The sequence below is a fragment of the Denticeps clupeoides genome, chromosome 15 (genome assembly GCF_900700375.1).
Source record: "Denticeps clupeoides chromosome 15, fDenClu1.1, whole genome shotgun sequence".
Classification (NCBI taxonomy): domain Eukaryota; kingdom Metazoa; phylum Chordata; class Actinopteri; order Clupeiformes; family Denticipitidae; genus Denticeps; species Denticeps clupeoides.
Genome location: NC_041721.1, coordinates 19094852 through 19239030, shown reverse-complemented (window position 1 = coordinate 19239030; position 144179 = coordinate 19094852). Strand labels below are relative to the sequence as shown.

General features: G+C 41.7%; 1 protein-coding gene and 1 pseudogene across 2 annotated transcripts; one reads left to right on the top strand and one right to left on the bottom strand.

Annotated features, from left to right (window-relative positions):
- The first annotated feature begins 33488 nt into the window (after positions 1–33488).
- Positions 33489–139984, top strand: kcnd2 (potassium voltage-gated channel, Shal-related subfamily, member 2). Of its 2 annotated transcripts, XM_028954911.1 has the most exons (7): positions 33489–34012; positions 34108–35265; positions 128913–129075; positions 130731–130829; positions 132761–132856; positions 133921–134162; positions 137829–139984. In XM_028954911.1, the coding sequence occupies exons 1-7, from the start codon at positions 34005–34007 to the stop codon at positions 138004–138006; spliced, it is 1944 nt and encodes a 647-aa protein (XP_028810744.1). In that variant the 5' UTR covers positions 33489–34004; the 3' UTR covers positions 138007–139984. The 2 variants fall into 2 exon arrangements, with proteins under 2 accessions (XP_028810744.1, XP_028810745.1); XM_028954912.1 differs by lacking the exon at positions 130731–130829.
- On the bottom strand, positions 108281–108432 carry LOC114765416 (uncharacterized; annotated as a pseudogene).
- Positions 139985–144179: the final 4195 nt, after the last annotated feature.

The following is a 144179-nucleotide window of genomic DNA, read 5'->3' as shown; positions in this document are numbered from 1 at the left end:
AATACAATAGTAAGCCAAAGTCAACTTTGTCATCTCACCATATACAAGTACAGAGATGAGATTGTGAAGCTTGTGCAAATGGAATAACACACAACACAAAACATGACATTGACACAACACGACACAAAAAAGGACAGTGTGCACCAACCCATAATATAGTGCAGGTCAAGACAAAATAAACAAACCAAATATGACAACATATCAGTGATTGGATATATTTATTTTACATTGTATATCGTATACTATATACTATGATAATAATGGTGGTAGTAGTGATATGATTTGATGATAATCACACAGCTGCACAGTTTAAGATAGTGAGAGGTAGAAAGAGGTTAAAGTGCATAGTGCAATAGTTCAATTAAAAGTGCAGAATGCAGTATTGATGTTCATTTTGTAATGTGCAGTTTGGGAGAGAATAAAAATCATCTGCAGTTGATGTTTCTGAGGCGATGTGGATGGAGGCAACATTTTGAGGAGTCAGACAGCCTGCGGGTATAAGCTGTTCCTCAGTTTGCAGTATCCTCTTCTGGAGGGCAAGAGTGCGAAAAGTCCATGTGAGGGGTGTGAAGGGTCCTGCACAATGCTGCAGGCCTTGCAGACACTGCGTTTGTGGCCATATTGTATACTATCAACCTGTGCTGACTCAATTCTATGTTATTTAACAGAATATTAATGTCTCATGTAAAGTTTCTGTAGATGTCTTTATGAATGTGTGTGAGTTCATGTGTGCTTATCTGTGTGTGTGCTGGTACTGTAAGCACATGTGCACTCTGCTCATCTCTCTCATACTGTAGGGATTATGTCTGATCTGATCTGTGGTAAACACCAGCTGGATGGACACGCCTGCTCTAGCACCACAATCACTGCAGAGTTTAGGAGCTCAGGCTGGGGTCAGAGCTTTGTGTACTGTTTTCATTAGTTCAGTATTTATTTTAATGTACACACAAAGGCACACACACACATGCAATGACATGGACACTGTGATTGGGTTTCTAAATGCAACATTTCAGAGTGCTGCCCTTGAATTAGATTGAGTGATGCAACAAGCTTGCAGAGCTATGGGGGTCTCCTTTATACCCCAACAGAATGGAAGAAAACTTTTTCTTTTAATTTATTCAGCAGGTCCTGCTGATTTTCATCACAATGACATTTTCTTCAATTAAACATTAACTAACAAATCAAACAGCATCATGAAACTTTTTGTTTGGCTTTACTGTCGTCCACAGCAGTCAATCATTTCTGTAATGACAGTATTAATAGTAACAGTTTCATCTTATGTCCCCATAGGATCTTATTTGAGCTTCCACAGTGGAAGCCTACTATTATCTTGCTATTATTGGCTTACTATTTTCATTTACCTTGGGTTGCTCCCATTTGGGGTCACCACAGCAGATCAATCGGTCTGGTTATCCACATTTCCGCTTTACATTCTGGGTAGAGACTCTTGCTTTCTATTTTGTGGATTGGCACATGCACTTCTACAGATATTACTGTCCAGTTGTTTGTAAAATGGACATGTCTTTAATGTCCACCGACTCATGTACAGGACATACAGAGAATTGAAATTGCGGTACTCTCAGACCCATGGTGCATACATTAAAATACAAACAGTAACATTAAATACAACAATAACATTAAATACAAAGGTATAAAAATAAGCATAATATATAAAAACACAATATACAAGTAAGGGCACATGGTGGAGAGTGCAAACCACGTAAACGATGTAGTGCAACAGAGCTTGTAAAGTGTAAAAGTGTCAGAGCAGTCTTGTAACTGACTATGAGTAGTGTGAGGTAGTTGGCAGACCAATGTTGTACAGAGTGACTGGTGCAGGTCAGTTTGCGTGTGTGTGTGTGTGTGTGTGTGTGTGTTAGAATTCAAAAACTTTGTGGAGCAGAAGAGGGGAGTGAGGGGAGTGGGGGCAGAGCTGGGAGAGAGTTAAGCTTCCTGACAGCCTGATGGGTGAAGCTGTCCTTCAGTCTGCTGGTCCTGGCGTGGAGTCTCCGAAGTCTCCTCCCTGATGGCAGCAGGCTGAAGAAGGTTTGCATTGGGTGGGTGGGATCGGCTGCTATGCAGAGGGCTTTTTTGGTGAGACGTGTGCTGTAGATGTCTTGGAGGGAGGGGAGAGGGACACCGATGATTCTCTCAGCTGCTCTGACTATGCGTTGGAGAGTTTTATGGCAGGATGCATTGCAGGCTCCAAACAACACAGTGATGCAGCTAGACAGGATGCTCTCGATGGTTCCTCGGTAGAATGTGTACATGATGGGGGCTGGTGCTCTTGCTCTTCTTAGTTTGCGGAGGAAGTAGAGACGCTGCTGTGCTTTCTTGGCCAGTGCAGTGGTGTTATTTGTCCAGGAGAGATCCTCAGTGATGTGCACACCCAGGAACTTGGTGCTGCTCACTCGCTCCACAGATGAACCGTTGATGGTCAGAGGAGCATGCTGAGTATTCACTCTCCTGAAGTGAACAACAATCTCTTCTCTTCTCCACATTCAGAGAGAGATTGTTGTCTCCGCACCACGTGGCCAGATGGCTCACCTCGCTTCTGTAGTTTGATTCATCCCTGTTTCTAATGAGACCCACCACAGTCGTGTTATCCGCAAACTTGATGAAGAGGTTGGAGCAGTGTGACGGAGTGCAGTCATGGGTCAGCAAAGGGAAGAGAAGGGGGCTCAGCACAAACCCCTGAGGAGCCCCCGTGTTTAGAATGATGGTGCTGGATGTGTTACTGCCAACCCGTAGTGCTTGTGGTCTTCCTGTGAGGAAATCCAACAGCCAGTTACACAGTGAGGTGTTGAGCCCCAGCTGGATCAGTTTTTGTGTGAGCTGTTGTGGGATTATAGTGTTAAATGCTGAACTGAAGTCTATGAACAGCATTCGGACATATGAGTCTTTTTTGTCCAGATGCGTGAGTGCTGAGTGGAGTGCAGTGGAGAGCTGTAACATAACAAAGCTGTAATATGAAAAAATGATGCGCTGTGAATACTTTCCAGATGTACTGCATACATATTCAGTCCTCCTTAAAAAAAAATTATTCTTTGTTATATTGTAGCCATTTGAAAAATAATTTAAGTTCCTTTTTACCTCATTAATGTACACACAGCACCCCATATTGACAGAGAAACACAGAGTTGTTTTTTAATAGTAGCATATTTATTTATTAACATATTTATTATCAAAGAAAAACTGAAAACCATCACATGGTCCAAAGAATTCAGACAATTGCTGTGACACTAATATATTTAGCTCAGGTCCTGTCCATTTTCTTAAGATCATCCTTGAGATGGTTCTACACATTCATAGGAACTGCCTGGGGAGCTCATAGTTAGTATCGAGGCAAGGCACAGATCTGGCCATGGCAACAAAAACATTTCTGCTGCACTTAAGGTTCCTTGAGATGCAGTTTGAAGTTGTAAAAACTCAACCATCACTGCAGCCCTTCACCAGTCTGGGCTTTATGGCCCTTTTGTGGCCCAACGGAAGCCTCTCCTCGGTGCAAGACAAGATGGTGAGAAATAAGATTCTCTGGTCTGATGAGACTAAATCTAAAGGGGTATGTGTGGAGAAAACAGTCCCAACAGTGAAGCATGGTGGTGGCCATATCATGCTGTGGGTGTGTTTTGCAGCTGCAGGGACAGGACTCAGTACTTGACCGCATTCGTCCAGTGTTGCAATCAAGGGAAAGATGAATGCGGACAAGTACAGAGATATCCTGGACAAAAACCCCCAGGGTGCTCAGGACCAAAGGTTTACCTTCCAAGAAGACAATGGCCCTAAGCACACAGCTAAAAAATGAAGCAGTGGCATCACAACAGCTTTTGAATGGCCCAGCCTGTGCCCTGACTTAAACCCAATTGAGCATCTCTGGAGAGATCTAAAATGGCTGTCCACCAACTTTTACTATCCAACCTGCCAGAACTGGAGAGGATCTGCAAGGAGGCATGGCAGAGGATCCCCAAATCCAGGTGTGAAAAACTTGTTGGATCTTTCCCAAAAAGACTCATGGTTGTATTAGATCAAAATACCATGTGATATTTCAGTTTTTCTTTAATAATAGATCTGCAAAAATGTCAACAATTCTATGTTGTTTTTTCTGTAAATATAGGGTGCAGTGTGTACATTAATGAAGAATAAAAGGAACTTAAATCATTTTAGCAAATGTCTGCTAAATTTGAAGGGGTCTGAATACTTTCTGTACCCTCTTTATATCTCACATTTATAAAGCATAAGGAGTATTTCAGTACAGAGTCTCTCCTGCAGGGATAGTGTTTTTCAAGGCTTTCTTCTCATAGTCTTTGGAGCCCTGGGAATAGTGTTAACAGTCTTGCATTCATTAAGCAGTTCTCACTGGTTGCATAAGAGATTTGAGCCCCCAGTGTGTAAACATAAGAAAAAAGAATGGCAGTTTTTTTATATTGTATTCATTTTATTGTGTGTATGGGTGTCTGTGTGAGTTCAACTGTGAGTGTGTTTGGATGTGTTTTCAAAGATGTGGGAGGTACTTTTTCTTTTTGGTGTATGAGGTTTCAGTGTCAGTTCCCTGAAATTGATGATGTCATCAGTGGTGACTCTGGTTTGTAAGGGGTCAGGGATGAGGCACATTTGCCTGCCATTTCCCCTACTTTAGCTATATCACTCTTCATCAGGGCTAATTACTGTCCCCTCCCTGTCACCGTCTCTCCCAGTGCCTTTTTCTTTTTTGTATCTTTTTGAAGTCTTCTGTTTGTGCTGCTATTATGTTTCTTTATGTTCTTCTATTCTTCTCCCCCTGTTTTGGATTCCCTCATTTCTGCATGAGGCGGTTTTCTGATATAAAGGATAATGAAAGTTCTAAAGAACTGTTGTCTTTGATGTTATTCCCTCAAAGAGTAGAATCTGGGTATATCCATACATTGAACATGCCAGCCAATGAATGTCATTAACAAGTAAACAAATCCTGTAATTATAACATTACCTGTGGGTCACTTCAGCATGAAGCAATGAGTCTCCTGTGGGCAGAGACGTTTCAGTCTGCTTCGTTATTTGTCAGCCTGTGTTTGGGGGTCAGTATTTGTGAGTGTGTCTATGTGTGTTTACATATGCATCTTTTATTTTCCTGTATTTTTAATGTTATGTTTCTGTTAGCTTTCATACTAAATATATGCTTCATCTGCTTCTCCAGTCAACCTGTGGCATCTACTTTCTATCTGAAAGCATCTTTAAAAAAATTCCCATGAAAATGTCTTCACAAGGTCACACCTTTGTAACAGACACAAAAGGTTGCAGCAATTGGACGAAATTACAAGACCTCACACTTGGCGTATATACTCTTTGTAAGTGTATTGAATACATTTCTATACATTTGTGTATGTCTTTCATTGGTGGTATGTGTGTGTGCACGGTAACTATACCTTTTCAGTAGTTTGCTGTGTATCTGGAGAAAGATTGTAGAGAGAACACACCCAATGGAGCACAGAGGAACTGTGGCCTGCAAGGGGCTGAAGGAGCTGAAAGGGGCTGAAAGATAGAGGTTCTCCTACCAAAAAAAAACCCTACCATTTATTTTTTAGAATTTTTTTGGAGGGTCGTTTGTCCTTCATGAATTTGCAAATGTATGGAAATTCACACTAATCTGTACAAAATCAATGTCCCTAACATAACATGGAAGCAGAGACCTTGGATGGAGGTCAGTAAATTGAACATCAGCACTTGGCTTTAGATGGTAAACAGCAGTAGTACAGATTGGTAGAGCAAAACTGATTAGCTGTGCATCATACATTATCCCAATGATTTTGGTGAAAAGCGTGGCTCAGAATTTCAAATAAGCTATTATAGGCGCTGAGCCACTGGGGTGCCAAACATCATTTGGAGGTTAAGCACTGAAAAAATAATAAATGATTTGTAATAAATTGTCAATATAGAATGTGTGCATTCACTTAAAGCAAGAATTGTTCACAAGCATGTTCCCTTGTTTAAAAAAAACATATCTATCAAGTCGATTAAATGGAAGAGCTAAATGCAAGGTGTGCAAATCAAAATAACTTATTTACAAAATAAAACCATACACCCCCCTCTTCGATCAATCAATCAATCAATCAAATTTATTTATGAAGCACATTTAAACCAATTTCCACTGACCAAAGTGCTGTACAAGTATAAGACAATAAATCAGTTGGTGCTATAAAGAATAAATACTTAATATACACTGCACATTATTACAATAAACCACAACACATAAAATAAATTTGAAAAATAATAAAAATAGAAATAAATAAGATAAGATAAAGCCAGCTTCAGAAATCAAGAGGAATCAAATGCGCATGAAGACAGATGTGTTTTGAGCAGGGTTTTAAAATGATTAAGACTCTCAACTGTTCCACAGGCTGGGGGCTACTAGTACCAAAAAGGCACTTCTGCCTCTGGTTTTGAGCTTTGTACTGGGAATATCTAGTAATTGACGATCAGAGGATCACAAGGCTCTGAAAGGAAAGCAAGGAACATGAAGCTCAGACAGGTAAACAAATTGTTTTAGGCTTTTTTTCTGGGTCCGTTGGTCTCAATCCATATTTACACCATATTTAAAGGGCCGGTTCTCTAACGCCAAGGTGCCCCTGGCCCACCAGATGGTGCCATAATCTTGTCTCGTCTTTATGATTACACTTTATTTGCTCTTTTATTTAAACTCCATTGTTTCACCATGCCTTCGTTGCTCGTCTGTTCTAATATGCACTCTTTCCTTTTATTTCAGACCTCAACTGAGTGCACTTTTCTATTGTATTTTAGCCATCTTGCAGTTGTGTCTTGTGCTTTTACTCTGGTGGGACAATTTATTTACTTAAATGTTTGCTCTGTTTGATGTAGATCACTTTTGCCAGTGTGATGAGTACTGATGAGTTCAGTTTTATTCCCGCATAACTGTATACAAATTGCCATCTGTGTGTATTGTTTATTCTTTTTTTTACAGATAAATTACATTCAGATGACTCCTCCTTCTCCCAAAAAGGTGGGAAAGAGCAACAGATCGATCGTATTGAGAGTCTTATAGTCCTTGAACATCAATAAGCATTAAGAAGCCTCTCAGTCTTTGTTGTATTTCCTGGTGACTCACCACAAAGCGATATGAGCAGCAAGGGGCACATGCAAAATTCAGGAGCGATAGAGCAGTTCTGAGACTAAGAGAAGTCCCCTGATGATAACACAGATAATATATACACTGCAGGAGTCATGCGCACACACACACACACACACACACACACACACACACACAAAGTAAGCAGTGATCAGAACCCACATAAAACAAACCAGTGTTGATTCAACAACTCAAGTAGAACAAAAGTTTAGGTGCTAATATACACATCTATTCAGATCCCAAAGTTAAATCTGTGTGTTTGTGAAGTGTCTACTTGAGTTTATACAGGGAATGCAGAATTATTAGGCAAATGGGTATTTTGTCCACATCATCCTCTTCATGCATGTTGTCTTACTCCAAGCTGTATAGGCTCGAAAGCCTTCTACCAATTAAGCATATTAGGTGATGTGCATCTCTGTAATGAGAAGGGGTGTGGTCTAATGACATCAACACCCTATATCAGGTGTGCATAATTATTAGGCAACTTCCTTTCCTTTGGCAAAATGGGTCAAAAGAAGGACTTGACAGGCTCAGAAAAGTCAAAAATAGTGAGATATCTTGTAGAGGGATGCAGCACTCTTAAAATTGCAAAGCTTCTGAAGCGTGATCATCGAACAATCAAGCGTTTCATTCAAAATAGTCAACAGGGTCGCAAGAAGCGTGTGGAAAAACCAAGGCACAAAATAACTGCCCATGAACTGAGAAAAGTCAAGCGTGCAGCTGCCAAGATGCCACTTGCCACCAGTTTGGCCATATTTCAGAGCTGCAACATCACTGGAGTGCCCAAAAGCACAAGGTGTGCAATACTCAGAGACATGGCCAAGGTAAGAAAGGCTGAAAGACGACCACCACTGAACAAGACACACAAGCTGAACCCTCAAGACTGGGCCAAGAAATATCTCAAATATCTTTTTCTAAGGTTTTATGGACTGATGAAATGAGAGTGAGTCTTGATGGGCCAGATGGATGGGCCCGTGTCTGGATTGGTAAAGGGCAGTCCGACTCAGACGCCAGCAAGGTGGAGGTGGAGTACTGGTTTGGGCTGGTATCATCAAAGATGAGATTGTGGGGCCTTTTCGGGTTGAGGATGGAGTCAAGCTCAACTCCCAGTCCTACTGCCAGTTTCTGGAAGACACCTTCTTCAAGCAGTGGTACAGGAAGAAGTCTGCATCCTTCAAGAAAAACATGATTTTCATGCAGGGCAATGCTCCATCACACACGTCCAAGTACTCCACAGCGTGGCTGTCAAGAAAGGGTATAAAAGAAGAAAAACTAATGACATGGCCTCCTTGTTCACCTGATCTGAACCCCATTGAGAACCTATGGTCCATCATCAAATGTGAGATTTACAAAGAGGGACAACAGTACACCTCTCTGAACAGTGTCTGGGAGGCTGTGGTTGCTGCTGCATGCAATGTTGATGGTGTACAGATCAAAACACTGACAGAATCCATGGATGGCAGGCTTTTGAGTGTCCTTGCAAATAAAGGTGGCTATATTGGTCGCTGATTTGTTTCTGTTTTGTTTTTGAATGTCAGAAATGTATATTTGTGAATGTGGAGATGTTATATTGGTTTCACTGGTAAAAATAAATAATTGAAATGGGTATATATTTGTTTTTTGTTAAGTTGCCTAATAATTACACACAGTAATAGTCACCTGCACACACAGATGTCCCCCTAAAATAGCAAAAAATAAAAACAAACTAAAAACTACTTCCAAAAACATTCAGCTTTGATATTAATTAGTTTTTTGGGTTCATTGAGAACATGGTTGTTGTTCAATAATAAAATTATTCCTCAAAAATACAACTTGCCTAATAATTCTGCACTCCCTGTATATAGGCTGGGGATGAGGCGATCCATGTGAGGCTAATGGAGTCAAGGCATCACTAAGGAATTACTAGACCTTTTCCTAGAGCGCACCATCTTAGATCATTTTCACCACATGTTTCACCACATCTGATTCAGCTCAAAAGGTGGGTGGGAACAACTAAAGAGGTGGAATATGGTGTTATTATTATTAATGTTACCCCAACATCTCTGAAACATACATTTTGGTTGTGCCCTCCAGGATAAGGGTAGCATGGCCTAGCTGGCAATCAGAAAAGTGGTGATGTTGAACAAGGTAACCCTGGGCAGGGAGGTGGCCAGCACATTTTTACTTTAAAATGTGCTGTATTGCTTGAATCTCAAAATGTCCAACCAGATTTTCTGGACCAGCTGGTGATAGTATCATGCTTTTGGGTAGCTGTTCTTCAGAATTTTCAAGTTTGAGGGAATTATGAAAAGTTCCACATAACACTTTTCGGAATTTCACATTTCAACACGACCCAAAGCATCTATCCAAATCAACAAAAGAAGGTAACTGGAAGGTTGCTGGTTCAACTCCAGAACCGCCAAGGTGCCAGTGAATAGGTGCCAGTGAATAGGTGCCACTGAGTAAAGCTGGATGATGCCTACCCACTGCTTACCAAGGTGATGGTTAAAACCAGAGGACACATTTAATTTTGTGCACCGTGTGCTGTGCTGCAGTGTTTCACAATGACAATAACTTCACTTTCCCTTTTTTCTTCTCTACAGTATTTGCAGTTGGTGCATTTAGACTTAGAACTGTGGCTGGAACACTTTACCACACTACCACACTACTGTCCCACCCTGAATTTGCAGAATCTGAGATTATGACCATGGTAGTAAAATGCTGCAATCTCCATCACACATCAAAAAGGATTTAAGATTTATTTTTTATCTCAAAGTTTGCATTTGATCTCAAATACCCAACAATTGACAGCTGCTGCAGAGACCTTATCAAGTGTTCTAACAACTCTTTAGGGTAGTAGTAGCCTAGTGAACCAGATTGTCACAGGTTCAAACCCCAATTACTACCATTGTATCCCTGAGCAAGACACTTAACCCTGAGCAGAAGTCAGTGTTGTGTTCACTGAACACATTCATAGCTTTGTGTACGCTTATCTGAATGAATCTTTTAACAAATGACAAGCAAATGTCCTAATAATAACGGATTACTTACTTTATCTCTCAAGATTGAATACCACCACACCATATGGCTTATCCATAGACAGGCCGATTTCAGTACATGATCCATACCGTTAGCATGATCTGCTATGCACATGCTTGCATAATGAAAAATAATTGCAATGGATAAGTCACTGAGGCAGAAGGAGAAGGGATTTTTCACATGCACCAATTTGAGCACATGTTGAAGATTAGAATTGTTTTATTGTTATTATTATTAGTATATTTGTCATTTTTGCAGAGTGCCAACACTTTCATAAAAAATGTTATGAGGTCATTTGGTCCTCAATAATAGACAATAAAACACTCATGACCTATAGGGAATGGTAAATCTGTCTATTCTTAAATCCAGTTTAAACCTCTTTGTTTCTCATTAATGAAACATTCTTTTTCTCAAGAAGCCCTGCGTAATAACACACTCATAAGAGTGTTAGTTTTATGTAATGTTCCTTTCTGTCTGGCTGACTATAATCCCAGACGATTGCAGATCCAGACAGAAAGGTCACAGATGTGTGTGTTTGTGCTTCACAGTTGTGGCTGGCTCATACAGTACTGTGTAAAAGTGTTACTGATACTGGTGTTTAAAAAAGTGAAATAATTTAATTTGGTTTCAGAAACAAACTGGAGGTTGGTCAACAATTGAATGATCTACTTTTTCCGTGCTCTATTGTTGCTCAGAGTGTGACACCCTGCACATTCCATGCAGCTGCACGCCCTGCACTCTAATCATTCCATTATCACTGGCCACACCCACTTAACACAGAGCATCTCTGCACTACCCAACCACCCATTCACCGGCAAATCCACCACCATGGAGCGCATAAAGTACAGTAGAGACACTCTTGTTTCTATTAGTATACAATGCACTTACAATTAGAAGATTTTATGTTCGAAGAAATTATGTGAAAATGCTTTTCATTGACTATAGTTCAGCATTTCAAAGACAAAAACAAACTAAACACAAGCACCTGGGATTCATCTCTCTGTCAGTGGATCTCCAACTTCCTAGCTGGTAGACCACAGGCAGTAAGGATGGGCGGACATGTCTCAGCCACCAATACTCTCAGCACTGGAGCCCTTTAGGGCTGTACTCTCTGTACAGCCACGACTGTGCAGCCACTACAAACTCCACCACCATCATTGCATTTGCTGATGACACTGTTGTGGAGGGGGCCTGATCTCCGACAATGACGAGACGGCCTGCCTGGAGGAAATTGGAACTCTGGAGAATTGGTGCCAGAGGAACAATCTCCACCTGAACGCCAGCAAGACAAAGGAGTTAACAGTCGACTTCAGTACCAAGCAGGAGAGGAACTACCGGACCCCTGTCGTCAACAGGAGCCCAGTGGAGAGAGTGGACAGCTTCCAATACCTCGGTGTTCACATCACGCAATACTGTGGTCCGTAGCAGTCGCTAAAGTATTTCACTGCATATCATACCGTGTGTGAATATATATGTGACAAATAAAATTTGAATTTGAATTACAGTGTGCTGACATATTGCATCTCTGTGTGGTACTCAAGCTGCACTATGGAAGGCAAGAAGTCACTACAGAAGGTCATCAGTACCACAGAGAAAAATTATTGGTCACACTCTTCCATCCCCACTCTTCCATCCCCAAACACCTGCTGTGTTAAGAAGGCACGAAGCATCGCTAGACACTGCACACACCCTAAATCTTTAAACCTACATCCGGCGATCATTTGTTAGAAGGAAACTATAGGGTTCATGGGCCGTGTTCCACATAAACCTGACTTCTGCACCTGGGTCCTTTACTTACATTTACAGCATTTATCAGACGCCCTTGTCCAGAGCGACTTACAATCAGTAGTTACAGGGACAGTTCCCCTGGTTAAGTGTCTTGCTCAGGGACACAATGGGACACAATGGTAATAAGTGGGATTTGAACCTGGGTCTTCTGGTTCATAGGCTACTACCACCCCTACTTCCATCTTCCCCCTGGCATCACACAGAGAACTTTATTGCAACAGAGCTATGGAGACTTTATACAAAATGTTATTAAACAATGAATATAAATCAGTGCTTGATCAATGTTTGTTACGTTTTTGTTGAAATTACAATTTCTTTCATTTTAACTAAACACAGGTTTTCAGAGGCTGCTACAAATGCATCTCAGTTCATTATGGATTGATCTACTGTCTGCAAAATTGGTTCTTTTTACGGAACATAACTTCAAGGTGATCAAATCCACATTCCACAAGATCCATCCATCTGATATATGGAGCCTCCACCTCACAACCTGCAGGATGTAAAGGATCTGTAGTGGTGTCCTAGCGAGTAAAGAAGCAGACTCATGACCCAAGATTTGTGAGTTAAAATCCGACCCGCCGAGGTGCCACTATGGTCCTCTTAATCAAGGTACTGTCACCACACACTGCTTCCCGGGCACCTTTCATGGCTGCTCACTGCTCACTGTCCCAGCCGCTCTGGCTGTCCACTCATTTGAATTGGCAAACGCTTTACATCAGATGCCTTTCCTGAAACAACCCTACCCCCCTGGCCTTGGGACCAACACCAAGAACCACACTGTGGCTGGGTTCCATGAGGCCCCCCAAACAATGGAATCCAACATAAAGGATGCAGGAAGATATGAAGTAGGTGGTGAAACCCATCACACCAATAAACAAGGTCTGTCAGGTCCCTCGTTCCAGCTGGTACCTATATCCTTCTAGGAAATCTTATATACCCATGAACACATAAACTTTTTCATTGCACTCATAATACTGAAATGTGAAGACAGATTTTATTACGTTGAGTTTTTTGATATTATAAACAGTGTCAGGGAAAATGTTAACATTTGATGAAAAAAGCAGTTGTGTCTTTTTGTTTTGTTTTGCTTTTATCGGCAGCCACACTTTCATTCAAAATATATTGGATGAGAAAAAGAAAAAAAACTTGTGGTTTTGTTAACAGCTTTCAGTGTAGATAAAGAAAAGAAATATGTGCAACATATGCAGTCTCAATAATTACACCATAGTTTGCACAGAGTGAGCTTTCATCATCTCAACTGTTTTCTCTGCTTGAAAAGCACACATTTAATGCATAATTAATTATATATTTTACTTACAGACAACTTTCTTAACAACCTATCTCTCATTTTTTCATGTCTTTCTGTGAAGTCTCATGGTGATGGACAGCAGAGCAGTCTGAATAGAAGGGCATGGATGAAGTTTTGTGTGTGCCTGTGTGTGTGCTAGAAAGGACAGTCAGTAAGATGAGATTCCAGGTTCAATCCAATTCCGGGCATGTCCATAGTGGTGTAATCAATGCAAGCAGTTGGAGAGTTTGTGTGTTCCTGCATAACTGCCAACATTAATAAATATGAAATGTTTGTATTTGTCTGTTTTTTTACTTTTCTTGTGGGACCCAAGCACCAGCCATGTGAACCCTATAATCAGTTGCATATAGTGAGTTAATATGGCTGCTTTGCCACTCTCTTCTTTAAATGCTATATATAAGCAAGCAGCGCTCTACCAGGACTCTGCACACACTGCGGTCAAAGTTAGGAGAGGTCAATTCTAACAGCATCTGTGTCCAGAGCTAATTCATTTTAACCGTATCATTGAGAGGGTGGTGCGTTAACCATGCCTACTTTTTGCTGTGAGCCCTGTGGCAACAGTGCCGCTTTCACTGCAATTACTGAGGAAAGGAAGCATCAACCCTGCTGCACATGGCGTGCATGTCGTGTTTGGTCTGTAACCAGCTTTAGGCCCTGACAGCAGAGAATGATCAGATCGCTACTGTAACTGATGTAAAGCCTTTGTTCCTCCATGATATGGAAAGTTGAAAGAATTGTGTGAATGTGTGCATATTGTCCATCTGTCTATGAAATATCTGTATGTCAGAAGCAGTGTTTACGTATAACAAGTTACATGTAACGGGGTTACGTAATTTATATACAAAATCCAAAGTTGTATAAAAGATAAGCATTTTCTTACTCTGCATCCTCAGTACTGCTACTGTCCTCATCACTTCTGGAGTCCTCCTCATCCTCTACTACAATACATTCATACAGTTGTATGGATGTGCTGGGAAATGAACACATAAATACACATTGATGTGTCCAAATCAACCATAATACATAATATGGAGAGTAAAGAATAATACCTGTAGTGTGCAGATTCCAGAGCAACACTTGGATGTTGCTGGGCAGAATAAACTCAATAAAGGTTTTGGAAAAAAATAGAATGAATTTTCAAATTATTGCTGGGACTGTTCAAGGGAGGTCTTACAACAGGTAAGGAAATCTTTTGCTGGACAATTTTACAGTGTGATTAATGTCTCCTTGAAATGTTTTACAGTGAATGGTGTTTCAGTTACTGGTATGTTAACTACCTTTGTACCGTCAGGGTAGAGTAGAAAATAATGCTACTTTCAGTTGTGTTTGTTTTTTCAGCAGGAGACAGGAATTTCAATCCACAAAAAAGACAATACATTGTACTCAAACAAATAAAGTATTATTAGACAAATGCCCAGATTGGTGGACATTTCCATATGTCTATTCACTAGGCTGAAGGCTCTAGATCTAGCTCTTTTTACAACCACACAGTGGTGACCTTGAGGGTTAGGAAGCGGCCCGTAATCAGAAGGTTGCCGGTTCAAATCCCGTTCAGCCAAGGTGCCACTGAGCAAAGCGCCGTCCCCACACACGTCTTCCCTGTCATGGCTACCCACTGCTCACTCAGGGTGATGGGTTAAAACCAGAGGACACATTTCACTGTGTTACTATGTGCTGTGCTGCAGTGTTTCACAATCGCTTCACTTTCCAGGGGGCAGTGGTGGCCTAGCAGTTAAGGAAGCGGTCCCGTAATCAGAAGGTTGCCGGTTCGAATGGGTTAAATGCAGAGGACATTGGTTGCTGAGAACAAATTTCACTGTGTGCACCGTGTGCTGTGCAGCTGTGTATCACATGTGACAATCACTTCACTTTTTTTTTTTTAGTCACCAATCCTGTTCCTGGACGGCAACAGTCCTGCACAGCTTAGATCTTTCCTTCTTCGAGCTCACCTCATTCCATTTGAGAACTGAGTGATAACCAGTACAGAGGTTGTATTAAATAATAATATGTATGGTTTATCAATGTGCTTTAACCCTCTTGGGTTGGGAGTTAGATCTAATATTTTTAGATATTTCACCAATGCAGTCACTGTTCTATATGAAAATTTTCAGTGCAACTTCAGATACACTAAATTACTGTACGTAAAATACCTTCTGAACATTAATGGTAGACATTTGAGTCTAACTCATCTTTCTTCCTCGCTGCTTTTATCTGACATGAAGCTGTAGACTCTTTATTGTCTTGAGCGAGGCTCTCCTAGAAGCAGTGTCTGCAGGAGAACTGATCCTGCACTGCATCGTGCATCATACTGTAAACATAGACATACTCTTGTTCATCACACTCAAAGTGGGCCATTCTCAATGTTCACCTCAACAAGCAGCATGCAATGAACAGCGCAATTTGTTCATGGGCGGCTGCTTAGCAGATATAGCACATTGCTAACCTTCGCCTGAACTCCATGAACAAAACACTGTTGCAACTCACCGTGCTTGGTCTGTATCTGAATGCTATCGAGTCATCTGCCTCAGTTCCTTGCCCTTTCTTTTTGATAGTACCCTTGCTTTTCGTTAAATTTAACTCCATTCCATATAGCCTTGTGTACTGTATTCCTCCATCTACCATTTCATCCATCTGAAGCCTCTTTTATAAGTCTGACACTATGCTAAATTGATATTCATACCTGAATTAGGATTATGATTAAATTATGTAACTACATTCAATATTTCTCAATGCCCCTGTGCTCAGTAGCGGACGTTCCAACGGAGACCTGTTGCACTCACATGCTATAAATAGCCCCATTCGTACCCAGACCTCATCAATTTTCTCTCTCCCCTCCCACAGGTCTGGTTGATGGCAGGGCTGGGAATCTGGAGAGTAACAATGAATCACAGTAGCCCAGATGTTCTGTTGCTAGACCACACCTGAACTAATGCTGCTACAGCCACACACACCTGATGAATGGCCAAATCAACATCTGTGTGCTCTCTGCTTATGTCTGTGTGTGTGTGTGTGTGTGTGTGTGTGTGTGTGTGTGTGTGTGTGTGTGTGTGTGTGTGTGTGTGTGTGTGTGTTTGTGTGTGTGAGAGAAAGAGCAGAATCCCAACTGGCCCGTTGATCTACAGTAGTGTAAAAGTCGAATAAACTGAAAATGAAAGTGAAGTGATTGTCATTGCGATACACAGCACAGTACACGGTGAACACAACAAAATGTGTCCTCTGCTATTAACCCATCACCCTTGGTGAGCAGTGGGCAGACATGACAGGCGCCCCAGGAGCAGTGTGTGGGGACGGTACTTTTGCTCGGTGGCACAAACAACCTTCTGATTACAGGGACTGTTCCTTAACTGCTAGGCCACCACTGCCCCATAGTTTACTGCATGAAAAAACAACATGTCATAGATTCACAGGAAAAATTCAGACTGCATCATTTCACAGTTATTTCATTATTAATTCCTTTTTTATTGTCACTACTGGGGATGTAGCTCAGTAGTAGAGTGCACAGTTCCAGGTTCAATCCAATTTCGGGCATGTCCTTAGTGGTGACCTAGCGATTATGGAAGTGGGCCTGTAATCTGTAGGTTGCTGGTTCGAATCCCTAGTCGCCAAGTTGCCACTGAGTAGAGCACCGTTTCCAACAAACTGCTCATGGCTTTGTGGCTGCCCACTGATCACTAAGGTGATGGGTTAAATGCAGAGGACGTTTTGAGGATGGCCTGGTGTCAAGAAGAACTTCAAGGACAGACTGACATTCTGCAAAAAGTACAGGGATTGTACTGCTGAGGACTGGGGGAAAGTCATTTCCTCTGACCGATTGTTTGGGGCATCAGTCATGTCTAGTGCTAACAGTAAAGCGTCCTGAGACCATTCATGTGTGGGGCTGCTTCTCATCCAAGGGAGTGGGTTCACCCACAATTTTGCCTAAGAACACAGCCATGAATAAAGAATGGTACCAAAGCATTTTTCAACAGCAACTTCTCCCAACCATCCAAGTGTTGTAATTGTAAATAATAGCTTTTGAAACTCAAAAAAAAAATGCTTATAATTATGCTTCAATACAGTATAGAAACAACTGAGAAAAATATCTAAAAACACTGAAGCAGAAAAACAGTTTTTGTGTCATTCTCAAATCGTTTGGCAACAACTGTATTATATTTTAATCATACATTTTATTGAAGAGGTTTCATGATGCCTTTTGAAACATAGCTGCATATGTTTCAGTCATTTACTTCAGTAATTCACATTTAAATAAGGACCAAGATATATTATATTCTCAGATCAAAATATTATGACCACTGACAGGTAAAGTGAAATCTATTGTGGATGGTTGGGTGCATGTGTTTCATTACCTGACAGAAGGCAAAAGGATGCACTATGGGAAGATGGCATTTAAGGTCCTGCTAAAACAATATTGGTGCCTGCATTGATGTGGGGGTTATTTTGACATGCACCACCTACCTAAGCAGGTGCAGATGTATATAGAACATAGTCCTTCTGATTCGTGTGTCAGACTGTGTACTTGTGTGTGAATCTGAGTCTATGAACCCTGTTTTTCTTTATAGATTTGATAAATCTGTTCTATGCTCTACACTTGTGCCTGAGTCCTCCATCCTTATCGTGACAAAATGAAAAATGCTTTGACCTTGATCTCTGTGTGAGCCCTAATCTGCCTATCGTTATTTTGTCTGATACCACATGATGACGGGATCAACAAAAATAAAAGCACAAGGATTAATATCAGAGAGAAGGTTTTGGGTTCTGGAGGTCAGTGGTCAGTGTCTTCCATTTAAAGTTATGTGTTTTTTCAGTAAATGATGACTGTTATAAAATCAGTACATTGCCATCCTGTCACAGTGCTTTGGAGCTTGTGCCCCGGTCCTGTGTCTTACTCAATATTTTTAGATGCACCTCTTTAAAAACACAAATTGTTTTGTGAATGTGTGCATTTGAAATGTATTATTTAAATGTCCAGTAAACATGCTTATTATTTTTGTATTTTAACACATTTTTTGACAGAGATTTGTCTGGCCCACCAAGCTGAGGAGACTGAGTAAATGTAAAAATGTCATGGTTTACATTTCACCTTCCCACCCACAGGGCGCATGCAGATGTCCATGAGGCAGACCGCCTAGAAGCAGATGAGGAAGACATCGACTTCCTCTGTACCCTTATTGGGCTTATCAACCAAATTAAAAACTGAGGATTGTATTACAAAATGTGCTCTCACTGCCATCGCATGATCCCCTAGGTCAACACCGGTAACAATGTCCTTTCACCCCAGTCCGCTCATGCCAGCCCAAGCACGCCACCCTACCCCTGAGGGTCACCATAGTGATTAGTTGTCACATGTGACACCACAGCACATCACTTTACAGGTGGGCAGTTCTGACAGGTACCCTGGGAGCAGTGTGTGGATGGTACTTTTGTTCTATGGCACCTCAGTGGCACCTTGGCAGTTCGGGATTTGAACCATCAACCTTCCGATTATGGGTCTGTTTCCTTACCCTCTAGGCTACCACTACCTGTGTAGTAGTGTTGAAGTATAATTGTAGATTGTGGTTCGTTGTGGTGTAATAGGATGACAACTGATGGTAAAAATGGGCAGAAAAGAAAAAGTTTACTAAACACATCAAGTCAAAGGCATTACTGAATTCAACATTACACCAGAAGAGGAATGGGAAGAAGAGTGTGTGTAATTCAACAATTCAAAGCAAACAGATGGCACAAGCCTATACATTTACATTTATAGCATTTATCAGACGCCCTTATCCAGAGCGACTTACAATCAGTAGTTACAGGGACAGTCCCCCCCTGGAGCAACTTAAGGTTAAATGTCAGGGACACAATGGTAGTAAGTGGGGTTTGAACCTGGGTCTTCTGGTTCATAGGCGAGTGTGTTACCCACTAGGCTTCTACCACCTATAGGATGCCATGTAAATGAAACTCTGAAAGAGCAACAATACTATTAGAATAAACTCAGCTCAGGCATGCACAGTATTATGTACTATATGTGTAATTCCAAGAAATGAGTGTAATCAATTTTATTGTGTATAGAGACTTTTTGAAGTTGACTCAATGGAGAGGCCTCATGAATATATCTTCACAGATGAAGTTGGATTGAATCTGGCAAAAAAAAAGAACACAACGTAATTGGCCAATGTGCCATTATTAAAGTGTCTGGTCAGCCTGGTGGTCTTGCAAGGAACATCTCATCCAAGCAATGGGTGCAGCGTGTGATGCCAGAGTTGTCTTGTAAGGGTGAACATTGAGTTTGATGTAGATGTAGTCCTGTGGCCTGATACGATGCAGAGGCATGATGATGTGACTGTATATCTGGTTTTTATGTTTGGATGTAAAGTAGAGGAATGTACTTAATAAATATCCTAAATTAAAGATCGTTTTGCTTTTGTTTTCTTTTTATTTTTGAATTTGAAGTTTTGAGTTTTTGTATTATATATTTTATGTATTATGTTGCCATTGTACTAGTGTTTTTACATTGTTTTTTGTGTGTGTTTTCTGACAATTGTTCTTGATTTGGTTTTGCAAGTCAAAGGTTTGGTGTGCACAGCTTGAATTTTATGATTTGTGCAGAGTGTTTTCAGAAAATGAGGGGAAACTTTAGGAAATGTGTTTTAGCACTTAAGAAAACTGTAACAAAGCTAAAGGCATGATCTTTTTTTTTGCAGAGAGACCCAAATGACAGAAAACAAGAAAGAGATGGACAGTGAAAGTGAGAGAAGGAGCAAGGAGCAAGGATCCAGAGAGAGAGCCTGGACCTCAGGGAAATAACTGAATAACAGAAAATACTGTTTTACAGGCCTGACCTAAGTGTGCCTCTTGCATGTTTGATGTCCTATGGGGAACATAGGAATTACAAGGACAATAACCTGGACAGAATAGAATGATGGATGGATGTAATTATCCAATTCGTTCATGAGGGTTTTCATTAAGAAGGAAGTCACCTTAGAATCTCTATCTGTGTCTAAGGTGTGAAAATGTGTGTAGAGTTTTGTTTTTTGGGTGTAGAGTTTTTATAGCTGTGTGATCATTTTTATTAGTGTGTAAACAATCATTAAAAACTGTAATATACATTTATGTGTCTGAGTTCACAAGCCCTCAGCTGCAACAAAATGGTGTTTGAAGAAAAAAAGAAATCACTTGGAAAATGGCCTGTTACAATGTGTGAGAGCAGAGACTAAATGATAAATCCTGTTCTCATATGCTAACAATATTACACAATATTACACTCTGTGACTTGTGAGCATGTAAACATTGCTTGTTGAGGTCACTGAGTACATTGTTTATCGTCACAGCAATTTTTTTTTTTTTAACGTTTCTGTATGACAAACAACATTTATGTTTGGCAAACAATGTATTGGTCCTGCCTTTAATAATATATGAGGTGGAAAACCAGGATTCCTCTCCACCAGAACTTTCATGGAACTACTGACCATATGCTGTAGGGTTAATGGGCTTTATAGAGGTAAAATAAGCTCTGCCCTTTCTCTCTCTGTCTCTTTACATTTACATTTACATTTTAGGGCATTTATCAGACGCTCTTATCCAGAGCGACTTACAATCAGTAGTTACAGGGACAGTCCCCCTGGAGCAACTTAGGGTTAAGTGTCTTGCTCAGGGACACAATGGTAGTAAGTGGGATTTGAACCTGTGACTCTGTAGTCTTCTGGTTCATAGGCAAGTGTGTTACCCACTAGGCTACTACCATCCTGTCTCTGTCTCTCTCTCTCTTGTTCTCTCTCTCACACACACAAGCACACACACACCCTCACACACACAAACCCGCACACAGCCATGTGACCATATTGTGCTGAGGATATCATTATTGCATCAATAAATCATCATTGCCACCATCTCATATACACACTTAAGCAGACATGGATGTGTAGCCCCAGAGGAGAAATCGGCATCTAATTCAGTGCAGTAGATCAGAGGCTTGCAAATGGGAAGTGTCATTCAATATGGCACTCACCACGGTACTGATCAATTCCTTTCAATGTCCTTGATCCCAGGAGGCAAGGAGGCACTAGAGAGAACATGAACTTCACGGAGGGAAAATTCACAAATCTTTTCCACATAATTACTGTTGTCCTTCTAATCAAGCGTTAGGAAATTGATATTAGTTTGTAACTATGCTCATGTGATGACTAACACAGGCTCAATTTGGAGCAATTTGCATCGTGTTTTAAAGCATCGTGTTATCACTGAGGACTTATTTACACTTTACAATAATTTACACATATCAAATCTTTACACATATCAACACATAATGCTCAGAGAAAAGAGACTTGCTGTTTTTAATTATAACTGCATTTTTGTAAATGTGGCTCAAATTTTCCACAGTTGACCATCTGAGAACCAAACCATTTTGCTGCATTTTGTTTTTCTTATAATCTAAGTGATTCACTGTCATCAAATTGAATGAGATTCATTTTCAGATGCATGAGTGTTTACAACAAAAATACAGAGGCAGATGAAAAACACCTAATTTCAAATACATATTTATTTGGCTTGTAACGTTCTAAACTAATCATTTTTTAGTTCAACCAAAGATTTGTTGCCTTTGAAACTCCATACCCAACAGCTGAACTTGATATCGATCTGTCAAGAGGTTTAGCACCAAGAAACTTCCTTTAGAGAAGTCCATGACATTAATCAGTTAGTAACTTTCTTCGTTTTTTGGCTGATAAAGTGAGTTGTAGTGGGTAACACTCACCTAATCAGAAGACCCAGGTTCAAATCCCACTTACTACCATTATGTCCCTGAGCAAGACACTTAACCCTGATTTGTTCCTGAGTTCCTGTCCCTGTAACTACTGATTTTAAGTCGCTCTGGATAGTCATCTGATAAGTGGCAACAATGGAAATGTCTGATAAAACACATTTTTATCACAGATCTACAAAAACAGTTTCACTTTGTGCAAATCTTTCCTGCCCCTTACCTTACAATCCTGTAGGATTGTAAAAGATTTGGCCTTGGCAAAGGTCTGTTCCTTAATTAACCCTTTTGGTTCGGTTTTTGCTGCTTTCTTCTCTAAACCACCTTCGATTTAATGTGACTGTATGCTGGCTTGACTTTGTTGTTTTTTATTATCAGGAGAGCATCATGATCACTATCAGTAAACTCAAAGAGCAATTTGTTGGGCCTAATAGGCTGTTCACAAAACATGGGTTAATTAAAAAAAAAAAAACAACAGTCACCTTCCTCACGATTTTCAGACACCTTTTATATATGTTCATCACATCTAGTCACAGAGCAGTGTGACAGTTCTGTTGTGTGTGCTTGCATGTTACGGAAGTCACACTATGGTGGTCACAGCAGTCATAGCAGCCATGGTCTGTAACGAGTTCTATAAGTAGCACAACACAGAAAAGAGGAAAGGACAAACAGAAAAGACAAACCAACACATCAGACTCAGCTCTGGGACAGGGGATGTCGAGATGGGAATAGGGAAGATTGACAATCACACAGGGACCACATCACACACACAAACCACCTGAGTCACAAAACACCACCTGACCTAACACCTAAAACACTCAAGTCATGCAGACTTATGCAGACCATGACCAGCACACTTTAAAAGAAATAGTCACATCTCCCTTCACACGTTTCATGGTCATACACTGGGACCAGTAACACTGTTGCAGGCAAACCTAAATACAGAGGACTGACTTGAGAAAAACGGTCTTCCAGAACGATGGTGCTACATAAAACAACCCAAAAACCACACACATAACTACACAAGACTACATATCCTATACAATTTCTACACAAGACTCCAATTGCTACAAGGCACACTAATGCAAATAATTGTCCTGATGTATGTGCCAAAAAGCAGGTGCAAATAACCTGTAATCATTAAAAAATGTAATGTGCAAAACGAGCAAACACATGAAGTATATTATTCTAATTTGCAGAAAAATTGTGGTGATTGAAGAAAATTGCACAGAAATTATGGGAGAATCATTGGTTGTGATTGTGACGATTGTCCCTGGAGGGACTTGACACTTGTACTGTATTTATATTACTCTTCACAGTCTCTCACAATAAATTAAAGGTCGTCTTTAGTTTCATTAGCAGCATTGATCCTGTGGTAACTATGGTAACAGCATACATACCTCATACATACATAGTGTTTTTGTGTACGTGGTTGTGTATTTCGGTGTGTTTGGGTGTGTACATTGATAAACAGATGGCTGCAGGATGGACATGTCAGCAGGTGGGTGAAGCTCCCTCCCTCAGTCTGGCTGCTCCTGCCATGCCGTAACCTCGGAAAATCGCCTCCTCATGCCAGGCCAAGACTGGTGATGTCACAGAGTCATGATCTCCACCTCCAGCGTGTCCGCCTCCCTCTTCTCAATCTCCTTCTCACGCTCTGTGACGCATGGTCCATCTGTCCGGGCCCTGTCACCCTTGTCATCGTTCCTTCATGCTCAGCGCTCACTGCAGAAAATGACGTCCCTGGAGAGATGCGCTAATGACATTCGGTACACGGCTGCATTTCAGCACTGCAGCAGCCTGTCTTCGTGCTCCTGCTGACCACCTGTAGATCTGATTTCGGAGCATATCAGAGAAATATTTCGTGTGTATGTCTGTTTGTGTCTGTATGTGTGATATACTGAGCGAGAGAGAGTGCAGCTTGAATAAAGGCGTATTCAGAGAGAAAAGATAACCAACACTCATCCAGATTTTATTAGACTGTGATAGTAGTAAAACACTGGGGTTAATTAAGTACGGGGTGGAGAAAAGATTAAAAAAACACATGGTCACCAAAAAAGCTTAATCCTCCTGCGGTGTCTGTTTTTCATGTGTTTGTTTGAGTGTGTGTGTGCATGTGTGTTACAAAAACATAACTGTGTATCTGTTAGTGATTGAATTTGTGTGAATGTCTACTAGCATCTGTGGTATGTACGGTGGGTGTGTGTGCATTTCATATATGTATTTGTGCGTATATCTCTGAGTGCTGCATGGATGAGTGTATGTGAATTGAATATGTCAGTGTGTGAGTGTACAATTGGAGTGTTGAGTGTGTGTTTGTGTGTGACTGGCATGACTGTGGTTATTTTGGGCATGAGCAGGCTGCAGCTGTTGTTATGAGGACAGGCTCAACAGATGGTCTGCAGTGGGTGTGGCCCATCTACACACACACACACACACACACACACACACACTTCAACAGCTCATCATTTCTTACAAACGAGAAAGTCAGCCCCATTTCTTGCTCTCTTTTAGTCTTATCAGTACATACATACTGGTAAGGATGGAGGGAAGTGAGAGCATATTACACTGAATATGGGTCTACAGGAAGCAGTATGAGATGCTGACCGCTGCCTGTCTGCTCGTCTGATTACTGGTGTAAATTGGTGGATAGGGTGTGGCAGATGGTGTTTCGGGGTTTAAGCATTGCAAGGGGAGCATATCTCCTCAGCACTGACTGTAATTGTGAGTTCGACCCTGCATCTGCTCAACTGGGCACACGGATCAATGCGAGGCGGCCGAGTCATGGCCAGGAATACTAACACCTATGCATTCAGTAATTCAATTTTTCATTCATTTTCACAGTTTCACTAATAAATAAAGATAAGGTTTGGTGATGCAATTTTGTCACTTTTTCAAAGAAAATACGACTATTTTTTCTTCTGTAATTTGCTCATTCCCTTTCCTTCATTCTTTCCATCTCATTTGATTTTTTGCCAGTTCTTCCTCACAACATGTTCCCTCCCCTGTTCAGTCTGTCATTTTTTTCTGATGACTTCAACATCTTTCCTCTCTTTATTCTTCTCTGACCTATCTCTCTTTCTCTCTCTTTCACTCAAACACACACACACATTGGGCCCTAATTTGACTGTGCTAATGCAAGCACAAGAGCAATGTGTTTTGTCATCTACGGCAGGAACATGTACCTGCACAAAATGTATTTTGTGCATATAGTGCATTGTGCAAAAATGCAGTACTGAGCGTAATTCTCTATGTGCACTTTTTTTCACTAATAGGATAACAAATGCAACAGAATTGATCTTCTTCATGCAGACTATTAGTAAAAAGGAACAAAAATATTTTTTAAAAATAAAAAAAAAAAATAATAATAATAATAATAATTCAAAAATGAACTTAGATAAATGTAATTATTTTACCATAAGTTTTACATTACTTTACATAACCACCATCCCTCAAAAAGTTTGATATGATTTTTTTGTGATTTTTGTGTCAAAAAAAACTTCATAAGTGGCTTTACAAACATTGCAGTTGATATGTTTAGAAATGTGAAATTTGAATGTATTATTAATGTCAGGTATTTTCTGCGGTATTTTAGTGATTTACTGCCCGTATGACAAGTTCTTCACGGATTTGACTGATAAAAAATTATGTATTTCTCTTTGCTTCATCCTCCATCATTACTGAATTACTGTAATATTATCAATGTTTAGGATTTTGAACACAAAACCACTTACTCCACTAATCGCTGTAATGGAATTGGCATGCAATCGGTGGCACCCCCAACCCCAGGGAATCCACTGATATCCATTCACTGCCACTGTCCTGTTTTGTCACAGAAAGAAAAAACAATCAACTATGCACATTTTTGTACAATGCATAATGTCAGGATATATAATTAATTTTACAAAGTCCATTGCTTATTTTGTGGGTTATCCAGCGAATTCCAGACTATCTCTATGTGGTCTCCCTAATCTTTAATTAAAGCCTCTTGGACATATTTTTCTCTTTTTTTTTTTTACTGAATTGCGAACTGAGAACTGAGATCATATCAATATTGCAGCTTTTTCATCTTTTTCATGGAAGTATATAAAGGTATAAATTTTTTCAGTATACGGGGAAACAATAATACATGTATGATACATGTTTTTGTAGAAAAGAAACAACCAGAAACAATTATGAGTAGACATCTGTGAAAGACCTTTTTGGCATGAACATGGATGGAAAAATTGGATTGATCTACTACACAGCAATGATGTGTTCTGTTAAACTGGAATAAAAACAACATTTTGACTTCTTCAGTCAATTGTTAAAAGAGAATATTTTCATTGAAACAAGAATATATAAAAGAGAATATTTCATTGAGTGTCAGGGACCAAGCAATCAGATATCATAAAAGGCCTTTACGGAGCTACCAAATATAAACAAAGGTAAAAATACTACGTAACTAATCAAAAATAAAAAAAATCCCATAAAAAGGGGACCTAACTCAAGGAAAAAAAAGAAAAAAAAAGTTTTTCCTACAAACCTTAGTCATACCGTAATGAAACTTCAGAGAAAAACAAAAGCATACAACATAAACCCCCAGCTTCAGATTTGGTACAATTCATGGTCCTACAAAAGCTTGTTCCCAACAAACAGAGGCAGTCTCTGCAGCACCCTTCTCTCCTCACAAGCTTAGCAACTTAAAATAAAAAATATATTAGCAAAAGCAAGTATGTATGGAAATAAACCAAAACTGCACCAAGAATGGACAATTCTTACAGACATTAACTCAGAGCTGGGTGTCCAAGGTGCTGTCCATTACATGATCACCCTCTTGTGATCAACAACAACACATCATCATAATCTTAGCATGTGTATGCATTTCAGAAATATTAATTATATTTCCAATTAACACCTCAAACTGAGCACGTGAAAATTGATTCAAAATTACACACTAATGATATTTTACCTTATACCTCTTAATTATGGTGCATGCTGTATAGTGTGACAGACAGACAATGACAAGGACAAAACAAAATGAACAGATTTATAAATATGCTTATTTCTATATGGAGTGTTTGAATGTGATTTTGTTTCGATTTGTACGAGGTTATGTACCACTGTCATGCATCAATAAAGAATTATGGGCAATAGAGTCCTATTCCTACCATTGTTTTGCAGATGATACTAAGCTCATCCTTTCATTTTCCTCCTGATGATCAAGTCTCTACTCGCATCTCAAACAGCCTGGCCGATGTTTCCACTTGGATCCCTTCCCACTACCTCAAGCTAAGAATCCCAGAAAAACTGAGCTTCTGTACATCAAAGGGAATCCATCGCACAGGCAGGACCATACCATTTCCTTTGGGAACTCTGTTATTGTTCCTTCAAAGAACGCAAGAAATATTAACTTCACTTCTGCTCCTCTCAGATCATTAAGCACTTATCTCTTTAAGATTTAAGGGTGGTAGTAGCCTAGTGGGTAACACACTCGCCTATGAACCAGAGACTGTCCCTGTAACTACTGATTGTAAGTCGCTCTGGATAAGAGCGTCTGATAAATGCTGTAAATGTTAAGAAGTTTATTTTCACAGTATAAACATATACATGTTGCAATCATATAATGAAATTCTTACTTTGCTTGTTCACCTTCATATTCAAAGACAACATTTTTCTAAAAATATAGGAATCACTGTATAAAGTACATTACTTGTAACTTACAAATATCAGTATGGTTGTGAGGTCAGATTAACTTTTTGTTTTCCTGCGAGTGTAGTGTGAACAGGGTGGGGTGAGGGTGCATTTTGTCTTTAAATATGTTGATGACCCTGCTGTTATAGATATCCTTTTCCAGAAATGCCATGCCATACCAATACCATTTCTACCTTGTAAAAACTTGTTTTGGTTGGCATGCCAGATTTTCACTCTCTCCACTACAGCCTCCTTAAAAGTTTTTTTTATGTTATTTAATTATTGAAATCTGAAGATGAAGTGGAAACTATCTGCAGAGGCATGACCTCAGCTTGGCATTTGTGGCCTAGAGGGTGAGGAAATGAACTTGTAACTGGAAGGTTTCAGGTTTGAATTCTGAACCGCCAAGGTGCCACTGAGATCCCCTTGATCAAGTTACTGTCCCCTCACACTGCTCACTATGGTGATCGGTTAAATGCAGAGGATGTATTTTGTTGTGTGTCACCATGTGCTGTGGTGCAGTGTATCACTTTCACTCCACTTTTCTACTTAATGACATTAACTCAAATGCAAAATAATTAAATGAATATGAATAAACAGAAGCTTGTCTTTTGCTTTTTGTTTTAATTCAACTACGAGCCAAAGTGGCCTAATTCTAAACACACACAGTACCGAAAGACAGTTACAGGAATATCAGCTGAAAATTGTGGATTCTGTTTACAGTTAGCTGATGAGACCGAATACAGTAAATGGTGTTGGGGATACTAGTATTTATGAATTACCAGATTTCTCTGTTTCCATACACACCATGTCCCAAACTTAATTAAAGCTAAGATACTGACATAAGTCTCATAACAAAGATACTGGTTCATATGTAATAATGTACTAAAGAGAATAACTTAATTTCAGAGAATCAACTCAATTCAACAGCTCTGGAGAATATTTCTAGTACAGAAATGGATGGTTGAATGTGGTTTCCATTGCCTCTGAGACTCTTATCCCTCCCTCTTCTAAATGCCAAAAGTATCATTTTCTTTATGATCATTTCATCAGGCTTAATGTCCATGCCAATAAAATCCCAACTTCTTATTAATAAACCCAAGAGAACCTTTCATCCATGATGGTAGAATTATGTCCATTTGCAGTGAAGTGCTGATTAATTATTCATCACTATGCCCCTCTCGTTATTGTGGCGGTTTGTATTTTTTACTATCTGCAAAGTCTTTGGTGCAGCATAACTAAAGAGCAGAAATCCTTCCCTGGCTGTATTTACCACCTCAGTCGGGAAACTGCAACAGCCACTGAACATATTAACCCTCATCAAACCTCCCCAGGGATATTACCCTGGCCACTAAACCCATGAAGGAGCTAAATCTCCTCAGAGCCCCTTCCCTCATTTTTTTTAGCTCCATGAGAGAAAGGTGTGTGTGGTGTGTGTGTGTGTGTAGTTGGTAGAGATATAAATTCAGCCATAGACAGTAGACAGTATATATTGCAGTATATAATTTGATAAGTATATTTAAATGTAGCTGTTTTTGAAAGGGTAACGTGTGTCCATAGCAAAGCACTGCAGCAGGATGTTGTATAATGAACTATTTACAACATATTAGCATAACCATTTACCATATAAAACAATATCCGGGCAATTCTGAAAGTGGACTTTCCGTCACGCCCATAAGGCCAGTGAAATACCAAGAATTTGTATGATGTGAGTCATTATATAACATTTTATGATTTTTTATATACAGCTGTAGAGTTTACATAAAAATATTGTCAGAAAATATTTAAACACTATGCTAGTTCATATTTTATCGTGCAATCCCTCCAGGATTTTATTTTGTCATTTTTAAAATCATAATGACGTTTTTGCACAGGGCACCAAACAGGCAACGACCACTCCTGGTCATTTCCATTTGCGCTGTCAGTACTCAATAAGTATCACTTGCCTGATCAGTTCCACGCCTGCGATGCTATGGATTGGGCACTGACATGCGTGTTACGCAGTGACTGGCAGATTACTGTTAGATTGAAGGCTTGTTTTATTATATGTATTATGTCTGCAATATTTTTAAAACCTTTAAAGTCTAGATGTAAGGATTACTAGTCATTTTTAATGATATTTAAGGCCTTATTTTTGGAAACTGTAGGACTTTTTAAAGGTCTGTGGAAACCCTGTTGTGTACGCTGTGCTCTCGCACAAAACTAATGGCTTGTTCTGCAAGTAGGTGTTGTTTCGTGCATCTGATGTGCATCGCGAGGAGCGAGTATTTGAAAGTGAAAAATGAAAGTGAAATGATTGTCATTGTGAAACACAGCACAGCGCATGGTGCACACAATGAAATTTGTCCTCTGCTTTTCACCCATCACCCTTGGTGAGCAGTGGGCAACCATGGTAGGCTCCCAGGGAGCAATGTGTGCTTTGCTCAGTACCACCTCAGTGGCACCTTCCCCAGCAGCAGGCTGGTATAATCAAAATCTGGCCAAATGTATATCACATACCGTTTATACCGTGCAGCCCTAGTGTAAGTGCTTGTGTAAGTGCTGTAGGGTTTGTGCATGTGAGTTTGATGGATGAGAGAAGAGAGATTGTCACACATGAGTAATGGTGTTATTACATGCACATGTTTACCATGAAGACTGGTGTAATCACTACACACATGGTGTAGTGATCATGGTGTGTGTGAGAGGCTGTCTGTGGAGCACATAACTGCATGTGAAAGTGAAAGTGAAGTGATTGTCATTGTGATACATTGCAGCATAGCACACGGTGCACACAACAAAATGTATCCTCTGCTTTTAACCCATCACCTTAGTGAGCAGTGGGCAGCCATTAAAGGTGCCCAGGGAGCAGTATTTGGGGATGGTGCTTTTGCTCAGTGGCACCTCAGTGGCACCTTGGTGGCTCGGGAATCGAACCGGCAACCTTACGGGTCTGCTTCCTTTAACTGCTAAGTCACCACTGCCCAAATGTCCATACATTCTATACATGTGTTACACAAATTCTACAAAACTACATATGTAAAAAATTACTGTGCACATATGTATGCCTCACAATTTGAATGACAAACTAGGAAAAGACAAAAGAAACGTTTCTATTTATTCGTTTTATTAATTTTTGTAAACCGAAGTACAGTTAGTCGTCGTCCTGCATCCTCGCCTGCTCTTCAGTAGTGAATTCATCCCTCTGTTGCTGCTTGCCCTTTTCCTTGCTATTGATCCCACCTCGCACAAACTCCTGCCACATTTATGACGACTCTTTACCCCAGCCTGTTAGCCCGTGCCTATGCCCCGACGCAATCTCTGCCTGTCCCAGCGCTAGCCCCAAGAGCCAGGTCTGCAAATGCATTTATAGAACAATACTGAACACAGATAAATATCAAATAACACACGTGATAAAATGTAGCAAACAAGGCAGAAATTTGAACTTTTGATTCTCTCCACCACCTTAAGTTAGTCAATGGTTAAGTTCCACCAGTCCTGAAGGTTTATGCCAAACACTAAGGATTCATCTCAGATAAGCAACAATGCTGCTATTTACACTGCCCTATTCAAAATAAATCACAGGTCACGGTTTTATTTATAGGTTGATAATTGTTAACCAAGAATTCAAAATATATTATTATCTTAAATTAACAGTCCAGATCAATTTTTTAACAGATTTGTCTGTATTTCGCCTTTTTTGTTGGAAAAAGAAATTGTTGCTGTTGTAGCCAGGCATAATTGTATTCCACAAATTTCCTACCATATACCATACCTTATGTATTTATACTATACACTTTAGCACAACAAAGGAGCTGACAAAAGAGAGTACATTAAAATTTAAAATGAAAATTCAGTTACCAGGGACAGGCCCCACATGGACAAAAAGTTCATTTAAATTAAGAATAAAAAGAAAATAGAATAAAATAAAATGAGAGAACATGCAGCAATGTGAATTAAACAAGGGGTCGACGATTTAAGAAAGGACTGCATAAGAACACTGTATAAGAACCACCTCACACTTGGTTACAAGCCAGGGTGTAAAAGTGAGTTTTTAAACAAGATTTGTTTAAATCTGCAAATGCCACTTATTACACCTCGCACTGCACCTCGTATTCTCCGAGCCTCCAGTACTGCTCGACTGGTCCCCCCATTCGCTAAAGGTAAAAGGAAGACATTCATCTAGACTCTTCTCTGTCTTGGCCCCTCGATGGTGGAATGAACTTCCCCTCGAGGTCAGAACAGCTCAGTCACTGAGTATTTTCAAACGACAGCTCTTTAAAGAATATTTAGATTAACTTGTAACTTTCTTATCTGTGTACAGAATCTACAACAGAGTGAATAAAAAGTTTGTATCCTAGTGAACTGGAATTGATCTCTTCATCGATGGTAACTTGAAAGCACGTTGTAAGTCGCTCTGGATAAGGGCGTCTGCCAAATGCCGTAAATGCAGTTGCAGTGCAGTTGCATTTTGTGCTAATTGAAGAAGAGCTAGAGAGGTGATTCCAAAAAGCAATGAATTGCAGAAGTCAAAGCGGGACGTCATAAAATCACTTCACTTAACTGACAAATCACTTCACTGACAATCACTTCACTTAAAAGCATGAATCACTGTTTCCAGATTCCATTTGTTAACCTGTGCATTCATGCTTAGAGTTGAGTCTATTTTAAAACCCAGGTTTGTAATCAATGGTTTTTCACAAGGGGCTAGGGGGTGGGTAACCACGTGGGTCACCCCTACCAAAAAGCAAACATTCTGTCTGACTCTCATTTAGGTCCTGGAAACTTAAGGCCATCCACCTCTTGACATCAATGGTCCTGATGTCACCCTCCGGCTGCTCCAATCAGGGGTCACCACAGTGAACCCAACGGTCCGGTAGGCTGCACAAAGATAACCCCAGTAGCTGGGTTACTGTATTTGCAACAATAAAATATACAAATAGCACTTCTCCTTTGGCAGAGTGTTTGCAAGGTCCTGTTTAATTGTAGGATCTCATGAATTCTAAGGGTAGGAGGTGGATTTAGGCCGTGACATGTTTTCAGGAGCTGCGGGCCTGAGCATTGGGTTCAGTGCTGATAACTGAAGTTGCTGTCCGGGGTTCTGACATTTTGCACTGCACCGCCAGAGAAGCCAAACTCACTTTACCCATGTGTGTCTGTGTCCATGGTCCTGCTCTCAAAGTGGGATGGAAAAGCAGTAATTTCAACATAAATTCAACTGCCAATTACCTCTAAGTAAATCCATTCATCTTGCATATTTTTGTTTTATTTTAAGCACATTTTACTGCTATTCATCAAAAGATAGGCCCTGATTTGTTGTAAATAATGCGCTCCAGGCCTCTTTTATGTGTGGCCTCCACAGTGCCCTGAAGCAGCCCAGTATCTGTCTGTTTGGGTGTGTATGACTAATATTTTGGAAAAATGACAGCTGGACTCTGGCGGTTCTGTTTTTTGAAGAGATGTGCCATGGAAGGAGACCACGAGCCAGAATATCTGCATTCGGATCTTGTTGCATGCGACTCATACACATATACAGAGATTCTGTCTTGGTTCCAAGCAGTGCTGGAACCGCGTCACTGCAGCTGTCCTGGATCCGTCCACTTGGCCACCAAGAGAGCGAAGCAGAATCCAAAAGTGCTCATTAATATATATAAAATTTATAAAATTATGCACACTGAAACCACATTAACATACAGTAGCACAGTAACCTGATTTCAAAAATGTAAACCTGCATTTCTGAAAGCAAGACTAATGTTCTTTAAACGTTGAATCTATTTTGCAGAAGTGTTGTGGTAATGACTCTTCATCCAGGGCTGGTGCAACTGGATGAGTTTCATTGCAGGAGTGCATCTCCCCTGAAAGCTGTCTCCACCTAGTGGAGCACCTCGCGTTTTCGGAGCTCCAGCCGCGAATCAATAGCCTGTCCGGCACCAGGCTCTCGGTTAGACACCCCGGAGCATCTCTCGTGACCTCTCACAAGTGGAACGATTACGGTTACGGCGGATAAACGCGTCATCCCAACAGACGTCGACGTTGACGCCGTCGCGACGTTCGGTCAGATCGCGGGGATCCGTCACGCGTGTAACGCACCGCGCGTCCCTCTCCAGCGAGCGACAGGCGGACGGGACAACTTCCTCCCGGTAGTCATGTGGCGGCTTTTCGGCGCCTGACGATCGGGCTGGTTCGGAGACTTCCCTCACGTAAGGAAGGTGGAGCAGAGGACGGGAGACATGTCCTTGAATGAGGAGCGGAATTACCGGCGCGTCGAACTTGTTGCTTTATTGCGGAGGAGGGGGTGATGTTCCACATGGGGAATATTCTGCTGACGGATTACTGAATGGGATTTCTGCGAAGTTAAGACCACCGCTGCTCCTGCAACTGCATTAATGTGGAGGTGAGAGCAGCCATCCGTTGTCCTCTTTTGCGACATATTGCGCGCCAGTTATACTGCACTTTAGTCAGTTTTCTTGTTGCGCTTCGCCCTGGTAGTACTCTTCCTCCAGCTTTGCTCCAGGAACCCACCCGAGAAGAGGTCAGCATGGCCGCGGGAGTCGCCGCCTGGCTCCCCTTCGCCCGCGCCGCGGCCATAGGATGGATGCCGGTGGCGAGCGCGCCGATGCCGACGCCGCCGCGGGACAAGAGGCGAGCGCAGGACAGCCTGATCGTGCTCAACGTCAGCGGCACCAAGTTCCAAACTTGGCGCGACACCCTGGAGCGCTACCCCGACACGCTGCTCGGCAGCACGGAGCGCGACTTCTTCTACCACGAGGAGACCGGGGAGTTCTTCTTCGACCGCGACCCCGACATCTTCCGGCACATCCTCAACTTCTACCGCACCGGCAAGCTGCACTACCCGCGCCACGAGTGCATCTCCGCCTACGACGAGGAGCTGGCCTTCTTCGGGATCATCCCCGAGATCATCGGGGACTGCTGCTACGAGGAGTACAAGGACAGGAGGCGTGAGAACGCAGAGAGGATCCAGGACGATGAGGACAACGAGAACAGCAAGGACATGGTGCTGCCGGACATGAACTTCCGCCAGTCCATGTGGAGGGCCTTCGAGAACCCGCACACCAGCACCATGGCGCTGGTCTTCTACTACGTCACGGGCTTCTTCATCGCCGTGTCGGTCATGGCCAACGTGGTGGAGACGGTGCCGTGTGGGAAGACGCAGAACAGGGTGGAGGTGTCCTGTGGAGAGCGGTACGCGCTGGCCTTTTTCTGCCTGGACACCGCGTGTGTCATGATCTTCACCGTGGAGTACCTGTTGCGCCTGCTGGCCTCGCCCAACAGGTTCAAGTTCATGAAGAGCGTCATGAGCGTCATCGACGTGGTGGCCATCATGCCTTACTACATCGGCCTGTTCATGAGCAACAACGAGGATGTGAGCGGGGCCTTCGTCACGCTGAGGGTCTTCCGCGTCTTTCGGATTTTCAAATTCTCACGCCACTCGGCCGGCCTGCGCATCCTGGGCTACACGTTGAAGAGCTGCGCCTCGGAGCTGGGATTTCTGCTCTTCTCCCTCACCATGGCCATCATCATCTTCGCCACCGTCATGTTCTATGCCGAGAAGGGCTCGAGCGCCAGCAAGTTCACCAGCATCCCTGCGGCCTTCTGGTACACCATCGTCACCATGACAACTCTGGGGTGAGTGATCAGTTCATCCCGTTTGGGCGTGGTCGGTCTGGATGCTTTGACTGATGTAATGATGTCCTCTAATTGTTTAAATCACTATATAGATATAAAAGGATATATAATAATGATATGATATCAGCAAGTGTCTTTGGTGTAATTAATTAAAAAGGACCGGCAAGTTGTCATTATCAGTCATGCCTGTTGGTAAAAGTTCCTAACTGATTGGTTGAGTTTGTGCTCATTGTTCTGATCCTGGAGAGATTGATTAATGTGATGTGATATTAACCGAGGCCGTGGCTATTAATTCTGGGCCTTTTCAAGTGGCTCTGTCCAGCCGGGCATGCTCTTGTTTAACTCAGCCTCCTCACAAATGCATTCTGGGAAGGGAGCGATTGTGTCCCATTTTGTGAGGAGTGCGTTCTTTATTTTTCAGAAATGTAAAATAATGTTATTTGTGAATTTCACAGCATTGCATGCTTTTTGATGAAGTTGTATTTTTCCAGCCTCAAATGAAGTGTGTGTAGTGATATTTTCCATTTCCTGTTTCATTTGTATCACTCGGGAAGAGATCAATAGGAAGAAGATGAACATCACACACACACACACACTTGCCTAATTGCTATTTCTTTTTATCTCCTTGTTTCCTTTTGGCAGTAATTTGTATGCTGCATTGTATTCTATAATTTGTATACCATTAGAGATCCAGGCGAGCTGCAAAGGTTTTAATGAGAGAGAGCGCAGCGGCCAATTACAGCCATGCAGCAACATATTGATATATGCATTCATACACACACACACACACACACACACACACAGACAACAGTTTTAATCTGTCTCTCTGTCTAGCAATACTGCTCAGAGGTGTAGCTGCTTGTAGATAAATGCAAATGAGAAGGAAGAAGTTGTGTGAGAGACAGAGAGAGCGAGAGAAAGAAGTTATGGGACGGATCACTACGTCTCATTCTGTGCAACTTATATAGTATCATGTCTCGGTTGTCAGATTGGATGATATCAATAGAAAATGCAGTTACTTGCAAACACTCTGAACCGAGCCAGTGGCTGCTGTGGGATTTCTCTCTCTCTCTCTCTCTCTCTCTCTCTCTCTCTCTGTCTCTGCAGGGAGTAGGCCTTCCTCTCAGGAGATGGCTGGTAATGAACTGTGACATCTAAACAGCTATCCGCTGCAGGGTTACAGCACTGTTACTCCCTCTTTTATCTCCCCCATCTGCTTGAGAGCAGGACTTTTTTTTTCTCTCTTTCACGTCTCTCTGTCTCCCTCTCATCCCAAAGACCCAGAACCATAGGAGTCACCTGTCCTGTACCCCGGCACCACAAAAATTCAGCTTTTCATTCCACCTGACCCGAAAAAAGCTCATCCATTACATCTGTGACAGGCTGAACGGGCAAAAAGCAGCGTTCTTCGCTGTAAGTCTAGAGAATGGCGTCGGCTGCGGCAGGGCTGATGTAACTAAACGGCTGTCCCTGCAAAAAGGTGCGCTCTGTTTGATTGAGAGTGCTCCTGCTCTGTAAAAATGTGCACATCACTTTTTAATGTCTCATTACCCACAAGGCCACGCTGTGACAGGGATGGATTTCTTGCAGGAGAGCAGGGGAACAGGTGATAGTACAAGGCTGCGAGGTAGCGTCCAGTCAACCGCCGTCTCTGAAACGCTACCCTACACTACCCACCAGTCAAACCCTGAATTAGCATATGGAATCTTCTCTACAGCCTGCACTGGCAAGAATCTGATACAACACAGCGGGCCGGTGGTGGCTTAGCAGCTGAGGTAGTGAAATCATGACCGAAACCACCAATCGCGTTCTGTTCATGGTTGCACTCTGGTTGCTGCTAAAATTCTTCATACACTTCATGTTCACCCCCAGCAATTTTACAGTGCAGCCTGAATGCACTCATATTCATAAACCTATGCAGATCATACTGTGTACAATATTTTACAAAAGTTTAGTGAGTCGGCCACAGACGACCTTTGGAATGGTTCATGACTCAACCGATGGAAGAGTCAGATTGCAGTGAACCAACAGACTGATGAGTAAAATGAGCACAATACCTATTCACCATTCTACAGTAGACAAATGTGCTAAAAACGTCACAACTTGTTTTTAATAAAAAATCAGTTTGGATACATTCGTATCTGCTGATAAAACAGTAAGATTTGACGAATGGACATATTGTTATCCAGTACACAGTGTTCAGGAATGCCCTGTTACCATTACATTTGATTAGAGGTATGGATCAGAGGTCTGATGTTCAGAGGTCTGAGAAATAAAAGGTATTACAAGAGACAGTGGTTTTAACATATGTTTTTCATGTAGCATGAAAATGGTTATTTCTTCTCAATCTGTTTTAAGATTAAAGTTTCAGAGTGCTGTAATGTCAGTGTACTGATCCTGTGCTGCAGACACTAATTGAATTGCAGTCACATTTAGTGGCTGTCTTGGCCCATTCGGTGAGGTCTGAGTGAGATCTTTGCCTTGGCGGCTGTCACAGGTTCCCACTGCCACTGGCATGTGTTCAAAGGGTGATGTTGCAGGTCCGGTGGTGAAAACTGTGATTGTGTGGCTTGTGTTCAAGTCAGCGTGTTGTTGCGTGTGTCCCAGTCAGAAAAGGGGATGAGAAAATGGTTTAGGATCTGGCCCGGGGTTTGTCCTAATGGACTCGTTTCTGGCTCCAGCCTCAAGCGTGCCAGCTCAATTTAATCAGAGCCATTTTAATTGGCTTATTCACTGTCAAATAGCATCCATTAAGTCCGCAGCTGTCAGTGCTAAAGACATCCACAGAGAGGATGGAAACAAGGGATCTACAGCGAGTGAGACGGTGGGGAGATGAAGAAGTGCGAGCCCCCAGTGATCCGGCCAAGCCCGCTTAAAGCGGCTCATTTAATGTGGGGTCGATCAGTAACTCCCGGAGATAATAAACGGTTGACCGATTATTTTTAGATGGTAATAAGCACACCCTGTAATGTTCTTTATGAAGTGGCACTAAAGCCTTTTCATGGCTTATTTAGGTTTGTTGTGCAGTGCCTCACCCCTTTACCTTTTTTCCGCATTTTGTTAAGTTGCAGCCTTATTCTAAATTCAGAGTCAGAGCACCCTGGAGCAGGTTATCCTCAAGAATTATTCTATATTTGGTTGCTGTCAACATACTTTGTATTCTGAGTAGTTGCCCAGTTCCTGTCACATAAAAACATCTCCACAGCTTGACGCAGTGACCACTGTGCTTCACAGAAGGCTTGGTGCTAGCCAGGTGATGAGCAGCGCCTGTTTTCCTCCAGACGTGACGCTTTGAGTTCTGATTCTATTTTGGTTTCATCAGACCGCAGGATATTCCTGCTTAATTCATAACAGGCTTTTTGAAAGAAGGATTTCTTGTCACCATTCTTCTGCCTGTCGCTGAATGCTATTACGGTTCTCACCAAAGTGTGGTGTATTGATGGCCATTATTGGAAGACAGAAGAGGGAAATGTCCATGGATCTTGTTTTATGCAAACTTGGCTGGTGTGTACCAGGTAGAGCCCCGCCTCATCTCGGCCAATCAGACCACATCACAGTCATGATAATTCCAGTGTACAACACCATGAACTTGGAGGAGTACAGGACCTCAGTCAACAGCTACAGCAGCGAATGCACTGATGACGTTAGAATCTTCAAGTCAATCACCTCATGTCAGAAGGTTGACTGCCATGGTACGTGAACTGCTCAAAGCCCGAAACTGTGTCCAAGAAGGGTGACAAGGTGGCTCTAATAACAGCAAGGGACTGTCTTGAGCCATTAGAGCAAAGTGTGCACACGGGCAGAAAATCCACAGCCACTTCCAGGACAGCGGAGACACACGGCGCATGTGCAGGGCATCCAGGCCGTCACAAACTACAGGACTAAAACCTCTGCCTGTGACACTCGCCCCTCCTTACTGGATGCGCAGAATGACTTTTATGCCCGATTTGACACACATAACAACGTAACTGTGAGGAAATCCAACCCTTCTCCCAGTGATCAGGTGCTGTGTCTAACCACGGCAGACGTGAGGACAGCTGAGAAGACCATCAGAGTCTCTCTTCCCTCCATAACGGACAGTTACTCACTTGCAGACTATGCAATAGCTTATTTCCACAGGCCATCAGACACCTGAACACTCGGAACTGAGAAACACACTACCACTTAAATTTTTAATGTTGCACTGTTCATTTTGCACTGTTCATCTTTACTTTGCACTTTCATTTTTCATTTCACTAATTTAGTTCTGTCTGTCTTGTCTACATTTTTTGTTTACCTTAAATGCAAGTGGGCAGCCATGATAGGCGCCCGGGGAGCAGTGTGTGGGGACGGTGCTTTGCTCAGTGGCACCTCAGTGGCACCTTGGCGTATCGGGATTCGAACCGGCAACCTTCTGATTATGGGCTGATTACGGATAATGGCCGCTTCCTTAACCGCTAGGCCCCCGCTGCCCCAGTTCATTTGGACTTAAACTTGACCTAGTACTGCACAGATATACAGGGTCTCAAGCTGGTCACAGACTGACACCACAGCAAGTGTGGCGAGTTCGCATGAACAGCAATCTTTGGCTGTACGATGAAAATTGTATATAAAAAAAAAAGCTGTCTGTGTGCACACTGTATGGTCAGTAATCGAGCAAAATGAACACGTCAGAGGAAGACCATGCATCAGTAGCGATGCTGAACAAATTTAAACGTGCAGAAAAATCCAAAAAGAGGGAGGGTGTGCATGGCTACACTTTAGCAGTTAAGAAAAAAAATACTCTCCTAACTTTTTTCCATGTTTCGTTCGTGATAAGTGGGCAAAGCTACATATAAAAAGGCTTGTGTGTGTCTGCCACAGTTCGATGCTGCGTCACCAGGCTTGTTCTTAAGTTCACCTCACAATGGGTGACAAATTTATAACAGGTTTGGTGGGGAGGGGTGAATCAGTGTTGTCATGTTTTGGTCTCTAACATAGCGGTCTTAATGGGATTGGTGATAAAAAAAAGAGAACAGTATCATTATTCATTATGCGCCTGTTTTAAAGGAATTTTTATTGATCTTAGTGGTCCCATAATACTGTATCTGAAGCCGTGGTGCAGAATTTCAGCCACCTTTATCCAGACCCAAAATGAGTTTTCCCCAGGACATGCCGTTTCGGTGTCTGAAGCTTTAAATGCTAATGAGGAGGAGAGAGGCGGGATGAGGAGAGATGCCTATTGAAGTGTGCGGGAACTTATATCATCATTGGCTCAAACGGGAAGTCAGTTGTTCCAAAGTCTGAACTAAAAAGATACATTTGTGCTCATTTTTACATCTAACTTTTTTTTTTTGCTGTAAGGAATTTTCTTTGTACTTTGTGAACATGCATCTATAACTATGCATTTCCCCCGGACATTGTAATTGTTCCTGGATGAAGTCTGTGTAGTACTTCTGTCGGCTGAGCCCGTTATCTTTCACTATGCACAGAAAATGAGTCCAGCTGATTAGTGCAAGAGCAGCAATAATTGTATTGTATGACATTTCAAAATGAATATAAAACTTGATTAGCTGAGTCCTCCCTGTCATGAGGTATCTTTTTTAAGAGTATTTGGAGATGTAAATAAATATTGTAGTAAAATCTTTAAAATAACTTGCATGCAGTTTATGGTACTTTAGGGTTTCCGGACACTACCTGTAGATCAGTGAACCAGCACTATTTTACTAATGTTAATTTAACAAATTTGCTAGAAGAAAATTTATTTAAGAGTGTCAGTGAACATTTGAGAGCCAAATATCCATTGTGTTCAATTCAAAGCAAGGGATCATTACATAGTGTAATGAACTGGTATTGGGGAGCGTGGGGACAGACAATCCCTTTTACCTCAGTCTGGCTCATTAGCGTCTGCTTTGCTGCAGGCTCGTCTCATCCTACGGAGCCCTGAGTGGATGGTGGGGTTTTTGGACCTGGCTGTGGTTCTGGTTTATTATAATGGACACAGACTGTTTGCAGACTGTCTTCTCCTACCCACAATTCTGTGTTTTAACCCTAGTGCATCACATGGGTCACATGTCATTTTGGACCATTTCAATAGCCATAGCCATTCATAGCTTGCCCGAGGCCTCTGTCCCTGGTATAAGAGACTTAATATGAACATCTTTCTGGTACATCCCATCTCTTTCTCTTGACGAGGTCTGATAAAATGGTTATAGGAGAGGATTGCTGAGAATATTAATTTCCATCATGCCAGGTAACTATGACAATTCTGGGAGATTTTAAATGTGAGACATATGTACAATATAATTGAAATATAAAAATAAAATATAATTTTAACGAATGATGCCATTTTTTTCAACAGTTGATCTGAGTAATGTAGATTCTAACCTTAGTCTGTTTATGGTCTCGGTCTTGTTCTCCTTCTCGACCAGCCTTGGTCTTGGTCTCGCCTTATTGTGTCTTGGTCTCAGTCTTGGTCTTGGTTTAAAAGCCTCAAGTCTCGCTGGTGTCTTGGTCTTGGTATCCTCCAGTCTCGGCAATGTCTTGGTCTCAGTTTAGGTGGACTTGACTACAACATAAGGGAACAATAGAGCTCTGCTGTAGTGACCATTAGATTCTTGGTCACCTGTAGGACCAAAGCCCTTATTCCCATATTACTCAGTCTGATGTAAGTAACAATGGGAATTTAAATACTGGACTAAATATTGATTCATTTGGTTGGCTTATTGTGCATTTGGGGAGGTTTGGAACAGTCGTTGGCTGCATCTGGCAACACCACATTCCAGAAATGTCCTTACTTCCCTAGTATCTAACAAAACAATTCTAATATTTAGAACATTTGTTATAAATTACAGTTTCGACAATTGTGAGTTATATCACAATTGATACAATGATATGGTGACAATTGAATTAACAGTTCAGATTTATATATTATGTTCAATTATGAAATCAGTTACTATTTGTGAATTATATAATTATGCAATGATATTTTAGGAGAACATTGAATATTGAAGTACCTCTTTTTTCATTACAGTTATGAAATTATATTATCTGAAGAACATTTTAAGACTTTAGTCAAAGCTAATGTGTTATGAAATGCTGTCAGAAGGTTAAACCTTGACTCTAGAAGGGGTCAGTGCGATGTGAAAGGTCCAAATGTGGAGTTCAGGGGCAGGGCCTGTGAAAGGGCCCTCATTAGTGATCCATTTGGCCTCCACAGGGCTCAAGTTTCTCCTCATTAAAAGCGGCCCAGTCTGTGTGCAAGTAGTTAAGGAATGTGGCTATATTATTGATGAACGTGTTCCTCTCAGATTTGAGAACATCAGATGTTCCTGTCACAGAGCCCAAAGGGACCTCAGCAGACTCATGAGCCTGTCAGTCAAAAGCAGAGTAGAATGAGCAGAAGCGTCAACCACAGTCAAGTTTTTAATGGCATGGATACAAAATTCATTACTGAGATTCCAAAAGTGAAGGTGACATCTGATGCCTACTTCTGACTGTTCCTCTCTTCCTTCAAAAGATTGGTATGAACATTGTGTTTTTTCAACAGTGTAGTAGGGATGGGCTCAATGCTCTGGTGAACTGGTGTTCCTGGGCTACTGACACTGATGTATCCTCCGTTGGAGGCAGATCCTGGAGCAGCAGCTTGACTATAATCCTCCGCTGTTCAGACACTGTCAATAAATAAATAAATAGTGTCTCAAGCAGCACAGAGGGAGAATATGATACACAGGTCTGGAGGAAAAAACGCCACTAATCTTTGTCTGTGTCAATATACACTTAAAGTGATCAGTAGTTAAAGAACATTAATCAAAATGCACTCCAATATGAATATGAATGCCCTAGACTATAAAACTTTGGCTACATGTGGCTCAATGTTACCTACATCACACTTCACACATCACAGCAAGATACTGCAGGAAAAATGGTTACAACAGAATCAAATTTGAGACCCTCAGTACTGTGGATTGGGGTCTGGCCAACGGTAAAGATGAACAACTAGTTAAACCAACTTCTTTTCAATACTGAAAAAAAGTAATAATACGTTTTTAGTGGTTAAACAATTAAAAGAGTCCACACTCTGGTTTACTGTGAGATTTAGTTCATCTAACAAATGCTTCTACTCATCATGTTGAAGAAGTGGTGTTCTTGTCTTGATGTGTTCGAGAGACTACAAACTGATGTATGTTCTGAGCGTGCTTAGATATAGAGTTTTTTTATGGTCAGTTTGTCACAGTGATGCCCTCCTTTCCTCAGATCGAATTATTTACCATGGTAGTGGTCAGTTGCCTAATTTGACCAGATTCTGTCTCCTCCTTGCTCTGCTCATCTGCATGTGAGTTGGAAGTAGCTTTGAAGGCGTTGTCCAACTGTCAGAAAATGTTTGGACATACCCCAGGAAGATCTGGCTTTAATTAAAGGAATGTGCATGTGTGCGTGCTTGCCGTGCTTGGTTGATGTTCAAGAGTCCAAGAGTGCGTTTAATCAGTTCTTCAATAAACGTCCTTGTTACGATGATGAGTTATACAATGCCTCAGCGATGTTTAATCTTAAAGTCATCAGAGAGAGATTAGTATGGGCCTGTAATAATGAGAGCGCTCTGATCTGATGAATGGTCTCACTTACATACTCATGCAGACTCTTTGTCAGATAGAGGGGCGCAGGATGGATTCGAACTTCCGGCCTGTAGTTGCAGGGACGGCGACTGGCAGCAGACAGGTGCGAGGCGCACACCCTGACAGATTTGGTATTGTGATTTGGGAGAGTGATTTACCATTGTGTCCCTGAGCAAGAGGCTTAACCCTGAGCATCTCCAGGGGGACTGTCCCTGTAATGGAGAAGGAAAAGGGTGTCTGATAAATTCCAGAAATGTGAATGTGTGTGAACATGCTTATGGGTGAAGTTTAGTGTGTAAGTATCCACCCACTTTCAAATTATTATGTAAAAGTAGGTGTTTAAAGTGTAGTGATGGTATTAGAAATTACATAGTGCTATATAAATACAAAATATAGAAATAATCAATAGATAGATATGTGTATGAATGTATGAGTGTGTCTGAGTCTTTAATCTTTTAATATACAGCACTGTATTACTATCAGCATGTATCACAATCTATGTTCACTGATTGCCCTGAGCGATTGGTCTGCTTGCTGTATTCATTTTCACTTTCACAGGACTTGCAACATTCAGTCTCACTCTTCAGTTCCTCTCCCAATAAAGATAGCTTTTTCCATTTTTATAGAAAAATAAAATATACATTTGCCAGAGAAACCTCCCTCTCTGACCAAAATGGTGTTACTAGAACACAGACCCTGAGCCCAGTGCCCTCAATGTTTATTCAGCAGCTTGTGTACTCTGACCCCACCACACACAGAGATGCACACACACACACACACACACACACACACACACACACACACCAAACACAATTATGCATGTACAAACCTCATGCAGCTTGAAAAACATACTCTCACCATACACAGACACACACCTCTGCACTTCATTTCACATACAGCATGGGCGGCATGAATTAATCAACAAACCAGTCAAACCATGCACCTCTCTCCCACCCCCCTCTCCCTGTCACCGGGGCGCTGTAAACAGTAGAGTATGCTGTTTCTGCCACTGCCTCTGCCAAACACTTGCATTTGATGAGGATCTCCTGTATTCGTTCTTTCTTTCATGCAGATGCTGAATGCATTAGCACATACAAAGGCCAGAGATGAGCGTCAAAGCCATGCTGCTTGACACCTTCGGATTGCAATTACTGGCGCAAGAAAGGAAGCCTTTCTTCCCCCCACCTTCGCACCCTGTGCAGAGCGTCCTGCAGGACTGCGAATCGATCAAAGATAATCAGTCGCTGCTCCGAATGCATGTTTGGAATTGAGAAACATTATAACTGGCATTGATTTTCTTAATTATAAAAAGGGAAATAAATGATAGCACTCAGCTTCTGTACTCAATCTTCACAAGCAGTCGGCTACATATTTCTGGTCACATAGGCTCCCTCTAGGAGAAGTGAGGCTTTAATATATAACACAAACCCTGTTCCTGTGTCTCCCTTCCTCCTTCTAGCTCTCCTTGCCTCATCGTCCTGCACAACATTGACTCACCATGTGGTTCATTGTACATCCTCGGCTCCTAAGTCTCTTTCTCTGTGCCCACCCCTGCCATAAATGAGAGATTAAGCTGATTAGATGAGGGTTTTTTTTTTCATAATGAAGACAGCGGTGAGAGTGTATGTTGGGTGGTGAGTGCTCTGCATGGGTGGGGAGAGCTCTGCGCTCGACTCTCAGTTCATCAGCAGTGACACATCAGGAGTGGAATATTGATGAGATCAGGCACCTTGCCATGGCTTTGGTCTGTTTGCATTGATTCTCCTTCAATATGTACAAACAGATAACCCACCTGAGGCTCATTCTGCTGACAGACAGATCATGGACCAGCACTTCTGAAAAGATGAAGGCCAAATGAGCAATGGTGTGTGTGTGTGTGTGTGTGTGTGTGTGCATTTAATTTTTTATTTGCTATATAGAGAAAACTTTAACCCATCAAGTCTTCTGTTTCCTTTGGCTTCTTCCCTTAGGGATCCCCACAGCAGATGAACTAGTCTTGCTGTCTGTGCAACAGGGATGGCAAAAGTTTTCCCAACCTGGCGCAACCCTCCCCATCTACCCGAGCTTAGAACCAAAACCAAGAAATACAACGTGCATCCCCAGTGGATTCAAAAAAACTTGCAATTACGTTCATGAGTTACATAGTGTCCTCACAAAGATTTCTGTGTACATCAGTCAGATAGTATTCAGTGTGTAATATTGGGAAAATGATTGTGAGCATGCAAATGATTTGCAAACTTACTATACAAGGCCTACAGATATTATGTGGTCATTAAAATCATTTTATTCTGACGTAATAGGAAAACCCTATCTTCTCTAATCTATATTGTTTGTTCACTAATGTAAAAATCAGAATTTCTTCAGATTTTATAGAAGTAAACAGATAGCTGACAGCTTGTAAGTTACCAGTACAACATGTCAGAGGCTTTGACTACAACCAGCCCTTTAAATCGGTGTTTAATTTTGTTCAGCACTCAGATGATGAATGTTGAAAGTGAAGTCAGGACCTCCACCTGGTGGCAGGAGAAAATCTGAGGTCAAGATTTACATGCATGCATGTGATGCAAGTAAGGAATTTCAGTAAACACACCAGCAGGCAACTATGCATCACCAATTCATTTACACATTTCTTCTGGTGGGAGGAAACTAAAACTTAAGAAATGAGTCGGAGAGATAGATACTTTTTTTTTTTTAGTTAAGTTCTGAGAATATTTAGACTCCATCTGTCATACTAAATTAATTATGTTCCTCCAACTAAGTCATAGTATTTCTTTACCTTAGTGTTCTAAGAATTCAGAGACTCAGGTACTCACAACTAGTAACCAGTTTACTAATGTACAAAGGGCTTTGTCTTTGATCCCAGTTGCATGCTCTGTGTCAGAACTCAGTTCAGCCGTGAAATCCTGAGAGAAAGTTCTTACACTAGTTAACAAGCCCCACGTGGTATGTCCACTTGAAAATAGTTGTTGTGTAAGTAGTACAGATCAAGTTACAATTCAAGACGTGTTCACTAGTTTAGCTACTTAGCTGTCAAGTTTAATGTGCATCATGTTTTTCATGGTACTGTAAGTGGTGGATTCGTGCATACTGAGTGCCATCAGGTTCATGTAGGTTCAGGTCCATGCAGTCAATAGAAGAGGGTGTGAGCAAACGATGGAAGAACAAAGCAGTTATGATCTATTTGGTTTGGTAACTTTCGATCTAATTCTGTCACGTAAATGTATCTCCTGATTGACTGTTGGCATGGTTCGGTGTGTTCTTTTCACGTTTTAATGTAGCAGCCATAAAAAAGATTACCCTGAGGTCCTCTCTGTCTATAGGTGCCACTCTCTTTTCTGACTTTTTTCCCTCTTACAAACGCTCTGCACTGAGGATGTTATTGATGCTGTAAAAAATGTCCACAGTGAGTGTCCCACTTGTGTTCCCATTATGCTATTTTTCTGGCACTCAGTGCTTCTCTGTTGTGAGTATTGATTGAGGATGTGCCTCTCAGAGTCTCGCAGTAGCGAAACTTGAGCAAATCTGGCTGTTTATGAGACAGGGAGGAAAGAGGAAATAATTGATTTGTTTAGAATCATCTCATATAAAATGGACGTAATATTTCTTCCTGGCTTTATACTCATGCCCGGCTCTTTTCAGACAGTCTGTATCTTTATCCTCTTGGTGCACCACCTACAGCGCTGTGTCTGAGATCAACGTTACTGGCTCAGGGGTAAGAGGAGAGCTTAATCCTGAAGCCTTCTCACCTAATTAGATTTCACTGTATGGCTCTGATTTCATTTTGTAGGCCGATATCCTACATGTGACCTCAGAAGCGGTAAACCCTGGTGTCTGCTCACCTGTGGGTGAAGTAAATCTAGCACGTCTCATGGCTGGGGTGAAGGAAGCACAAATGGAACAAAGAAAACTGGCCCTATGACCAAAAAAGGTCCAGAGGATTCACGGGACCCCTCCGGTCTCAGCCCAGTCTTCGTCCGTTTGGACAAGCAGGCTCTCTCCCTGCAAGTCTCTGCTGGAGGTCCGGAGGCTTCACGGAACCCCTCCCGGCTCAGCCCAGTCTACGTCCGTTTGGACAAGCAGGCTCTCTCCCTGAACATCACTGCTGGAGGTCCGGAGGCTTCACGGGACCCCTCCCGACTCAGCCTATCTTCATCCGTTGGGACGAGCAGGCTCTCTCCCTGCACGTCTCTGGTGGAATTCCGGAGGCTTTACGGGACCCCTCCGGTCTCAGCCCAGTCTACGTCCGTTTGGACAAGCAGGCTCTCTCCCTGCACATCACTGCTGGAGGTCCGGAGGCTTCACGGGACCCCTCCCGGCTCAGCCCAGTCTACGTCCATTTGGACAAGCAGGCTCTCTCCCTGCACATCACTGCTGGGGGTCCGGAGGCTTCACGGGACCCCTCCCAACTCAGCCTATCTTCATCCGTTGGGACGAGCAGGCTCTCTCCCTGCACGTCTCTGGTGGAATTCCGGAGGCTTTACGGGACCCCTCCGGTCTCAGCCCAGTCTACGTCCGTTTGGACAAGCAGGCTCTCTCCCTGCACATCACTGCTGGAGGTCCGGAGGCTTCACGGGACCCCTCCCGACTCAGCCTACCTTCATCCGTTGGGACGAGCAGGCTCTCTCCCTGCACGTCTCTGGTGGAATTCCGGGGGCTTTGCGGGACCCCTCCGGTCTCAGTCCAGTCTTCGTCCATTGGGACGAGCAGGCTCTCTACCTGCACGTCTCTGCTGGAGGTCCGGAGGCTTCTCGGGACCCCTCCCAGCTCAGCCCAGTCTACGTCTCTCTGCATGTCTCTCTGCAGGCTCTCTCTCTGCATGTCTTTGCTGGCCCCACCTGCCACACTGGGGACTCATCTGCATCCCGTCCCCCTGACCCTGACTCAGGTCCCCCCTGGCTGGGCAAAGGGGCCTCCGCAGTCGGGGCAGGGACCTCCTCTCTGGGGTTCCACTCAGCTGTGGCACCGCCACTGATGGTAAAGAAGAGGGGAAGTGGTGCGACGGACACAAACACAGAAAGACAGACAGAACACTGGGTCCTCTGGCTCCGGCTTTAGCGTCTCCGCCATTCTGGTTCCAGCATTTCCACTGATTTTATACAATCCTTTCAGTCTTTAGAATATAAATACATTAACAGTTGATCCAGTTGATTGATATTTACATGCGCTGTATTTCTCCTAACTGTCTGACATTATATCAGACAAAATCTTTCCAGTTCGAATTACCAAAATCAATTCTATTTGATAAATGTTGGAATAATGTGACAGAATTTTTTATACAGACAGCTCCTCCACACCTCAGGCAACATCAGGGACAGGGGGACCAGGGAGCAGGCATCCACACTCCAATATATATTTTTTATTATAATCTCGTTATTCTAAAATCTAGCAAATAAAAATGATTTTGACCTAATTTTGACTGATCTAAAACAGGTAAAGTCTGTCTGGTTTAATGTTGTAATGTCATGTATTTATTTATTTATTTATCTTTGTATTTATTGCTATTGCTGTTAGTAGTAGTGAATTTTGTGCATGCCGTATTATTTAATTTTGCTTCATCTGTTTTTAACGTAGACTAGAATAAGAATTCCGCTCATTGCAATCTTCAATGAAACCATTACATATTAAAATATAATGTGTGTGTTATTTTTTTAAGCTTCAGTGTGTTAGCTTATGAATTGTTGAAAAGTGGCAGGAAATGGGAGATGGGGCATAGTGGTCAGAAATAAATACAGGCAAATATATTTGTGATTTTTTTCATTTCACGTGGTACCACAATATTCACCTAGAATATGCATTTAGTAAAATATGCATGGGAAGTGCAGCTCCTTCACACACATTCTGAATGTAAATTATCAGTACCCAGCTGATATGTCATTCTCATGAATATGTAAATTGAAAATGCTTTCTAAACATTATATGAGTTCTTTGATTTTTTTTATGCAGGTTAAGTTTCTAACCAGAACACATAATACATCATTCATTTTCTTAAAATTGTACTACAGCCAGTATTAAGCCTGTCTGAGTTAAATTTTTAGGTTTAGGTCGAATTGCCTAACATGCAAAGCCACACATGTTCTGAATGAAAGATTTTTACACCTTTGGCCTGTTGAACATAAAAAAAACTTTCTCAAAGATGGTGGGAGATGAAGTTTTTGGCCCTTAATCCTTGTTAAATTGGATGGAATTCAACAGGAAGAGAGACAGGAGGCCTGGTCCAATGTTTTGTGAGATGATAGCGAGGCGGTGTCATGTTTTAAACATGAACATTGCTCTTCTCTCCCTGCATGTCACCTGACATTCACAAACCCTTTGTCTGTCCAGCCATGATAGCGTATACAGCAGGTCAGGAGATCGGTCCTATCACCTCATTAGCATTAATTTCCCACAGATGCCTCAATGGTCTGAAAACAAAGTAGTTGTCCTGAGTCCCACTCTGCTTAACCCAACTTGTCTCAGGGTGGTAGTGGGTAACACACTCGCCTATGAACCAGAAGACACAGGTTCAAACCCCACCTACGACCATTGTGTCCTTGAGCAAGACACTTAATCCTGAGTGTCTCCAGGAGGGACTGTCCCTGTAACTACTGATTGTAGGTCGCTCTGAATAAAAAGCATCTTGTGCCATAAATGTAAATGTATTTACATTACATTAATGCAGGAGAAATGTATCGTTTTTGTTTCTGCTTGTGTGTGAAAGCAAGCAAATGAGAATACATTTTACTACCCTAGTAGCCATAATTATATAATATATTATTACAAATTTATATGCACTTAGAAATTATTAATGTGTCTTAGAAATAATTCATAAGATGTTTGCACATGCCCATGCTGTAATTGTGCATATTTGCTAAACCTTTATCAATGAAGACATAAGATGATGACTCTTTTCAAATATTCAGAGATGAGAAATGAAAATCAGTTGATCAGACTAAAGTAAAACTGTGAAAATTATGCTTTTTAAATTCTGTGCTGTGTATACATAACAGTTTATGGTAGCAAACCTGGCATTATTGTCCTGCCTAATGACAGCATTGTCATTGTTCAATGTAACAGTGCGAGTCAGTGCATTTCCTGACTAATTTAATTACTCACACACATTTCACTTGCCTTAATCTTGTCTTTTCTCACTCAGATTTTACATAAATAATTGCACAACATTGTTCATTCCTGTGTGCTTGATGTTTCCCTAGTGTGCAAAATGTTCACATGCTCTAATAGAGTTTATTTTTGGATTTTTTTTTCACCATGTTTACTGTAAATTACAATAAATTACCATTACTAACACAGTTAATGGTCAACCGTTTAAAAGCTTTTACTCTCACTTTTCAAAAATGAAAAATGAAAAATCTTTCTTTGAGCAATGACAACACCTCTTGACAACGCTTGTACGTTTAGTCCACTATGGTAATGCTTTCGACCAGGTCCTAGTTTGAGTGGTTTTCTGCATGTTCTGTGATTGGCTGATGTTGGTGAACAAGCTGAATGCTGATGAAGCTCATGCTTGGGAGGTTTGCATATGCCGTCCAGACCTACGTCTCTACCCTCTTCATTCTCTCTCTTCACTCCAGACCTCCTTTGTGACGACTCAGCCAAAACCAGCTCTCAACAATTTAGCTGATTCCTCGATATGCCTCTTAGTTACATGAAATGAAATAATAGCGAGACCGCCAAGGATCATTGATCTGTGGCTGGCTATGAATATCAATGAAACACCATTACACTAAGATAAATATGTTTTCCGGGCCTCGCACTTAACCACCCACTCCACACGTGTATACACACACGCACATACACTCACAAACAGACTGCCTTTAGAATACAATAGGTGTATAACTGTGACAGCCTACTGTCCACGTGTGTAAACTGTAAAAAGGGTCCCCTTTGTGTGAGACCACAGCTCACCTATGAGAATATTATATTTATTACTGTTTTTAAATATATATTGCCTAATCCGAATAATGTAGAAATTAGAAGCTATTATATGCATGTATGGTTTTTCTATATCAATTTTACAACCCATTTATTAATAATTCAAAATAAACTGTCATATTAATCAATTAGCTGCAATATTAATATATATATTTGTGTGAATCAGTTAACAAAAATATTATACATAAATACATACATACACACACAGGCATACAGACATACACACTGAACGACTCACACATATCCAAACGTCTAGTGAAATATTGTGATATCTCGAACCCTGTGGGGATTTTATTATTTTTTTAAATAATATACTGCAAATAGATCCTTAGCAGGAGTCTGGCCAGTGATTGGCAGCGTTTTTCTGTACGCAGCTACATCTGTAAACACTCTCTATGCGATGCAGTCTGGGAAATCATCTTTTTTTTTCTTTTCTTCACTGCATCATTCCCTCCTGCAAGTTCCCTCTGAGCCAAGACGGAAGTGGAGTTGTGCTGGTGGGGTGAAGCTGTTGCAAATATAAAATCTGCATTAGGAACATTATTGGGAAGATTTGCCAATTTGTTACAATTACAAGTTACCGTATTTAAAAAGCACTATTTCGATTCAGTAGATGAACCGGTCTGGTTGTCAGCACAAAGACTGGTACAGTCCATGGCCATCCTGATGCAACCCTCCCCATGTATCCGGGCTTGGGACCAGCACCAGGAAACACACAGTGACATGCGTTCTCAGAGTCTGTTACTTTAGTAATGAAGGTAATGTTACTAATTATGTTTGATTATCCATAATTTACAAAAGTAAATGTTTCTAATCTGGCAACATTTACCTTATCTTCCAGTAACCATAATAAATTACTATTTAATTTTTTTGTAATGAAATTATGTAAAACTCATTAGTCCCCAACACAGATTAGGAAGCATTTGAAGCTTGGTGCTTCCCACCTCTTAGAAAGGTAGCAGCCATTTTATTAAAAATCTGCTAAGAAGCTCCTATTAATTATTAATGAGTCCCTGGAATGCTAACATTCCCTAATCAGATGTGTTTATGTGATTAACTTCTGGATAATTAGCTGCCGAGCTTGAATGAAGGACGTGGAACAGAGCTGGTGCTCTTCTCTTGTGTTAGAGATGATTTATTTGTGTCCTTGCCCAGATGGGTGCTGCTCAGTGTGTCTATGTGTGTGTTTGTGAGAGAGAGTGAGAAAGAGAGAGAGAGAGTGTGTACTCTGTGTGTACTGTATCTGCTGTGTGATCGAGAGTATGTCTTTATATGTGTTCTGCATATTTGAATCTGAATAATAAAGCAAATGAAAGGCTGATGTGTTTTTATGTGTGTGTGTGTGTGTGTGTGTGTGTGTGTGTGTGTGTGTGTGTGTGTGTACCTGCAGTATATGGCAGTTAAAAGGTTGGTGTGTGTGCACTTTGATGTAATAGCTGAAAAATGGGTTTGGAGCTGTTGATGTGATCGGCAGCAGGATGACTTATTTAAATGTCAAGTGTTCCCCTCTTCCTGCAGCAGCCACCAGGAGGGAAGACAGAGAAGAGAAAGAGAGAGAGATGGAGGGAGGCAGGCAGGATGCAGATTGTGTTTTATCATGAATTGTTTAACTGAGTGTTGGGATGTGTGAAATTCACGCCAGGAGTGTTACTGTGTGTTGGGACTTTAATTTGAAGATGTCATTATTCTGTGAGAGTGGAGCAGGAGAGAGAGAGAGATGGATAGAGGAGAGTGTTATCTATTCCATTCAGATGCATCAACACCTTGCTGGCCAATCAGTGTGTGACATTTTATCAGTTTATATGTAAAGAGCATAACATATGCCACAGGTTAAATTCGTGCAGGCGTAAACTTTAAAAATACGAAAATACATATTTATTTATTTGTTTTGATATTCTGTTGATCACTTTTAAGGCCTGTGGAAAGAGAAGTAAAGGCAGATCTTAGTGAGATTGAACATTTTTCATGGTTATTTCTTTATATTAGTCAAATAACAGCACTGGTTTAAAAAAAAACTTTTCCAACTGCAGTGTTATCTGTGGTAAATGATCATTGTGGAATAAACAGCTTGAGGTGAGGTTGTGAATTCTATTGACAGGCATGGTAAAATGCTGCATTACTCATGTAGCCTTATAGTGTGACTGATCCGGTTCATTCAAGCCACCAGAGTCGTGTGAGACAAACAGCGTTTTTTACATTTATTTCTAATTTGACTAGTTGCAAATAGCCCATTAAAGACCAAGATTAATTTAGACTTAATTGCATTTTTAATTTGCATAATAAGCACATTAGGGTCCATGACAGGTTTTTGTGGACATTTTGCAAAAAACATTCTTGTGTCATGTGGATTGGTGCGCTGATGTTCTTGTAAACCGTGTTTTAACCTTTGCAGAGATTACTAATGAGTAATGAGTTTTAAATGTGAGCGGAAATGGAGCTCTGCTCGCTATTGATGACCGGTGTAATGTCTCCCTAGACATGATTGAGTACAACAACGGGCACAGCGGCCTGACTCAGCACTTTTCTCCCTGCATCCCTCCTTAAAATGCAGAGATTAATGAAACAGACAGGAGAAAGATGAAAGTCTTTACCGTTCCAACTCAGGCAACCTGCACTGGTTGTGAAAGTTTTCCCTCCCAGAAAGTCCCTGCTGTATGTCTAAAAGCTGTGAGAGAAGCACAGCTATGCATTTATCAACATTCACTCATCCCAAATCTCTGGGCCAAGTTCCACTATGGGATTTTTGCCTCTGTTTATGGCAGCTAAAGGTTGTTGAGAAGAATCTAATACAGTGAAACTCTCAACCTTTACATTTACATTTACAGCATTTATCAGAAGCCCTTATCCAGAGCAACTTACAGTCAGTAGTTACAGGGGACAGTCCCCCCCTGGAGCAACTCAGGGTTAAGTGTCTTGCTCAGGGACACAATGGTAGTAAGTGGGATTTAAACCTGGGTCTTCTGGTTCATAGGCGAGTGTGTTACACGCTAGGCCTCTACCACCCCACTTTTACCCATAAGTGAATAGGTGTGTCAAAGGTATGCACACATTAATTTGGTTTATTCACTCATTAGTCAACACTAATGAGAAATACATCCCGCCTTGACGTCTGTAATTAATTGCTTTTTGGAATCAGCCAGACCTCTCTAGCTCGCCTACAATGAGCACAAAATGCAACTGCACATTTTCTCACTGGTTCATACAGGCAAGATCACATAACCCCCGATCTTAGCCTCAGTACTCTGACTCCCTGTCTGTTTTAGAGTTTTAAAATTTTTTTATTTGGTTTTTTAAACCGTTGAATGGCTCGGCTCCAGCCTATTTGTCAGACCTTCTCCATTCCTTCACTCCACCCTGTTCTCTCAGTTCTCCAGGCCAGAGAATATTGTCTGTTCCTGGGTCACATTACAAGCTCAGAGGTGACAGGGCATTTGCAGTGGCCGCCCCACATCTATGAATGACCTACCAATCAGTGTCAGGCAGGCACCATCAATCACTGCGTTAAAAAAACTCACTTTTACACCCTGGCTTTTAACCCAGTGTAATGTGTTCTTATGCAGTGTTTTATGTGGTTTAATTGCTTAAATTCAAATTTGTTCATGCTCCTCTTATTTTATTTAATTTTTTAATGACTTTTTGTACATGTCTGTCCTGTCCCTGGTAATTTAACTTATTTTTTTTATTTTGATGTATAGCACTTTGGTCAGCTCCTTTGTTGTGTTAAAGTGTTTTATAAATAAATATGGTATGGTATTTCCCACAAAACACCAGACACATTTCTCCATGAAAAGAACTTCCTGTGATCTGTCCATCCCAGAAACCTCCACCCTGCTCCACCTCTTCACAAGGTTGTGAAACTGTGCACCTGCCAGTGTTAGTAACTCTCTGTGAGTCTTGTTTTTCTAGAAGGCTCCATGACATGGTGTCAGTGCAAACAGCCTCACCTGTGCCCGTCTCCCTTCCTAATGCCGTGACCCTCGTGTAACGCATCTCTCAGGCTCACCAGCAGCCCAGCACTCGCTGTGTGTGTTTGTTGGTGTCCATACAAGCAACTGTAAATGGATATGTGTCTGTCCAAGGCACTTTGGATCAGGTGATTCTGCCTCCAGGACATGAGATCCACTGAAACATGGCCACCTCACATACACACAGACGTGTACCGACGGAGGCACACTTCACACTAACAAGTACACTGATGCCTGTAGATTGTATGACAGATAAACACATGCTCGTTTGTGACGGGAGGAGGTTCAGCTAGCGTCTGCTGGTGGCTTGTGACGGGAGGCAGCGCTCGCCCTCATCTCACCGCAGCGCTTGACTGGTGTGAGCCACATGGTGATAATTGGATTGGAGGGGGGCGTGCTGGCATATGTGCAGAATCTCTTGCATTGCGGATGGTGCTTTGACGTGTTGCTGGTGGCCAGATGTGCAGAGGGTGCAGGGTGATGTCAGAGAGTAAACGCGATCACTAATAATTAGAGTTCTGAACCTTCACTGGTCTTACGATTAAATTCCGATGATCAGTGCCTCAATTGTCAATGCATCATGATGCATCCCATATGTTTTTTTAGAATACTTTTGAGTGCTACAGTGAGATGACTGAACCAGGCGTTTTTCTGGCGTCCGTGGCGTCAGGTGAGCACTGACTAAACGGCGACCGTTTTTCTGCTCATTAGAGCAGCAAAGCTGCATGCAACGTTTTCTTGGGTCAAAATTCTGACAAACAGCGACAAGCATTAAACAGCGAATACCAGTGAAACATCAGCCAACCGCTGTGTGGATGAAGCCGAACTCCTACCTGGAGGCAGTCACAGTTAGTATTGGCACTAGAATTTTTATGCTGCCGCCAGAAATTCACCAACCATCGTCATTATGAAGTAATCGATTATGGTCTGCACTGCATTGATGCAGAATGCAGGACTTTTGGGAATGCCCAAGGTCTCTGGTTAGGCTCATGACATCACCTTAAATCTCTATATACTCACTTTTTTTGCAGTGAGAGGAAAAAACGATAGCATAGATGAACATAGATAGCACTGGCAAGTTTCATTGAAGGCCATGGCTAAACCTGCTCTAGTGCCTTGCATGCATTCACAGGGTGATGCTAAAGAGACTTTCTTAAACTTGGCCATAGGGCCAAAATGGTAGATGAAATCTCCAGACTCTGTTGATTGCTGAATGTTGGTGTCATATCTCAGACCACACATTTCCCTCCCCTTTAGCTACAAAGGATCACATTTTTGTTGAAGTGGATTGTGGTCTTACCTGACTTCACAAGCTGTCTGCTCTTTCCACCTTTTCATCCAGATTTGCCTTTGAGTAGATGTCTGATGAGTGTCTGAAAAGAATCTTCAAAAAGATGGATTTTGAGGTGTTTTGACATGGCTGGGTGAGGAACTGTTTTTACCAGAACTCCTTCCTCCCAGGGTTTGAAACTTTGTTCAGTGATTTGGTGGGCTTGGCTGCTTTTTTTCTGAGTCCTTTGGTGTGGTGTATGCCTTCAGGATTGCTGCACATTTACTTGCGGTATCGGTGGCCACATGGGGCTTCAGTGTTTGTTTGAGAAGGGGATCAGAAGTATACTATATCTGCAGTTGCATTTTGTGGTGTGGCGATATTTTCACTTAATGTAAATCTTTCAGTTGACTTGTCTGAACTTTTGAACTGCAAAGTTTGTGGTTGATAAACCTCAAGAGTGTCTAGCACAGAGATCAGATGCCATTTGGATGCAGCATTAATCAGCAGGGCTGCAACTAAAGCTTTTCATAGTTCATTTAAGATCTGTACTGGCACCACATTTCAATTACACTACCAGTCAAAAGTTTGGACACAGGACTATGAAATAATACATGCAAGGTTATGTAATAAACAACTAAATTCTAAACAAGGCTCTCCAAGCGTTTCACACTCTTGGTGTCTTTCCACCATGTTAAGTTGGAGATGGGGGACGGTTTTCAACATTCCTCAACAGTTTTATTTTTAACATTTTCTTATCATTCACTCATGCGAAAGAGCAGTTCATGAAGCAGCTTTTTAATAGTACATAAAGCAGCCATGAAGGTAAAGAGAGGTGACAGATTCATCAAACATACTTCACTTTCTCCTGCTACAAAAAATAAACGCCATAGAGTAGGTTCATCTGATTTTTTTCTGATAGTGTATATTAGTAGTAGTTGTTGTAGCCTGACACAACCTATTCGTACACCTTGCAATACGTAAATGCTGGCTTGATAGGTAGTGACGTTTTCCACATTTCTCTAACAATCACTCTAGTGCTGTGTACTTTTCAATTGGATTAGGATCCAAGAACTCTTGTATCTAAACATTCATTCATTTAGCAATGCATCTCTTGATGTTTATTGTATGTGTGTTGCTTTGCAAAGAATTCTGATCATGGATTGAGCACTTTTCCATTAAAGATTGTGTGTAATTGACTTTTGAAATGAAATATGCTTGAACATACTACTAGCTGCTGATGTAAAGAGTGGCATATTACTTCTGTTAAATTTTGGAACATCTGAACACAGAAAATCTGAACAGTGCACATGAATGCTCTTGTTAATCAGGAAGTGATGAAAGGCCAAGAGGTCTTGGGTTGCTGTCCTTGGGCTTTCTCGACTGTTACAAGCAGAACAGCTTAGAGTCATTTTGCTCCAGGGGAAATCAGGATGTGAGTGGCTGGAGGAAAATGCCTGGAGACATTAAGTAAGCCCTGGGGAGAGAGGCACTATGTCTGGGGGTCTCTTTACATAACCAACTCCCCACACTCTCATATGTATATATATGTGTGTGTGTGTGTGTGTGTGTGTGTGTGTGTGCCTACACAATAAAAACAGCAAAAAGTTATATGAGAATAGGCCCTTTTGCTCAGTATTTAACTAGGCTGATGTTCAACCAAGTTTGTATCTCTGTTGCCAACTCAGTACATGCAAAACCAACTACCTTCATGTCATCAGTTTAATGTTTCGAATGTAAATTAGGTTCTTAGATTATAACCTGGATTCTGATTTGGTATATTGTACAACAGGTATATTGTACATCTTATTGATGCTGCTTCTTCCTTAATTTTAACCAGTGTTCATATGTCCCCCGACTTCGGCACCTGGAGTCTTTGTGGCTCTTTGTCTCCATAAGAATTCATGAGCCAAATCAAATGACATACTGATAAGCAGGTTATACTGCAACTCTGCTCGGCAGAGTTGTGTCATGTGTACATGCTTGTATGCATGTGATCTGAAACAATTTCAATCAGTGCAATGGTGTCACATAAAAATGTTTAACAGTCCCTGTTTATACTTTCAGACAGTATAATGGCCATGAAGAGAGACACACACATGTAGGTACAGTGTGTGAGTAATTTCATATTTATGCATCTTTATCAGAATACACATAAACACCATTCATTTTGGGGTCATGAGATGTCTACACGCATCCTGTAGTTTCCAGCTACAGAGTACGGGTGTGTTTGTGGCCATCTGTGTGAATGTGCTGTATTTTTAAGAATCTAATATCCTCAATAACGAAATTTTAAAAGTGGAGGAAATTCTACAATGGCACATTCATAAATAGAGCTTTGAAGAGTATGAGTGTGTTTGTGGGCATATGTGTAAATGTGCTGTATTTTTAAGGGTGGGGGTCTAATCTCCTCAATAATGACATTTTAAAAGTGGAGGAAATTCTACAATGGCGCACTCATAAATAGAGCTAGAGTATGAGTGAATTTGTCGGCATATGTATGAATGTGCTGTATTCTTAAAAGTGGAGGAAATTCTACAATAGAGAATTTATAAATAAATATTTGAAGAGTACTGGAGTGTTTTGTGGACATCAGTGTGAATGCATTTATAAAGAAGATACAGTGCATGGGGGTGTTCTCTAATGACACATTCATTAGTTCAGAGCATGGTCTCAACATCAACAGAGGTGAAAGGGTAGGATACAAATTCTGCACTATACCTGGGCATGTAATGTATAAACAACAGGGATTTTAAATAGTCCAAAATGAGGTAGTAGGCTTCCTAAGAGCTGCCAATCAGCTCTACAGGCTCCAACCCTTTTTAAACAGCATTATAGTATGCCATATGTTTATGTTACATGTGATATTAAAGCAGACACACCTCGAACATGTAAACCACAGCTGTGTGATTGTGTGTATGCACACAAATGTTGTTTTATCACACCGACCCCATACCTACTGTGCATTTGAAAGGTACAGAGCATCTCTTTGGTGACAATTGCACTCATTCGCACAATGGTTGGTCTTACAAAGACTATTTCAAAGCCTGAGTCTGATAAAACGTAAAAAAACTCTTCACCCTTCAGCACCCAATTATATTCATCTTCATGCCACAGAACTCACAGAGCTGACAAATTGCATTTTAAACGCCTGCCACTTTGAATGCAGATTGTTTATGATTTGGAGGAAAAGGGAAAAAAGAGAACTAAAATAACACAGTCAAACAAGGCCCTTAATAACTTTACTGCTTAAGGGGTTTTAATATTTAAAAAATCAAACCAGCTTGTATTCATTCACTCCACCACACTCCCTGAACCGCAGGGATATTTTTTTTTTTTTTGCCCCCACGTACACACCAGTGAACAATCATTAGTGTTAAACTTCATCTTTCTTTAACAAGCTTAGACTCTACCGAGGAACTGCTAGTTGCCCTGGCAACAAATTCTACATGCTAATCAAGTCAAGCCAAGTCAAGATGGTATCCAATACCCAGGGCTGGAGTACCAATGCACCAAATTAATGGATCCTCTGAAATTTCTCTTAACATTATAAAAATGTATTGTTCTTACATATTTTTGATAGTCTATGTGTGAATTCGTGTTATCTGAATATGATCATAAAAACCTAAACCCCTTAGTTAATATAGTGGCTGGTTAATCTAATCTGGTTGTCAGTGGTTTCTTAATGATGATATGCATGATGCATTCTTGTCTATGTACTGTATAGCTGGTGGGAGGGCCGAGGGTGGGACTTGAGCTCCTTTACCTTAACAGGTATGATTCAGGTCACTCTTTCACAGTCTGGCCCTGTGAGTGAGTATACTGTCTCACTGCCGTGGCTACTCGTACCCATCACATTTGGGGCTAATGACAGAGATCATGCGTAACTGGAACCCCGCTGCTAATGTTACCTTGATTACAGAAACATCAGAGTTAGTCCCTGAGGGCAGCTGCGACATGCACGAGTGTACAAACACAAACGCGCTGCACATCAGAATCTCTTGCTTTTAAATGTGATTTGAATTATTCATTTTAAGTCATAACTGCTGCAAAAGTGACCTCTACAAATAGAAAAGGATATCCAATCAGAACAAAATATCATAAAACAAATTCACATAAGAAGAAATAGCATGCTTCAAATAGGATCGCTAGGTGCCATACCCTCTCATGCATGTTATGTGTGTGTAAGCCAATCATTTAATGAGGTTTAATTCAGATTCAACGATTGACAAGCCATCGGCCCAAGAACTCCACTCTCCTGTTAAAAGTCTTCTAATGGCCACATCTCTCCGCCTCAAGCTACTGTCAGTGGGGGGACAAAGAGCACCAGAGGTGGACAGAAACAGCTGTCTGGGTATTTTTAGCAGGCTTTGTGTCGGCGATATTCACTCACAGATAATCGGATAAACCAAGCCCTCTGGCACAACAAGTGCAAAGCAGTCAACAGCCAACAGTCAGGCTCATCATGGATGTGTGTGGGTGTGTGTACGCTGGTATAAAGAGGCCAAATTTAACGAAGCCCACTCAAGCTTAAAACTGCAAATTCAAGGCCGAAGTGTAAGCTGATCAATAAACTGATCTGTAAACTGATCACTGCCTGGGTCATGTGAGACTGTAAATGAGAATGTGGGTGTGTGTGTATGAAGGAGTGTGTGCACGCAGGCCAGCTCTTGTAAGTAAGCAAAATTTTACCTGAATTACAGAAAACTTGATATTCTTTCAATTTAAATAAAATGAACCTTGAAAGACTTTCAGAATCTTGTTTAACTTTCTTGACATTTTTACCAATTAGTTACATTTACATTTACAGCATTTATCAGACACCCTTATCCAGAGCGACTTACAATCAGAGTGTCTTGCTCAGGGATATAATGGTAGTAAGTGGGATTTGAACCTGGGTCTTCTGGTTCATAGGCGAGTGTCTTACCCGCTAGGCTACTATCACCCTAATTAGTTACCTCCATGGCATCTTTTTAGGGATCTGTAATACAATTTTAAATTAGCTCATTTAGTAGATTATGGTGTACAATTTCAAAGTTTGAAAATTTGCTAGGTTTTCTGTTGTGAATTCAACTTTGGCTCATGTGATTTTAGTTTTATTTTTCTGGAACTTGAGTGAAACTCACTCACAAACATCAAGTGTTATCGCTCCTGCTTAGGAATGCTCCTTTAAATTGCTTATAATTTTGGACAGTTAATTTACAGCTCTGGAAATTTACAAATTTACATTAATTTAATTACAATATAAAGTTGCATATGTTTTTTTTTATTTAACCCTGTACAATGAGAAATATTGTAATTGCATGTAAAATCTGAAACACATGGCCATGGCTACAACTAAAAATTGTACCACAACTTGCCAGTCGGTGTGCTAGACCAGAGGTGTCTTTGCTTTTTAACAAGTGATGTATGGATGTGAGTCAGACAAAGTTAAGTTAATATGGCTGGAGAACAATCTGTATTCTGAATTATCAAGCATTTCCCCGTGTATGACTCTGTACATAATGAAATACAATTTTAATTTGATTTGAATAAGCATATGACAAATCTCTGAAAACATAAAACCCTCACAGCAAAAGACAATAATTTTTTGGCATAGAAAATGAAATTTGGGCAGACATGTCTCAGCCTCCCTCACCCTCAGCACTGGAGCCCCCCAGACCTGTGTTTTGAACCCCCTGCTGTACTCTCTGTACACATATGACTGTACAGCCACTACTAACTCCACCACCATCAAGTTTGTTGATGACACTGTATGGTGGGCCTGATCTCTGACAACGACGAGACGGCCTACCTGGAGAAGGTTGGAAATCTGATGAACTCGTGCCAGAGGAACAATCTCCACCTGAACATCAGCAAGACAAAGGAGTTAATAGTGGACTTCAGTACAAAGCAGGAGAGGACCTACCAGACCCCTGTCATCAACAGGAGCCCAGTGGAGAGAGTGGACAGCTTCCGTTACCTCGGTGTTAACATCACGCAGGACCTGTCATGGTCCTGTCACATCAACACCGTGGTGAAAAAGGCCCGGCAGCGTCTCTACCACCTCAGACGCCTGAGAGACTTCAGACTGCCCTCCAAGGTGCTCAGGAACTTCTACTCCTGCACCATAGAGAGCATCCTGACGTGAAATATCTCAACCTGGTTCGGGAACAGCACCATGAAAGACAGGTGAGCACTACAGAGGGTGGTTCGATCAGCCGAACGAATTATCCGTACCAAGCTCCCTGACCTTCAATCTATCTACAGCAAACGGTGCTGCACCAGGGCCAGGAAGATAGTGAAGGACCTCAGCCACCCAACAATGGACTCTTCTCTCTGCTGCGATCAGGGAAGCGCTTTCGCTCCCTGAAGTCCAACACAGAGAGAATGAGGAGGAGCTTCTTCCCGCAGGCTATCCAAGCCCTTAACAACAACAGTACATAGGACTCCAGCACTTTCTCTTTCAATCACTCTGGACTCTTTGCACAAAATCACTCTGCACAAAATCTTTGCGCTTTTTTCTCTTTGCACAATCTCTGCTCTTTTTACTTTTTTTAATCTTATACATTGTCTTTCACTCATTTGCACACCTTCACCTGCACACCTGTTAAAGACATAAAAGTGTAATATTTGGTTATGTTTGCAATATTTGAATATTGGTCTTCATTGTATACTTGCAACATTTGCAATACTGTGGTCTGTAGCAGTCGCTAAAAGCATTTCACTGCATATCATACCGTGTATGACTATGTATGTGACAAATTTCCAATCCAATTTATTTATGATTTTCATAGGAACTGCTATTGCATTCAAATGCATGTGCATCATGTGCCTATGAAATGTATTGTATTTTAAACCATTAAAACACCAAATGTAATGAATGCAAAACCAGTAATTGCACACAGTAGTGGGCAGCTGGGAAACCCATCCTCAGTGCTACAATAGGCTCATGTTATATGCCTGGAAATGCTGGTCATGTGACTGGCCTAGCACAATATTTGATTGGTGAGCGTTAGGACAGTGGTTCCTCATTCGGCTAAAGGTGCCAGATTACGTCCATTACTGGCATGGATCCAAGTGTAATTAGCGGTTTGTGTGAGCAAGGGTGTACTTTAGCCAAACAATGATAACAAAGTGGATGCAGAGAGGCTCAATGAGATCTTCAGCCCCGTGAGAGCTGCTAGTGGAACTGGTGAGGGGGTTTGGTACACACACACACACGCATACACATTCTTTTTCATGTTGTCACTATGGGGTGTTGTGTGTAGAATTCTGAGGAAAAATATGAATTGAATACATTTTGGAATATGGCTGTAACATCTACAAAATGTGGATGAAGTGATGCATTGTAGGAGTTTAGGGAGAAATGGTAGGAGAGAGACTGGTCTATAATTAGAAATATCTGAGGGATTGGTGGTGGATGTCCTGAGACTTTGGATGATGCTTTCCTTTCTGCTGCTCACACACTATGATTGCTAAGTATTGTATAGAGGACAGAGAAGGTCAACAGATAAAGAGATTGATGAGATGAGAGTTTCTGTGCCTGATTCAAGCAGAAAGGATGAGAAGGAGTCAGAATTTGGAATAATTGAAAGGGCATGTGAAGAAACTGATGTGTGTGTGTGAAGCAAATGAGATTGTGTCGAGTGTGCAAATCTGCTCCAGTTTTAACATTTTATATTTTCATATACTTATACTATAGTATAAATGAAACTCCTTTTTATTATACATTTATTATATTATAGTTTTAACAGTTCTAACATATAGTGAATAAGTATAACTATAGTGATTTGTAAAGTGAATTAAATGAGTTTTATAGTGTGGTTCCTAATAATTCTCAAATGACTCATATGGTGCCCAAATGTGCCAAAAATGACAGGTTGGAATCCAAATACATTTTTGTCCTCTAATATTTCTTTTTTTTTACCAATAGCAGGTTATGGTCAAGGTGGCTTTACAATTGCTTGAGGCTTATAATTTATAAAGACCCTTTCAGATGGCTGAATCATTGTAAAACATTTTCGTAGGCAGACATTAGATTTTTCACTCTCTTCTAGTTTTTCATCTTCCATCTGACTCAGTAACAAATATATTGATTCTCACCTCTGCAGTATTCTCAGAAGTGTTATTTTTTTAAAGATACCAAAATTATACTAACAGACCCTGCAGTTGCTGATATAAAATATCACACCCCAAAAAATATCACACCATTCACAAATATATTTCTTGATTCCGCAACGAATGTAACAAGTTTCACAAATATAACTTATGACTTACAAATAAATATAACACCATTCACAAATGCATTTCTTCATGCACAAATGTCAGTGCATTTATTTATTCACAAACCAATAAGTCTGCATTTACGAACCACTGTGTGTGTGTGTGTGTGTGTGTGTGTGTTTGTGAAGACATGGAAAGTAAGAAATGGAAAGTAAGTTGTATTCTTTTCTTAAAACCGGAGCATTATTACAACCCAACAGCTGTTTCCTACACCAGGCTACTGGTGGTTGGGGGAGCTGGGTGGGGGTTCGGATGTAACCATTAACCCCCTTCTGTGCTTTTATCATCCTTGACTTGGATGATGTTGCCATGACAACCCTGACCATATGTTTATCAAAGTAGAGCTTGGCAGGGGTGTCTGTCTAACACACACACACACACACACACATACACACTACAAATGGTTACCTCAATGGTGGCAGTGGTGGCCCAGTGGTGGACTCGTAATTATAAGGTCCCAAACTGCCAAGGTGCCACTCAGCTAAAGTACCGGGCATCATGGGCAGCCATGACCGGGAAGCAGTGTGTGGGGGAACACACTGCTCCCCGGGGAACACACTGCTCCCCGGGTGCCTTTTGTGGATACCCACTGCTCAAGGTGATGGTTTAAAGCAGAGGACACATTTTGTGTGTCACCGTGTGCTGTGCTGCAGTGTATCACAATGACAATCACTTCACTTTCACTTTCATTTCTCCATGCAGTCCTCCATGCGCAGCAGTGGAAATGAATCTGGCTTAGTCACCACTTTCAACTTGTCTTTAGTCCGTACAGAACCAAAAGGTTCAGACAGGCTTGGGGACTAAAATACATAGAGAACTCTGTTCTGAACTCCTTAACCTAGGCACAGTAAGACTGTGGTTAACTAAATATTCAACCACCGATTTCATCACAGATTTCTTTGAGGGGTTTACTTGGTATTCATGCTGTTTTATCAAGAGCGGCTTGCAATCAGTAGTTACAGGGACAGTCCCCCTGGAGACACTTAGGGTTTAGTGTTTTACTCAGGAACGCAATGGTAGTAAGTGGGGTTTGAACCTCTGACTGTTTAGTCTTTCCTCTCTAAGCTACCACCATCCCACTAGAACACTCCTTTGACAAGCCAGATAAAAAACATTCAAATGTCGTACCCTCCGAGTTCTGGAGTCATGCCCAGAACAAGGGACATCACACAGGCTCCTTTCGGTAATAAGGAGAAGTCATCACAGAAAATAAATGCTGGCCACCAAATATTTGTTGGGCCTCGACTCTTTTGACACATACATCTTGTCATACGACAAGTTTTCCACCTCCTAGCTGGTATGCAAATCACATAATTTGTGTTACTCATTTTTGAGTCAATGGCATGAGACCCAAAATATTTCACCTGAAGGCCAGATCTAATATCAGGGAATACAACAAAGACTTTGTCATTGGCTGAAATTAACAAGCTACAGATCTGTCATCATAGTGGCTCTGCAAAGTGCTTCACATACACTATGTAGGCTTTCACAGAACAAACTGTATCCCAGTTTTTAAGGAGAACTTTTAAAGGTAAGGTTGGCAGAATTAAAATCAAGCGACTCATTAGTGGTCTCGCAAACAGCAAATAAAAGCAGTAGGATACCCTCAACCCTCGTATTTTTCTGAATCCACCTGTGACCATAGACTTAATTGTTAGCTGAAATCTCTCCAGAGCCTTTTGAGACTGCAATATGCAGTGATACGCAATAGAGACCTCATCCTTGATCGTAAGCTAACACCGGCTTAAATATGCGGGACAGAAAATTAAACCCTTGAATGAATGCATTCATGATTGGCTTTGCCTTTAATGAACGCAGTGGAAAAGCTTTTGGACAGCAGATAGCTACCACATAAATAAATAACGATCTCCAGATTCTGTCTTTGGCAGAGGATCAACATGGTCTAAAATAATGCGCTCAAATGCTTTCTCACCACTGGAATAGGATGAAGTAGCAGGTGGAATGGGTGGTAGTGGGTAACTCACTCGTCTATGAACCAGAAGACCCAGGTTCAAGTCCCACTTACTACCATCGTGTCCCTGAGCAAGACCCTAAGTTGCTCCAGGGAGACTGTCCCTGTAACTACCGATTGTAAGTCACTCTGGATAATGGCATCTGATAAATGCTGTAAATGTAAATGGAATGGCCTGGTTCAGTTACCATTCTATCTGACACGAATGGCTTGAGCAGCAATGCTTCACCACATTCAAATAAGGCCAGGCCAGAAGAAGAAAGGATGTGATGAGACATGTTCTTTATGCCTGTGAAGTGGTGATCATGCCCCAAAGATAAAATGTGGATTTGACATTTGGTGATAGTAGCCTAGCATATAACACATTCGCCAAAGAACCAGAAGACCACAAAGTCACAGTTGATTCATAACTCCAGGAGGAGGTTGAACTGTTTCTCCCACTTGATCATTTCCTAAAATAAAGGCAAAACCCTTCATATGTAGCCGAAGAGGAATGGCCATCAAAACAAGAAACCAATCACTAACAGTATGCACTGTGTGCTGAGGGATCCACAGTACATCTTGTCAGAAAATTGCAAACAGGATGCCAAAATAAAAGGTTGTACCACACCAGTGTCCCTTAACAATGTAATTGGCACTCTGTCTTTTTCATACTTAGTAAGTGTCACGCCAGTGAGCTGACGGGAGAAGGTAGCACAGATGCGGGACATATTGAGCCCCGGTTCTTCGTGCTGGCTTTCCGGCGTGGTCCCGCGTGGTGGCCCCGGACCATCGGGCTGGCTCCCCAGCACGATCCCTCCGGGTACATGTGGGCCCTGTCTCCGCACGTCCCCTCTGACGCGTCTTGCGTCATTCCCTGCACCGCGCAGAGAGGTGGTCCCGGAACCTCCAGCAACCACATACAGCACCCCAGGCTGGTGCCTTCTGGGACCATGCAGCCCCTCTCTCTGCATGTCCCTGCTGGCGAAGCGGCCATCTTCCCTCCCTGCACCGCACAGGGAGGCAGTCCCGGAGCCTCCGGTGACCATTCCAGGCACCCCAGGCTCGTGCCCTCTGGGACCATGCAGCCTCTCTCACTGCATGTCCCCGCTGGCAGAGCGGCCAGCTTCCTTCCCTGCCCTGCGCAGGGAGGCGGTCCCGGAACCTCCGGCGACCATTCCTGGCACTCCAGGCTAATGCCTTCTTGGCACGTGCAGCCCCTCTCGCTGCACACCCCTGGTGGCAAGGTGGGGGCATTGCCAGACCATCCAGCTAGCCCCTTCTGCGTCTGTTGGGACAAGCAGGCCCTCTTCCTGTCTGTCCCAGCTGGGTCCTCATGCCAACCAGGGGGCTCTATGGCACTCCACCCCTCTGGAGGCAGACGCAGGACCATGCCTGGCCCGCCCTCCTCACCGGCTACCGGAGTAACCAGCTCTCCCCTCACACTACCCTCAGGAGGAACCCCTAACCCAAACTGCACATTTACATTTACATTTACATTTACATTTACATTTATGGCATTTATCAGACGCCCTTATCCAGACTGACTTACAATCAGTAGTTACAGGGACAGTTCCCCCCAGGAGCAACTTAGGGTTAAGTGTCTTGCTCAGGGACACAATGGTAGGAAGTGGGATATGAACCTGTGACTCCGTAGTCTTCTGGTTCATAGGCAAGTGTGTTACCCACTAGGCTACTGCACCCCCCCCCCCAAAAAAAAAAATTTCTTTGGGTGAGCACCCCACCCGGCTGGACTACCTTGGGGCACGTCCACCTTGTCCTGGACCAGTGCAGTCAGGTTAGGAACTCGATCCCTGGGGTTCAGCTTCGCTGCTGGGTTGCCATCTGGTGGACATAAAGAGGGGAAGGCACGATGGGCGGAGCGTCTGCGTCACTCTCGTCATAGTCCATGTCTCCCTCGTCTTCCTCGTACCCACGGAAGTCACGTGGGTCATCACAGACGTAGCGACAATCTTGGACGTGCGTAATGGGCGGAGCCATCCCAACCCCGACCGCCCACCAATCCACGTCATCGTCGCTTTCGTCATCCGTGTCCTCCCACCGGTGACTCCAAGGGTTGTCCACCCTGCGGACATCCTGGACCTAGGGCGCGATCAGCTCCCACGGGCAGTAGTCGGGCCATTCTCTGTTGGAGTAATGTCTCCGTGGCCGCTTCCGGGTTTCGCTGACTCTCCAGGGGTCGACATCATCAACCAGCGGCGTGCACCCGATCCCCCCAAGGCCGTCTCTCCAGTGCTGCCGGCTGGCGCCCGCATTCACTCCAGCTGGCGCCCGCGTTCGCGCCGGCTGGTCGCATTGTTCTCTGTGGTTCTCTTCCTCTGCTTCTTTCCTCTGTGCTTTTGTGAGGATCGGCGACATTCTGTCACGCCGGCGAGCTGATGGGGGAAGGAAGCGCAGAGGCGGGACATATTGTGAACAAGGATTTATTAATAAACAATAAAGGAACACAAACAAAACCAGCATGATGGCCGAAAAGGAAAATAAAAGGCGATCAACATAAACAAACCCGATTACGAGAACTCAAAAAAAAAAATTACCAGAAACACAGTCCACAAGAGTTCACTAAATTGTTGCCGATCCCGAAGGGGTGGAAATCCCCAACTTTTAAAAGATGTCCTGATTGGCCACACCTGGCAACAGCAACAGTGGACAATCCTGACAGTAAGTGAGACAAACACCTCCAAAATGAGCGGAATATACAACCCCAAATCAGAAAAAGGTGGGACAGGGTGGAAAATGTGAATAAAAAAAAAAAAGCAAATAATACATTTTCTTCAAATTGTATTTCATTGCAGAGAGTATGAACACAAAATAATTCATGTTTTTTCTTGTCAACATTATTTGATTTGTAAATAAATATCCATTCTTGCCATTCAGGCTTGCAACACATTCCAAACCATTTACCACTTTGTACAGTTCCGCTGTCTTTTAACAACACTTAAAACCAGTTTAGGCATTGAAGAGTATTGTAGGTGTTAGTTTGTCCCATTCTTGCAAACAAGGTTTTAGGTGCGCAACAGTTCAGGGTCTTTGTTGACATATTTTCCGTTTTAAAATGCACTCTATGTCACGTCCATGCAGGCATGACGAGGCAGGTGAACGGAGAGCAGGACGAAGAGTGACAAGAAATGAAGGACGCTTTCACCTGACATCACGAAACAGGGGTTTAATAGTGAATCACAGGACAGGGGAGACATCCGAGACGTTGACATGGGTGAACACGGAACATAACGTCAAAGACCTGACGGCGAACAGAAACGAACAGGGCAGCTTTATACAATTAACACAGGTGAAAACGATTAGGGAACATTTCACATGACAACAATGAATCCTGGACCGGAATAACCCCTTTTCGGACCAGATCGTGACACTCTATAGGAGAACGGCAGGCCAGTCAAGCATATCTGCACCCTTTGATTTCATTTCTGTATATTATAGTTGGCTTCTTAGGCTTTACAAATGTGCTTTAAATATATAAAATACAAATGGGTAAACAAAATTAACATTTCACTGTTTCTTGCAGAGCAATGGATGTGGTGTGCTTAATACTTTATCAGATATTTACGCTGAATCACGCTAACTACTTGCTCCGCCTCTCCATTTTCTTCTACATTTCCTCCTCCTCCATTTTTTTTACAGGCTGCTCAGCATTCTGCCTGCAGTGTGTTTGTTTAGTAATTTCAGTCTCAGACAGACCTGCCTTTAAAAAAAATCTCATTCAGGGTCCCCGAGCTCTGTGTGTGTGTGTGTGTGTGTGTGTGTGTGTGTGTGTGTAATTGTATTTTTGTGTGTACTTGTATTTACATTTGGTTGGGGGTTTGTGCATATGTGAGGGTGTGAATGTATGCTTGTGTATAGTAGTGTGTGAATCTATAAAATAAAATGTGTGTGTCTTTGTGTGTGAGAGTGTGCCTTTGGGTACATTTCTGCATTTCTGCATTCAGTGTGTTTGCTCGAGTGTGTGTGTTTATTGCCACTCCTGCTGAATGATGGGACCCCAGTCCTGAGACCTGAGACTCCTTGCCTCTTTCAGGCCTCATCCATTCACCTGCTGCCATGCCTCCAGCGTTTGATGGGGGAATCTGATGAAATATCTTTAGGCCAGTGTTGGGCCATTGTGCTGGGCAGAGAAATCTAACACTTTAACAATAACCATAAGAGAGCAAATCAGCTAAGTATAAATATAGATTTTTTTTTAAATGCATAGATGCTACATTTTATGAGGAGGCACACACTTGTCTTTGCTTTGCTTGTCTTTCACACTTTTTTCTCTTATTATTTAATTCCTTTTTTATACTCTTTCCAACCACCATTGTAACCATCCCAGGGCACTGAGTGCAGGACATGCCCCTTTCTCAATTCCCTACACATGTTTGCACCAGTGTTCCAGGTCCAGTCTTGCAAATCTGTCAGTGTCACAGTGTGTTGTGTGTTTAGTGAAGTGGAAGTGAAGCTATTGTTGTTTTGAAACAAGGCACACCGTGCACACAACAAAATATGTCCTCTGCATTTAATCCATCATCGTAAAGAGCAGCAGGCAGCCATGAAAGGCGCCCAGGGAGCAGTGTGTGGGGACGACACTTTACTCAGTGGCACCTCAATGGTAACTTGGTGGTTTGGGATTCGAGCCAGCAACCTTCAGATTACAGGTCATTACCGCCACAGTGTAGGGTCAGTGGGCTGGCGTGGCCACGGTCTGCCCTGTGAAGTCCTGCCGTGTGGCTATAGAGCATATCCAGTGCAGCACTATGCCACTTTTAAACACATTTCCCTAGATATACGTTTATTTCTTTCTGGACCTTTGGTTGTCATGTCGTTTTTTTGTGCTGTGGTGTGGAACGAGCTCGTCAGTAACATCGCTCTCTCTCTCTGCAGTCTTGTTTCTGCTCTGCAGTGATAATGCTAAACAAAGAAGCTTTATTAGAGTCACTCTGGATATACAGTGACTGGTGCAGTGTGTTAATGGCAATGTGACATGCTGATATCTAGGAGTGGAAAATTCACTGCACATTGTACACTGTACATTGAGGCTGCTCAGTCTTCATATAGAGCAGTTAGTAGGAAAATGTGATTTGCGTGGTTGTCTTGGACAGAGTCATGCCTTTGAACCCTCTAATGTATCATTAATCCTGAACCACAGCACCAGAGCTGAAGCAGATGCAGTGGGAACCCGCTATTAAACAAGAACACTTAAACTCATACTGCATTCACACAACCGAAAAAAAGAAATACGTATTATAGAAATTATAGAGATATCTATATATACAGTGGGGCAAAAAAGTATTTAGTCAGCCACCAATTGTGCAAGTTCTACCACTTAAAAAGACGAGAGAGTCCTGTAATTATGAGAGACAAAATTAGAAAAAAAAAAAACAGAAAATCACATCCTCTGATTTTTAAAGAATTTATTTGCAAATTATGGTGGAAAATTTGTATTTGGTCACTAACAAACAAGCAAGGTTTCTGACTCTCACAGACCCATAACTTCTTCTGTAAAAGGATCCTCTGTCCTGCACTCATTACCTGTATTGATGGCACCTCTTTGAACTCATTATCAGTATAAAAGACACCCATCCACAACCTCAAACAGTCACACTCCAAACTCTACTATGGCCAAGACCAAAGAGCTGTGTAAGGACACCAGAAACAAAATTGAAGACCTGCACAAGGCTGGGAAGATTGAATCTGCAATAGGTAAGCAGCTTGGTGTGAAGAAAATAACTGTGGGAGCAATTATTAGAAAATGGAAGACATACAAGACCACTGTTAATCTCCCTCGTTCTGGGGCTCCACGCAAGATCTCACCCTGTGGGGTCAAAATGATTACAAGAGCGGTGATCCCAGATCCACACGGGGGCACCTAGTGAATGACCTGCAGAGAGCTGGGATCAAAGTAACAAAGGCTACCATCAATAACACACTACGCCGCCATGGACTCAAATCCTGCAGTGTCAGACGTGTTCCCCTGCTTAAACCAGTATATGTCCGGGCCCGTCTGAAGTTTGATAATCTGGATGATCCAAAAGAGGATTGGGAGAATGTCATATGGTCCGACGAAACCAAAATAGAACTTTTTGGGAAAAACTCTACCTGTCGTGTTTCGAGGAGAAAGAATGCTGAGCTGCATCCAAAGAACACCATACCTACTGTAAAGTATGGGGGTGGAAACATCATGCTTTGGGGGTGTTTTTCTGCCAAGGGACCTGGACGACTGATCCGTTTAAAGGAAAGAATGAATGTGGCCATGTTTCGTGAGATTTTGAGTGAAAAGCAAGGGCATTGAAGATGAAAAGTGGCTGGGTCTTTCAGCAAGACAATGATCCCAAACACACCGCCCGGGCAACGAAGGAGTGGCTTTGTAAGAAGCATTTCAAGGTTCTGGAGTGGCTTAGCCAGATCTCAACCCCATAGAAAATCTTTGGAAGGAGTTGAAAGTCCGTGTTACCCAGCGACAGCCCCAAAACATCACTGCTCTAGAGGAGATCTGCATGGAAGAATGGGCCAAAATACCAGCAACAGTGTGTGAAAACCTTGTGAAGACTTACAGAAAACGTTTGACCTCTATCATTGCCAACAAAGGGTATATAACACAGTATTGAGATTAACTTTTTTTAGTGACCAAATACTAATTTTCCACAATAATTTGCAAATAAATTATTTTAAAATCAGAGGATGTGATTTTCTGGATTTTTTTCTCATTTTGTCTCTCATAGTTGAGGTATACCTATGATGAAAATTACAGGCCTCTCTCATCGTTTTAAGTGGGAGAACTTGCACAATTGGTGGCTGACTTTTGCCCCACTGTACTGAGAAGTCTGAAATAATATTTAAAATTCATTAATTGCATATATGTACATACGTATATGCACATGTGTGTGTGCACAATTAATGACATAAAGTCAAAGTTAAGTAAACATGAAATCAGTTACGCATATGCAGTACCATCTGTTAAATCAAGCCCCATCTCTAGCTGTCCTTCATATGTCCCCTCAAAAATACCACACACCTAATATGCCCGTTATTTTCCGAGTTACAATTGACATGAAAGAGTCTAGGGATGAACAATTCATTGAGTTGCTACTGTAAATGTACATCAAAATTCATATATAGCAGTTAACAGGACTATGACAATGACAGTAGATACTGAAGCTGAAGGAACTGGGGATATGTTTTTTTTTCATTATGCATGCCTTGCATATATACATATAGACATATAGCTGTTTATGAGGACGAAGATTATCACTTAAAAACATGTATAGATGTATCAGTATAAAAACGGTTTGCTTCTGTACCCACGAGCAAATCATATAGCATTTTACTAATTTTTGTTGTTATTGATCATGATGTTGATGATCATGATGGTGATTCTTATTTTTAAATGTCCTTATCATTGATAAACCACACACACACACACACACACATGCACATCAGTTAGACTCTCTCTCCATGCCTCTGTAACCTCTACAATCTGTTTTCAGCCTTTTCATCCTCGACCTCATCATTCATTTTCCCCCTTTTTCATTCACCTTCACTCCTGCCCTCTTCTTTCCCCCAATCGCTGCACATTTCAGCTCGTTCTTGAGGTGACTCCAGTCTCGCCTTTTAGAGTGATTTCCGCTGTCTGCTTTCTGTGAAATTGTATTTCTGTGGCTTGTCTGCTGAACCAGAAAACCTTCTTTTTCTGCTTCAGTAAAATGTGGTATGGATGTTTGGTTTTTGCCTCTGTTGTTTAAATGGCTGTCTTCTGCATTTTTTTCCTGATTATTGTTACATGCACCTCAGTGGAGCAGGACCGTCTCATCCAGAGTGACTTACATGAGTGCTTTAAAATGAGCATTATAGCAATCCCTCGTTTGGTTCAGTGGGATATTATAGCTGCTGTTTTAATGTGTGAGAGCTGCAGTCGGTCTCACGGTTGTTGTTTATGTGGCTTTAAAACAGCGACGTGATGTGGTGCAGTTTGATGTAATTGCCTCTGTCATTACTTTTAGCTTCACTATGGTGGATCCTATGATCCTCTGTTTTTATTACAAATGCTTCAATTACAACTGAGTGTTTTATTTAGATTCCCTTTAAAAAAAAATTATTCTAATATTTTGTTGATTTAATGAAAACCTGAAATCTTATTTTAAGAATAAATACATTTTGTCAATATTATTAAGCAATAGAGAGTCAAATTAATTGTGTTGTGCCATTCACACACACACACACACACACACACACACACACACACACACATACCATAAATGTACATTGAAGCTCCTCAGTCTTCATGTACTGCAGTTAGCATTAAGCTGAAATGAAACAGGAGACACAGTATAAACTTGCTTTTTGGTCCGTTGAAAACCATAATGTTCAGTCATTATGCATTCCTTGCATTCACACACACATATAGCCTTGTTATGATGAAAATATTATGATTATTATATCATAATTTATAAATAGTCATTTTCTTTAATTATGCCTCAACGTGTTTCAAGGTGTGAAGGTCTGACTGGCCGATCCATATAGCTTAAAATTGCCACAATTCCCTGAGGAACTGCATCGGATTCCCTGGAAATACGCCTTAACGATGCTACACGGCCAGTCCATGTACATTTGTAATGATATTAACATTCACTGCGTTGATTAGCATCAAACACCACATATTATTGATCTGTGGGGTTCAAGGCCCTTGTGCAATGTTAATTACGAGGCAGTCCGGGGAATGGCAATGCTGGAACTGGGCAGGTGAGTGAAGAGTTAATGTCTGTGTCAGCAACCCAGCCGAAGTCGATGATAAAGTGATCAATATTTGTTGATTTTTTTCACCCATCTCTAGGCAAGACACCTTTGTATGTATTTTTATTTGTTGTCACGTCGACAGGGTGCAAGAATGGCCGCATTCACACGACTTTGAACAAACAGGGAGTTTAATACAACTAACACGTGCTCACACAAAGACAGGACAACATTCTACAACCCGACGAGGACATGAGACAACAATTCTACAAAATGTACAATACTACAGCTCTTTCCCCCGGAGTCATGTTTTTTAACATCTGTTATTGGAAAAGCACCGAGCATTTCATAGCACAATAAACGGCAGAAGAGAAAAATGAAGTTTAAATGAAGTGAACAGGGAGAGGGAGAGTTGGGGGTTAAGGTTTATAAATCTGCCAAAAGATCATTGCCCTCGTTTCACCATCACCCAATGTCTGAGGCATCCACTCTTAAATAAACCTTGTTAATTAGTCCTGTTATCAGAGCACTGTAACCCACTCTGCCAAGGTTCATATCACTGATGGAGCTCAGAGGGACAAAGGCACTTTTCTACTGTCCCGTCACGCTAGTGTGTTTTCAGGGTTTGCGTGTGTGTGTGTATGTGTTCTCTTTTTTTTATTTATCTTGTTGGGCCTTGTTTCATACAAAACAACACGTTGTGTTTATCTCCACATCTGAGCCCTGAGAACTGGAATGTTCTCCATACCCTTACACTTCTCCTCCTGGTTAAATATTAAGACGTGTTTGGTTTGTATTATGTCTTGGTGTTCTGTCTTGGCAGTGGAGGTGGGACAGGTCCCGGGTCCCCACCGTTATCAGTCTGTCTGCAGTGCAACTCGGATGCGGTCTTCAGAAATACTTTTGGTGGGCTTAATATAAGTCCTCTCCTTATTGATTTTGATTTCTTTTGGACTTATTTTGGACTTTCTATTGCAAGGAGACAATGTTGGTTTTTCTGACCGACAGGCAGCCCTGTCAGCACGAGCGAAAGGAGTCTGTGCTTGTTGTGTGTCCCATTCACTAGCTCTGATTGATGTTCCCTCACATGCTCGTGACACCATGACATGCTTTCCAACCAGTTGCTCTTCTGTCATTCTTATGTCTTTATTGTCAAAGGACAAGTGCTTACAAGGACATTTAGAGGCTACATGTCACCCTCTATCCCTCCATTTTGCTTCTCTATCACAGAGTTTCTCCCCCAGTAGGCTATGGCCATGGTAGCTGGGGGTAGGTGAGAAGGTGATACACAGCAGCACAGCACACAGTGCGCACAGTGAAATTTGTCCTCTCCATTTAACCCATCACCCTGAGTGTGCAGGAAAACTCTTGTGTGAAGAGGCTGGAAACTCTTGTGTGATGTCAATCAGTAATCTCCATAATAAAATATGAGTGAGTGAGCAGTGGGCAGCCATGACAGGCACCCGGGAAGCAGTGTGTGGGGACGGTGCTTTGCTCAGTGGCACCTTGGTGGATCGGGATTCGAACCGGCAACCTTCTGATTACAGGGCTGCTTCCTTAACCGCTAGGCCACCACTGCCCCATGCTGTTGCACTGGGATGTATTCCTACCTTATCTGGATGAGCAAAGAGGCTCTTGTGTGATGTCAATCAGTAATCTCCATAATAAAATATGTGTAAGTGGGGAGGAAAGTTTAGAAATGCCCTAAGAAAAGTGCACTTGCGATACATTTGAATTTATGTTGGGTAGTCTGGGATGTCACAGACATTAGGGTTCAAGAATTGGTTCACACTACAAGAATATTACATTCTGACCTGATGCTGGAAACAGGTTAACAGGCCAAATTTCTGCCCTTTTTTCTGTGTGAAATTTTTTAATCAGCAGTCAAAATGTCATCATTATTACGGGATATATAACCTGATGGCATGCTAGTAACTAGTTCTAGTTCATTCTCTGATTCCCATCTCTAGACAGATGTCAGATGACGAGAGGTGTACAGGCTGCTCAGAATGAAGTATTCATGTGAACATAGCTGGCTTTTAATTGTGAGTTTTTTTTTTCTTTGTATTCTTGTCAGAGGAATAGGGCTCAGTATCTGGTTGGTTAACCGGGCATGGGGAACGTGTGTTCAAAGCAATCACCACTTCACCTGTGGCACTGCAATTTGCTACCTCAGCTGCCATGGCGACACCTTGCAGATGACAAAGAACCAAGTGAATTGTACATTTGCATGTTAAAAGCTCCCTCACGTTCTCCTCCATCCTCTGCAAGCCCCTCTTCATCTGTCAGATCCTTCTCTTTTCCGTTTGCGGTGCTCTCATCCATGGCACAGACCCTTGGGCCAGACATTGCTAGCTTCTTGGAAGACTCTCATTAGGATAACATTAGGGATCAGAAAGAGATGGGGGAACCGATGAGCCTTGGATGCAGAAAGAGAGATTTGAATTTGAAATCCCCAAGTTTGAGTGTTCACATTAGAACTCCTGAGAGGATCCCATCTGCTGCAGAGATGGGGGAATACAGGTAGGAATTAATAGAACAGAGAATTCTTTAAAAAATGAGCAAAAATCAAACAAAGCAGCTCTGCTCTTTATTCTTATAGCCATCAAATAACTCAAAAATGAAATGTGACTCACAAATGTGACTCACAGTGAGCAACTGAATAGATCATACATGGCTCTTTTTTATGCCCTGAAATATGGTTCAAAGTCTATTTCCTAATTTCAACATGGTGGGACTTTCAACAGGAGGGAAGTTCATGTAAATGAGCATGCAAATGTGCAAATGGGGAGTTGTGATGGTTGTGAGGATCCCACCCCAATTTTTCTGGGTGTAAATTGTTATACATCTGGCTATAAAGAAGGAATTTAACCCTCTGTGTGTAACACCACATAGCTCCTGGCCCATCAGGTGGCACCTTATTGCACCGTCTGCCTGATTAAATCAAGGATACCTAGAAACACGTGATTGTAATCCTATATTTAAGCTCCCATGCTTTGCTGTAATCTTGTTGCTAGTCTTGTTTGCATCCACATTTATGTACGTCTGTGCTGTTTACTTTCAACTCATGGATTTATCAGTGAGAAAGATAAGCAATGTGAGATGAGTAGTAGAGGGAACTGTCCATAGCTATCCCAGGGTTGCATATAGTGACATAAGGAGAGATTTGGGAATTGTCCAGGGAGAACTGTAAATCCTGTAGATGTCTAAATTGCTGTTTCACTTACTACCATTGTGTCCCTGAGCCAGACACTTAGTGCCCTGAGTGTCTCCAGGGGGACTGTCCCTGTCATTACTGACTGTAAGTCGCTCTGGATAAGGGCATCAGATAAAATCCATAAATGTAAATGTAGTTTTCATTTTCTGTAGATCAAGTTGGTCAGCAACACCCCATATGACCAATTGTATTCACTACTTCATGACACACCCACGGTTTCTGAAAGTTTTCAGATCTTCATTCATGTTCAACATCTTTCAGACGATTTAAATATATTGTGCACGAATCACAGTTTATCTGGTTTACTACTGAAATAAAGGGGATTGAGACATAATGCAGAGGGCACTGTGTCTTTCTGTAAAATGACCCCTTCAATCAAAGAAGCGCTTCCATCAAACTTCTCCCATCAAACCCCCAGGGTTTTCTTCTCCAGCTCATAGCTGATGTGTAGTGATCATGACAAGTTAAATGTTTGATGTTGCAATGCCCCCTTATTCTCGACCCTAGAGATGTGTTTGAGGGAAGGGGGGGACTGCAGACCCAGCTGGGTGGCTTCAGACCGCACATCTGCGGTGAGCTTGAGAGAGAGAGAGAGGGATTCAGGGTTAACAGGAGTAGCGCAAGTTGCTGTTGGACCCGCTCCCAGAATATGGGACCGGTTTAGCTTGGTCGCTCTGAAGATTGATTTTTTTGGCAGGCTGGATATTTGGAAGGGGACGCCCTGGCAGCTCCGGGTGCCAGTGACAGGCACCGAAAATTTAATCAGATCAAAGATCGCTCATGATTCGTCAATGGCATATCACATCCCCTCGCCTCATCCACCTTCAGAAATAACTCACAGCTGGAGGGAATAATTCTTCATTTGAAAGATATTGCATTGCAGAAGGCGTCTGAACTGCCATGTGAGAGCCACGCCATCATTACCGCCTCTTTCACATGCCCTTTCTCTCTGTCTCGTTTCATTTTTTTCCCGCTCTTGTTTCCCCACTGTTTCCCTCATAACTCATGCCAGTAGTTGCAGGGGAGCAGCAGGCCAGGCAGATTTCATCTGATTCCCGTCTCCCTGCAGCCCTGTTGCGTGAGATGTGGCATACGCAGTGATCCTCACAAGGCAGCAGCTTTTGGATTTAGGAAAAAAAAAAAAAAGAAAGAATTCTATATTTGTTTCCCCTAGGTCAAAAAATTACATATATGAAGAAATAAACAACACGTTGTGTTTATTAACACCTTTTTAAAACCGTAAAGAAATGATTATCAGGTTTTTCATCACATTAATATGAACATTCTCCGGTGTGTGAAACTCCCATCAAGGCGGGTGGCAGGCCCAGCGTGACGACTGCTGAACTGATAAGATCCAATCGTGCTTGACCCCCTCAAATTAGGCTACAAATGCAATTACAACTCATCCGGCGAGGATGAAGCAGGGGTGGGATATTTCATTAAAATGTAGTACATTTCACCCTTTTTGCTTTCCCTTGGTCTCTAATTTTATTTTTCTGAATCACAGTAAATGCATCTGTTCATGACCGCTTTCAGATGGTCAGGTGGTTCAGATGTAGAATTCTCGCCTGCCACGTGGGAGGCCTGGGTTCAATTCACAGCCAATGCAACAGTGTTGATCAGTGGTGGCCTAGCGGGTAAGGAAGGACTCATAACCGAAGAGTTGCAGGTTCAAATCCTGAACCGCCAAGGTGCCACTGAGGTTCCCTTGACCAACGTACCGTCCCTACACGCTGCTCCCTGTGCGCTTTCCATAGCTGCCCACTGCTCACTAAGGTGATGCGTTAAATGCAGAGGACACATTTTGTTGCTGCAGGGTATCACAATAATACACTTGCTCTGCATCCTTGTCACGACTGAGGGCTGAACGGGGAAGCAGGAGCAGGACAAGATTTTTAATAAAAGCAAACATAAACAGGCACATGGGCCAGAACAAAGGGAAACTACTTTGTGTGACTACTTTGTCAGGAGAGCACAACACTTGACAGAAGGTAAGGACAGTCTCTCCACATTAATTCAGCAGCATCGGTCCCCTGCCATCTTTTTCCTTTTAACAGGGTCCTAATCATGGACGCCTAATGCGGGGAAATATATATAAGTTTTCTCCTGCATTTATTAAAAGTGGATGTATATATTTGCATTTGTTTGGTTTATATCAAGGGAGCAGGACTTTATGTGCTGTTTCGTTTGATGATCTGAATCATTCGTTTCTGTCAGCGCTTTCCATCTGTTTTACAAGTCTGAGCTTAAATGCTGCTTTATCTTTTTTACTCTGTCTCACTTCCATGTACTTTAAGCTGTAGACAGGCAACAAACAATGACTGACACACACAGACAGACAGACATTCTCTAATAGCTGTAATATCATGGTGCCTTCCCAGCCACTTCAAGTTCACACAGCCAGTTATCTGTAACATGGTATGAACTGGGTCCATACTGCAGGAGAGGAGAGTCATTCTGTTTGGGTGTGTTCGCTCTTTTACACAGAAGAAACAATCCTTTGTGTCTTGTTTGTGCTGATGTGATTTTTATAAATTAATTTATTGTGACTGAAAAAAAAATATTTCCATGCCTGTGGGTTTCCATATGAACGCTGCATAATACAATCCGAATCCAGGACGTTCTTTAAATTTGAATTAAATAAACATTATGAATGAAATGAATGCTTTTAAACCACATATATCAGCCAATATTTTATTCACAACAGAACACTAATAACGTAAATATCACTATTTCATACACCTCTTTAGGAGGCCTTCGTAATTTGCCGATGTGGAACATTGTTTTTAAAGTTTTACAGAATGTTTTACAGGTTTTTTTCGGGATTTGGAGGGACTGTGTAATATATAATAGAAAATCACTCACACATGTATATGTCATTAACCATCTGCTCCTGTCTGTGTTGTGTAACAGCAATGCAATAAGAAAACAAAGCATCTCTGCCAATACAAACTCACACATTTTTACACCCTTACATGACACACACTCCAGGGTGTATGCCCATGTGGCCGCCTGTGGTCCACAAACACACATCCAAACATGGCTGTGAATCTGTGCCCTGACACCAAATGACAGGCTCACCTGACTTTACGTCACCACCCACATGTCTGCTTGCTGAGGCCGACCTCGCTCTGCCACAGCTCATTGGCATGGACACAGCCTATCTGCACAGGCTGAAGTTAATGAAAGCTTATTTGTCCTCTCATCCGAGAGACAGGCCAGCTTCAGATCCATACAATTGACTGTTATGTGTATCCTTGATCAATGGAGCGCACAGTCTGGCAGCTAACATAGCTTCTAACATGGTTCGGTCCTGCAAGAAGGGTCACTTTGGGGTCCCGACAGGCTAAGGTGCAGGTGGTTCATTTTTCAGATCCATTGTGGCACACTGAGATTAAAGTAGAAAGTAAACAATCCATGTTGGAATTGATTTTGGCAGAAATAGTTTGATAACCATTGTTATTGACAGTTCAGGACTATTATTCTCTAGTGCCCTGTTACAAAAAACCAACACAGGGTTTCTGTGCATCCTTAAAAAGTCTTAAATTAAAAACGACATTTAGAGTTAAAGGTCTTTAGAAAATACTGCAGATTTCTAATATGTGTTTTTTATTTTTGTGTAATTAGCAGATCGGAATTAGCAGAACCACCTATGGAGCTAAACAGCTAAATTCTGCACTGCACTCAGTTATTAATTTTATGTCATTTATTTTTATTGATTGGCAAGCAAGTTCATATCTCAATATTGATTTTAGTAATGAGTTGAGTTGAAAATTTTTTTTTTTTTTTCCCACAAATTGGAAAAAGAAATAAGAAAACATCTCAGTCATCTCTCTAGTGGCTTGCTGCACAAGTAACATGAGTCTGGTAACATTGCCAAAGGCAAAAAAATAACAAAGATTTGGAAGAAGAATTCATTATAATTTAAATAAATTAATAATAATATATTACATAAAATACAATTAATACTGTAGTTTAGATGAGCATCTGGTCATCACGGGGTCTGCCGAGAAACTCTGGTTCATGGAGAAATGTAGTTGATGACCTTGATGAAGGATCTCAAACTTGATAGAAGTAGCTTTAAAAAGGTTTTTAAAAGTCTTAAGTTTGACTGCAGAAACCCTGCCACATCTTGAATGTAAATAGACTAGTTCATCATTTATGTTATCTCTCGCCCAACATGTAGAGTGAACCGTCCAATATAGTCATTAGGCCCATCTTCACCAATCCTTCACTGTGCCCTCTATTCGATACTGGCTCACTTATTCCACCCCCTGCATCAATAAATCAAGCCTAATGCCATACAGTTATCATAACGAAATGCTTACACACACTTGTCATTCCTCCTGGTTGATTCATTGCTTTTGACCATGCACTCTGATGAACGTCGCAATGCTGGGCCACATGCGACAGGAATGGTGGTGTAAATCAAACAGGGAGCGTGTGTGCGGCTCGTCTGTCAGCGATTTGAAATGGAGGGGGGTGGGAGGCTGTCAACAGAACACCATCATAACATCAGCTGCAGCCCGGCTTTATGGCAACATAAAACACATTCACAGTTGCTCACTTCCGCCTCTTTAACCTTTGGAAAACCTTTAGAAAGCCCTGGGGTGTGATCAAATTCATTTAGTAGATTTCACCTGTGTTTTCATGATCAATTTAAATGTAACATGACATGACATAATATGTTGCAATTTATAGTTCTTAAATAAACGGCTGTAAAAAGTGTGTCCTGTCCCTGTCTGGTCATTGTGCCTTTACCCTATCCTGTGTGCAATCAGAATCACATTTAATGGCTTCACAGTATGTGAGTGAAGACATGCAAGGAATTAGATTTCGGTTGATGGTGTCTATCAAGCACAACAGTTTAAAACAACAACAATATAGAAAATAGTCAAATCTTATATACAAAACAGATCCACAATGCATTTACATAATTTGCAGTTGCTTTTATCTAGAGCAACTTATATAAATGATTAAAGATCTCTATAACTGAAAATCCCTCATTTGGTTAGTCATTCTAATAATGATGGGTGAGCTACTGCAAACATGAAGCACTTTACAAAAAATTCAAATGGATTATTGTGGTGGATGTGCGGGCGACTAAGTGAAGTGAAAGAATTCTGTTGCATTCATTGTCCTATTGGGGAAACTAAGAGTAAAACATCAGTCTGTTGGGCCTCTTTCTTTTTTGATTGCACTGCACGTGATGAGGCAACAACAACCCCCCACACACACACCCCACGGTCCTGTCAGGGGTCAATGCCTGGCAAACCCCTGACCCAATCCCAGTCAGACACAAGCCATACACGCTCATGGGCAGGACACAGCATAAAGACACACTCCTGTATGTGGCAATAATATATGGCTGTGAGTATGTGGCAATAATATATGGCTGTGAGTATGAAGAGTACTACTAAAATTAAGGGGACTGAAGGGTCCTGCTCCCCACCCAACAACTTATTAAGCTTAAAAAATATATACATTTTGTCTCAATAGGCTTTGGCAAGCCCTAATGTGGACACCCCACACACTTTGACCCTTTTTGCACACAAGGAAAAACTCCCAAAAATTAGATGTGAAGGAATTAGACAGGGAGTCCCTTCCAGGGTAGGGTGAGGGTGCAGTAGATGTCAGAGCAGGGTTGGTGTTGATTTAGTGAAGAAAACAGTCCAATACGTTTAACAGGGTATTGGTATTAAATAGTTCTACACTGTGATATGGAGAAAGGATCCATCCATATTTGAACTTACTTTCATTGCTTTAGCGCCAATCCTTGATCCTCACTGTGATTTCACCACTTTAGGTATCTGTAAATATAAAAAAATTATTCTGTTATAGATTACACTGAATTGGGTTCCCTGGTTTACTCACGACATTGTCTGCACCGCACTACTCCCCACTCACTGCTTCCCTGCCACCAAGAGTGGCCCGCGGGCATCAGAGGATTTACATGGCCCACCCTCTCCCCTGTTTTCTGCCATTCCCTTTTTTACTGTTGCTTGTCAACAGAGAGTTGAGAAGAAACAATCTGCCTTTCATCTGAAATGAGGCTTTCATCCCAGTGTGTGTGTGTGATGGAGATGAGACAATCTTGCTTCCATCTGCCATAGCGCCTCTTTCTCCACCTCATCCTGTACTTCACACCTTTTATGAGTCTGTAGCTCAGATTTTGACTGATGCCTCATTATTTTTTTTGTTTCTTTTTACTTTCTTCTATTTATTTTATTACTTCTGAATTCTTCACTGGGAACTGGGAGGTTATTTAACCTTTTTTATACTAAATCATAACACTCATATTGCTCAAGATTGTAGAAATCAGCATATATGTCAACTGGCTCAGAGAAAATGAAGATGGAATTCTGAAGAAGAAACAAAAAATTGTCCATCTGAGACATGCTGTATAGAATGTATACTCCTCAAGTAACCCACGTTGATGAAATTTAGACACAGGAACACGACACAATGGCTATAAATACACACATGTAAAAGAAAATAGATCAATGCATGACCAATTATGGGGGACAGACTCATATTTAAGGGGCCCCAGGGCCGAGCACATGTGTGAATGGGCACTGAGGCCTCACACTATGTTACTGATTGACCTCATTAAAATAAGGATATTTTCTTCAACAGAAGTATTAGCTAAAACACTCTGTTTTATCTGATTTATCTTAATGTCAAATCCTTGTTTTCTTCTATCAACAAAGACAGATATGCAGATCTAGAAGAGGAAAGAGCTTTTTGATATTTAACAAGACTGTACTTACAATTGCTCGCAGTTTTTTTTTTTCAACATGAATACACTTGTTTTTATCTGGACAAACACTGTGTTTTGCAAGCTATTATATATAGAGAGCTCTGAACATGTTCAAGGGTAATCTGCAACCATGGATTCAGATCCAGATTAATGATTCTTTGGATGACCTCTGTCCAGACATACCACACCATGTACATTAGAATGTCATGTGATCAGGTTTGCAAAATATACTTTTCATTAATCAACTGATGTGAATGCATGCAACACAATTTGAGGATTGATGAAAACATATCTGCTGTCAAGAAGTGATTTTTCTCTCTGTAGGTGTACCTTACACACTGTAAGAGAAATGAATTCCACACTGTAGACAGATACACATTCATCAACAGTCAGTTCATGACCAAAACAGATCTTATCTGATCACACAGCAGTGACACTGGCGTGGCTGTGTGTGTCTTTATGTCCTCTTATGCTCTCTATGTCTGTGAGCTATCAGGGCTTAATTTTTGCTGCCAGTAGGACGCCAGTACTTGGCTATTAACCTGGGATGAATATAAATGAACGATTAGCATAATCTCTTGAGTGTCTGCTGTTTTCAGTGTTATCTCAACTTCCCAGTTTAATCGAGGCCTTGCTGGCCCTGCTTGTGTAACTGCATTTCTCATTGTTTCCCCACCTCGCAGTGCTTTGTGCTGTTTTAGCCGTGTGATCTTTGTGCTAATATTTTTTTTTATAATGACTACCACGAATTGATTTAAAATGTGATCTGAGGGGAGAATAAAAATGTGACTGCAGGATGAATGAAAGAATTAAAGGTACCATTAAAATTAAAGTAATGGCACAGCAGTTTTTTTCCTGAGCAATTTGGCTTTTAGGAGGACATCTGAAGACATTTTCAGTGATATTGATTGTGATCATTAGCTTTTATTAAGCAGCAGAGTTTGATGCAATTACCATCCCTTGGAGGTCAGTGAGAAACTTCAAAAACGCTGGTGTTGGCAAAATGTAATTTCTTTCCCTTTATTATTATTCTATCATTAGTACATTTCTTTTTTCTAAATGCTTTAGTTATGGTGATAGTTGGATGGCATAAGCAAAGATCAACTGGGGGATTCTGGTGACCTTGATGTTTGTCTTTAGCATGGACTTATGTGTTCAGAGCTTGTTGGATTCTTGTAAATGGTTAAAACAAAGAGTACGTCACTCACAAACTTATTGTGTATTTTCTGATTCTCCAAACAACCCACAGTCCTTTCATGATGGGTTTATAAGTTTAAAAGCTTCATATTATAAAACTCTATGCAATAATTAAGGTTATGGATAAAATTGTGTTTGAGCTCCAAAATCTCTATTGTGAAATTCCTGGAGGGGACAAATAGATTAAAAAGGAACAAAAAATGTGCAAGGTAGGTTTACTACGAACAGCCCTGCAAAGTGGGGGCACACACTAAAGATTTCTCTTTAGAATGGAAGGTTAAGATTTGATCTTATTACAGTAGTTCACAAAAATAAGTTGTAATAAATCATCAAATTAGTAATTTCCATAAAGTGATCACAGGGAAGTCCTAAGTTATCCAGTGTTTGTCGTTAATTGATTGACATGCAATTGAATTGGTTCAACTCATATCAAACTGGTCAATACACGTTTGTGAATTTCAATGGCCAACATTCTGTTAAAGTACCCCAGGGTTCAGTTCTATAACATTTTACTGTACATCTGATGTGGACCATGACACTGGACCTACTCCATGCTGCTCCATACCTTCCTCTAATGACCCATGTTGTAATATTTTAATGCCAACTCTGCTCTGTCACCTACTGCACACTCCTCTGGAATGGGGGCACTTTTTGACTGAGAAACCCTCCATGAGAGTGTATAAAAAAGATATCAATGTAGTTTTGAAAATAGTGTGTTTGCACCTGAACATGTTGAAGCTCTGCAGACAGTAGAGGATGAGAGCTAATGGATATCGAAAAGTGTTGCCTTTGAATGCATTTTGTGTGAAAGCAGTGCACATGGTCATATATTTATAATATAAAGTTGATTTTATTTCATTAATTCCATTAAGAAGTGAAACCTCCAATGTATACATCCATTACACATAAACTGAAATATTTCAAGTATATATTTCTTTTAATTTTGATTATAACTGACAACTAATGAAGAGCCTGATTCAGTATCTTTTGCTATTACTTTTTGCCAACTGAAAAGTATGAACATGAAAACTATGAAAATGTGCAGCACTCAGTTGGACCTCCTTTTCTTGATTTACTGCAGCAATGTGGCGTGGCATGGACATGATCAGTCTGTGGCACTACTCAGGTGTTATGAGAGCCCAGCTTGCTCTGATAGTGGCCTTCAACATTTCTGCATTGTTGGATCTGGCATATTGCATCTTCCTCATCACAATACCCCATATTTTCTATGTAGATATGGTCAGGTGAGTTTGCTGGCCAGTACCTGGTCTTTCAACCAGGTACTGGTAGCTTTGGCACTGTGTTCAGGTGCAAAGTCTGGTTGGAAAATGAAATCTGCATCTCCATAAAGCTGGTCACTATCAGGATGCATTATGTGCTCTAAAACCTCCTTTTATACATCTGTATTGACCTTGGTCCTCAGAAAACACAACACCAGCAGATGACATTGCACCCCAAAACATCACTGACTGTGGAAACTTTACACTGGACCTCAAGCAACATGGATTCTGGGCCTCTCTTCCTCCAGACTCTGGGACCCTAATTTTCAAAGGAAATACATTTTTTTTAGCATTTCTCATTAGTAGTCCAGTCCTTTTGGTCTTTAGCCCAGGCGAGATGCTTCTGACGCTGTCTGTTGCTCTATAGTGGCTTGACACAAGGAATGCGACAGCTGAAAACCACGCATACATCTGTGCGTAGTGGTTCTTGAAGCACTGACTACAGCTGCAGGTCACTCTTTGTGAATTTCCACCACATTTTTGAATGGATTTTGTTTCACAATTCCCTCCAAAGCAGTTATCCCTACTTCTTGTACAGTTTTTTTTCTACCACATCTTTTCCTTTCCTCCGGCTCTCTATTAATGTGCTTGGAGACAGAGCTCTGTGAACAGCCAGCCTATTCTGCAATGACATTTTGTGTCTTGCCCTCCTTGTGCAAGGTGGCAATGGTCGTCTTTTGGACAATTGTCAAATCGGCAGTCTTCCCCATGATTGTGTAACCTACAGAACTAGACTGAGAGACAATTTAAAAGCCATTTCAGGGGCTTTGAGTTAATTAGCTGATAAGAAAACTAAACCTTTTCGCAATATTAAAATTTTCTGAGATACTGAATTGGGTTCAGTTATAATCATCAAAATTAACAGGAATAAACACTTGAAATATATCAGCCTGTGTGGAATGAATCTATACATTATACAAATTTCACTTCTTGATTGAGTTAGTGAAATAAATCAACTTTTTGATGATATTCTAAATATATTTAACCTTGTGAAGACTTTTGACAGATGCATGTAAGCATTCTTTTATCCAGAATCTCTTTCTGTCTATTGAGGGCTCCATTCTTGGGGTTTTCCTCATCAATAGCACTTTGTAGCAATCATGCTGGATTCACAGTTCTGTTCTTGACCACCGTCCTCTTGACAGGTAGTTTTGTGCTGTAGTATGTAGTAGTGGCACTATTGTATTAAATCCTTACACACGGAATGAGAGTGAAATCTGAATTCACTTTGTGCATCGGTGTTCATTTCAATGGTTCAGTAGGATGTGTGTGTGTGTGTGTGCCTGCTCTCTGCTGCCTTGCCTTGGCATGGTTTGTGCTGGTTCAATCTCTAATATCTCTAAGGTCAGGGATTGAGGCTGCACTCTTGGCTTTGGCTGCATGCTGGCTGGTGTTCTTTTCTCCCATTCTCTAAAGCATGCACACACACACACACACACACACACACACACACACACACACAGATCTGTGACCCTGATGACACTCCCCACCCCAAGCTTGTGGGTTATTCATACTCACCAATCCTCACACACAGGCTTACATCCAGCCTGCAATGCAGCTGAATAATAAAGTAAAGGGAGTTGCGATGGACTAAAGTCTTTCATTTAAATACTTTTTACCCTTTTTAGTACTTTTTGTTTAGTCAGCACTGATGCTTTTTCTCACTGGAGCTCTTTCTGTGTTTAGTAAGCTATGAACGATTTACAAAGTGCAATAATGCTGCAGCTCATTAATCGCAAAAGGATTAGAAAACAATAATAGTTGCTTTCGATAACAGTTTCTTATGGATTTGATACAAATAACAAAATTCACAGATTGCTAATAAAGGTGAGGTTTGGCAGCATAGATTCTATGGGTCAGAGATTGGTCAGGCACTCAAGTATCAAGAGAAACAACCACCATGATAGACGGAGTAAGGGAATTATGAATTCTGTTAGCTCAGTCATTATAAACAGAGATGTTCTGACTAGATCCAGCTATTGTCAAGAGAAACAACAATTTTAGTTTCTATATCAAGTAGTCTGACAACAGCAAAAACTTTTTTTAACCATTATCCTGTTCCAGATTTGCTAGACCTGGGCTAAAATCGGTTTTAACATTTTGTAATATATCCTAATGTATGCGAAAAACGAGGTGATGCACATTTAGGCCAGACAGGCTTAAAAACATTCCTCAAGAACTTTATCAGAATGAGATTTGAGAACACGGATCATGAAAAAGTCACAGAACGTGCAAATTGCTTATAACAGAGCCATTACATGCTGGGTGCTCCAACAATTCTTCACCAACACTATTATGCCTGATTTCAATGTTGTAAATAATTAATTTAAACCAAACTCATTAAACGGAATGGGCATTGCACGTCAGCTCATTTGACATCTTCCTGAAACCTAGTACCCGCTGCTTGGTATTGCTGCATTAAATATTAGAAAATCAAATAAATAAAACACAAGATGCAGAAGATGTTTACCGCAGAAAGAACAGCATCTCTGGGCGTATACGGGATGAGGTGCAGTGCTACTTACTGCTCATCCAATTACCTGCAATTTTCTCCAGTGAAATAGCACTTTAGCCCTAATTTATATTCTTTTCACTTGATTGCCTCATGTTGATTTGTGAAATAACGTCTTGCCTAAGATCCTCGGGGTAGAGATAGATTACTCAACTTCAGACAGAAAGGGAGATTAGCATTTTCCCCCATGTGCAGGGAAGAAAAAGATGTGTTTTGAAGTGGAGTGAACAGGCTGTACACATTTTGAAGGAATTGAATAGTGTGAAGGCCATGTAGCTTACAGTAGTTTACAGAACTGAATGATAAAAGCCTTAAAACATAAAACTGCACAATAGTATTCACAGATGTTACGCTGTACACCGCATACAATTCCAAGAAAGAATGACGCTCTGTGTGTGCAAATTCAAACAGATTACATTTTACATTCATGGCATTTAGCAGATGCCCGTATCCAGACTATCCCCCTGGAGACTCTCAGGGTTAAATGTCTTGCTCAGGGACACAATGGTAGTAAGTTGGGTTTGAACCTGTGACTTTGTCGTCTTCTAGTCCATAGGCGAGTGTGCTACCCTCTAGACTTACATTTACATTACATTTACAGCATTTATCAGACGCCCTTATCCAGAGCAAATTACAAAGAAGTAGTTACAGGGACAGTCTAGTGTCTTGCTCAGGGACACAATGGTAGTAAGTGGGATTTGCAGCAGCTCAAGATGGTCAGAATTTGTCCCCTTATGTCGTCATTCAACCCAGAGAATTCCCCACCCCTCCACTAAAACATTTTCTCCACTGACCGTCATGGCTGGAACCCGAGACTTCCATCCACAATCCTTTGTGTTTAATTAAGCACGCTACACCCCTACAACCTTCTGCCCACACACAAAGCTGTATGTAACAGAGCCTGTTACTTCACCTTCCCAGTATGTTAGGTCTGTATGAGTCTTTGGAAACTTAAGCTCCCTTCGGGTGGTTGAGAGAAAACTACAGTTACTAAAAAAGTGGAAATATGGACAGAGAAGAGAGAAGATAAAAGAGCAGAAGGTCTGCAGAGTTGGAGCCATGATGTGAATCTTTTCATCTCCAGATTTGTGAAAGAGGATTGAGGGGTGAAGTAGAGGGGAAGTGATAAAAGAAACGACTTTAGGCTGCTCTCATGTATGAGTCTAAGTGAATACCAGGTTAAAGCCTCGCTCACGCACACACACATACGCAGGTTAATCTGGTCAATGGATGGATACTGGGAATATTCACTATTATCTTACACAAAGACTCAGTAGAGCGATGACTCTTTTTTTTTTATTATTGTGCTGTTTCTAGCCAATTCCAGATGCACTCTGGAGATCGCATGTGTCTACACCCACCCACACACAGAGAGTCACACACATTCATCTGTACTAAGCTAACAATGCCGGGCTTATTTGTTTGTGTGTGCTGCAGAGATGAATGGAGGTGTGGATGCGACGCTGTATTGATTTTACAATAGACAAGGACAAAGGCGAAAGCAGAACATACTGTTCACACAGACACACACACACACACACACACACACAAAGTGATTAAAGAGATAAAGAACAGAAGGTCTGTCTCAGTGGATTCCTGCCTTTTAATGTAGAGCATCTTCTGCACCAAGAAACCTCTCACCTTCTTAAGACCTTCACAGTTTTAACCCTAACAAGTGTCAATAGCAGTTTATTAGACTGCTTTTGTGGCAGTATTTACGCCTCAGGTTGGAGATGCTGCACCCATTCCAAGTAGTTACTGCATTAATAAACATGCTGCTGGTCTCAAAGGCCATGGAAAGAAAATTCACAGATTGTGCACTGAATTGTGGAGTAAACAGTCTTTCATCAATTTTGTGTTTTGGAGCCATTGCTCTAACCCCCACCCCCACCTCTAACATCTTATCGCTATAGAAATTAGATCACCTCTGCATCATGCATTCTCCAGCAGTATCATGAGCTACAGTATTACTAGACATTGTATAGACATTTTGCTAGATTAACAGTGCCTCTGTCTCGCAAGTGTATCTGCCCGGATGACAGATTTTACAGAACATCCCAGGGATGATGACCTGGTGTTCAGACCAACCTCCAAAACCCACCTCCACATTGACCATTTAGGTTATGTTGGTCTGTAATACACATTGAAAAAGACAAAGACATCATTCTGAGTAATTTCACACAAATTTCCTTATGGTGGGAGGAAGTCAAAATAAGAAGAAAATTATGTTTTTTTATGAGGCAGTGTCTCCAGATTTCCTTCTCTTGAGTGACGTATCCAGACCCGGAGTACATGGTCTCCTCATGTCATGTCTCACTGATGTCAGCAAAGTTTATTACAAATGAGCCATAATCCTTGCTTACATTATAGCTGTCTTTATGCACATGCTGTGAGTGGGACAGAAGTTGAAAGAGAGCTTAAGTAGTATATGCGGATATGTTTTTGTGTATGGAAACAGATGAGTGTTTCCTGTGTGTAACTCCTCATATGATCGTTTGTCTCCCTGCCTGGCGTCACTGCAGTCATTAGTGTGACCCAAATGACTGAACCACAATGTGCACACAGGCACGACATTCATTCACACACACATACACAAAAAGGGAGGGTATGTTAACTCAATGCACACAAAGCCTGGGACCGGATTCAAAACTCATGAGGCGTGAGTAATGTGTGTGTGTGTAATGTCACATTGGCTTAAGGTGAGGGCTGTGTGAACGCTCGACATAAAGTGATAAAGTGAAGTGATTGTCACTTGTGATACACAGCACACTGTGCTCACAGTGAAATTTGTCCTCTGCATTTAACCCATCACCCTGAGTGAGCAGTGGGCAGCCATGACAGGCGCCCGGGGAGCAGTGTGTGGGGATGGGGCTTTGCTCAATGGCACCTCAGTGACACTTTGGCGGATCTGGATTCGAACCGGCAACCATCTGATTACGGGGCCACTTCCTTAACCTCTAGGCCACTACTGCCCCCTGGGGCCACTACTGGCCTCTTAAGGTGATTCAAGGTGAGTTTTTATTGAACAAACGAAACAATGAACAGAAAGGAAAAATGGAACAGAAAGAAACGTAGCATACATTCTACATACAACCCACATACGTTCTTACGATCATGCAGAGCAACCTCAAGACAGGTCTAATATGTGGCACCTATGAGTGGTCAGGACCCAGCACCCATATGAATGGGTGCTCGCTGGTGGCAGCTCAGCATCACAGTGTGTCTGTATCTTTGTGGCTGGACTGAGTTCTCATTCTTCTTCTAATTACAAGCTGCACAGAAAAGGAATAAAACAGTAAAACTGCTGCAACTTTACCATCTCTTTCTCTCTCTCTCTCTCTCTCTCTAGGTAGAGAGGCAGAGGAAAGAACTTTTCATCAAACAGCACAAATTCCTTCCCTGTCTACATCTCTTACTCAGCACTCAGTCATTATTTAGCCATCTTTTCCTTACACTCCATTAATTTTTACAGCACTATAAATCGTTGCCACACAGTGTCTCATGCCTGACTTGGCTGCTTCTGAACTCAAGGAAAGTTAACTTAATACTTATCACTTGACCATACGGTTTAAAGACACTTGGAGTCTCGTGCATTACAGCACAGGGAAAGTACACTTCAAAAAATTGTAAATAATGAACATTATTCATTATGTTTTTTGTTCATTTTAAAATGGCATAATACAATGCTGTATGTGTTTATTGGCCCAGACTTTACATAGAGTGGGTTGAAAGAGTAGAGTAAGTCTATAGGATGCAAGTGTTCTTCTGAATTTCACCTAGAAAGTCAACCCTGAGAACATCTAGAAGGGGACACCACAAGCAAAGCAATGGCATTTAAAATACTGCCACCCCTCTTATGTTGTTTTTTACCATTTTTCTGACGTGTACTTTCCCTGTGTTGCAATAGATTGACTGTAAGTGTTTCTAAAATCTATGGCCAAGTGATAAATATAACGTTAACTGTCCTTGTTTTCAGAAGCTTCATTTTTAGTGTATTATCCACTGTACAGTATAGAGGAGACTGCACAGTTCTTGTACAGTGACTTGAGCCATGAGCAATTAATCTGACTTTGTGTGCTGTATCATGGCCACTCTTTTATTTTTGTCAGTCAATCTGGATTAACTGGGCTTTTTCTGTTGTTTCCAGAAGCGAAAAACAAATATTCCTGCATAGTTTTAAAGGATTTTCTCCATCACTTTCATTTGAGCAGTACTCACTGTGGCTGCTGACAATAGGCTGCAAATTGATGTAGATTGCATCACAGAATCAATCTTCTGTACACATATTTCTAAACAACATTTACCAGCAGACTTACTGCTGCAATTGTTTCTTCGGGGATGGTTCACTTTTTTCCTCACATATGTTCAATTTGATCAAGAAAAATGGTCCACAAAAAGCAGCCCCTGGGGTTATCATGCAAATGTCTTTCTTTAGTGTTCTTTCTCGTGTTACCATGTTTGTACATCTGCTGGCTTGTTAAGGACTAACTATTAAGATGACTTTGAATAATACATCAACAATCAAAAGAGTATAAACATTAAACATTAGACCTTAAAAATCTTAAAAAATCTACATAAACTGAAATTGAGTATGCAAATGGACCACATTTACATTTACATTACATTTACAGCATTTACCAGACACCCTTATCCAGAGTGACTTACAATCAGTAGTTACAGGGACAGTTCCCCTTGAGCAAGTTAGGGTTAAGTGTCTTGCTCAGGGACACAATGGTAGTAAGTTGGATTTGAACCTGGGTCTTCTGGTTCATAACCCACTAGGTTACTACCACCCCACACACCTCCAGTTTGAATTCAGGCATTAATGCTAAAAATAAAAGTCTGAAGGGAGGGGGAAAAAAAATTGAAGACCCCTGAGGACTAGAAAAAGAACCCAATACACCCCCTCCCCCGCCGCCCCAAACACATACACACATCCAGAAGGGTGTTTATCATTACTACCCTGAGAGACTCTCTGATTGATTTAGACCCATCACATACGTGTCATATTTCATTACTAATGCTGATGCAGAATTTCACACTCACTCAGTCACACTTACACTCTTACTAACGGGGGGCGGGTTGACTTCTTAAGTATGATACTGTGATGAATATGTCGGTCTCGACCCATTAGCACTTCATCGCCCACTGGTTGTCTGCTGGCCCATTACTTCTTGACGGGTTCATATGTGAGCGATGGTGAAAGTTCTTTTGCAAAAATATATAAAAAATATCTTGTAAAATATAGGTATCAATGGATAAAGTGACCAGTTCCTGAAGATATACAGTAACGTACGAATATCAGTATGGTTGTGAAGTCAAATTAACTTTCAAGAGTCTGGTAACTACAAGTTGCTTTGCAAATCACATTAAGAGTACTTATGAAGGGTTAAGCTATTCGGCTTGACATGGTACCAGTTTGCCAACAGCTGAATCTTCTGTCTATCATTTGGGCTGTGATGTAATAGGAAAAAGCAAGAATGCACTGATGAATTTGGATGCTTTGACAGAGAGATAGTGTGGAGGACAGAGGGTGAGAGAAGGAGGCTGTTAAGAGATTGTAAAGAAATAAACTGCAAAGCACTGTATTTAAAACTCCCAATCTGATTTTACCTGGCATGAAAGAGAGACATGGCACATTAGAGGTTAAAATAATGAACAGTTTCTAATGTATTAACACCAGTAGATTACTATTGCACTTGTAAATATTGTACGTACTAAAAGGTACCGATGTTACAGAAAAACCCAAAATAAAAGAAAGGAGAAAGGGATAGAGGAAAAGAGAGAGAAAAGTCATGAACCTGGCTTCAGCAGCCTGGCCCAGGAGACACAGGGAGAGAAAGAAAGACTCAGAAACTGGGGGGGGGGGGAACCCAGCTCCCAATGGAAGAGGAAAGTGAAGACAGCCCACAAGAAAAAATTATTCTATACATTTGGATCTCAAAAAGTTCCCACAGACCCAATAGGATCTTTCCTTTGATGTATCTGTCTTGTTTCTTTCTCTACGTGGGACCTCAAGCAAAATGGCGACTTTTCACACCTCTTGTTTGGGGGAGGATGCTTGACAAAGACATGGGGAACCTCTACGCAAGACAAATGCACAGAATGCCATGGACCTGGGACATCCATCTTACAAGCTTAACCACTTTGGTTGATCGGCCAGTCTGCAGAGTGAGGACAGGTAAAGTGTAAAATCCAACCCCTGATTTGTGATGTTCCTTTTGTGCACCCGTCAGTCCTGGTCCCTACCACAATCCAGTAATAATCCCATCGGAGGAGGTTGAAAGGTCTCTCAGTCTCGGCTTGTCTCCTGCTCCTGCTCTGGTGGAGAGGTAGGCCAAGCGTGAGCCAGCACCACTGATTGTGTGTCTCCATTTCATGGGATGATGAAAGGCTTGTTGGTTGGTTTGAAAACAGGCCCCCAATCTCTCTCTCTCTCATACACAAATACACACACAGCATGATGTCCATATGTTTGTACGCCTTCATGCCTGAAATCAGGTCGCAGACAGTCCTTTTCTCCTAACTTAAAACGTCACACCTTGCTGTCAACACTTGACTAAAAATACACTCAACTCCCACCCAGCCGTTTTTGTTGCCACATAGTTATCTTTAGTTTGATTCGGCTATTTTCAGCTCCATTACTCCCCTGCTGTCTTCAATTTTGATCTGCAGTATAGAACACATAACATTAAGGATCTGCCTCAAAACCCATGTAAAGGGGGAGGGGAAAAAAGCTCTCCGGTTTTCAGTATGTTTCAAAGTTTATACCTCTATAAATACATGTACATAATATGTATGGTGTATAAAAACTGAGATAAAGAGGCCATACTTTGCATAATTTTTGTCAGAAAACAAAGTCCACAAAGTATCTGATTTATGATATGTTGAACTTGGTTCCAGTTCTCACAGAATACCAACATAGAAAATGGCGTGGAGCTAGTTCCAAACCTTTTTGTAGAGAACGCTTTTACACCTTTTATGAAAGATAGAGACTTCAATCGAGCAATTTCAATGTACCGTAGATAAGAAATTTTTCTTTTTTTTCTTTTCTTTTTCAAATAAATTTTCACTTCTTGGGGTCCAAGGGGGATGAAGGCACAGAAGCAGGACATCAAGGCAAAAGGGTTCATTATGAAGCAGAACAAAACCAGGCATGATGGCTGGAAAAGGAATGGACTACAACAAACCCTAAGGCTTGTGACTGTTGTCAGGAACACAAGGTAAGGGTGAGTCCACCCAGTAGGTGCTGCCTAGTTTAGATCCTGGTCCATCAAGCCGAATTGGTTTCAGCTGGGATGGAATAGGACTCCATAATCAGGCCCCTGGGCATCACAGTATCATCTGAGCATTTGCAGGCCATGCCCCTGCATGTCTCTGCTGGATGTTCCAGCACTCCAGCGGTCCCGGACCGTCCAAGTACTGATACCCAACCTGCAGGGCTGTCTCCCTGTATGTCTCTGTTGCAGATATGGGGGCTTCACGGGACCCCTCTCAGCTTGTTGGGGATTACTGAGTTGACGTAATTTCCGTAATTTAATTATAATGCATAGTCACACAACCATTAGAAACAAGGCTTTAATGTGAGCTTTTATGATCTTTTCACAACATCAAGAGGAAGGCGATATCCTGGAGAAAAATGTTAGATGCGACAGGCCTGCCAGGTGTGTTATATTATCTTAATTAAATTGATCAATTATAATGATTAATGGTTAATTCATTTATTGAAAAGAGTTTGGCAGCAGTCAATGTTTAGTACTGGTATATAATGTCAACACTGCCATGTTAAACAGTTTCAAAATTGTTAACAGTTAAGAATGCTTTTGTAAATTATTCATATTAATATTATATAGTAATTGAATTTGTTGCATTAATCTTCCATTTTAAATAGGGTGACTTGTAATTGTAACAAATTACATTTCTAAAGCTGACGTCCCAACACTGCTCATGAGCTAGTTAGATGAACCAGTGAATGCAAAACAGTATATCTTCAGATTTTGGAAAAAAGTACCTTTTTTTCAGTGCTGTCTCCACCCAAGTTAATGGTCACATAACATGTTACATGACCACCTAGCAGTGACCCAGTGACCTTTGTACGATCTCCACCTGTTCAGTTCCTGTTCTGTTCTTATCCACAGAAGAGTATTTTCTGCCAAAAAATAGAATCAAAAAGCCCTTATCAGTGCCTAGACTGGTGCCTTCTGTCCTTTTGTTTTCTTTAAGCTGAGAGGACTGAGAGGACATGTTTTCAATCACTATCCTCAGCTCCAGCGTGGTGGATTAAACCCAGAGAAAGTTACGTGAATGTAGTTTACTGCAAAATCCCTATCTGCAAGGAGGCTGCCAAAATCAGAAAGTGTATATTTGAATATATTTGTATAATTAATTAATAGACTTACCTGAGCAAATAAATCTAAATCCAATCAACAATTTCAAATAATCTAATCATGTTACAACCAAGGGCAAGGATTTTGTAGGATTATATTCAAGTGTATGATTAATTATACCAAACAGATGCTAGTTTTATATATATGTTGAAATACCGTCATTGTCTGAAACAGAAACAGATATGTAGGATGATTAAATTTTTTTAGTATACTAAATTCCATGCTAAAGCGAGGTTATGGAAGACAGTTTTGTTACATTAAAGTCAAAGTGAAGTGATTGTCACGTGATACACAGCAGCACAGCACACGGTGCACACCATCATTAGATCATACACCATGGCAATACTGAACACAGCCAGACACAAGAGAGTTATAACGGATCAGTAAGCTATATCTCAGACTAGTCTGCTCCCAACGCAGACTAGTGTTTCAAGAAGCAGAAAGAAACCTGTAATGCTGAGGACTCTAGAAGCAGTAGTCGGCTGATGAAAATCATATTTATCTTGATTTCATTTGAAATTGGAAGTTGTCCAGCAGTGCAATGAGATCACAAGTGGAAGAAATAAGTGGGACCCGGGTGCACCCATCTATTGTCTGTAGCAGTCTGTGGCAGTTTCAGCCAAAAAGCCTTCCCTCAACATGGAAACACAGCCAAGTCACTCGACTATGTGTGGAAACATAGGAACTGAGGTGCATATTTACTGAGGTGCAGCACTGTGCATAATTTCTAAAAACTGAAACTGGCAATACAAATGAATGCTCTCCTATATGCAAATAGTCACAGTCACTACGAACACACAGTTTAAATCTTCCCAGGTCACAAACAACACCCACAAATCAGTAATAATGTTTAACACTCATTTATATGTATTTATCTGTATTAGTCATAAAATATTAGGGACAGGAAAAGTAGCATATACATACTGTGCTGTCTATTGGACTGCCTAAAATATAACCTAGTACGGTTCAGGTAAACACCCACTGACCATTAAAGCATGTTCAATCCTACTATAGGATCAACAGAGTCCCTCAAATTCATAACACAATTCCCAATTCTTCATCCAGTTTCTAGTAAGCCCACCTCTGCAGGTATCGGGACACCAGGGAGGGATTTCATCAGAGCACTCAGGCATCCCAAGGAATCCCATCTTCCGAGAACATAAATACCCCAGTGGTTTCCACAAAACAGTGACTGAACAGTGAACATATGGCTATGGAGTGCGTGCTGGAAACACTGCGCTGTTGCTCCCTGCGTTGATTCCAAATCAGCTTGCACTGACTGAGCCCTGTTGGTCGGAGTGTATCCGGGGTCTGGTCTGTAGCACTGCAACCACAACTCTCCGGCAATCAGGACACAATAACAGGCAACAAGCCATGCAGGCTAGGCACACTAACTGAAGCATTCAGAGTTTCTGATCGAGCATTGTGTTCTGGCCTACTGTGGCACACACTGCCTTTCATTTTGCTCCATCCAATCCCTCTGCCATGTCAATTTAACCCACCTCTCTTATAGAGAGTCAGATGCTTTCAGATAGTCAGATTCTATTCCAGTCATAGATAGAAAATTAAACTGTCAATATCCTATAGATCAGTAATACCAATTACAATTGTCATGGCATGTTGAATAAAAATTATTATTTTGCTTCACAGAGAACAAAATTATGTGGAGATATTTTGGGCTTTATTTTGGTCAAACGTGTTGCAAAACTATCTTTAAGCTTTGTGTGTAAATGTGACAAAAATATATATACAATACAATTCACCGGGATGCTAGCCCTTATAAAGATTAGCTTCTTAAGCTAATTCATGCCACAAGTTCTACATCAACGTTTTTCAGCTGAGGTGTTTCTAACAAGTAATCAGATACCAGAGTGATTTTTGTAGTGCTATAAGTGTTTACAACTTTGCTGTGCTTGTGCTATCACACCTCGCACATTACAAAACCTTAAAGGACCATGCAGGCTGCACAGTTGCCGGCTGTGACCATGAGTGGAGTCTTTGCCTGTGTAGATGTTTGCTAAAAGGTGGCTTGGCAGCCAAGCTTTCAAGGCTCTGGGCATAAGGCCACCACCGGGGTGCACTGAACCCAAATGTAGCACCCAAAGCTGGTGTACTGGAGATAGCACTGGTGCATGAAAGCTGCTGGTCCTGAACAAGGAATCTGGAAAGAAATTGGCTACACAAACATGCAGACACACATACACACTTTCATTTGTTTATCTATTATTTGCTTCTTGGGACCAAATGACCAAAAATGTCTTTTTTAACACAAAGAACACACACATTTGAATACATTATTATTTGAACACAGACATAATTATATTAATTGCGGCACAGAAGCTCTCTGTCTCTCTTTGAAGTCATTCTACACTGCTGGGGTGTGAGCGGAGATGAACTTTACAGATCAGCGGCCTGTCTGCCTTTTGCCAGAGATGTTCTGATTGAAATGACTCAACATGTGGTGTCAGATCACCTCGGAGACACACCTCAACACTCGCCCACGCACACTCTGGCCAAATCACTTCATCATAAAATAGTCACCCAATCAGACACAAGTTGTACACAAATGTGTGTTCTTATGTAAATACTGTTATAAATATACAACTTCACATCTGTAAAATACTGACTGTGTGTTTTCAGACCTTGGATCATCTAGGGACTATGGACTGTGGGGCAGTGGTGGCCTAGTGGTTAAGGAAGCGGCCCCGTAATCCGCCAAGGTGCCACTGAGGTGCCACTGAGCAAAGCACCGTCCCCACACACTGCTCCCCATGCACCTGTCATGGTTGCCCACTGCTCACCAAGGGTGATAGGTTAAATGCAGAAGACAAATTTCACTGTATGCACCGTGTGCTGTGCTGCTGTGTATCACAAGTGACAATCACTTCACGTTCACGAGAAAACAAACAGAATCCCTGGACTGGGGATGTTTTAACACGTTTAATTCTGACATAATTCTGCTGTGTTGACATAAATGTGTTTGCCCGGTCAGGATATGTACCTGGCCTCAACCCAGTGACCTGGGATGGGCTCAGGCACCTGTAACCCAGATGTGGATTCATCTTTAGTTTTGGTCTAGTCTTAGTTTTAGTCCCAGCCTATCCTAATCACTGGCCAGTAGACACACACAGGCAAGATCAGATTCCATCCACAAGCCATTAGGCTTCTGATCTGCTGACACACCATACATATCACACCGATAAGACGGAGCAGGTGATCGAGCATGTGTAGGCGAGCACAGTGAAGCGCAAGGAGGCGAACGTGAACCGGCAGCGCCACAACAGCCACGGATGTTGCCGTTCGCAAAACTAAACACAACAAGGGAAGGTTTACAGGAACAATCAAGAAAGAAACATACAGAAGGAGATCAAGAAACAGTCTTACATTGTGAAAATGGAGACAATTATGCAAAATAATGACTGAGCAGTGAAAAGGCGTTCATCTTGGTTATTTATAGGAGTTGCTCCCGGTCAGTGGTTGGTATTCACAGCAGATCTTGAATGGACTGAATCCGGTGACAGAGGAGACCTGCAGATTGTTGGCCAACAGCGTCAATAGAAATTCCCAAGGAACCTGTACAGCTGTTTCAGTGTGATGGGTAGGGGACACGATGCCACTGCTTCGAGTTTCTTGGGCTCCATGACCACACCCTGAGGCAAGAAGGTAAAACCAAGGAACGTGTTGGAGCGCTGGTCGAAAGCACATTTTTCCAACTTACAGTACATTTGGTGGGCGAGCAATCTCTTTAAAAACGCTCTCACATGTGGGATGTGGGATTCCAGGGTTGGTGAATAGATAAGAACGTCATCTAGGTAGGCATACGTTCATCATCCCATCAGGTCATGTAGGATATTACTGATGAACTGCTGCATAGCCCGAAGGGAATGACTAGTGACTCAAAGTGTCCGGTGGGAGGCTATTTTCCACTCGTCGCCCTCTTGGATGTAAATATGGTTGTAGGTGGAGCGGAGGTCAAGCTTGGTGAACTTGGTGAAGGTAGAGACAATGTCAAGAAGGGATGTGGAGAAGTAGGTACTGGGATATTGCTCTTGGACCACCAATGTGCTCCCCATTCCAACGCCATGCCCAATGACCAAGACAGGTGGGGTTTGTGGAGAGCTAGCCAGGGGAAGCCCCGGAGAAGTGGTGAAGTGCTGATGGTAGTGATCAGGAAGTGAATGTCCTCAACATGGGCATCTAGGCAGAGCCAAAAGGTGACAGTGCAATGGGTGATTGGGCCATTGGTGATGGGTACAGAGGGGATGGTTAACTGCATTGGCATTGGTTCTATAGGAATCTGGTGTCGCTGAAGTAATGTCGCTAATGAAATTCCTGAACCAGTAAAGGTGGTAGCATGGATGGATCGATGGTCCTACTCCAGGACGGCCAATAGAGTGAGTTGGGTAGAGGTGGTTTGTGACGGTGCCCAGCTGAACCTGCCACACTGGCACTGGTAGTGAGTCAGGCTGTGAATCAGGTGATGTGATGGGGAATTGCAATAAGCACACAGGTCTTTTTGTACCGTCTTTCGCAGAGGGATTCACATGACAATACATACACACCAACATACTGACACAACTACTAGACTCCTGATCTTGATGGACTCTCTCCCTTTGGTTTCTTTTTTGTACCAGTGTACTTATGATTGCTCTACAGCATCGCAGATTTTCTTTAATTCCGCTTTCTCATATTAACTGTGTTCTTAAACAGTTTTTAAGATAATATTAACCCTTTGTTCTACATTGTTATGCATGGTATTTTCTGATTTGACCCTCCTTAAACCTTCAATGAACCATTCGGAAGAATGTTCCTGGGAAAAAGCCCTCTGCATGTTCTCACACATTCACTTATTTGCCTGCATGAGAAACTCAACATGATGCCCTGAATATGCTTTACAAATTAATTTTCAACATGTAGCAGGGGTTGCCATGGCAACCTCCCCATCTGCCCAGTAGTAGTGTTGTGTCTGTGTGCTCCACTTTGCTCTTTGAGTTCAGATCAAAGCAAAAATGGGGTTTTAAACTGAACACATGACCCCTATGTGAAATTAATTGTTCTAATTGTTATGCTTTAGTGTTGTCTCATGAATAAAACAGTGGCAGTGGTTGACCTAGTAGGTCAGGAAGCAGACCCATAATCAAAAAGTTGGCAGGTCAAATCCCGAACCACCAAGGTTCCACTGAGGTCCACTGTACTCACACACCCAGGTGCAATTTTTGGCTGCCCACTACTCACTAGGGTTTATGGGTTAAATGCGGGGGACACATTTTGTTGTGTCACTGTGTGCTGTGCTGGAGTGTTTCGCAATGACAATCACTTCACTTTCACTTCACATGCTTTTTGAAATGAAATACTAAAAGAATTTTAATTGAAATTTGAAAGCTTTACAGTCATGTGAGCCATTGACCTGATCAGGTTTATGACTCTTATTAAAGTTGAGTGGAGTTAAAGATCTTGGCACTGAATAAATTAATAGCATTGAATGAATGTTTCAGTGCTAATGGTTATAAGCTAAAATGTACTCCTTGTAAAATCCTGATCAAGATTGTCAACAGACATAATCTCTTCAGCACCGTACAAAAAATCTTAAAATGAAAAATTATTATTAAAAGAATATTTAATATTTGAAAGTTTACTTAAATTTGTAAATGTACATTAAAATTATGTGTAAAATATAAATGTCTCTATCACTCACTATACCTCAATTCATGCACTATAGGCATTCATACACAGACAGACCCTAGAGCAGCTTCTATTCTCACATCAGCCATCCTGATCTTCCATTCCATTCAGACCAATCCTGAAAATGTGTGTACAGATAAGAGTGTTTGTTCATATGGCACCATTCTTCTTCAGAGCTATCACAGAACCTTGTCGGTTGGGGTTCAACACTTTTCTGTCACTGTTACTTCTGTACATGTGGCCATAACAATAGAGGTTTGTTATTCAATGTATGTGTGTGAGAGAACCAGAATTGGTCACTTCATTGATGGTAACATGAAAGCACGTTGTAAGTAACTCTGGATAAGGGCGCCTGCCAAATGTCTTAAATAGAAAAAAGAAAAGAAAGGAAAAAATATGAATAATTGTCTGTCCAGACGGATGATGAGTGAGCAAACAAGTGCGCTGCTCTCCTCTCCTGGCCTGGCTCGCCGCTCCCACATGTGAACACGTCCATCAGTGCTGGCTGTTGATTGACGTGCTGCACTCGGCCAGCTGGCACCTGTCTCGTGCACCATTCAAAGTGGCATGAGAGTCCGTCCCTCTGGAGAACTAATACACCAACGGCTATAGCTAACAGCCACCAACCTGTGGCACGAATGCAATGCCATCCAATTGCTGACAAGAATCCAGCATTCAGACCTGCTTCAGCTCCCATACCGCCTCTCTGCAAAATCAATTGCCAGATACACAGTCTCCATGGGAGCATGTTGATTGTTATCTTTCAATAGGACTACTTATCTGAACCTACTGTATTGCTGGGGATGTTTGATCCAGAAAGTATGAGCTGGTGGAACGATGATGACCTAACCCCATTTAAACCCTGCTGCAGGACCAAAGATGTTTGGATTTCTGCTTCTTGTCTGTTCATTCTTGCTGTGTCTGTTGAGTGAATCAGTAGCTTTATTTTTGCTATTGTGTTGTCAAAGAAAAAGGGTCATGGGGTCAAAACGTTAATTTTCAATAAGACAGCCAGGGCTGAGATGGTTCTTTTGAGCTTTATTCTTATTTCGTGTGAATTTATAGGTACATAAATCTTGCACATAAATCTTGGTGAAGACTGAGTCATTCAGCTGTTAAATGCATTTTTAATGGAATGTCAAACTGTGCACTATTGTTATTGACACTGACAAAAAGATAAATTAAAAGGCTTCATGTTATTCACATCATAACCTCTGGTTAAGCTATCTCTGGTGTGATGTCTGTAAATGCTGTAAATGTAAAATGTAAAATGTAAATGTCTGATGCGCTGATGACAGTTTTCACTTCAAAATGAGAACAGTCTGTGTGTAATAGGCCAACATAGGGTGGTAGTAGCCTAGTGGGTAACACACTCACCTATGAACCAGAAGACCCAGGTTCAAATCTAACTACGATTTAAGTTGCCCCCCTAAGTTGCTCAAGGGGGGACTAATGATTGTATGTCACTCTGGATAGGGCGTCTGATAAATGCTGTAAATGTATGTATGTTATGCTGTCACCTGTATTTGTTGTAAATGTGGATGTTTTTTATAAAGTGCTTAAAAAACAGTCCCAGTACTCATGGTCCAAAGAAAAACTAATTTCTTCCTCTGGTCAGCACTGAATAACCCTTCATTGCTTATTTCAAACTATAGTATATACATTGCATTTTGTGAATAGTGATCTGTCCTGAGATTAGATTCACAAGGCTATTTGCTGTTCACGTGCTAATCCATTATGGTTACTCTGTATATTGTACTGTGTTGTGCTGCACTGTATAGCATACACAGTGCATTTTTGGTCATCCTTGAGATGGTTCTGCATCTTAATTGGAGTTAATCTGTGAAAAAAACAGTTAATTGGACATGATCTGGAAAGGCACACACATGTCTGTATAAAGACTAACAGTTGACAGTTCAAGTCAGGCACATTGCACATGGAGTTTGCCAAAAGCCACCTAAAGGACTCTCAGACCATGAGAAATAAAATTAAAGATTGAATTTTGGTGTGAATGCCAGGCATCACGTTTGGAGGAAACCAGGCACTGCTCATCACCAGGCCAATACCATCCCTACAGTAAAGCATAGTGGTGGAAGCATCATGCTGTGGGGATTTTTTTTACTGCAGGAACTGGGAGACTAGCCAAGATAGAGAGAAAGATGACTGCAGCAATGTAGAGAGACATCATGAATGAAAACCTGCTCCAGAGTGCTCTTGACAGTTCATCTTTCAGCAGGACAATAACTAAGCACACAACCTTGATATCAAAGGAGTGGCTTCAGGATAACTCTGTAAATGTCCTTGAGTGGCCCAGCCAGAGCCAACTTTCCCATTCAACCTGATGGAGTTTGCTTTAAAGAGGAATGGGCCAAACTGGCCAAGGATAGGTGCTTATGTACTGTACACATGACTTTTCAGTTTAATTTTTAATACATTTGCCAACTTTTTTTACGTTGTCATAATGGGGTGTTGTGTGTAGTATTCTGAGAAAATAAGGCTGAAACTACACCCTCTCAGTTCTGAGTTCTGTCTTGAGAAGCATATGGATAAGTGCATCAATAAATACCAATCTAAGCTTGCCTTGTTGACAGATATAAATGTCGCTAATCTATCCGTATATCGGGTTTTAGTGGACTTAAGTGATGCAGCTTGTAATGCTGTTCTCTATATCTTCATTACACACATGCACACTCATTAAGACAAGGAAACGTTTCTGACAACCCTCATATAATGTCACCTGCATCTGCCAATAGTGCTCCATTACATTTTACTTACACAGATGAAAAAGAAATGTTCTAACATAGCTATGAAGACTTAAGTCTCACTTCAGCTGACGGGTCGATAGATCTTTAGGGACCACATCTGATGCAATTTCCTTTATCGGCCTTTGATTTGGCATCTGCTGCCCAATGGCAGCAGATCTTATTTAATGGAGACCAGGGAGGCAAAACACCGGCATGTCATCATAATTGTAGTTCAGCATTGAGAGACTTTCCCAGGTAGTAGAACAGAACAGAGTACTTTTCTGCTTCAAGTCACCAAGCTGATTTGAACCAGGCATGAGAACAGGTAACAGAGAAAATTACCTTCGTGCATTGTACACACACTTTTTCTTCCTCAAATTATGTGAGATTTTGTGTGTTTGTTGCCTTATGATAGCATTGCACTGTTAAATCCATATGTGGTTTGGGGTGTTTGGCTGTGTTGTCTGTTATATCTGTATGTTTCGGTGGCATAATTGATTGTGTCACTGCATTGGTTGAGACTGGAGTTTGGCTCTTTAAAAAAAGGCAGTCCCCCATTACAAGAAATTATGCAGCCAAGATTCCCACATTTGGGAAATTTGCAGGGGTCAACACAGCCAGAGTGTAATGACTGAGCCTTGCCCTGGGTGACCCCCGTTCTTGATCACGGTATCTCCCCTGCCAGGTAGGTATGGGGAATCACATACAGAACGCTGGCAGAACGCCATTTTCTACAGCATTTTATTACTGGCACAAATACGCATGTAGGAAACCCATGACATGACAAATGTTTAATCACCTCAAAAACCCAGACAAAACCCATCTGGATATCTTTGGGGGAAAGAGCAGATCTGGTCACCCTTAAAAACGCAACGCTAACTGTATCAACTTACTTATCGCCTTAAAGTCAACATATGCAAATCGTTAAACAATTAAATATTACGAACAACTATTTATTCACCCCAAGAGGCGGCAAATTTTGAAACACTACTCTGATTGAACAAACTGATTGGCCACTCCCACCAGAGCTGTTAATCAGATTTCAAGGCTGGCCTGTAGCCACGCCTTTGGCTGTAACCCCTAGACTTAACATGCCTCTTAGAATGGCACAATTTCCAAAAAATTAAATTAGGCGCTGGACAAAAACAAAGTAGAAAAGCTACTCTAGGGCAAACATACTTGCTCACCTCCATAACTTCTTAGTCCGACTCAAGGCACAAGTCTACCTCTGGGTGAACACACACACACCTACGGGCAATTTTAAAATTGGCAGTTCTCCTAGTGTGCATGCCTCTGGATGGGGGGAAACCAGAGAACCCAAAGGAAACACACAGAAATAATCAATCAAGCACAACATTTATTTCATACTTTACTGGTCTTACCCTGCTCTGGACCGAAACTTTCACAAACTCACTTGTAGGTGCACCAAGTGTATGAATGTGTGTAGAAATGGTCACAAATGGTGTTTTATTTATGTGTGAAAAGTTTCACAGAGGTTGTGTACCAGCCTGCAACTTCGACTGCACTCCATGCCTTCAAATGAGGATTTTCTCTTTGCAAAGGATGGTGTAGATTGAGCCATGGGTGGATGAAAAGATGGTCTCAGGGCTGCCTGGTGGAAGAATGTTTAGAGGAGAGGGATCTGAATGGCAATGGGAAAAAGCAAACATATTTCTGTCTCTAGCTCAAATGTGCCTCCATCGCCCTGTCTTCCCAGACACTTCCCTGCTTTCTTTGCACCACTGTTTTCTCCCCTCGAGACTTTCTGCCAGTAGGAGAGTTTTGGGAGATGTGCACTCCAACAAAGAAGTGTCTATACTGACTGACAGACTTTTGGCATAAAAGGTCCCTATCAAAATTTGTAAAGAGAGAGAGGGTGATGGTGTGTGTGTGTGTGTGTGTGTGTGTGTGTGTGTGTGTGTGTGTGTGTGTGTGTGTGTGTGTCAATGACATAAGCAGATTGTGATTGTATGTGTGCTTGGATGTTAAATCCTTTCTAGCTACATGGTAAATTGAACCAAACAGCAGGAGCAAGGAGAATATTATAAACAGAGCACTTGACCCGTCTTGCCATCACTCATCAGCTCATTGTGTGCTTCAGTTGGATAGCTTTAAACCTTTGTCTTTACATTCAGACAGTTCACAGAGCCTTTGTTCAGTTGTGTGTGTGTTTGTGTGTATGTGTGACCCATTCTGAGCTCACAACAGTTTTATTCCAAATTTAGAGGAGGACATGGGTGGGAAAGAGCTGATGTTGTAATAAAGAGTTAAACAGATAGAAAGTTGTATGACAGTGTGAATGTGTGCACCTGTTATTAACCCCCCGCAAGAAGCCTTGAGCTTCTAAATTCCAGTGTTACCTGCCATTTCTAATATAAGTAACATGTTCAGGATATAACTGGATCTGTAAATGCTAAACTTGTACTTTAATTTCATTCTTCTCTGCCAGAACACTCCACGTTCCTCTCATTACTGTTCTCACTTTCCATTGAAAGTTTTTCTTCTGGTAAACTGTACAATTCAATGCCTGAAGTGTGAGAAATTAATTAGTCCATGCAGGGAATGGGGTAGGCTTTTCAGGAATAGAACTGGTGTTGGCAGGATCATCTAAAGGAGCATGTAAAGGATGTAGCAGTGCAACGCAGTGCTTCGTCCTTGGGTGTGGTCATGCATATGAGGCTGATTGGGACTTCAGGACTGAATGATGTTTTATCCTTATTTCCTCTGATAGGACGAAAATGCAACAGATCAAAATCTGACAGTTTATCAGAAAATAGACAAAGGAAAGAAATAAGCAACTAATACAATAAAAAATACAATAAAATAACAACAACCATTGACATTACTGCATTTCTATGTATCGTCACAAATGGTGTTTTATTTACGTTGTGTACAAGCCTGCTACTTCCACTGCACTCCATGCCTTCAAACTGTTTTATGACTGTTAACCATGTTGTATTATTGCTGTTTACTCTACTCTCCCTGAACCGGAATCCAGGGAATATCCTGAAACTGACATTTTGTTTCATCTAACGGATTGAAGCAAAAACAATAAATTGTGCACATTTTTTTTACAAGGGGCATGTCACGGGATATATTGATGAACTTACAGCCGACTGGGACATCCTAGTAGGAGAAGCTCTGAATGCTGGAATGTCCCTGCAGTGAACTGAAAGGGAATTGATTGTTATTGTGAAACACAAATAAATGTGTCACAGGAAATGGACCTTCTCTGCCAGCTTCTGGTGAATTGTCTCTTCCACATTAAATGAACAGCTGCATTGTTCCTCACTGCAGGGACACTCCAGCATCCTGGGTTTCTTCCACTCGGATGTCCCTTTTATGAGTTAACTATGCGAAGAGTTTTCCTCATGTCCTCTGTGGTTAGACTCAGCACCTGATCACTGGGAGGAGGGTTGGATTAGCTCTCGGTCACGTTGAACTGTGTGTTGAATTCAGTGCATCCGGTACACGTTTCTGCCCGTGTGCACGCTTTGCTGCTCTAATGGCTGGAGACAGTTTGGCCCTCGCTGATCTTAGGGCCACCTTGTCACCCTTCCTGAACATGGAGTCTCGGCCTTCGAATGGTTCACGTACCTCTGCAGTCATGCACAGCTTCTGGTTGTATTTTGTGGTGATGGATTTGAAGACTGTAACATCATCAGTGCATTTGCTGATGTAACTGTTTACTGATGTCGTGAACTCCTCCAAGTTGATGGTGTAGTTGCTGTTGGTTGCAGCCTTTCTAAGCATTTGCCAGTCAGTGCACTCAAAACAGTCTTGAAGAGCAGAAATTGCTCCAGCTGGCCAGGTTCTCACCTGCTTCAAAACCAATTTTGTGCATCTGATGAGTGATGTGGGCTGATTGGCCGACATGGGGGTGATGCTTCGCCTGGTACACGCCCGCGATCTTTGTGTAAACAGTGCATATAGAGTGTCTTCCTTTTACCTTTAGCGATGGGGGGACCAGGCGAGCAGTACTGGAGGCTTGGAGTATACGAGGTGCAGTGTGAGGTGTAATAAGGGCTGTGAAGTAGGATGGTGCTACTCCATGTTTGGCTTTGTAGGCCAGCATCAGTATTTTGAACCTGATGCGTGCAGCTACTGGGAGCCAGTGGAGGGAGCGTAGCAGAGGGGTGGTGTGGGAGAATTTGGGAAGGTTGAAGATCAGTCGTGCTGCTGCATTTGCCATGAAAAGGTGCTTTGTGCACCTCAGTGGCATCTTGGTGGATCGGGATTCATACCGGCAACTTTCTGATTACGCTTAACCACTAGGCCACCACTGCCCCATAATAATAGCTACGTACAGCACAGAGCCTCTCCTTCGCATTAGCACTGGGTGGAGTACACATTCTGATCATGAAAACTGAGGTGAATTCCCTATTTCTCCGAAGTCTTTTTTTTTGTTCCGATGTCGGCAAGCTGAAAGACAAAAAAAGTACAAAAAAGCAAAATTTTGGGTCCGGAGAGGCCGCTGCGAGCTACCGCCGCACCCCCATCTTGATTTGAACTCTGCCCCACCTAGCACCCCAGTGCACTCCCTCTCATGGCCCCGTTCTCCCTCATCTTTTGTCTCTCTCATGCAAACCAAACGCTGACAATCCACGTTCCCCAGTTCTCCTCCTTACCATCCAAGTACTCAACCACCTGACACCCTTTTTTCTTTCTGTTTTTAAATCTTCTTTAGACAATGTTGAGTGTTTGTGTCTCTCCTTCACTTGCTCTCGGCATGACAGCAGCTTTATCATTTTCATGATTGGATGTGACTTACCACATACAATTACCAAAAAACAACCTATATGGAATGTAAATCTTTAATTAAACATTGTGTGCTGATGCCCTGGTGCCCAGTCACATTAATATGTAATGGAATGCATGATGAAGTTTAGATTGCAACACATGCCAGATGTGACACAAACACACACGGTTGCAAATTATATGGAGTGTTGTTTGAGAAAAAGGTCTTTTATAGAGTGTGATGTGCTGCTGTGTATCACATGTGACAATCACTTCACTTTTAGAAAGAAAGACTGGATAAATACATAATGGTGAAAAAGAGTTTAAGGTTCATTACTTTCATCTAGCCAAAGCGTCATCTAGCATCATTTTTTAATCTGACTCCATATGTACAGCCCTTCATGTAAACCGAGTGTATTCAATTTTTACTTTTATTTCCCTCCACCCTTTAAAAATGGGTTCAATTGAGGTGTGTCAAGTGACAGCTACTAATTCGGTGTTACAAAGATACAGAACTGATATCCTCAAATCATTGGTGTGTTTTTGTGTGTGTGTTTGTGAGAGAGATAGTAAAAGTGATTGTCATTGTGATACACAGCACAGCACACGGTGCACACAACGAAATGTGTCATCTGCATTTAACCCATCACTCAGTGGGCAGCCATGACAGGCGACCTGGGAGCAGTGTGTGGGGATGATACTTTGCTCAGTGGTACTTCAATGGCACCTTGGCAGACCGGGATAGACAGAAGGGGTGCATTTGTGTATTTATTTTTTGTATTTTAACAAAAAGAGTGCTTTGGCCATTTTGTTTCGCGTTTCAGAGAAGCCGAAGTTCATACAGTCAGATATGGAATGTCTCCCCTTATGTCGTCAAGTTACCTCCCCTTTCTCATGCTTTGTCCACCCAGAGACAAACCCCACACCTAAAAAAGTAGCTCCACAAACCATCATGGCTTCCAAACATACAAAGCATTCCAATTAGTTGGTGATTAGATGTGAAAATAGGCAAAAACGTGTAGTTCTGTCATGCAAAGATGCTGTAGAAGCAGTGGGTAAATTATTATTATTTTAAACGTTGATACGGCTTCCTGGTTGCACCAAACGTTGTGGTTGGTGAATGGTGTTGATGAAATCCTTTCCGCGAATGCCGGCTTAATCTCTATAGGCCGCTTTAGCATTTAAAGCTACAGACACCGAACCAGCATGTCCTGGGGAATTCTTATTGTTTGACTGGCTAAAAGGTGCTATAATTCTGAGAAAGAATCTTCAGATATAGTATTAGGGGAGAACTAAGACATACATAAAACAAAAAATAATAGTAATTCATTATAAGGGACCTTTACGGGTTTTTTTTTACATACATAGAGGTATATGACCAGACTAGATGTGTGTGTATTTTTCATCCATTCGGTGAAGTGTATATTTTAATATCCTCATTTACCTATTTACACCCATCCATCTGTGCATTCACACCTTACAGGAGGTCTGTCTGAAGAGCGATGATGACAGGCCGCTAAGAAAGAGGAGGGGCTGAGGCAGAGCGAGAGAAGAAGGGAGGGATGGTGCTGTGATGAGAGGAGTGAGGCATCTGAAGTCGTTTATAACAGCCTTAATGAGCAGCTTGTTTGTCATTTGGGCTCGTGTTGGGAGCTCCTGCTAGAGACAGGCGGTGACTTCAGCACAGTGGTGTTAAACAATCAGAGAGAGAGAGGAGGGGGAGGAGGAAAGAGGACATTGGGCTGCACTTCTACTCATCTATAGAGAACATGCCTGAGGCTTGGAAAGGTATGGGTGGACATCAAAGGAAGAATGCAGGCATGAGAGAGCAATTGAGAAAGGGGGATGGGGGTTTGGACACTCTAGCTGGAAAAATAACCAAATATAAGAATCTGAGCCACTTTGCCAGGGGCCAAATTGTGACGTTAGATGACCAGGTCAGAAATACTTCCGAAACACAACAGAAACACAAATTAGTCTACCAGGCACAACCGATGAAACATTGACAAGGTCATGGGTGATGAATGGACAATGCATGTGGGCAGTGGATAGCAGTTGGTCATAATAGAAAAGTGTCATGTGGCCAAATGAGCACCAGATCAGGACCATGCAAGAAGGTAGCATGTACACCATTTTTTGGGGAGCAACACTCACCATGGGAAGAATATATGCACATGTGTGTGTTGCTCTGCTAAAGGACAAAAATCTTTAATCTTCTGTTAGAGAATCAACAAGTTGGTTTTGGTTTGATTACATATTTTTCTGAAGTGGTTGATTTATTTTGGTGCAATTTTTGTGCAAGTCTATCTCGCAGTTTGTACATTGGCGCCCCCTAGTGTTCACTTTTCCTTTACACGCAATAAAAGAAATGTGTGTGAACAAACACGAATCACTTTTGTGTGGTGCAGTGTGTGTGTGTGTGTGTGTGTGAGCAAGGATGGAATCCAAATTTATATGAAAGAAAGTTGGCTGGAGACCCCCAAGGACTCCTGCCTGTCTGGTTGTGTTTGGCTGATCAGCACTGTTGCAGATGAAATTGATGTGACAGATAGATTATGTCTAAGAATATCATATCCACACACCACAAAACACTTCTAAGATTATAAGGTTATTTTCCATTGTCATTATAAATTAGTTGTACTGAAGTTATAATAGTTCTATTGTGTGTTCTGCTATGTTCTGCTGATTTAGTTATGCGTTTAATACGTTACCCTATAAGAAAGTGAGACCATTGGAATGCATTTAGGTCATATTTCCTTGCATTCCTGCACCGTACCACGCTGTACCAATGCTGCCCAGAGAACAAACGATTTTCTTACCAAGCAGGTACAATTGACCAGTAATTTTGGGAAAAAGGAATCTGAATTATCTTTGTGCACCACTGACTGTGTTTATATTATCCTACTGAACAACTTCTTTTCTTCTTCGTTTTGCACCTGGTACCCAGCAACTTTGTCTACTGAGTGGGGATTGAGCCTGTGAATTTGTGGTCGTCTGGTTTATAGGCGAGTGTCTAACCCACTAGGCTTCTGCCTCCCTGATCAACAGTTTATCACATTTGAATGATGACAAAATGCCTTTATTAAATGGAAGAATCCAGAATAATGTCACATTAATGCTAAACAACTAATCAAGGTTATAGTAAATATTTTATTACATATAATGCTATTATTTATTTCATATTATATTATCTCTTTTACATAGGAAGAGTTCACCAGCCAAAATGAGAATAAGTGTGGTGCAACTTATCCTGTTAAAGAAGAAGTTGTGTTGGAATAGAATTTCTTTCTTTTTTTGTTGTGGTGGTCTCTTGAGAAGTTGGCTCTTCAGCTAGAGCAGTATTTGTGAAAGGATGATGTTTATGTCTTTGTGAGAATGGCCATGTGTGTGTCCAGGTCTGTGTGTGTTCTGACATAAAGTCAACATCATGATGGATCTGAGTCTAATCCTGAACTCGGGTGAGAGATTGAGCAGGTGCCCAGGGTAACACTCCCCTTGATATGTCCCACGCCCATCCCAAAAAGAGATGGATAGCATGCCCAATGGCTCCAATTTGGCAGGTGACAAGTTGAAAGGCAGACAGATGAGTGAGGGGGGAATGAAGCCCTCAGGTCAGCTATAAATATCTGCTCTTGTCTCGGTCATGTTGTTCCATCGTACTGGCTGACATCAGACATAAAACCGTACATTCTCCTCTCATCAGCGCTGCCCAAAGAACAAAGAAGTTTCTCACCTGCCCGGCAGCCTCGATGGACCAATAAAAGTCTCAAGTATCTACTGCACCACTGATGTTTATATGATCCTGTTGGACAATGCTGCCTTGGGAAAATGTCTTCTTTTGGGTTTTATACCCAAGATCTAAAGTAAAGTGTAGTGATTGTCACATGTGATACACAGCAGCACAGCACACGGTGTACACAGTGAAATTTGTCCTCTGCATTTAACCCATCACCCTGAGTGACCAGTGGGCAGCCATGGCACCTCAGTGGCACCTTGGTGGATCCGGATTCGAACCAGCAACCTTCTGATTATGGGGCCACTTCCTTAACCGCTAGGCCACCACTGCCCCTGAAAAAAAAATAAAATCTATGGAGTGCTACAACTGCCAAAATTAAATAGATAACAACCTCAGTAATTAAATAATAAAAATGTCATGAATTATTTTAAATTAGAAATAAAAACATTATTCAGTAATTAAATGTGTCCTATTGTAAAGTGGGGTGGAAGTAGCGTAGTGGGTAACACACTCGCCTATGAACCAGAAGACCCAGGTTCAAATCCCACTTACTACCATTGTGTCCCTGAGCAAGACACTTAACCCTAAGTTGCTCCAGGGGGGGACTGTCCCCTGTAACTACTGATTGTAAGTCGCTCTGGATAAGGGCGTCTGGTAAATGCAGTAAATGTACAAATGTACAAATGCTATTGAAATATTTTACCAATTTATTTGATTTTGGCACATTCACGCATCATGAATTACTTCTATCTGTCAGTCTGACCCATCAAAGTAAGTGTGCAGGACCAATGCTGATCTAGCCTGTGTCCTGTCCAATATGGCGATATCATTCATGGTTGTTACCTGAAATAACTCAATATATCTCAATAAACGCCTCTGCTTTACCAGTTACATGTTCACGTTCAGCATCCCTTGCTTTTTGATGTAAGTGATGTCTCAATGTCTCTTACCAGCTCTGCAGGAAAATCACCCATGAATGGTAGCGCCATGTTGGAAAGGACACAATTTCACAGACTGACAGATAAAGGTAATTTATAATTTGCTAAATGTGCCAAGATTAAATATATTGTAAAATATTTCAATACAACACATTTCATTAATGTTTTTATTTCCAGTTTTTATTGTTCATGTCATATTGAATTTATTAATGGTGTTTTAACTTCACATTTTAAGCAATTCATGACCAGTTGTATTATTTAATTATTGATGTATTTATTTATGCAATTTTGTAGCACTCCATAAAGGTCTTTGTTGGTCATACTGTATTAATGACCCAAAATATTAACAGAACATAATCCAAACCAGCATCATAATTTGATATTAATCGTCACTAACATAATTATAAAATAATAAAACTGTGTTCTGGCATTTTCCCCTTACAGGAAAATGATTGAATTGGAGGTTAGGGAGAGTCAATTTCTATAAATGTGTTTTTTTCATTCATACATTCAGATTATTCATCAATATCTACAAGGTTCTGTGTTCAGGGTGTAAGATGGGACATCGCAGAGCCATTACGTTTCTGTGCTTTTGTTGTGCATGGAGATTCAACACCTCCGTTTTACATGTCTTTGTCGAACGCCATTGCAGCATTTTGCGGCCCTCCCCCGACCCAAAGGTGTGAGGCGCCGGCCGTCGGGACCGCCTGCTCTCTTTGTCTTCCCCAGACGGGAGGCACCGGGGGTGTGACGTCAGAAACAGCAGGTTCTGATTGGTCTGTGACAGCTTCTTGTAGGTCAGGTGTATAAAGGATTGTTCACGTGTGGTAGCGGGACTTCAGCTGCTCTCAGTTGCTTTTCCATCGAAAAAGGACTTTTCCGGCTTTCGAGTCTTTTCTCTCCTCCCATTTTTCTCCTGGATCAGGTGATGTCTCTGAAGCTTGGTTCAGGCTGTGCTTTTTTCTATCTTTTCCTCCTGTCTTTCATTTTGGTTTTCTCTGTAACATTGGTACCCTTTTACATACAATATTTACATGTAACTGCAATGATAATTTACTGGTGTTAATAAATTAGAAACTGCTCATCCTTTTATCCTCTATTGTGCCATGCCTCTTTCTGCCAGGTAACATCAAGTTGGAGTGGTTTGAATACAGTGCTTTTGTGTGTAGAGAGAGAGAGTTTTTTACTCTACTCTCCTCAGTTTTACAATTGTGGTGTGTCAGTGGAGGATTACGTGGAAAATACCTGCACGATTTCACTGAAATCAAAGGGGAAGCCAGTATGAATGGCTTTTTTATTATGTTCTTATTTATTTCTTATGTTTTTTTTTTTTATTATTAGAACTTGACAGGTTAGGAAGGAGGTGGTCCTTTTCAAAAGTTTAGTCCCAGTGTGCACTGTGATGGACAGGGATTTTTTTGTAGAAGAAGGTTAGAAGTATGTTGGATTTACCGCTCATCACACAACACTGACATGGCGCTGCCCTGACTTTACCAATATCTCACAAAACCACAAATCCCAGAATCTCACCCCCGCTGTCAATATGTCTCATCGACCCCTTGAGCCTTGTCATAGAAACAGGCTCCTTTATAGGTTTGTGTGGAGGAGGGGGGTGATGAATGATCTGATTTCACTCAGAACTCATCCTTACTGAGTGCTAGGTGAAGAGAATTATTGTAGCAAAGAGCTGCACTTATACCTGATCATCATAAAAACTAATACGAGCTTGTGTGTGCACATGCTCACACGTCAGCCAGCTATATTTAACCCTACCTTCCAAGCGTCCTGCCCCACATCAGGACATCTGAAGGTTTCCATCCCTCCTCAAAAACACTCACTTGTTTCACCCTTCAGAGGGTCCTCTTAATATTCACAGAGCGTTTTGCATCAGCATTTCATGCACATCTCATGCACAGATGATAATATTATCACAGGCTGCCCTTTGAATGCCTCTAGGAGAGTTTTGCCTTTGTGATAATGTCACGGCCACTCCAATGACGTGACCTCTCACACAAACGTTGTCTGCGTACCCCCATATTAACCTGGCAAGGACAGGAAGAATGAAGGAGGGGAGGGGTTTAGGTAAAAAAAGTTCAAGGATTATATTTTTCGGGGAACACGCTCCCTCCATTTGTCACAGTTTAAGCACTTTCTCTTTTGAGATGATTCCTGTTCACACGTCTGAAGAGACCCAAGCTAAGCCTGCCTACAAATCAAGAGTGTTCTTGATATTTTTTTCTGATTAATCGCCCCTAATTGTGCATCAGCCCCTAATTGTGCAACAGGCTGCTCTTTGTACCTGCTAATTTGACGGCAGATGGGATTTAAAATCTGCACTTTCCAACAGGTGGAATCTTTCGTGTTGGTGGATCATGCAATGCAGTGCACGCCCTTTCTGGACAACAGGAATGCAAACAGGCCTGAGGTTGGGTGAAGGGATGGTCCTTTAGATTCAGGGACAAGTGTCTTCTGCAAACCGAATTAATGCAACCATTAATGTACGCACACCACAGTCTTCTTAATTTTTTCATTTTCATAAAATAGGTTTTATGAACATTATTGTAATGCTTGAGTACAACAGAGACCTGGCAGGGACACAAAGCTAATTCATTAATGGATTAACCATTTTCCCCCCTGCCTGTCAGTAACACAGATAACACATGAAAGTATTTATAATATTTTTTTAGAATATGATTGTTTTTTTTTTGTTTGTTTAACAGAAAAGACTGCGGTACAGGGAAAAAGGTGAGAGAAAAATAGAAGTTGGGGAGAAACATAAGGAGGATAGAGAAATGGAGAAAAAATTGGAGAAGGAGGAGGATAGAGAAGGAACACGTGTATATGTACAGATACATATGTATGTGCAATATGTAGACATATTGCACATAAGAAAATGGAAATGTGTGGATGTGTGTGTGTGTATGTGTCAGTCTATGTGTGTGTGGTCAGCTGTTGTAGAACCTGACAGTGGTTGGCAGGAAAGACCTTCTGAGTCTCTCCGTCCCAAATTGTGGGTGCTGCAGCCTGCCACTGAAGGAGCTGCTCAGTGCTGTCATGGTCTCCTGCATGGGGTGGGAGATGTTGTCCACCATTCTCCTGTCACTCACCACCTCCACTGGGTCTGGACCCAGATCAGGGTCCAGGGTCCTCCAGATCAGCTTGTTCAGTCTCTTTCTGTCTCCAGCAGAGATGCTACTGTCATGATCCGGTCTGAAAGGGGTTATTCCGGTCCGGGATCGTTTTCACCTGTGTCAAATTTACATTTACAGCATTTATCAGACGCCCTTATCCAGACGCACTTACAATCAGTAGTTACAGGGACAGTCCCCCTGGAGCAGCTTAGGGTTAAGTGTCTTGCTCAGGGACATAATGGTAGTAGGCGGGATTTGAACCTGGGTCTTCTGGTTCATAGGCGAGTGTGTTACCCACTAGGCTACTACCATCACAATGTGTAAAGCTGCCTTGTTCGTTTCTGTTCGCCGTCAGGTCTTTGATGTTATTATGTTCCATGTTCACCAGTATCATTGGATCTCTCCCCTGTCCTGTGCTTCACCATTAAAACCCTGGTTTTGTGACGTCGTGCGATTGCGTCCTTCCTTCCTCATCACCTCTTGTCATCACTTCTGTTCACCTGCCTCGTCATGCCAACCATGGTTGTGACAGCTACCTCCTGAGCAGACCACACGATAAAAGATGGTTGAGGCCACCACAGAGTAATAAAAGGTCTTAATGATTGGGCCCTTCACCCCAAAAGACCTGAGCCACCGCAGCAGGCACAGCCTGCTCTGCCCTTTCCTGTAGAGAGCATAGTAGTTAGGAATCCAGTCCAGTTTATTGTTCAGATGAACACCAAGGAACCTATAGCTCTCCACAGCGGCTGCAGTGGATGATGTTTGTGCCTGCGGAAGTCTACCAAAAGCTCCGGTGTTGATCTGTAGGGTCAGTTCTCTGTATTTCTTGTAGTCCCCATTGATGATGAGGCCAAGTATTGCCACGTCAGAGAACTTCTGTAGGAAGCAGTTGGTGGAGTGAAGTCTGCAGTGAAGATGGTGAAGATACTGCATACTGCAGACCACCCTTATATGAAAGATATGTTTAGCAGCCCCCCCACACACACACTTTTCTCCAACACTTCTCAAATGGCAAATGGCACAGTGTGAGGGCAGCATGGCTTCCTTTTTGCTCAATGTGCAAAAGTGTGTATGTGTGTGCACCTTTTTTTTTTGTACTTCAGTACTTCAGTGCTCTATGTTGCAGTGTTCCATGTTGTAATCTTTTTCCACAGGATTTCATCTGTCTGTCGAGCTTCACCTGCTGCACACAGTTATTGTTTGCTGTTCGCGTTTCTTTCTGTGGGATTGTCCTGCTGTGCTGGTCTCTGTAGGACTAAGTGGGTCATTAGCCCTTGTACATAATCACCACTGCAGAGTCATGATTATGGTGATTATGGAATGCTTTGCTTTACGAGCTTGTAGAAAAGATTAAAAGGTAAATTACAAATGAACACACACACATGTCTCTGGGCCCTAATCATACAAACAACAGCTTCAGAGCTTTAATTATGGATTATATTATCATTGTTATTATTTATTACAATATGAGTTACATGCTGTGAATGTGTGTGCGTGTGTGGTACACTTGTTAAACAGTCTCGTTGCATGCTTTGATTTGTGTGCATAGTGGTTATTATATTATGGGCTATCATGCAGAAACAGCTTCTTTGGTAATAGGGAGGAAATGTTGATTCCCCTCATTCCTCCTCTCCTGAACTCACTCTGCTCAAATTTTCCTCCCTGCTTCATACCCCCCTGCTGATCTTTCTTCGTAGGCATAGTTATTCCCCTCAAGGTGTGTGCATGTGTGTGTGTGTGTGTGTGTATATGGCGTTTTTTTTGTTTATTTTTATTTTTTATATATATATATGTGTGTGTGTGTGTGTGTATATGGCGTTTTATATATATATATATATATATATATATATAGATAGATAGATAGATATAGATATAGATATAGATATATAGATATATAGAAATTTTGCACTCCATATTCCTCTAGTGTGTGTTTTAATAAATGACTGCGGATTCATGTGTTCTTGCAAGAACATGTCAGAGTGTGTGTTTGTGAGGAGTGTTCTTCATTGCATCTCTTCCCATATCTTGGGTAAATTTGGGCAATGAATCTAGAGCATTTACTAGGCTGTTGGGCCTGAAAGCTGAACTCATGTATCGATTAATCAGTGCTGCCGGATCTTTATAACATTTCAACCACACAAGAGCCACATTGCACTGGGTTTATAACTTTTTAATAACTCTGTGCTTTTATGAAGTAGATGCTGCGTCGTGGTGTAGGGACTCATTTATTATCAGGAGTGCAACAGTGTCTACTTCTGACATACAGAACTGTAGAAGAGTGCAGGCATGCACACAGTCACAAATTAGCCTGTGGAGGGAGAGGAAGAGTGCGAGACAAAACAAAGCTCAGTTAAGAAAAGTTTTTAAGCAAGAAAAAAAAAAAAAAGAGTAGAACAAAAGAATAGAAGTAGTCAAGATGAAAAGATTTAAGAACATTCATGACAGAGAATTATTTATGAAAAGCTCTGTGTGTGTGAGTATGTACCTGCTTGTGAGCGCTCACGTACAGGTCATCACTCGTTTCCATGGTGATGTGGAGTCTGGCTATACATTGCGGTGGTCAGTGGTTTATGACAAAATATATGACAAAATATATTTGCCAAGCAACCTTTTTTGTGGGGCAGTGGTAGCCTAGTGGTTAAGGCCCCACAATCAGAAGGTTGCAGGTTCGAACCAAGGTGCCACTGAGCAAAGTACTGTCCCCACACACTGCTCCCAGGGCGCCTGTCATGGCTGCCCACTGCTCACTAAGGATGATGGGTTTAAAGCAGAGGACACATTTCATTGTGTGCACCATGTGCTGTGCTGCAGTGTATCACAATGACTTTCACTTTTTGACGTGATGAAGACGAAACTAGACGAGACATAAATGCTGGTCATGTGACGATGACTATAACGAAATATGGTGTCCAAAATAAAAACTAGACTAAAATGTCTCTTCATTTTCATTGATGACATGAGAAGAGACATTAAGAGACATCGTTATTATATAGCAGTTTCCTGTATCTCCCATCAGGAGGTACAATCACACCTCACGCCTGACTCCGCTGGGTCCCAGAACCTGTCCATTACCAGCCAAGGCAACCTTGTCCTAGACAAAGCCAATTAAAAAATAGCTGCATTGTATCTGGGTAAAATGCAACACAGCAACCATTGAAAAGGCATCCTGGAATTATTTGCGTTATGTCGCTCTGAGCATCACTTCAGGCAAGTCATTCAAGGAAGTCATCTGTTTTAATGTTCACAACTTGCTCAACACAAACAATGACATCTTGACTCCTGTTAGAGAATATTACCCAGATAATTAGCATCAGCTTTTCAATGTTGAGTGTCTGTAGCCTAAACTTTTACAGCCTATTTACTGACAACACTTGTTCAGAGCAAGTAGTCTCTGTCGTATTTCCATATCACAGAATAGCTGACAATCTCACATAATAATCATCTCTCTCTCTCTCCAAGTATGCTAAAAAAACTGTATGTAATTGTCTGTACCCAGTATCAAGGCCTGAGCAATTAATAAAGTCTAAACTTGAGAGCCCTGCATCTAATTTGCCTTTACCTGCTACTCGTGGGCATGGTGATTTTTGTGATGTGGCAGCAAGCTCAACAAGCTCTAAGTATTTTACTTATTTGCATTTGGTTTATTTAAATAAAAGAATTTCTAGACTCTGCCCTTTAGAAAGCTCTTCCAATCATCATGCAGCATCCCAGCTTCTATTCTTTTATTTTTCATAATCATCCTATTTACTTTTAATGGTTTTAATTTTTACCCTCAATTTCTATATTTTGTTTCTAGTTTGCTGTAATGTACTTTTTTGCATTTATATTGTGTGATGGGTGTGATTCATGTACAGCACTTTGGGCAGTTCAAACTGTTGTAAATGTGCTATATAAATAAATTTGATCTTGACCTTGACCTACTGCTCCATTCACTCCCATAGACACTGAGCTTCCATGGAAATTGCGATTCTGATGCATTTATCTAATAACCGTTCAGCTTTCTGCTGTGAAAAAAGCTCTTCTGTGCAGCGCCATAGAGGTCCAGAGATGCTGCACTCTAGGAGGTTTTAATGAACTCTGCTGCACAGAAAAGTATAAGAAAATCATGTCAAACAATCTACAATAAATTGCTTATTCCAATAAGCTCGACATGAAATTGAACTCGTTCTAGCGCACGTAAAATTGACAGTTCATGTATGAACATTTATTTTCTGACATATTGCGGTCTGAGTATAGCATGGTTCAGGGGTTCTTAGGGCTTACATGCTCCAGTCATTAATTATTTAATTATTCATCACTTACCACACACACACAGGCACCGCAGAGACAAAAAAGACTCTGTGCCCTAAATGTACTTACTCTTGAAGACTCTGTCTGTGTGTGTATGTGTGTGTGTGTCTACTGGAAATCAGATGGTGGACCGCTGTCTTTTCGATGACCCGTTCATCCTCTGTCTGATTGGTTTGTTATTGCATTGCAGTCACCAAGGTGCTCTCTATATATTTTTGATGAATTACAATACCCACAACCTTCAGTGCAGAGACTTTCACTTCATCTTACTGAAACGGTAATGTGTATTGCTGTGCATGTGTACATATGTGGGATTTTTGGCGTCTCATTGTGTCCTTGCCATGTGATAGTGTCCTTTACAGGCACTCTGCATGAAAGTGTGTGTGTGTGTGTGTGTGTGTGGTTGTCCTTGTCCTCTGTGGCTGAGAAGGCATGCAGGTTGAGTACTAAACCCAGTGTGCTCATTGAAATACAATCCCACTCATGGTCAAGCATAGATTCTCCTCTGTGTCTGTGTCTCTTTTTCACATCTCTTCTTTTATGCACTTGTCTGTGGTATGTGGTCGGTGTGTTTTTTTGGTTGAGAGGGTGAGAGGGTAGTTGGGGGCAGTCCATTTTTAATGGACACAGACCGGGAGCTGGAAGAAAATGACAAACATTTTAAAAATAGATTATAGTCCTTAGTCTCAACCCAAGTGTACATCATCCCAAACACCTGGCTGTTCCGAGCAAGGTCAGATGGAGCTAGTACTCATACAGTCAGAGGTGCCCTGGACATGGTAGATACAATGTGTTGAGCACATGCACGCAGATACTCTTTACTTCTTTTGTAATATTGCCACATCTAACAGAAAATTACAGAATTTTTGTAGGACTTCAAGGTGATCACTGTTATTCTACAACCAATTCCACAACAAGAGTGTCTGTTCCAGCATATTCTACATTATTCAAGATATTTGAATAGACTGATCTTATGAACAGTTTGTATTTCCAGAATACTGTTTCCACAGGTACAGGTACATTGCAGATAAAGTGGATGAGACTAAACTGAGTAATGTTTTTTTTATTTATTTCATAACTGTACTGTTCACACCACACTTTTTCTGATCAAGTCATAAGGGTTTGCTTATTGAGCAAAAGTGACATTGGCCTTCATTCTTTTGATTGCTCATTTTGTTATTTGGAGCTGGACAGATTTAAAAAAAATGCATCAACTAGCATTTATTGTTTATCTGCAGAGACTGTAGTGTTAGGCATGGCTGCTTGATGAACACTTTAAAAAAAAAGTACTACAGTTAGTTACTTGTACTTTAAAACATAATGGCAGCGGTGGGATTTGAACCCACGCCTCCAAAGAGACTGGAGCCTTAATACAGCACTTTAGACTGCTCGGCCACACTACTATTGAATAGCAAATTTTAGATGTGTTATAGAGCGCTTGAGATGAAGAGATGAACTTACCCTACTGTAGTGTGCTGTAGGTATGATGATTATGATGATGAGAGCAGAGGCAGTATACAGGTAAGGACAGACAGGGCAGATGGACTGAGGGCGTGGCACAGTATGGTTCATCTAAGCTGCACCACATATTCCCTTCTTGGCTAAATCATTTTTGTATGCAAAAGCAATGCTGTTCTGCTGTGAAGGTTAAACCTTTAATGCTAATATATATATTATTGACCAGAAATTCATTTAAATGTATTTTATGTATACATAAAATGTAATAAATATATTTTAATTTTCACATTGAGGATAAGATCAGTGTAGTTTCGGTGTAACTATCCTAGCTTGTCAGGCTGTTGTGTCATACTGGGGTCTATACTGAACAGAAAACTCAGACAATGTAGCCAGGCTGTCACGACTACAGACTTACGTGGGAAGGAAGTGCAGAGGTCTGACATGCTGGGAAGGGGTTTTATTAACAGACAATAAATAAATACAAATAAACAATGGCGCGGTGGCCGAAAACAATTTAACTTCAATAAAGAAAGAAAACTTGCCCGCAGGCGTGTGGCGATTGCCAGAACTGAAAAGACACAATGGCTCAACCGTGCACTAACGTCCACGAAAATGCCGTCCCTTCTGAAAGGGCAGAAAACTAGGGTATTTAAGCACTGTCAGGATTGGCCACCGGTGATTAGCACAGCTGCAGTCAATCCTGACACAGGCACACAAGTCAGTCATTTAAGTTCCCAATCACTATAACACAAACCACGAAAACCTGTGCGTGATTGGGACCTTGAATGAATGAGGAAATAAATTTAAATTTGTGGGCCCATGTGTTGTCTTTCATTAATTGGACAAACAACTGTTAGATGATGTGCAAAAATTACGATAGCTTTCACCTACTACATTTCTCAATCGGAAAAGGACTTTGAGTGGAAGTGGACCAATTTGAAGCACCTTGCATCAGCGTCATTTTAAAATCTGGAATTAGGAATCTGCCAAGTACCTAGTGAATTTCATGATTCAAAATAGGTTTGCACTGTGCCCAGCTCCACGGCCAGCATAGTCCACATAAACATATTTCTTAAAGTGGACAATTGACTTGTAAACCTAAATTATAACACCAAGTGTCATTAATTATATACAGTTTGTCCTGTAATACACAATAAATGCGTGCATATTATACTGATCACAGGAGAAAATAATTTGCTTGTAATTAGTAATTAGCAATGCTGAATCCCCCTCCCCCAATGTCCTTTTTTTTCTTTGTCTTTGTGTACAGTGCACACACACACACACAATTAAGCATGGTGTCATAATGTAACTTGGATTAGCTGTCAACGACCAACAAATTTATTCTGCAATTACAAGGATAAGAGCTACAAGAGACTTTAATAGTTTTGGATAATGAGTCTTTTGTCCCCACAGTCTGAGAATTAGGGTTCTTACCGAGGATGAGAGTCATTTTCGTGAAGCAGTGATTCACCACATGGCTTGGACTGGGGTAAAACATGCAGGCTTTTATCTTGTAAAGTGTCGGGGTTCACTCCTCTTACTCCATCACATGCTACTTCTCTCCAACCCCCACTGCTTCATCTACTGCATATTTAATTACTGGAGTTTAATTGAAAAAGTTGACTCAGTCTTGTACGTAATTACCACTCAGTCTTTCAAGTCTTGGGTGCATAGGCCCTGGAGCACATCTTGGTGCTGTGGAAATTAAATTAAACTCTTCACTTAGTGGGAGAGCCACTCAACCCCAATATCTAATACTCTGGGATTGACACACACGGGCACACACACAGTGTCACCACAACCTGAGCACTATTACAACACCAATGTACGAGTCCAGAAAGTACAGTAGCACACACTTACCTCACTTGTTCTTTTCCAGTGACAGTTTAGTGCTGCTGAGTTCCATGTATCTGTTCTGGGAACAGTTCTTCTGTCATTAAAGATTAAAGTAAATGCTGCACTTAGGGCCAGTGCTGTTGGAATCAGTTGAGCAGAAGATCGCTCCCAAACTGTTTCACATGCTGATGATATTAGAAGCAGCATAAGTGATAACAGTTTGACCCATAAATCAGAAGATGACTCAAAGGAGGGTGGACAGGATGGAGGCATGACGGTATCGTGAGGGGGTGTGAGATCACAAGATTAACCGCAGAATAAAGATAAGCGCTTTTTAATGAGAGAAAGATCAGAACAGAAGAAATGAAGAGTGTGAGAAGATGCAGAACTTGTGGTACTGTCAGAATGGAACTCAGAACTTTTGTTTTAGGGTGCTGCTGAGAGTTTTTTTTTATCTCTTTAATTATGTGGCAGATGCACCATGTGCTTGCTTACGTCATGGTGAGCACATGTCCGTGTCCCACCAGAGTGCAGTCTCATTATCTGTTGAACAGGTTTTTAAAGAGTTGTAGGAGAGGAGGAGGAAGACAAGAGTGAAAAGTAGGACACACTGCTTCTCTTTCTTTAGGATGTGATGCTACCAGGGGGATCTGCGTGTCTATCTGCATTCTTGTAAGAGCGCATGTATTTTTTAACTCTGGGGCAGAATACACTAATGTTCAGGCCTGAAGGGGAAGAGAAAGGAAAGTATTCATTAAAAATCTAGGGCTTTTATTTAGTGCCCCCCCCCTACCCCGTTATGGTGCTCTGGCGCCCTTTAGTGGCCAAAGTCAAAAATTTTCATTTGCTTATCAGTTGCTGACAATTAATAAATTAGAAGAGTAGTTTATCAGTGAGGGCCATAGAATGTACACTGGAAAGTCTGAAATTCGGGGAAAGGTCTTGGTCTGATAGTTAATGGTCATTGGCTAATTTTATCACTGCATCACTGCAGATGTCTTTTTAACATTTAACCTTGTATGTCTCTGCCCTTGTGTCTTTCAGATATGGAGACATGGTTCCCAAGACGATCATTGGGAAGATCTTTGGCTCTATTTGCTCACTGAGTGGAGTGCTGGTCATCGCACTGCCTGTCCCCGTCATTGTATCCAATTTCAGCCGAATCTATCACCAGAGTCAGCGAGCGGAAAAGCGCAGAGCACAAAAGGTACAAACAAGGACCATCCTGAGGCCCAAAGTCACAAGCTTTCAGTCCAGATCAACTCAACAGGGCAAATACATATATAATGCATAACCAGATACATTAGTATGCGTTGAACACAATACTCTCTAACACACACATACACACAAATATAGGCCTTCTCTGTCGGGATTGTTTGTATCTGAACATGCGTTGTGTGTGTGTGTGTGTGTGTGTGTGTGTGTGTGTGTGTAAATGCAGTGTGTAGCAGTTGTTGGTATGTTAACAGCTGGCCTCTGTGGGGTGATCAAGAAAATCAAATACCAAGCCCCCACTTTCGTGAGGAGATGGAGAGCAAAGAGCTCAGCTGGCAGGAAACCGCACTCCTCCGAGAGCCATTCCAACGCATTTGTGCTGTGACCAGTCCTATCACATGATAATTCATTGTGTGCCTCCCCAATCTTTATTTAGAGGCGTGAGTACAGAAACTCACAGGCGAGTCGAGCACAGGGTGGGAGATATCTCAATCCCAGCAGAGCCAGCAAGCACAGGATGGAAGAACCAGCACCAGAGACGCTCCCAAAAACAACAATCTGTTTTTCCTCTTAGCCAAGGAGAGGGATAGAAGGAAAGGGAGGGGGAAGCAATAACAAGATAATGAGATTTCTCTATTAGTGTTTTTCTCTATGTCTGCATTTGTGAACAAATTTAAATAAATGGGATGGAAATTCGGTTCAGTTTTTTTTTATGTTGCATTCGATAAATCCTTATTTCCAATCCTATAATCCAAATTCTAAACCATTTTTTTAAAGTAGGGAAAACCATTGTAGATGTCACGACTGCGGACTTACGGGGGAAGGAAGCGCAGAAGCAGGACATGCTGGGAATGGCGCGGTGGCCAAAAACGATTTAACCTAAATAAAGAACATAAACTTGCCCGCAGGCGTGTGGCGATTGCCAGAACTCAAAATACTCGTGAAACATACACAGGTCAAGTTCATGCAGCGAGTCCACGAAAATGTCGTCCCTTTCGAAGGGGTGGAAATCTAGGGGTTATATGCGCTGTCAGGATTGGCCACTGGTGATTAGCACAGCTGCAGTCAATCCTGACAGTAGCCCACTGGAGTTTTTTGCGATGTGCGAGCTAAATCATCTGTTGTTAGCATGTTGCTCTTTTTTTTCATGGATCTACACTGCTAACATCATTCACCTGCTGAAAAGCAGTTTCTGATCTCATTCCATGTTAAAAGAGAGAGGAAGTTGTAGTTTATTTAAACCGCGATGGAATTTAAACCACAGTTTAAAAACTACACTGCTATAGAATTTGCACAGGAATTGAATAACTTGAATGAACTGATGTCATTTAGCGCAATATTTTCAATACCTAATAACAATATAAAACCTACATCTTTCTGTCTGAATCTAATACATATTTAGAAGAAAAACAAATATTCATGATGATCCAGACTCCTTCAATTTCTATACAGGCTATCTGATATCATAGGTACTGTTTACTTGTCTGTCTGCGTGTGTATGTGAATCTATGCATGTATTCCATAATATTAGGACGCAAAACAATGGCTCCTGCAGTTGCACCATCCAAAAAAAATGACACATTTTCTCACATAGAGTAACAGGAAAAGCTCTAGTGTTAAATGGACGTGTGTGTTTTCACTGAACAGAAAACCAGGCTTGCTAGAATTCGTGCAGCAAGGAGTGGAGGGTCTAACGCTTATTTGCTGTACAAACGCAATGGGCTCCTGGCCAACTCAGAGGAGGAGGTAACCAAGGAAACCCTCAGCTGCCGGGTTTTCTCTCTCTCTCTCTCTCTCTCTCTCTCTATGACATGCTGGTGCATGCGGACTCTCTCCCTTGTTCTGTTGCCACTGACAGGGGTCTGGGACTGACCAGGATGAATCCCTCATTCCAGCACTTCCATGGAATTTATTTATAACTATTTTATAACTACTTTGCCCATCTTTTTTTCTCTCTGTCTTTTCATTTCTTATATCTGTCTTTCAGACTCTTCTCTCTGAATCACACTAGCTCCCAATTTGCTCCTTCTGCCTCTGATTTCTTGGTGCTGTAATTTAATCTATAGCTTTGAGAAATGTTAAAGCTTTACTTTGTACTTTAACATTGAGAATGGTGTGGGATGGCAGATTTTTTCAACAATTCAATTTCAGCTATGACATTCAATTCAGCTCTTAAATAATGAGCAATTTACATCTATTTTAACCATGCTGTGTCACTGTCTGCTTGTGTCACTATCTGTCTGTTTCAAGCTGTATGTCTCCCTTTCTGTCTCTGGCTTCCTGGCATGGCGTAAACTCACTTCTGTCTCTCTCAAAGCTCACTAGTGCCATCTCACAAATGTGCAGGGCTTTGGCACCGGCCCCTTCTGGTTGGCCAGTAGAGGGAGTCATGTGACCCGTGTCCAGTGGCACTGCATGCTTGCCCCTATTGGGGGCTACGACCGACACCTCAGGCGAAAACTGACATCCTTTCTTTCCCCCGACCACTGCAATTTCTTCTATCTTTCCCATGCTACTACTATAACTAGTATTCCTACTGCTAACCGCTGCTACAAGCTGTGGTCCATGCATTTGTATTGTATTGTATTCTTTAATATGCATCTCATTGGCCGACTGCTACGGACTGGCCTGTGTTCTGTGTCATGACATCATCAGAACGCATCATGGATTCCATCACATGGAGGACTGAGCTGCATGCCTTTGGTTGATGGGGCAGAGTTGGCGTGAAGCCATGTGCAAACATCTACACACATATGTGTGCATGCATACCGAAAGCCTTTGTTTGCTGTGTGTGTGTGTGTGTAGGAGAGAAGAATGTGCAAAGTGGATTTGTTATCCTGCTCTGCTCTGGCTTTACGTTCTGCAAGACTACCGAGATCCTAATGGGTACTAATGGGTACAGAGATGCTCACAGTTTAAATGAGGCAGTTTTATGCACATATAAATTCTATTTTACAATCACATGCATTCAAGAATTCATAAATATTTACCATTTAAATGGTTATGCTCACGTTTTGTAATTTCAAATAACATGAAATATATTTTGTCCAGCATTGTTAATGCTGAAGATGACCATGGTAGCTGAAAGTGAGTGCTAATGAATGAATCTGCATAAATGGAGAGATGCCCATTATCAGCAACAATTAGCCTTGAGTGGAATGTTCTCTGAATATTATCATTAAAACAAACTGAAATATATAAAACTGCCAGGCTGTTATTGCTTTAAACTGAGGATTTCTTTGACAAAAATTTGAGAGAGAAAATGTATTATTTCTAATAAAACAACATGACTGTTAATTATTCATTTTGTAATGTTTTCTATTAAACTCATTTCATGTTTTTTTTTTCCTGGAATTTTTTTTTTTTAATAACCCTAAACTTTGATTGTGAGGTGAGGGAAGTGTGTGTTCTTAGCTGAGTTTGAGGTGTGAGCGCTCTGTGTGTCCCGTGTGGGGAGCTTGCTGGCTCTGTGAGCATGAGTGGTGTGGAGATAGATGCTTGAACGTTCTCATGGCATCTCAGCGCCCTGCAGGAACGTTTCTTGACCGCCGTTGAAGCATCTGTCTCTGCCTTCCATCCCCACTGCCTCGTCTCTGTATCTCGTCTCTTGATTTTCGATCTCTCACTCTGCTGACTTAACGTGCCTTGGTGTTGTTTTGTGTTTTCTGTTCTAAAAGGCATCTAAGGAGGCAGGACAGGCTCTGGTGTCCAAGACCAACGCCTCCTTTGATGTGCAGCATCATCATCTATTGCACTGTCTGGAGAAGACCACGGTAAGGGCCACTGAGGTGCCACTGAACAAAGTACCGTCCCCACACTCTGCTCCTACTCACTAAGGTGATGGGTTAAATGCAGAGGGAACTTTTTTGTTGTGTGTTGTGCTGCAGTGTGTCATAATGACAATCACTTTACTTTCACTTTACTTTCACTTGCCTGTCCTCTTTTTGAAAAATGCTGAAGGGATTGGTTGCCGAGGTTATGTTTAGGGATAGAGTTAGCTTTAGGCTCAGTATCACTTTATATCACACATATAAAGTCAGTCATGTGTCTGATGTTATGTGTCTGATGTTTTGGGGCAGTGGTGGCAGACCCCGTAATCAGAATAAATTATTCATAAACCGTCTCCTTGTGAGGTGAAGCTATTTATAGCATCCTGTCATAAGGCTCAGGATCCCTAACAGTGCCCTTGTGTGTCTGTTAGAGAGAGAGGGAGACACTTTGATGACTACGTGCTGTTTAGGGCACAGCGCACCTGCCACTCTTTACTTTGGTGGCTGGTCATGGATTATTGTCTTTCTGACTTTCTCTCTCTACCTGGTTTGTCTGCCTTTCAATCTGTCTGTTCCCACAATGCAATGCCAGTCCTTCCAGTTGCATCACTGCAAGGCTGCTCTTATGGTCCTGACAGTCATTATAGGCAGGGTGATTCCACAACACATCTGTGATTCTACTGTCATAGTGTTCCAGACCAATCCGGTGTTTCTCATAGAAAGTTTATTATGAATAATCATCAGACACATGTTTGTCCAACTTTTTTGCCGTAGTTCTCAATAAGAACCCCTCAACAACAAACCTATTATTCTATGTTTAACAGATTAAACCCCTTTGATAATTAGAACAAATAATACACAGTTGTTTTTGCATGCTCTTCCTGGTTTCACACAAATTTAAATGGCTGCTATAAAATAGCCATAGGTGTGAGTGTATGAGTGTTTTTTTTTGGAGTACCCTCAACCCTAGTGTGGATTAAGTGGTTTCTGACAGTGAGCGGGCGAGTATGCGTCTGAACTTAATCTGTCTGGCAGTCTTCCCTTCACACAATTTTTTGTTCTCCCAGAATCACGAGTTTATAGATGAGCAGACATATGAGACCAGCTGTATGGAAGTGTCCATGGTGAAGCAGGCTTCACGCTCTTCCTCCCTGTCTTCATCACCCCGTGGCGGCCTCACATCCTGTTGCTCACGTCGCAGCAAGAGGAAAAGCTTCAGCGTGCCCAATTCCAACATGTCTGCCAACCGCCGAGGTAGCGTGCAGGAGCTCAGCACCATTCAGATCCGGGAGAGACCGCTATCCAACAGGTAATATATAAGAAATTCTAATTATTACTCTGCTCCATTCATGGGGCTGCAAGGTGAAGTGGCCTCACTCCTCTAAAGGCATGAATTCTGGCTTGAACCTTGTATGTACGGCAATTGTAAGCTTCCTACCATTGCTGTGAGTGTGTGAGTGAGCTGACATGGACATTGATTTGATCTTTGGAATAACAGATCCTTAAACAAAATTTGACAGCAGAACTGGACATGATTAGTAAGATGTTCTTGAATTTGAAAATCTGATCTGGAATGTATTTTCCGAAAAAATATAAATATTAAATAACATTATCAATACAAAAAAAAATGCACTTTAGCATTTTCTGAAATACTCAGATTGGCCTGATGTGTTCCTAGTTCCTATTGTTCCTAGTGCAAATTTGAAAGCAGCGTAGACAATGCTTGTCAAGTGAGTCTTTAATATGTAAACTCTAGCAGCTCAGTGGTCAGTGCTGGAAAACACACTCATGCGCGTAATGACAGACAGGAGCAAGCAGCTGGAGCAAGTGGTTTTTTTCCTGTACATTTGGTGAACGGTGGGGAATGTGGTGGGTCTCTAATGGATGTCAATGAGTCGGGCAGAATGCTGATCCAGACCCTTTACTAGCCATTATGAGTGTTTACAGCGCTGATGTTTGACCCCGTTGAGGTGGACACTTTTTAATCCTCACTGGACAACTTTGTGGGCTCATTTCAGTGTAAATATGAAGAGACAGTGATAAATTAGTGCAGCTACTGCAGACAGAGTGACAAGGGGCAGAACTGGTTCAATGTTTTTAGGGTGATGCAGTGATGCAATTTAAGAAATGTCTAGCTGTAGCACCCCCTAATTCCTTAGAGCTGCAGGAGAGATCAATACTGCCTTATATGACAAGCAGTCAAGCAGAGACAGATATCACTGTTTCCTACTTGTAAAGGCTGTGGTCCAGCAGAAGAACAAGTGTTCAAAAGCTAAAGTGACAGGGAGGATTGTGGGCATGGCACTTTTTTTTTTATTGAACTCCATTATGCAGCTGGAATCAGGAGATGGATTCTCAGCTGCACTTCTCCTAACCATCTCTGGCCCTGTGCCTCTGGGACTGTGATTGTCATGTACCATAGGTGGACTTCCCATCATTATTCATCAGCAGGTTGGTGGTAAGAGTGAATCTGCTACAGTCAATAATTGGTATTTATTCTGATCAATATGATCAAGTGCACTCTGCCTACCAAGACTGACCACCATATCTCGTTCATTCAACATAATCTTCACGCTCTCACCTTCATTTGTATCTTCCTGCACTTTTTTACATCTTCCAACCTCTACTCCTTACCACTGGACTCTTTCCCTTCCTCAGTTTTTTTTCTATGAGTCATAGAAATGGTGAACAAGTCAAGGGAAACATCAAGTAACAATGACCTGATGGGAACAGACATGAACAGAGCAGCTTTATACAATCATACACAGGTGAAAAACATTATTGCACAGGACAAACATGAAACTCCAGTCCGAACTCCGGATCCAGACTAGCCTCTGCCGGATCGGACCCTGAAGGTACTCTCCCCCCAAGGCACGACTCCCAGCATACCACCCAAAACGGACCATGAAGGGGGTGGAGGAAGTCCATATGGACAAGTGGCAGCTGTCCTGCGCTGACGACTTCAGCTCCGGACCAAAGAACGGCCCATCCGTGGCGGACCGGCATCCTGTCTGTCGTCCACAAGTGCCTGCCGCTCCAGTCAGTCTTCGGCACACCCCCTGAATGGCCGCTTCTCACCTTGAACGCCACCAGACATGTGACTATGGTGGCAGTGGTGGCCTTGCGGTTAAGGAAGCGGCCCCGTAATCAGAAGGTTGCTGGTTCGAATCCCGATCTGCCAAGGTGCCACTGAGGTGCCACTGAGCAAAGCACCGTCCCCACACACTGCTCCCCGGGCGCCTGTCACGGCTGCCCACTGTTCACTCAGGGTGATGGGTTAAATGCAGAGGACAAATTTCACTGTGTGCACCGTGTGCTGTACTGCCGTGTATCACATGTGACAATCACTACACTTTAAAGGAATCCTCGACCATCCGGAAAACCCATTGGCCGCATTGGGACCCAGCAGAATATGAAGCCAACACTGGCCAGAGGGCTTGTGGTCAGATCATTCTGTCACGCTGGTTTGACATGGCGAGGATGGAGATCTGGAACGATGGCTGGACAAGGCGAGGAAAGAGATCCGGAATGATGGCTTGACATGGCACGGAAGAAGGACCCACTTGCACGACGTCACAAAACAGGGGTTTAATACATGGTGAATAGGACAGGGGAAACATCAAGTAACAATGAACCAACAGGGAACAGACATGAACAGGGCAGCTTTATACAATAAGTCACAGGTGAAAACAAACAGGAAACTTAACAGCACAGGATGAACATGAAACTCCGGTCTGAAGTCCGGATCTGGAGTAGCCCCTGCCAGACCGGATCCTGATCTTCATCTTCCCTAACCAGTGAATATTTCACTAATGTCTTCACCGGGAATATTGAACAAATCTACCTGGAATTCTCCACCACTACAAACCCTACTGTACCCTCTGAAGACTCTCCAGCTGTTCTAGAACCATTTTCTCCCTCAGATGCCGCTTCCAAAATCTATGTATGTCTTACATTTTATTTTGGATGGCAGCCCATCATCTGAAACTCAATCCCACCAAAACCAAACTAATATTCATTCCAGCAGATTCTTTAGAAAATCAGGGTTATTGCTGTCTATCTAACAACTAACAGATCTCTTCTTCTGCAACAGCCCACAACCTTGGAGTAACTATGGACAACCAGATTTCTTTCCCGGCTCCAATGTTTCCCACTCATATAAATTCCTTATCTAAAATATCAGACCTTCCATCAGATCTGCCCTTATCTATCAACACAGGCCACTCAGATCCTCGTTCAGTCCCTAGTAATCTCACGACTGGATTACTGTAACTCCCTTCAAGCAGGTCTACCTCTGAATGCCATCCAGCCTCTACAACTAATACAGAATGCAGCAGCATGACTGTTTTTCATCCTTCCCAAATTCTCCCACCCCACCCCACTGCTGCACTGCTGGCCTACAAAGCCAAACATGATGTAGCACCATCCTACCTCACAGCCCTTGCACTGCACCTTGCGTTCTCTGACCCTCCAGTACTGTTCGCCCTGTCCCTCCACCTCTGAAGGTACGAGGAAGACATTCATCTAGACTTTTCTCTGTTTTGACCCCTAGGTGGTGGAATAAACTTCCCCCTGCGTATTGTATATCACTCTGGATAAGGGCATCTGCCAAATGGCACAAATGTCCTCCTCTACTGTGTACCTAGGGCTACTGTTGGGGTGCATGTAGCTATTCCACATTTCTGTCGCTGACTGCTAATGTTGGATTTATGGTTGGCTCAGTCGTATAAAGCTTAATGTTTGGGGAGGAGGGTATGAATTCAAAAGCACATTATTCAGTGTCTTCAGCCACATCAAGGCCTCTTAGTATTTAACTGTGCCTTAAACACACAAGACTCATTTGAGGAACAGGAAGCTTGAAGAGTTTGTTTTAAAAGATTTAGCTGGATAATAAGGGCATATAATTTGCTGCTGTGCCGCATTAATGGCTCTCTAATGCTGCCTCCGTGTTCTCTGTCTGACTCTTTCTCTGCAGTCGCTCCAGTCTAAATGCAAAATTCGAGGAGACGGTGCCGCTAAACTCGGAGGAGGCCTACCTGACAGCGGCCGTGATCAGTCTGCCTACACCACCCGTCACCACACCAGAGGGCGATGACTCTGCCAGCTCGCCCGACTACTCCCAAAGTAACATCGTCAGGGTGTCTGCACTGTAGAAACAGCATCAGCACAACAATAGGCTTTGGCCGCATGCAGACCACAGGGAGGGTGGTGTTGGGATGAGCCCCACCCTTTTCTTGTTCAAGTGGGCTAAAATGAGGAGGAACAAGTGGTGTTCAGGGTAAAGAATTGCTGGACCCCTTTTTCAGTTCCTACACTGGGATCCATACTGCAAAGCACTACTGCTGGCCCAGACGATGCCGCCGTGCTCTGGCCACCATTAGGTTTTAATTGTTGAAAATAAATGATAATCATCACTACAGTGGTTTTTTTTTTTTTTTTTTGGTCTTTTATTAATTTTTCTTAAGATGGTGGGGCTTTCTAATTGTGGACCTCTTGAGAATACCTTTACTGACAAGGAGAGGACTGTGTGTGTGTGTGTGTGGGTGGGTGTGCGTGTATGTGTAAAAGAGAAAGAGGTCTGCACCTTGGTCCAAATACAACCTCTTGCATGTTCTGAATCTGCATTTGCATGAGCAATACCGATTGGGTTTGTGTGTGTGTGTGTTCCATGAAACCTGGCCCCGCCCCGCCCAGCTGAATAACAATATCTGATCATGTCTGATGTCTGCCAACAGCTCTGTTTTTCACAAACCAACTGATGAGTGTTTGGACTTTCTTCTTCTGATGACATTTTTGTCTCTGTGTCCTCCTTTTCTCTGTTTTTCGGTTTAAAGCACTCATGTGTCGTCAGTCAAGAATTTGAGGAATAATTTTATAGAAAAACTTGTAGAAAAGTTTTGAATTGCATTTTTTATTGAACAACTGTCATGCAAATTGTGATGAGATGTGCTTACGTGCTGTTTTCTTTTTTTCTGTCAGTTGAAGCCCCTTATGGTGCATGTATGTTTAAATTGTACCAGCTTGACCTTCTTTCCATCAAATACTCCTGCCACAAGAACAGAACTTGGAAAGATTTCTCATGAGGATCACATGAAAAAAATATACGAATTTAGAAAGTGTGGGGGAGACAACTGTGGAGGAAGTGTTCCCTCTTTATACCATTTATAAAATGTTCCTTCCTCATCACCTTCGTGGGTGAATTGTTCCTGACAGTAATACCAGTTAGAACTCACTGATCCACCATCGAAGCTTTCAGCAAAAATGAGAAGAGGAAAAAATAAACTAATCTCTCTCTCTCTCTCTCTCTCTCTCTCTCTCTCTCTCCCTTTTTGTCTGTGTGTCACAATCTTTATGTATTGTACGAATCAGTTGAAAGATGAAATTATTATTATTTTACCATATTTTTTTCAAATATCAGTGAGTTTTTTGTGTTTTTTAGCTGTGGCTAAAAATGGCCTCCACATTGGCCCTTCCCGGGCTTGAAGACGTGATTTATGCAACAAGATTCCTTTTGTCAAGATAAGCTTTGTGTAAATCTGGATGTTGGGGGATAGAATCACACAAATTGATATTTTTAAAAGATTTTAAATTGTATTATTATATATTATAAGTGTATTTCGAGCGTAAAGGAAATAATCACATAGAAGAGAATAAAAAGAGCGGCTGTTGCTTGTGCACATGTACTGTAAATTGTTCTTCTGTGTCGTAACTATTTTCTTTTCTCATTGTTCTCACTGATGAATCTAGTGTCTTATTTTAGTTAGCACTGTTGAATCCAGAGCTTATGTTGTGATTGAACTAGTTATTTTTTTGGGGGGGAATGGGCAAGTTGCATGCATTCACAACTGGATATGTTTTTCAGAGTTTTCTATGTGTCGGAGACACATATTGTTTTGCCTTTTCTTCCATTTTGTGACAGACTTTGATGGTCAGGGGAAGCATAGTTAATGTATGTGAGATTCTGTACATTTAAGAAATGACAAGGATTATATGATTGGTTTCTTTGAACAGCTTGTGTTATGGACAGAACTATATGAAAAGGCAATGAAAAAAATCATTTGTTTAGTCCGGTGAAGTGTCTATGAATAAATAGATTCATCCTTGTCCTATTAAAATACTGATGAAAAGAAATGTATCTTTGTAATTTCTGAAACATTGCCTGTTTACATTAATATTTATGATGTGTGTGTCTCTGTGTGTGTGCGTGTGTGTCTATTTTTTCTGTGAAGGACTTCTTAATGGTTGTTCCTTTATAGAACTCAAATACTGGTGGGAAATAGTCAAGCTCAGTGGGTAAATATTGTATAAATAATCTACAAATTCTGTAAAACCATAAACAATCATAAAATAAATAAAGACACAGACACATATACACTGAAGAACAAATATACACGCTCTTATTTTTCATGAGCTGAACAAAAAGATCTACAACATTTTCTACATTCACAAAAAACAGTACTTTTCACAAATCTGTGTTAGTGAGCATCTCTCCTTTGCAGACAAAATCCATCCCACCTCATAGCTGTGGCATATCAAGGTGCTCATTAGACAGCATGAATATTGCACAAGTGTGCGAAACAATAAAAGGCCGAAATGTGCAAGGTGGCCATAGTATAGCTGCCTAGTGGTTGATTGCAGTCGGTAGAATGTTTGTCTACTCTTCAATAGCTGTGCAAAGCTGCTGAATATTGGCAGGAACTGTAACACACTATCATATACGCCGATCCATAGCATCCCAAACGTGCTCAATGGGTGACATGGCCGATGAGTATGTTTTCAGCTTCCAGGAATTGTGTACAGATCCTTGAAATATGGTGATATCCTGCAACATGAGGTGATCCACAACGTTGACATCAGCAACCACTCACCCACATGATGCCACATTTCTGCCCTGAACAGTGAAAACCGGGACATTCTTGAACAGAACGCCACACCAGTGTGCCAGATACCATTGAATGTAAGCATTTGCCCACTCAAGTCGGTTATGATGATGAACTGTAGTCAGGTCTAGACCCCAATGAGGATGACAAGTATGCAGATGAGCTTCATTCAGACAGTTCTGTGGGTCTTTTGTGTATTTAGAAAATATTTCAGATCTAAGTTCAGCTCAGCATGAAAAATGGGAGCAAAAACAAAAGTGCTTTTAGTGCATTTATATTTTTATTCAGTGTGTGTGTGTGTGTATGGCTCCTAGTTGGTGAAATGATATAAAAAACTGAAGTATTAGAATTAGCATTCACATTTTATAAAAAAAAATATTGGCTCACTAGTGCAACTCTTGTTCGAACTAGTTGTGCAAAAATGCAATTAGTTGCTGGGAAAATTTAGTTTTTTTTGTTGCAGTCGTAAAGCAAAAGGGCCTATAGCGCTGCCAAAGAACGAACCAGTGGACAACTCGGATAGCTGATATCAAGGATATGGAATAAATGCTCCCACGGCTTTCCAAATACACTGGCATGTGTGGGATGTCCCTGGGAGGGGCAGAGCACACCAGCCAGCTGGGGGGTCAAGAAGAGGACGAGCACAACCATCCCCCTGTCTGTTCCTGCTCTCTTTATTTTTATCCAGAGGTCAGAGTGTATTGCTTATATTTCCTCTGCTGGCTTGTTGGTGATAACTGGTGAAAAGGAAATGGACAGAATGGAAGAGGGGGAGTTTGGTGTTGTGTATTTGTGTGCATGATTGTCCTTATCACAGGCAACATAGTTAAGTGATTGTGTAAAAAATATCAAGTGTTTAAGTGCCCTCTATTCTATTCTCTTTAATCCCAAATATGGTAAAAATGTTCATTGGACTCAAAGGTAAAGGCATTAGAGTACAGTGGTAACAGGTTAGATATCAGAATCATTGCAAGGCACTTTCTTCCACAATCACTCAAATGATCTCTTAAATTAGTAGAGTCCATGTCTATTAGAGACATTGTCCAGTTGAACTGTTCTCTGTAAAAAATAAAATGGGCCTGTATTGTGCTGTACCTGATTGGCTGTGTGTAAAGTAGCCACATTTTATTCCTCATTAGCTGTTTCCTGGCCACATGCCAGAGCATAAAGCTCAAGTAAAAAAAAAAGAGATTGTCACACGTGACACAGCACAGCACCCAGTGCTGTGATCAAGGGTACCTCAGTGGAGTTAGGTGTGGAGTTGTGAAAGTTTTTACAAAGTGAAAATAAATACATTTAACTTATATAAGTTAAGTAAGATGTGAAAACAAAATAAGTGCAAAGGTAAAGAGCTATATCTTAAGGCAACCAATGAAGGGATCAGTGGGAAAAGTCTTGGCCAGATTTGGTTCTTACAGTAGTTAAGTCTCCAAGTCTCAGGCGGGTGCACAGGTGGACGCTGTTCCTTGGCTATGGGTGGCAGGAAGATGGGGCAGCATACAGGTATCATTGTTGCAAAAGGGGCCAGGCAAAGGTCGTGATTAAAAGGCAGGATCAAAAGTGCTACAAAGAAGGCTAGCGTCTCTGAGAATATGATTCGCCAAAGAGCAGGCAGCCTCCCCCCTGGCCACCTGACTTTTATTCTGGATGCTGACTCCCTGCACTTCTGCTTCCAGGTCACTTTCTCCCCGGCTGATCTTGCTCCCTCTGGTGGGCTGGAGGTGGTACGTTGGCCGTGACAAGACCCAATGCAAACTTCATTTGCAGTCTCATTTCAGTCTCATTTCATTTGCAGATCTGAGAGAGCGTGCAGGAGTGTAGCTAGCTAGTATTGTGTTGATATAAGAGGGCGCACTTCCATTTACAGCCCTGTAGGCAGCATCAAGGACTTGAACTCAATGCGAGCAGCTACCGGGAGCCAGTGGAGAGAGGTGAGAAGAGACGTGACATGGGTGTGTTTCAGCTGATTGAAGATGAGGCGGGCTGCCACATTTTGGACCATCTGGAGTGAATCTACTGGATTCTACTGGATTCTACTTAGACCCTCTCTGGACACAAGGAACCACTCTCTAGAAAACTAGAAGACAAAATGGAAGAAACCTTGGGAAGGAGTAGTTGTGCAGTAGAGTACCCTTGTGCAATGGGCATCACTACAGTGTTACTGGGACAGTGGTGGCCTAGCGGTTAAAAAAGCGGCCCCGTAATCAGAAGTTTGCCGGTTCGAATCACGAGCCACCAAGGTGCCACTGAGGTGCCACTGAGCAAAGGACCGTCCCCACACACTGCTACCTTGGTGCCTGTCATGGCGCCCACTGCTCACCAAGTGTGACGGTTTAAAGCAGAGGACACATTTTGTTGTGTCACCGTGTGCTGTGTGTGTTTCACAATGACAATCACTTCACTTTCACTTACTGTTATTTCCAATAGTCAATTATTTCTAAGATTCTCTATGCTGATATCATGTGTCCATTTTTGGGTCGTGGCACCTGGGGTCATGGTGGGGCCAGCAGTCTATGTCCACACCTGTCATCACTGGATTCTGGAGGTGGTCTGTGCTCTTTATTCAGTGCCTCGAAGAGAACAAACAGAAACAGCGGAACACGGTGGCATGCTACAACTTGTACAGAAATACAAGTTGGTACCCTAGTGTAATAGTGGCCCAAGACTAAGTTAAGTTGAACACTATTCACTGTTCATGCATGGCTAGGTTTTTAAACGGACTTCATAATTGACACTGTGTCTGGGATTTTAACAGAAGCCCAGAGTGAACAGATGTGTTTAACTGTATCATTGTGATGGTGGTGCACAGTGATTGTGATAACCACACCTACTTTTTGTGCTGAGTTCAGCGGCAAGAATGGCGCTGTCACTGCAACTACTGAGGGAAGGAAGCGCCAACCCTGCCACGTTCGGCCTGTGACCAGCTTTAGGTTTGGCCTGCAGTGAATGAGAAGGTCACTACTTTAACCACCACTGGAATCTTTCTTCCTCAATAATAATAACTCTAATGTCAAACAATAATGCTAAACACTAGTGCAGCATGACTTTTCCCCATATCACTTGTGCCCCACCTGTCATGACTGCGCCCCACACTGATAGTGGTCTATTTTGTGTGTTTGGGCTATATTTCCATTCAGAATTTCCTTTTTTCTTCTCTTTGTGTGGACAATTGGTCCCCACTAAGATATGAATAAAAACACATACTCATACATCTTGAATGGTGGATCACAGAGGAACAAGGCTATGCAGACAGTGGGGTAAGATAGGAACAATATGTCTTTTGTAAGCTTGTAGGGCAGAAACATGCCTCATCCTCTTTTGTGAATCACTGTTTTCACATTGTCAAGCATGGGACAGAGGAATGGGGCTCGCGAGTAGATATAGAGTGACCTGGGGTTTCCAGACGTTCTCATTTTTCAGTCACCCTGTTTGCAGTTCACTCATTT

Bases quoted from the DNA above. Each gene is read 5' to 3' on its own strand.
- kcnd2 (XM_028954911.1), top strand. The intron at 35,266-128,912 runs GTGAGTGATCAG...TGTGTCTTTCAG, and splicing joins GTCACCATGACAACTCTGGG to ATATGGAGACATGGTTCCCA. The intron at 129,076-130,730 runs GTACAAACAAGG...TTCACTGAACAG, and splicing joins AAAAGCGCAGAGCACAAAAG to AAAACCAGGCTTGCTAGAAT.